Here is a 121,896-nt window from a genome sequence, read left to right as displayed (position 1 = left end):
TTCCACTATGAGAAGAAGAGGTGAAAGTCCAGCAGCTACATGAGGGTGTAGACTGGATTTAATAAAGGTCTATAGTTCTATCATATTTGTAACTTTTCAAGGACCAACGAACCTAGATTCATTCCCACAAACTGTAACTCAAATTAGATACATTAAGTATATTGCTAGAAACACCCCGTTCCTGAAGTTGGCTCTAAAGGCAGTAAATGAACGGCTTTGTGAAGCATACAGCATTGTGGATTTCCAGGGAGTAAGTGCCACCTCACCTTCACCTCACCCACAGATACAAGAACCTACTTTCCCCTACAGACCTATTACTGAAGCCAAGAGTGAGGTGAACCCTTGAAAACAGGCAAATACGTGTGTCGGTGAATACATGCCAGAAGCTTTGTCTTTAAAGCTGTGGAAGGCTGAACAAAAGAAACGCACAGGCAGCCCAGGACAGGTCTGTAGGGAAGGAAGGGCTGGTTAGAGAGCAAAGGCAGAAAGCAGGCAAGCCAGTCAACTGCTTCATCACTTCGCCCTATGGAGGGAGCTGTCCTGCGCGAGGAGGAAGGAGGCCGTGCTTCTTGTTTTGGGAACTCTCTTCGTCAAGCTCCATTTTGCCAAGAAACAGGCCTGATTTGGGGGCTGAGCAAAATCCTGAAAGAATTCTTGACGATGCTTTTATGCCTCCTGTTTATCAATAAAATTACAAAAGATGAAGTGCTCTGCAATTGTTGAGAGTAGATCAAAGGGGTTTGCTAAAGACTATTGAGATGCGTGAGGAAAGGTGTTGTACATTCATGGATGCTTTCAACCAACCAAATCAATACCTGAAGCAAATCTGGTATGTTCGAGGAAGGGACCCAAGAATTCTGAGAAGCTGAACCAGGTCTGACTATAACCACTAAACCTTTTCAGAAGGTTTTGGTAGATCAGTCTATTCCCTGTTTGGAACTTGTTTATTGTAAGTCTTTCCTTCTGTACTATAAGCCCATCCCTACAGAGAGGAATAGGAATTTTGCCTAGTGGAAAACTACAGGCTGCAGCCTTCCATACCCTCTAATACTGTTTATGAAAGTTGGGGGGCCACCCTGTGATAGGAGAGTGTTTGAGCAGAAGGGGTGTTCTACCACAGCATATGCTTGAATGGAGGAGCATCTATTAGCCTGAGGGATGAAGCACTTCTGACTTATGGATGTAATTATTGGACGCAACCTAGAAGATTCTGCTTCCCCATGGTTATGAATTAGCCCAGAGATACAACCCTGTTTTTGTCTTTATTTTAGAAAGTTTTCTCTATGCTTCAGCAAAAATAGCCAGGATTCCTTGAACCATTTTCAGGCCAAACACATTCTACTTTTTATTACACATATTACATTCTTAAATAAAAATGCGTCACACAACTTTTTTTTTTTTGCATAGATATCTTACAATATACCAATTTAAAAAAGAATTATGAAACAGACCAGTAACAAAAATAAATCTTCTTCTTCATTAATAATCTTGTAACATTAACATACCACCATCATATAATACAAATAATATTTTTAAATCTTAAGACTTTTGTACAGCCAAAAAAATGGACAAAGTAATATATTTGTATATTTATATTTATATATTTATATATATTTATATATATAAAAAGCTTAAAAAAAATAAAATGTCAACCAAAAAAGGGAGAACGGAGGGCTACCATTTTGGGTACTTCTGCGATATACTAGAGCAGTGTTTTTCAACCTTGGCAACTTTAAGATGTATGGACTTCAACTCCCAGAATTCCCCAGCCTATTAGGGGGAATTCTGAAAGTTGAAATCCATACATCTTGAAGTTGCCAAGGTTGAGAAACACCGTACTAGAAATACCTGAGAAAACGAGGCTGAAGGTTCCTCCAAATGCACTTGGCAGACACATCTGGTGAAAGAAAAGCTGTAGTGCAAAAAGAAAGTCCTTCAAGAGTTGTTGGTGGTTACGCAGGTATTGTTTAAAAAGAATGACTGTGTGTATGTGTGTTTGTGTGTGTGTTTGTGTGTGTGTGTGTATATATATATAATGAAAAAAGGATCTGGTGAATTTGTTACAAATACGCCAATCCTTTACTTCCATTAAGCAATATTGTGTACCCATTGTCTAAATTCTGACATGCTTTTTCCTTGATGTAACTTTAGAAAAATTAAAAGGGGGATGTTTCAAGGGAGCAATTTCTTCTACCATGCTCCTGGAACCTCTCTGCAAGGGTTCCAGTTCTGTAGGCAATTAATGCTGTTCGTATATATCATCAGTCTTTAAGTCAAGACTAGAATCACTGTACAATCAGCTGCTTGGAGAAAACAAGGGGCATCTTTCATCAAATACATCTACCTATATGCTGAATTCATGAGGAATGTGTACTACAGCAGGTTGAGCACATTATGTCTGAAGGGAGGAAGAACTAATACACAAAATCCAATGTCTCCTTATAGTATAAACGGTGGCAGGAAAACTGGCTGGAGGCGGGGGCTCTGAGATCTTTGGATTGATGCAACAGAAGTTAATCCTGATCATGAGGCAATCTTACAAGCATTGTAACTATTAAGGGGCAAAGGCATGCTTACCTACTTGTTATTCACTTGGATTCTTTTCTGAACTTTCTTAGACCACAAATTAATTTTTTCTTTTGTTTTGCAGAACAGTGGAGGAGGAGGGGCATCAGTTTAATACAACCCTGCTTGCTAATTCCATCCCTTCCCCAATGAAATTTAGGAGGGAGCACTGAAAACTACTTCTGGGAAGGGTTACTACAGACAGCAGGATGTGTGTCTTACCTGAGACACCTGACCTCTTAAACATGTTCTCAAACTGTATGTTTTGCTAGAATCCCAGGTTCAGTGCCTCCCAACTCAATGCATCAAGTCTCTGCCTGGTTCCTCCCTGTCAAAAATACATCCTTCACAAGAATAAGCTTGCTTTAGAAGCAGCAAATGGCCTGATTGTGAAGACTGGCAATAAAGCCCAGCCCAAAGTTGGGATGGCTTTGGCTAAGCTTGGAGTGAAATTCCACTTTTTTCTTCCCAATTCAGACTCTGGTTGAATTCTGATTGATTTGCAATTTTTCCTACATATCTCATGGCAGGGTGGAAACAAGGGCAACTGTTTGACTAGCTGATCAAGATATCTGAACATTTATTGTTCACTTTATCAAGTTTTGTGCACAATAGACTAACCCATATAAAGGGCATAACCCCAAGTCTGATGCAGAATTCCTCCAAGTGCAGATGAATCGTGAAGGAACTGTGCATGAGTAGAGCCCCAACACATTCCCACTGGAAGCATAACTCCGAGAGAGAAGGGGCAGAGAAGGCAACATAAGGCATATCCCAAAAGGAAGGAGGTGGGATGAAAGCAACACTGCTACTACTTTGTATGTTTTTCAAGTCTCTCTGATCAAACAAGATTTGTGGTATTCAAAAACCCCAAATATTCCCTTCACACAGTGCTAATTTTGGGACAAAACACTCAATGTGGTATGATTATAGTACTCACAATTTGTTGAAAAGATCTTTACTATGTCTTTACTTACAGTGTTCATTTGCTGATGATACATGCTAGAATAATTGAAGTGCTGTTTAGTTTTTCTTAGAACAGAGCAACTTCACACAAATTTCTGTGGAACTAAAAAAAAATTAAAAATAATACGATGCCTGTCATGTAGTGAAGGATCAATAACAAATTAGTGTTTAAAACCAGTCTTACAATAATTTTGGTGTTCAATATATATATATTTATATATTCTGATCTGACCATATGGCCTTCCAGGGAACTATTTATTTAACTTAGCCACAGGAAATAGTAACAGAATAAGTGAAAACATTAAGTGACAGACATGTAAAAATTTTACTTTCAGGAATGTCTTTCCAAATAGACCTAACAACCATGCAGATTATTTAACCAGGTAACAGTCTGTCATGCAGGAGTTAAGAAAAAAAAAAGGTGTCCATGAAATAGTATGCTATATTGATCTATATTGATAACTGATTTTTGTACCCTACAGCCCCAGGGGACAGATAGATCTGTTTAATGTCACTTCCCTCCATGTGACATAAAACTCAGGGTACTCTTGTAAACACTTTTCTTCTCTGGTTTTCATTCTATTTTCTCATGGTATGCAATAAAGATACATCTGGGCAAAATTGGTCCCAATAAGCTGTTATTTTTAAATTCACTTTCAGTAGTTATGGAGCTCACCAAATGAGATAGAAATAGGGACCACTGATTACTATGCTAGGCAGAGCTGGATTTCAGTTCACCTCCATGGGGTTATTTTAGTTCAGATACTTTAGCACATGTATAGATTACACAGAACAAGGAAGTATATGCCTACAATTTGGCCTTATGCCCAATCAACAAATGAAAAATATAAACATAGTTTAATTTAAAAATATGAGTAGGCCAACTTTAATTTTCAAATCCAAGAGTATTTTAGTATGCTTTTGAAATTACAGGTTAATACATTCTTGATACATTTCCCCTATTGTTCCAGGACTTTTAAGAAAAATGAAGCATTGCTCTATCCCCACTGAGAGAGACAGAGAGAGATCCTTGTTGCTGAAAGGTGTTGGGGAGTCAATTCTTGCCATTTCTCTGAAGATAGCCACTATCTTATCTTAGCGAGGCAAGGCAAAATCCCTAACGCAACCCACATCCATACCCACCCCTCCGCTAAATGTTTAAAAAGAAAACAGAGTTTTCTTTTGAACCTGTTTATCATGAGGTCTATCAGAAGTCAGTAGTACAAATTAACATGTAGAGTATGCCACGCAATTAACAGATTCTAAATTTTCTGGAGCATATTGTAAACTGGCACACTGAAAACAGGATGCAGCACATCGCCGCTGCTGAAGCAACAAGAATACTGCTCAAAGGCAGGGCTGCCCAAATAGAATGCCTCATAGTACATCTGGCCTTTGCCTGCATTTTCTATCCTAGTCTATTATGCTAGACTAGGAAATTAGGTACTGTCTCTTGTCTTGCCATTTCTTCTCCCTGAGAGCATTAGTAAAGACTGGGTTGTAGAAGCTAGCCATCATTGCTATAATGTTAGAAAATCTTTTTACAGGATGGTAAAAGCCAAGATAAGGTGTGATAAATGGTGTAATTACGTTCTTGAAATATTTACATACACACCCTCAATTTCTGTTGGATTTGTAATAGAAATACAGAACCCACTAAAAACATTAATCATTTTTGGTATGGCACAACCATTGCACATGATTTTCCTTTGATAAGCAGTCAAAAGAAAATCTCAAGAACAAATTACCATTTATGTTTGCATTTCCCAAGCCTCTTTGTCCAGAATTGTGTCTCCTCCTCCCTGCCCCGCCCCCATCTGTGAGACTGTCAGTATAATTAGGATTGCAGACGGATCCTATCACTGTCAGTGGATGAGGCTGTTCACTGGGAAGCAAGAGGCTCCCTGTGCCAAGTGCTAACAGCCTTACAGGCAAACATTGCAAAATAGGGGCAGAGGCAGATGGCTAAGCTGTGATTGACTTGCTGCACCAAGTTATAGGCTTCTGATTATTTATTTATTTGGTACTGATGGCCAGTTAATAGCCATATAATCTACAGTGGGAATATATCAGCCTCATGCCTTCACTATGAATAGCTTCTCTTCCTGGTTCATTATCTCACAGGCTGAGAGCAGATCCCTTCTACATTCAGGAACTGGCCCTGTCTGATTTGGCTAGCTTACTCCCAAGTCACTACACTTCAGTTCAAATCTACTTTGAACAAGGAGAAAAACAAGCTTTTTGTTCCCCAGATTATTTCAAGTTCTCTTACACTTAATAGAGATTTTTCCAAGATTTCTGATGTCAATAAGAGATAGATGAACACAATTCCTTTTGATTTCTCTGGCTTCCCATTCCCATCTGCTTCAAATTATTTAAGAAGGCAAACTTATTTTAAATTTGCCACTAACTCGTGTAGATGATCTCAAATTCTAGATACAATAGAACTGAATATTTTAGGTTATGGGTATTACTTAAGGACTATGTCATGACAGATACATATATGTGTGTGTGTATGTGTGTGAGTATATATACACATAAACACACACAGATATATAAATATATACATATCTATATACATACACACACAGAGATACATGCATGCACATTATGTAAGACTCTACAAGAAAACAAAAATTCTTGGACAGTAGAGATTTTTCAGCTAATACATTGTCTAGATGTTCAGTCTTCTCTCTTCTCTGATATTCTAAAACTGTCACACAATATTCCAACACCAAGTTACAGAGTTATCAAAATGCCCAGTGAACACCTTGGTAGAACAGAAAGGATGCAAACACAGTTAAAGAGAACTACAAGATTGTCAGCAAACAATGTTCCAATATTTCTTCACCACAAATCTTTGGAATAAAACTTAGATCTTGCCCTTATTCTTAAATGCTGATGTTAATTGCCTCTGCAAAGATTATTTAGATTTTGGTCCATATCTCATCCCATCAATAAGGGCTAGATCTTGTATTTGCAATATAAATGGCTACTGATAGTCACAGTATACTGTACACAGGAATTCTGACCCCAAGGAGGGGACTGTTTGGAACCTCAGTAGTTGAATGAAATTGCAGATGGAAAGAAAACCCCAAAGGCTAAGTATTATGAATCCCTGTGTCTGTACTTCCATTATATATTTGTAGATATTTTGTATATAAAAAGTTATTTTAATGTTTCTGCATCCTAAACGTGAATTAGGAAATTAGTGAACAGTCAACAAGTCAAAAACAGTCCAAAGTAGGGCAGTGAGCTAGTTTAGTGAGTGGAAGAGTAGCAACCAAGAGAGTTACAGGCCATTCCATTTCTCAGCACATCTCGCAGGGATGGTCCCAAATTAACTATATACAGCCATTCTGAATGGCTACCTCTTTACCTGCATGAGAGATCGTTTGAAAAGGCAGTCTTTGGAATAATGCCAGCTTCAACTAGCTAAAAATAAACATTATGCATATATAGAGGGAGGGGTATGTATGTGTGTGTGTCTGTGTGTGTGTCTGTGTGTGTGTGTGCACGTAAAGTACAGAAAAAATAATCTAATTTGACCACAACCATCAAACTATCTACAAGATCCAGGCATGAGCCTGATGCCTCCATTGTTCATTAAATGGTACAACCATTGGTTGAAGTGGACCCATGCATCTACTTTTTTGTTTGTTTGTTTCAATTAGTTGTTTGGAAAGAAGTCCATGCTCACCAAAAAGCCAATCCTTTCATTCAACTGCAACATGTTGAACAAGTGGGAATTACACCACCTTAATAAAAAGGGAAAGGAGAATCTAGGTAGGCATTTTTTCCTTCAGAAGAGAACATGTAGGAGACTAATATTAAAAGGAAGAGGTTCGCACTTTTCCACTCATGACTTACATGATTGCAAGTATTTCTATGGATCTGCTCAACCCAAAACATTTCTTTTGCAGGTGCCAGACACACATATACAGTAAGTTATCACATATTTCACCAGGTCAAAGGGCTAGCAACAACAAACAACCAGAATTGCCAACCAATTTTTGTGGGTTGCCACAAGCATGCTCCCCATGGTGCTGACGGAAAACATGAAGTCATGCCTGAGTGACAGAATCCAAGACAGATATCCAGGTGTGTAAATGAGTTCTTAGAAACTTGAAGAAAAGGTTCAAAGCTTCAAACAAGCTTTCTTTCAAGTTTTCATTAGGCAATTAAATAGGAAGTCGGAACTATGGCAATATGGTGATGCCTCCAAAGATATACTGTGATCTTGCTCAGGGATTTCGCTTGTCAACCATTATGCAATCATATCAGCAGTTTTCACAGTTCCTTTGTGCACGTGATGTGCAATAACCAAATATCAAAATTTAAGGAACAAAACAAAACAATATATCTATATTTATATATATATATCCTTGACAAAGTCCATACCAGCTGAAGCAAGAAAAGTGGTAGGTCTATCCTAGGTATCGCTGCAGAGTGTACTGCCAAATAAGGCCATTGGTACTGACTTAAACAGATCTTGAAAGCTCAGTTCTACGGAAAAAAAAAAAAAAAAAACAGAGCAGATCAAGAAGTTCTTGAGAAGTCTTGATGAATCATTGTATGTAAGGGTGCCTTAAAACAAAAACGACAGAAAGGAACCAAGACAGTAATGTTTTGGCTACCAAACTGGAATTTGGTTTTTCTAGGTCGTTAGTTTTCCCTCCAAAATTATTTCAAAAGAAAAGTTAGTGCTACAAATATGCAAGTCCAAAATTGGTTCCCCCCTCCCCAATCAAGTTGCACCAAGAAGCAAGTTACATATATGCTGCTTCTGTGCTGTTCACCTGCAAGGAATCCTCTTTCATCTGCTTTGACTTCCATTGGCAATAAACAGGAGCAAAAATTTTCAAGTTCTGAAGTGCTGTAAGCAACCATTTGGGCCTTAAAGACTTCCCCTGCATCCCTTTTCCTAATCACATGTCTTCTGCCTTTCAGATGGGCAAGGCATTGGAAACAGATGAATGTACAGCTGAGTGCATGACAGCATTTAGTGCATGTTGTGTATACAGAAGTTACATGTGATCGAACTCTCTTCTTCTGGAAGGTAGCAAGAGACAGGCAATTGGGTTCCATCTTTCTCCCCATGACGCTATGGTCTAACTGCATCTGGGTCACACTGTATGTTCCCTGTTATTTAGATGTGCCTCTTCATGTGGAGGGCAAGGTGATCAGACCTTGAAAAACACCTGTAAAGTAAATACAAAAATAAAATCAGTACCAAAGACAAATACCTCTTTCAGATTTCATTTCTCATTGTGTACAAATTCATAACCAGCTGGAAAACTCTCTGCTTACTCCTGCATCAAAAAATTGCAGAAACTGTAAAGCACCTGGTATGTATTAAGCCTGGTATGAGTAACAAATGACTAGAAATTTAGCTGGCAATTTCAATTCTATTATATCCATTTCAGAAGATACTTTTTCAGCTCTCATGGTCATGGAAGAATCCTTAAGAAGAAAAATGGGTGAGACAATCTCATAATTTGGAAATGTATACAGATCGCTGTCTCCAATGTAATTGCTCTAGAATAACTTTACTAAGTGGCAATGGCTGAATAGGGTGGCTGGAGAGAACTGCCCATCTAATCAATGTCTAGCCAGAAGGCAGGGCAATAATCAGTGGGGAAAAAAGCCAGATATTTGGTCCCATTTATGGAGATGACATTCTCAAACAATATGTAGTATTTTAAAGGACCGTTACGTACTACTGATCTACTCACATCTCCCACTCACAATAAAGTTTGAGCCCACTGGAACATTTTAAGCAATCTTCTTCTTCTAAGAGCAAAGTGTTCAGAAACCAAACAATAATCTTACTGTATTTCCTAGTTCCTCTCCTTTCCCCCATGTTAACTGACACTGTATTAATACACATATGCATATGTATTCAAATCTCAAGTTGATGTCACTCTTAAGAGCTTCACATGACCTAGGATGACCATCCTGAGATGGAACAGAGAGATACGGAAAACTCTTAACTCTTTGTTGTCATTGAGCTGTCACCTGGATCTCTGCAGCCCAGGTATGGTGGCCCTACACAAAAGGACCGTGATGATCATCGATGTGCTCCTCCTCACTTTCCTCCAACGACAGCACAAACTTTGCCCTGATGACTGCTTTTGTCCTTCCATGTCCTCCTGATGTTGTTTAAGTCTCAACCCAGATCTGAGGAAACGTTTCTAAGTCATCCTTAGTTGTTCCAGTTTTAAAGTAATGCTTTCTCTCTTTTCCCAATACAATTTTTGCGAGGAATACAATCTGGCACACTTCACTGACCATCTGACTGCTGACATGGCCAGGAGCTGGGATCTGCCCTGCCCCTTTTTGCCGCTTTAAGCTTCTGTGGTCACAGCCCTCTGTTCTGGTTCCTTGGCACTGCTTTCCACAGCCGCTGTTGCTTACATTCAGGGCAAACTGGACATCTGACTTCCACCTTGTTAATACCTGGCTTGCACTTTCCAATAGGTCTTAGGTGGGCTACTTTTACACACTGGGTTAGTGCTCCTTCTGAAAAGAGCACCAAGCTTGTTTTTAAAGACAGATTTAATACTCTAGTCCTTTATTGCACTGCAGTTAAACTGGGAGAGCATGCTAGGTTCTGCCAGATGTATGCTGCTACTTCTGTCTGCATTGGGTGCATTACAGATTTTCCATTGCTTTTGTGTAGTCATATTTTTTTTACCATTTTTATTATTTTTATTATCTCCAAGAACTCATGCAAGAGCTCTACAACTATCACCCTAATCAGGCAACGATCCCAGAATCAGTCTTACGTAGGCACAGTTTCTACCACTTTTTATCGTAGCCCCTTTGGTTTGGAGGGAACATGATTTTGTTTACTCTATTTTGGCTTTGACAGCACCCAGAGCCACAGTGATGGCTGTGGTTATTATTTGCAGGGCAATCACAATCACACAGGTCTACAGGTCTGCTCTAACACACGTGTTCTCCATGGCGCTCTAGTGGCTACTTCTAGGTGTTGCCAAGCCAGAAGGTCAGAGCTGACTCCTTGGTCTCTTGCAACACTAATCAGGAACAGAACAGAGCTGCTATCAATCGTTCCCTCCCACTTCTCCCTGAACCCCGCCCCTTGCTTTTCCCCTCTTTTTTCAAAAGAGTGTTATATCCATGTTCAGAAATACCTGATAGACAAGGAAGAGGCACAGAGAAGGATTGTAAGGAGCACAGAGACAGCTCCCACATCCTCCTCCCTGCTTGAGTGCTTGCTATTTGTTGGTCAGGTAATTTGACAGGTGGCTAAACCTGCCACTTTAACCATCTGTCTAAATTCCCATCTGCCCAAACCACTCCATTTTGGGGAGAGTGAGCAGTGGTTGTTTTTCCATGAGCAAGTGATGCTTGGTGGAAATGAAGCCAGGGGAATCTACTAATCCATTTCCTTAACTTGGCCTGCAATATGTAGATAAGTACAGAACCACTCATCAGTCTTGTTATTGTGGCAGAATGAAGTTCAGCGATGTGGTCAGCAAATTTTTATGCTGGGATGCTTTTTTGCCAGCTCAAGAATGGGTGGATCATGCTTCAACAGAGCTGTGAGGAAGAGCTCTTCCACTATTGGTTGGTCCTCATAAAGATAATGCCTGATTGTGGAAAAGATATAATATTCACACCAAACCTATCACACAAACAAAAAAAAATTACCTTCAGTGACAGTGAATCAAAAATAAAGGAGTTAACTAGGACTCAGCCATGATACTTAGTCATGACACAACTGGATTAGGAATGCTTATGTGGGAAAAAAAAGTCAAAGCACACTGAAATGAGTTACTATGAGCAGCCAAGTATTGTTCGCTGCAGTCAAATTTAACTCACAAAATGACATCTTTAATTTTCAACAGTAATGTGTACTTACATCTTTTAAAGAAAAAAAAAACCCTATTTAGCATATTTCTATTTGCTAAACTACTGTTAAAATATTTCCTTCCACAAGCTGCTATGTTCCAAGAAATAACACATTAATCCGTACAGAACTGGTATTTAGAATACTCCAAGGCCATCATGGGTTACAGCAAGCCACTGTTACTCCTATACAAACAGTCTTGCTATGTCCCAATAATGTATCTCATATAGATGTAACTTTTATACTTATTCTGAATATGTATAGCAGCCAAACCTATAGAATCACATTTTCAAGATCATTTATACCCTAACTGAGCATCTTTTCAGCACTTACCTATATGCTGGGAATTATACTGTAATTAAAAGAAAGCATGGCTCAACAAAAAGAATAGAACTCAACAGCTAAACCCTTAAATCCTCTGCATTCCTGAGTAACCAGAGATTCCAAAATTCCAAAATCTGTATTATAACAATACAATTGGGCAGACCAAAGTATCAGAAAATAGTGTACAAACTTTCTACGTTTTAAAACCCTCAAAAACATGCACACTATTTGCAACATCTGGTTGGTATGAATTTCCAACTCGGTGTACTCAGGACCACAGCACTGGTCCTGTTCAGTCTCAGTGGAATTCATTTATTAGATTTATATCCCGTAATTCATTCAGGAGCTAGGCAGGATATAAAGTGCTCTCTCTTCCTATTTCCCCACCCCACAACATATTTCAAAGTCATCCCATAATCTTTTGTGGCTGAGGGAGGCCTAGAACCTGGATCACCCCATTCCTAGTCCAAAACTTTAACGACTACATTAAACTGACTCTCACACTTTCTATATGTGAGATACGACATAATTTTTATTTAAGAGGTGCAACTGCCATTGTAGGACATATATGCCTTGCTCCCCACACCTGAATGGTACTGGAAGGAAAGAAACTGAAGCCATTTAGTGGCCTGCTAGAACCACCTAATGGAGCTGAGCTTAACACAGCTGAGAAGCTGCACACATAAAAAGAATATTATCTAAAATAGCTTCAGTGAGCACATTAGTGAAACATAGGTTATTGATCTTACACACTTAGCCCTCCCAAGCATAAAGAATCACACGCTTAGACAAAGTAGGTTTAAAAGTAAAGTAAAAGGAGTCTTACTGACTTTTATTATTGCTTCTGTTACATCCGTCTCTGGTGGATAAATGATGTTCCTTGTTTCTTCTGTTCTTTCCTTATACTTAGTGATCTCTTAGCCCTACAGCTGCCAAGAGCTACATGGAAGAAAGGGCTAGGCACATGGCTTTAGGCCCAAGATGGAGACAGAGTAGAATGGCATGCTTGCTGCCTCCTCAGTAGGTGGAAGGAGGAGGAAGAGAGAGAGAGGAAGTGGGAGTGGCAACAAACAGCTTCCTCAATAGCACGGAGTGTTTGCATCCTAGAGCAACCATCCATTTGCTAATGAGGCATGCTGGATTTGCCAGGACTTCCAACAGAAACGGCAAGGCACCAGGCAGACCTGACTCTGAGGTGCTAAGTCCTAGCACCCTAGGCAAGAAAGAAGCATGTCTCACAGTTCTGAACCAGTGGATAGTAACTCCCAACTGAAGTTCTGAATGCCCAGGCTAGCATTCACTGCTGTTATATAGAAAAGTTAAAAGGCAGAGACACAGAAAAATACCAAGTTGCATGGAGAGTCATCCTGACACACATGGTCTACTGTTACTCCAAAAGTCCAATTTCAACAATCAGGGTTGATTAGTGCCACTTATGCCTAGTTAAAAGTTAGGAGCTTTATTAGAGCATAAAAAGTCTCTGAGAACAGCAAGAAACTGGAATAACTTCCATCGCAGATCGACTTTTTATATCACGGTTTTGATTCTGCTTGGAAACCTCAATTCTTCACTTGGACCTCAGAATGTTTTCTGCTCTGCCTATAGAATCTTGGCCAATTGTACAGAACTTTGGGCATCTTGGACTTTGGATCTGTCTGGAGCTAAGACTGCCTATGAGATTCCTTGTGAGTGCCCATACAATTCTGACCTTGAACTGTTAATGGCTTTGCTATTAACATGCCATGACAATATATGGCATTCTTCATGCACAAACATTTTCCCTCAAAGATTAAGTTTTATATCCAAGATCTCTACCATGAAAGAAGAAGAAGCAGTCTGCCTGACTATACTGTATTGTATATGTGTAGCCATGATCACAAATCAAGATGTTTCTGAATCCCCAGAATAAAGTGTAATGGAAGGAAACAAGTGGTCAATACAGACTTTTTAAAAACTAACTGGAAGTTAAAAAAAACAAATAAATCCCTGCCAATCTGTAGAAAACCACCCAGAAATCTACTAGTAGATCCAGATCTATCAACTGCCTGGATGGACAGGACAGGACAGGACAGGACAGGACAGGACAGGATAGGATAGATTGGAGCCATAGAAAATGCCCTAGGAACAAGCTTTAAGCTATCAGATGCCTCTACTGGGGTTTGGATGGCATAATAGACAGCAGATATAATGTTGAGCTGCAAAAAAAAGCTTATCAAATAAGCAATTGTGACAATTAACAGCAGCACCAGAAGGCTGTTGTACTAGTAACAGTTTGGGTATGCTATTGACTTGACAAAAATCCTACATGTATCTAAGGATAGTGTTGTGACCTAGCAAGTAATGCCATAAGTAAATATGCATATCCCTGATAGAGAGCAGCTGTTCTATCAGTAGCAACTACAAGCACAATGGGTTGTCTGCAACAGCTGTAGTAGTTTATACAATGGCAGGGATGAAACACATTACCACAGCAATGTAACAGCAGTTTGGAAGGCAATGGGAATCCACTGTGCTATGAAAAATCACCATGGCTGAAAACAAGTACATGTACATGAAAGGACAAGCAGCATTGTTGCTCACCAATCCCCAGGAGGAGGCAGCATTCAAGAAGAAGAAGAAAAGCATGTGTGTTGTGTTCAGAGCTGGGGTTACTCAGCAAACATGTGGAATTTAATTAACATCACTCCACTCCACTATAAAATAACGCAGGAGGACTCTGATGTAGAAAGTGGAATGGAGCAGGGAGCGAAAGGTGGGATGAAGAAATCTTGCAAACGACTGCCCAGCTCACTCCAAAGCAACTGAAAATATAAGAGCACAAAGTCTCTCTCCCTATACTCTTGGAAGCTAGCCTGGTCCATTAAAAATAGTATGTCTGTCTGTGGGGGAGGAAAGGACCAATCAGAATCAACTTTCCCTTATCCTCACATCAATCCAAGCACCACTGACACTACAGTCTAAGAGGACCACCACGCTATGAGGAAACCTAAGGCATTTGGAATGGCAAAGGTCACATACGTCAATATCAAGGTGCCCTGGTTCCAAATATAGCTTGCCACATAGCATGAAGTACCCTTGTTTAACAATACCAGATGGAATCTTCTTGGGCATGCAGAACTAGGTGTGGTTCTTCCATACCAGCCACTGTGGAATGCAGATATCAGTATCATCAACAGATCAATTAACCTTGTGATAAAGTAGTACAGAGTGGATTAGTTACAGCAATGAAAAGGCTGAAATGAATTGAATTCTTGTAATGTGTCTGGATTCCTCTTAAGCATAAAGATTAACAAGAAAGCTCCATTCCTACTCCAAGAATACAGTTTCCTGGCTGCTTCAAACAAGTGTGATTTCCACCAACATCAATGAAACGGCAGTTGTCTGAGTATTCTTCCACTGCCCCTAAAGCAGAGAAGGCAAATCTTTGTTTGGTTAACCAAATAAAGCAAGATTCCAGGGTTATGGGAAAACAAAGCATAGTCAAGGATCCAGAGATAAAAAGCAAAGGAAGGCAGTGCAAGCGCAGAGCAGGAGGAGGGCAATGAATTGGTAATGCGAAAGACCTCAGAAGACAGGATGTGAAGAAGATCAGATTTCTTTCCCGTTAAGGAAAAAAATGGTTCTTTCAAATGCATCTTCTTCCGAGTTTTGGCAATCTCATGTGCTTAGGAGCTAAATAGAGCTCTGATTGTATTATAAGCATTTTCTTATTATAGCAATGGACTTGAGGCCGCATGAAAAAGGATTGGTAATTTTCTAAAACCTGCCCAGAAAGCTACTTCCATAAATAGGATTTTAAAGCATGTCAAAGCCAGATGTAACTATATGATTTGATTATTCCCGCAATAGGACCTGGATTTTAGACTGGGCATAGTCAGTATCTCCAATTAGGTAGTCTACAGCTTGTTTAGCAGAGACAATGCTATTATGAGTTATTACCCAGAAATCTATTGAAGATTTTATTTTATCAGCACTATGCTAAGATTACTAAAGTACACAATGAAGCAAGTTTTCCAGTTTTAGATTGCTAAATCAGATTTCAAAAATACCAAGGACTTGTATAACCTCTTACCTACGTATGTGAGTTGATAAAGCTAAATAATAAGTATGCAGTTGTATATTCATATAATACTAATGTATTAGATTTATATCCTGCCCTTCATTCAGGAGCTCAAGGAGGTATATATAGCTTCCTCACCTCTTTTTTCCCACAAGAGATAACCTTATGAAATAGGTTGACCTGCGAGAGAGCGACTGACCCAAAGTCACCCTGTGAGCATCTGTGCTTCGCTGCTCTCATAACTATACTAAGAGCAAGATAAACATATTCTTTCCATTTTAGCTGCATTTTCTCTTACACTATGGGAAATAGATAAAGTTTCATAATTACCTTCATCCTACAGGTAAAACACAAAACAGTTTTGTGTTTTTCTTTTGTATTTTATTTCTAATGGAGTTTTGCTTCATACTTCATACTGGAATTAATTCTTAAATCAGGAACATTTCACACTTTTCCTTTTATTTATTGCAGTATTTCCTGTTACTGGTTTGATCAAAAGCTGCATCCAGGTTAACTTATTCATGGTTTTATTTCTGTAGCTGTAGATCTATAGACAGCAGTTGTTACCTACACTCCTCTTTCAAGTTTTGCATACCCAGACCTGCTACACCAGTGTTCCTCAACCTCGGCAACTTTAAGATGGGTAGACTTCAACTTCCAGAATCTGGTTGAGGGATTCTGGGAGTTGAAGCCCACCCATCTTAAAGTTGCCGAGGTTGCGGAACACTGTGCTCCCCTGAAACTAGACTTCCGTATATTCAGAAAAGGTACCCATGGAACTGTAGCTTTTGACTGGCTTTTGTTACTTTATGCACCAGCAAAATGACAGATGGACTTTTGCACATCTGTAGAAGTGGTTTTTTTTTTAGTTTTACTGTACATGGTTTCATAATATGCAACTGCAAGGCACAAGTGTAAACCCTGTGGATAACAAGGACCACCTATAATTTGAGTTCTTAAAATTTTGGCATGTAGCAATTTGAAATATGGCTTTTTATTTCTTTCAGTGCCATTGATGAAAATGCAAACCAAAAGATTTGCCGTTTTATGTATCTGATTTGGAGGATGATTATCTATTGTAAGAGTGGTTTGCAATTTGGCTTCATCTTTGATTAGGGATCAAGGAATTTGTTAATACTTTTCCCCCCCAGTTTTTCAGTTTTGCAATCCTTAGTGAAGGAGAAGGGAATCTTTGGGGCTAGTGGACATATTTTGAAAGCATGTTATGGATTTTTCATAAGAACCTTATTAAATGAGTATAAAATGGCTGGCAGTAGGCAGCAATCACACAGACACCCAGGGATAAAAACACCCATTGCCCAGTAACAACACTGTTGAGGTTTTGTTTTTTTTTAACCACAACCTCTAGCCACAGGTCACTCTCAGGAAGCTAGCATTTTGCTTTGCAGCATGCCAATCCCATTCATGTTTTTCTTTTCAATTAATTAAGGAAATTTGAAAAGACGGCCAGGGCGGAGGGGATCTGATGGAGAAGTGTGCTACATCCCTGGATACAGCACTGCCTATTCTTGCTTAACTTTATACAACTTTTTACAATTAGCTGTCCTTCATTTAATAGATTTTTTTCCATGAATACACATTTTTGTACACATGTTCCTTATTTTATTGAATCTGTTGTATATTTGCTTGTTCAGAAAATCTGGCATTACATAATTTTGAGACATAAATGCCAAAAGACAACTATATTCTGTTCACATTCTGATGACTGAAGTGTACATTTTATATATTTTAAATTCTTCCTATTTCTAGTTTTTGCTATCCTGTTTCTGTCCCATCTCTCAGGTTATAATAAATATGATGGTGCAGCTATATTTGTTGTTTAAAAGTCTGACCTATCCATATACAAAGCCGTGCTTGAACTAATTTTTATAACAAAAGACGGGTGTGGATGAATGGAATGGCGTATTCTCCGCATTTGGCTGCTCCCTACACACTCTGCTGCTTCAGAGAAGCATTGTAATATTTTGGCAGACTGCTTCTCATAATGGAACCAACTGTATGGCAAGTGTCTAATTTCTCTCATAGTGTGTGTTTTGTAAATGTTAAATTCTTCCCTATATGTTGTATGGTATGAATGGGGCAGCCAGAGGAATGAAGGGGGCACTCATATTTTGTTTTAATCCTATCTATAATCTTATAGTGCCTGTTAAAAAAAGAGATTGCTCCAAGAAAACTAGCTATTTATTATTTAAATTTATTATAGCTGCCCAACTCCAATGAATTCTGGACAATGTACAAAGCCGCTCCCCCCAAATCCATGAAAACAGATGAAACCTAAAACTACACAGACAGCCTGGATTAAAATGATTCAAAAACAACACAAATAAAAAACAAAACAGCTCCCCCCCCAACGAACAATACATCAGCCCCAGGCCTGGGACCAAAGCCAGGTTTTAAGAGCTTTCTGGAACTCGAGGAGAGAGGGTGCAGTCCTTATTTCTGGGAGGATGCTGTTCCAGAGGATGGGGTTCACGACAGAGAAGGCAGGCTGCCCTGGTCCTGCAAGATGGCAGCACTTAATGGAGGGGACCTAGACTCACCTGCTCTGCCAGAACATAGTGGATGGGCAGAAATGATTGGAGATAAGCGATCCCTCAGGTATCCAGGCCCCAGGCCATACAGGACTTTATAGGTAATAGCCAGCACCTTGAGTTGGACCTGGAAGCTGAATGGCAACCAATGCAGCTTGCGTAGCAGTAGTGGTACATGGGCACGTTGACAGAAGTTGATTACTCTTGCGCTGCTGCATTTTAAACCAGCTACAGCTTCCAGGTGGTCTTCAAGGGCAGCCCCATGTACAGTGCATTGCAATAATCCAGTCGTGAGGTGACCAGAGCATGAGTAACTGTCTGAAGGGCGTCCTGACTAAGGAAAGGGCGCAACTGGCACACCAGATGAACCTGAGCAAAGGCCCTCCTTACCACACCTGCCACCTGCTCTTTGAGCAGTAGCTGAGAGTCCAGGAGTTGCAGTATATATTATCTTTTCATTAGAATCTGTGCAGAAAAATGGAAGTGCATAAAAGTACAAGCTAACTGTACATTTGCAAGGAAAGGTCAATATGTTTTCACAAAAAACAGGCAGGTGCTGCATAATAATAATAATATCATCATCATTATCTTAAAATGCCTTCAGAGCAATTCTTGAATTAAGCGGTAGGATAAAATGTGAGAGAAAATAGTAACCATTACCTGTCACAATGGCTGCACTTAAAGGGCTTTGCTCCCGTGTGCTTCCTATAGTGCCGCGTGAGTTCATCGCTTCGTGCAAAACGCCACTCACACCCTTCCCACGAACACTTGTAAGGCTTCTCACCTGCAGAGGAGATTACAGAAGTCTTGTTAGTGTTCAGCAAAATCTGCATCCAAGGGCACACTCCCCACTCTCCCCAACATTCCATAAGCCACTGAACATGGTTGCCACGATGTAATTTTTACTCTCTGAACAAGGACATCTGATTTAACTCCGTCCTGAACCTGCAAGTGACTATGATCCCTCCCTGTGCAAAGATAAACTGAACCTGCAGTGCTACATTCTAAAGCAGGTATTCAGAGTGCCTTAATTCACACTGCCATGGGCATCCTATATTTCTGTTTACAAATATACTACAGAAGTCCTGGCACACAACTGTCTTTAAGTTATAATTTTTGGGACTGCAGAATTGGTAGCACAACACACAGCAGCCAAGTCCTAAGACAGTCAAATGTGTTTTGGCATTCTTCATTGTCCATTCCTATGGCCTCTATAAGTAACATATTCTTATTTATTTATTTAACTATTTATTTAAATTTATTGACCACCCAACTCCAGTGGACTCATAACGCAAAGTTAGTAAACATATGGATGTATACTTTATTTTCATGGCACTTAGCTTACTAAATTGGCATTTTATCAGATTTCTGACTTGGACACATGAGCATCAGTGTACAGAAACATCCTAAGCATCTCTTCCCTTCCAGTTTCTGTACAGTTCTGAACACATGATTCACTATAGAGGAAACAACACTAATGCATGAGAATTGGTGAATATTTAAATAATGGTTGAAGTACCATTACAGCTGTGCAATGCCCCAAAGGCACTCTGCTTCAAATGAAGCAAACTTTGAACCTTTTACTGGCATTTTTAGCATCAGCAAATAGTCAGCAGAAAGGTAGTGTCTTTTAACTGAACTGGTCCCATCACTGACTTTGTATCCACTCTTGTAGGTCTTTATTCATATATTCTTTGATCAATTAAATTTTTTAGATCCATTTTAATCAATTTTAGATTCATTTTAATCAATTTTAGATCTGGTTTTGGCCCTGAAACTATCTCAGTGGCCCAGAGGATGAACTTTCTTAGGAGAGAGAGAAATGAAATGCACCCTGTCCATTCTCTTAGACTTCTCTGTGGCTTTCAGGGTATCCTTCTGAGGAAGTTCTCTAAGTTAGGTCAGGTTGAACTGCTTCGCAATGGTTGACTTATGGCCAGTTCCAAAAGACGGTGCTGGAGGATTTCTACTCAACCTCTTGATATTCACAATGGGGGAGGAGTTCCCCAAGGTTCCCATGCTATAGAACACCCACAGGGAACAACAGAGTGAGATCATTTGGAGATGTAGAGTAATGTGTTATCAGCATGAGGATGCGCCCCCTCTTTTCTCAGGAATTCCAGGTAAGGAAGTGGAAGTGCTGAACCAGCACCTGACTGCACTGAGGTTTTGGATAAAAGCCAACAAACCAAAGCTCAATCCAGGCAAGACAGAAGTGCTATTACTGTAGTTGTGTTCCTGTTCTGGGAGGATCAAGTCTGTAGCTTCTAAATCTATGTCCATCATTAGAGACACAGACATCCTCTATAGCACAACACACATTTTAGGTCGTACTACTCTACTTGGATAGGCCTCATTGCAGTAATCCATGTCCTAGTAAACTTTTCTTCAGATTAATGCTATGTGCTATACATACAGCTGCCCCTGAAAACAGACTAAAATCTTTGGTACAAAATGCTGCAGTCAGAGTGCTGAATACAGTTATGTAATGATAATGTATTTTGCCAGTTTTATAACATTACTGGCTCCCACTTCTTTTCCAGCTCTAATTCAGGCTGCTAGTATTAACCTATAAAGCTCTGACAGATGCTTCTTTCTGGATATTCCCAGCCATTCCCTAAGACCACCATCAGAGGTCCTCCTCTGGGTGCCTCCCCTTGCTGGGATACAGGAAGCAGCCACATGAGGGAGGGCTCTTCCAGTAGTAGCTCCCCAAAGCTGGAAGTGAGGTGTGCCTCGAGCCAGCTTTACTGTCTTTCTGACACCAGGAAAGGAAATGTATTGTCTTAGGACTGTCATTATATGTATATATGTGGCCTAAGAACTTTAAACGTTGATTATTTTATTGTGCATTTTAATTACTGTTTTTATTTGATTGCATACTGAGAAGAAATTCCATATTAAAATCAAGCATTCAAAATTCTACATATCCAATACATAGCTCAGCAAACCAAAAATATGTGGGTATTGCATTGAGGGGAGCAGACTGCCAGGAAATGTACAGAGAAAATATATTTTGTTGTTTATTCGTTTAGTCGCTTCCGACTCTTCGTGACTTCATGGACCAGCCCACGCCAGAGCTTCCTGTCGGTCATCAACACCCCCAGCTCCCCCAGGGACGAGTCCGTCACCTCTAGAATATCATCCATCCACCTTGCCCTTGGTCGGCCCCTCTTCCTTTTGCCCTCCACTCTCCCTAGCATCAGCATCTTCTCCAGGGTGTCCTGTCTTCTCATTATGTGGCCAAAGTATTTCAGTTTTGCCTTTAATATCATTCCCTCAAGTGAGCAGTCTGGCTTTATTTCCTGGAGGATGGACTGGTTTGATCTTCTTGCAGTCCAAGGCACTCTCAGAATTTTCCTCCAACACCACAGTTCAAAAACATCTATCTTCCTTCTCTCAGCCTTCCTTATGGTCCAGCTCTCGCAGCCATATGTTACTACGGGGAACACCATTGCTTTAACTATGCGGACCTTTGTTGTCAGTGTGATGTCTCTGCTCTTGACTATTTTATCGAGATTTCTCATTGCTCTTCTTCCAAGGATTAAACATCTTCTGATTTCCTGACTGCAGTCAGCATCTGCAGTAATCTTCGCACCTAGAAATACAAAGTCTTTCACTGCTTCTACATTTTCTCCCTCTATTTGCCAGTTATCAATCAAGCTGGTTGCCATAATCTTGGTTTTTTTCAGGTTTAGCTGCAAGCCAGCTTTTGCACTTTCTTCTTTCACCTTCATCATAAGGCTCCTCAGTTCCTCTTCACTTTCAGCCATCAAAGTGGTATCATCTGCATATCTGAGATTGTTAATGTTTCTTCCAGCAATTTTAACTCCAGCCTTGGATTCCTCAAGCCCAGCATGTCGCATGATGTGTTCTGCGTACAAGTTGAATAGGTAGGGTGAGAGTATACAGCCCTGCCGTACTCCTTTCCCAATCTTAAACCAGTCCGTTGTTCCATGGTCTGTTCTTACTGTTGCTACTTGGTCGTTATACAGATTCTTCAGGAGGCATACAAGATGACTTGGTATCCCCATACCACTAAGAACTTGCCACAATTTGTTCTGGTCCACACAGTCAAAGGCTTTAGAATAGTCAATAAAACAGAAATAGATGTTTTTCTGAAACTCCCTGGCCTTTTCCATTATCCATCGGATATTGGCAATTTGGTCCCTAGTTCCTCTGCCTTTTCTAAACCCAGCTTGTACATCTGGCAATTCTCGCTCCATGAATTGCTGAAGTCTACCTTGCAGGATCTTGAGCATTACCTTACTGGCATGTGAAATTAATGCCACTGTTTGATAGTTTGAACATTCTTTAGTGTTTCCTGTTTTTGGTATGGGGATATAAGTTGATTTTTTCCAGTCTGATGGCCATTCTTGTGTTTTCCAAATTTGCTGGCATATGGCATGCATTACCTTGACAGCATCATCTTGCAAGATTTTGAACAGTTCAGCTGGGATGCCGTCATCTCCTGCTGCCTTGTTATTAGCAATGCTTCTTAAGGCCCATTCAACCTCACTCTTCAGGATGTCTGGTTCTTGCTCACTGACCACACCGTCAAAGCTATCCCCGGTATTGTTATCCTTCCTATACAGGTCTTCTGTATATTCTTGCCACCTTTTCTTGATCTCTTCTTCTTCTGTTAGGTCCTTGCCATCTTTGTTTTTGATCATACCCATTTTGGCCTGGAATTTACCTCCAATGTTTCTAATTTTCTGGAAGAGGTCTCTTGTCCTTCCTATTCTATTGTCTTCTTCCACTTCCGCGCATTGCTTGTTTAAAAATAATCCCTTATCTCTTCTGGCTAACCTCTGGAATTTTGCATTTAATTGGGCATATCTCCCCCTATCACTGTTGCCTTTTGCTTTCCTTCTTTCTTGGGCTACTTCTAGTGTCTCAGCAGACAGCCATTTTGCCTTCTTGGTTTTCTCTTTCTTTGGGATGTATTTTGTTGCCGCCTCCTGAACAATGTTGCGCACTTCTGTCCATAGTTCTTCCGGGACCCTATCTACTAAGTCCAGTCCCTTAAATCTATTCTTTACCTCCACTGCATATTCCTTAGGAATATTAGTGAGCTCATATCTAGCTGATCTGTGGGTCTTCCCTAATCTCTGTAGTCTGATCCTAAATTGTGCAATAAAAAGTTCATGATCGGAACTACAGTCAGCTCCAGGTCTTGTTTTTACCGACTGTATAGATGTCCGCCACCTTTGGCTGCAAAGGATGTAGTCAATCTGATTTCGGTGTTGTCCATCTGGGGAAGTCCACGTATAAAGCCGTCTCTTAGGTTGTTGGAAGAGAGTGTTTGTTATGCAGAGTGAGTTGTCTTGGCAAAATTCTATCAGCCTATGTACTGCTTCATTTTGTTCTCCCAGGCCATGCTTACCTGTAATTCCAGGTGTCATTTGACTGCTCACCTTAGCATTCCAGTCTCCCGTGATGAAAATAACATCTCTTTTAGGCGTGTTGTCCAGTAGGTGCTGCAGATCCTCATAGAACTGCTCTACTTCAGCTTCTTCAGCATCTGTGGTTGGGGCGTATATTTGGATCACTGTGATGTTAGATGGCTTGCCCTGAATTCGAATTGAGATCATTCTGTCGTTTTTTGGATTGTATCCAAGCACTGCTTTAGCCACTTTACTATTAATTATGAAGGCTACTCCATTTCTTCTGTGGTCCTCTTGTCCACAGTAGTAGTTCTGGTGGTCATTTGATGTGAAGTGGCCCATTCCAGTCCATTTCAGTTCACTGACGCCCAAAATGTCTACCTTTAATCTTGACATCTCACCAATAACCACATCCAATTTGCCCTGGCTCATAGATCTTACATTCCAGGTTCCAATGGTGTGTTGATCCTTAGAACATCGGATTCGCCATTCACCACCAGCACCATCGGCCGCTAGCCATCCTTTCGGCTTTGAGCTGGGTTGCAGGGTTTACATACTATATTAAGCCCAAATAAATAAATAGTGTAGACAAAATTTTCACTGTCGACTCCTTCATAAAGTCTTCTAAGAATCAGGGAGAGCAAAATAGTTTTAAAATACTGAATAACCCTCAAACTGACAAGAACATACAGGAAGAATATTTGATGGCAGTTTCTTAGAATCCAAGTTTAAAAAAAACATAGAAAATTATTATTCTATAGCCAAATATGAGTAGAAAACCTCTGAATCAACAATGTAGACAAATGAGAAAACAAAATGGGGCCAATCTCTGGTTAAGGTCCCTCTATTATATTAATATGACTCTTATTTAGGTCCAAGATATTTTTATGCAAAATATCTGCATAATCATTGACTAAACATTACTGACTGCAATCTAGATTCTGCTGCTACAGAGATAAGTGCAAATCTGATGCCAGAAGATGGGCAGAATGGACATCAACAAAGGATCCATATTTTGGCAACCAGAGCTTCTATCCTCAGCTCAAGAGGTATAAAACGAAAATGAAAAAAAAAGGATTAAACTGAAAAGTGAAGCAATGAAGTGATATCAGTTTATAGTAAAATGGACCAGGAACAGCAAAGACAACCCCAATTGATCCATCAATCCAAATCACCACAGAGCTCACAAAATGTAAAGGAGAATGATTTCAAAATTTGGGGAAGTGCTAGGAGAAACAGATCAGGAAGCAAAAGAAATGTAGAAATATGAGCAAGGAGATTAATGTCACACAATCACTCTTGCAGTTCACTAAGTTCAGTGATGCCAATGATCTGACTGAAAGCTTTATATGGGAACCTGGGACATTAATTGTGTTTAGATCTAGATACTTTAACATAGGACATTTAATTTTCTGATGATATTTCTGTACCTCTGGAGTTCCTGTGATCTCAGAATGGCAATAAGCACGTGGATTGCTTTGCTTATTCAGACAATGGACCTTAAATATCAAGATATTCATATTCCAGGGAGATATACTCCAAATTTTGTGCTCAAAACTACTATGCATATTAATTACAGTAGATGCACATTTGCTCATGTTATTATACATCATAATTATATAACCTTTTTCCAAGAATCTGGTCAAAACATGAAATTATTTTATATGATGTTAGCCCCAACCCTTGTGACCTTCTAGAAAGCCCTCAAAACATGTTTTTTGCAACACGCCTAGGGATCTCCTGGCAACAGGGAGCCATTGCACTGGCTGCATCATGTGTAATATTCTGATGCATTCCCTCTCATCATCTTGTTTGTATTTATGTTTATTTTTTAAGTGGTTTTGTAAAAATGTTTTAATCGTTGGTTTCATTGTATGACCACTTTGTGTGAGATGGGTGACTAAACAAATTTAATAAATAAATAAATCTAACATTCCAAGTATGCTAGAAGCTTAATGCCAAGGAGGAAAAAAATAATGAAATAAACATCAATTAGAACCCATTTGGTGTAGCGGTTAAAGCACCAGGCTAGAACCTGGGAGACCCTGGACTTTCTCTCAGCCCTAGGAAGCAGGCAAGGGCAAACCACTTCTGAAAAAAACTTTGCCAAGAAGGCTACAGGGACTTGTCTAGGCAATCTCCAAAGAATTGGGCATGATTGAATGGATTAAAAAAAATACCAATTACTTTTTTGTTCTCTGATTATTTCCAGTATCAATGGCTTCTCACAGCCCTCTCTATTTAGGTTTTGATATTCCTATCTAGGTGTGGTAAAATATATAGAAGCCAAAGCAAGACAAACAAAAGCCATGAGGAATGAGTACAGGTGCCTTGACATGACTGAATGTCATCAACTAAAATTAGACTGTGTCTTGCTGAAAAAGATATGGTTGATTGTTCTTTCAGGCTGATAACAACACCTGTCTTAGCTACGGCTAGGTAAAGGAGAACATCATCATAATTCCTGGGAGAGTTAGGCTGATGGAATAGGCCAGCCAAATGCTATGTAAAAGACCTGGCTCTTCCCCACAGTTAAAGCTAACTGACTGAAGGTCTGAAAATATCTTCCTGCTCAGTTACATGCCTCATTCAGTGAGTGGAGTATTGCATAATAATCAAGGCCACATCATGCATTTTAACTACATTACTTCAAGAGGATAAAATGTTACAGGAGGGCACAAATGAAGTTATGTTTATTGATCAAGTATTTCTAAACTGTAGATCAACAGATCTCAGAGTGGAACGTGCTCAGTAAAACAGGTAAACATAAACAGTAATCTATAATGAAATCATCATGAGTATGAAATGCTGCCACTGTTGCAAAAGTTGTTAGGGTTCTGACAGGCTTTCCCCCAGTAATTACTTGGTGAGCTGGATATGTTTTATCTAGGGACATCCATGAAGTGCATCATTCTTTACAAACTTGATTCATTTTGCTTTTGATATATACCTTTGTATTTCTATTATTCTATTGGAAAATATCTGGGTATGCCATATAAGTGGGTCTGCTGAGCAATCTTTGTGAAATGGTCTGATCCATACATTCTGGACTAATGCATATATTTGAATGTAGCTATCCACTGGATAAAAATGACATAGATCAGTAACAAAACAATCCACCCATTCCTCTTTAAAATCAGAAGCGTGAGGTGCAAATACTGTTACTTATTTTTTATCTGCACCTTTATTACACTGTTCCATCCCTACATTTTCCCAGCATATCCCCCTTCATTAGATGACATAGTTCACAGAATCCCATAATTCTTTGTTTGGGAAACAAAAAGTTAACTGCAGAGAGAATTTTATTTAATCCCCCTCCTTCATATTTTTCCCACATTCACTGTCTATTTGCTCAAGCAGTTGACGGTCTAATTTAATGCAACCATGCAATATGCTTATTTATTTAACAGATTTCTATGCTGCTGCAATCAAAATCTTTGGCAGCTCATATACAGTACAAAAAGTACAATATAAAACATCCAATACAAAAATAAAAACACAGCAGCACTACAAGAATCCAAAGAAGACAGAATAAAAAGGCATCAAATCAAATCAAATCAAATCAAGGGAAGGCTTTCCAGTCTCCAAGAGCTTTCAAGAGACCGGCACAGAGGGGGCCTGCCTGATCTCCATAGGGAGGCTGTTCCACAATGTCAGCACTGCAACAGAAAGGCAGCACCTCCTTGCTTCAGCCCCCTCAAATGTGAGATTTGCAGTAATATCCCCCTGCAGAAAAGAACTGATTTTTAGATGCCATTGCGAATTCCACATAGGCAACTGTGTAGGTGCAGAACCCCTATCTGAAATCTTTCCACAGCAAAGATTTTGGATAGGAATCTCACCCTATGTACCATTCCTGCCTAGAAATTCAGTGCCAATGACTGGCATACTGTTTTGGTACTGAAGTACGTCCAGTCCAAACAGGGAAGATGCTGGGATTGGGTACAGTCACAGATGACTACTCAAAGAGCCACAGTTACAGGGGTGAAAACTGGCTTTTCTTCACTATGGTGTCCATGATTCATGCATATGGGCAATTAACAGGCAATGTTGCTTGGTGGCGGGAAGTACTAGGACAGAACTAAGGACTCCTTTGCAATATGTCAGTGAGTATCAATCACAGTAAAAGAGCATGTCATTGGCAAAGTCAGGTCTGGAAAAAATACAGGTAGCACAAACTTTTGCTGCAGAAGAAACCCTTTTGCAACCTTGAAGAGGAAGGAAATACCCATTCATAAGACCATCCTATCCTTGTGGAACATCAAATATCTGAATGAAAACATCCAAATGAAAGATGCCTATTCCCTGGAATGATGTGCTGACATGTGGCAACAGGAAATGCTGCTAGTAGAGAGGAGAAGGAGCTTATGGGACTGAAGGGCTTGGACATCAACTGCTCTTGGCAAACTCCATGCTGAAGTAACTAATTACCTGGGGAAAAAGGAATTAGAAATTTCCTTCAAAACCTGCTTAAAAATAGAGTGGGAGAAAACCAGATATATTAATACAGTAAGCAAACATCTCATACTGCTGAAACTGTGGCCAGATACAACAATGTCAATACGTGGGGGAAAAAACAGATCCAGATTACTGCAGTTGCTGACTGCAGTCAGGAAATCAGAAGATGTTTAATCCTTGGGAGAAGAGCAATGACAAATCTCAATAAAATAGTCAAGAGCAGAGACATCACACTGACAATAAAGGTCCGCATAGTTAAAGCAATGGTGTTCCCTGTAGTAACATATGGCTGTGAGAGCTGGACCATAAGGAAGCCTGAGAGAAGGAAGATCGAGGGTTTTGAACTGTGGTGTTGGAGGAAAATTCTGAGAGTTCCTTGGACTGCAAGAAGATCAAACCAGTCCATCCTCCAGGAAATAAAGCCAGACTGCTCTCTAGAGGGAATGATATTAAAGGCAAAACTGAAATACTTTGGCCACATAATGAGAAGACAGGACACCCTGGAGAAGATGCTGATGCTAGGGAGAGTGGAGGGCAAAAGGAAGAGGGGCCGACCAAGGGCAAGGTGGATGGATGATATTCTAGAGGTGACAGACTTGTCCCTGGGGGAGCTGGGGGTTTTGACGACCGACAGGAAGCTCTGGCGTGGGCTGGTCCATGAGGTCACGAAGAGTCGGAAGCGACTGAACAAATAAACAACACAGAAACACAGGTAGTATCAGGTATAAAGACAGAAACTTTAGCAACCAGTGAATTGGAAGATACCCCTTACTGATCCAGGAACAAGATCTCTGTTACAAAAGTTGTCTCAAAAAACTTAACATGCATTGCAAACAGATCTATGAAAAGGATTTCCCAATGGCAAAACAGAAGATGAAGTGCAGTGAAGCAACCACTCTCATTCTGCCCAAAAAATGTGGCTTAAAAAAAACCTTACAAAGTATTGTTTTGTCCTGTCAGATGAGCCAGTACGAGGAATATTTGCAAGACAAACACCAGTTCCAAAAGTCAGTATGGTACAGAACCAATATGCAAATCCCTGTTCCTGTACAGCACCATGGAACTGGAATTAAATAACCCTTCTTTTTAAAATGGTAAATATTCAGTTCACACCTTTGCATAAGGTCGATTGACTGACAGATCCTGCCATGGATTTAGAAGCACTGAACCCGCATGCCTGACTGTATTAATTTGCTGCTTAGCAATACGAATGGCCTCATTACCAAACACATTGATGACCTCTTACTTGTCATCTGTCAGACTGCCGAAATAGGACAAAGCTTTCACCCATAAGAAATTGCTGATACTAGTCAGACACTGCTGGTAATTGGCTACCCTAATCCAAGTCTCCAGAAGAATTAAGCTTCTGCCCCATTGTGTTTACAATCTGCTCTGTCCAGTGAGGCAGAATATCGATGGTGTTTCACATACAGTAGACTGAGATGCTTTCACACCAGCAGAGCTAGGTTGTAGATGTTGAAACAAGGAGGAACAACTTGTGTCTTGCATTCCATACAAATTATCAAGATGTTGCAATGTTGGAAGTATAAAAATGGCTTCATCCAGGAGTCCCTGGCCATCTGGAATAGAGCTGAAAGTGCAAGCATCTGATCAGGTACAGCCATAACAGAGGGTAGCACAGTAAAACACAAACTGGTTTACTTCCAGTATAAAGGTACGACTGGCCTGAAATATTTAAATTTTCTCAGAAAGAGAAACTCCTCAACTTAGCATCAGGAAATGAGATGGAAAATGTAGATGATTCTGATGAAGAATCAGAATTTTAGGAATCTCCATCGAAACAGTGATCTGAACGCTACAAGGGAACCAGATCCATATCTGAAGTCTGTACTGGTTCAGAGCTGGACTATAAATAGTTGCCACTGCAGTGGAAATATGTCAGAATACGCCTGGACAGCACATCAGATCTGATCTCTCAAAGGTGTTTTGGAGCACACAAGATCCCGAGAAAGCACACAGTTGCTTTACGCGGTTGCAGACTGGTGCTATGTTCACACTCTCCTCATGCTCATCAAAGAATGGGACAAAGATGCCAGTGGAATTAGCTTACGTGGAGACTGGTCCCGTATCTCTGCTTCCAAGACTGAGACCACTGACTGCATCTCTGGAAATGGAGCTCAAGAAGTTATTGCTAAGAGGTTAGCAAGAGAAGCAGAAGCAACAGTATCAAGATGGGTGGAACAGATGAACCTTTGGTATAAAAGGAGGAAACACTCAAGGGAGGTTGTGTAAAAGTCAGGATTGAACTGTTTTTTTTCCCCTTTTCCTCCTGAATCTGACCGTTGGGCTTAGCAGAGCTTGGAGGGAAGCAGGCAGCTTTCAGACACACAAGATGGAAGATGCAGTATCAGGTGATCTGCCAGGTTCAGCAGAACTGAAGTCTCTTAGTGAGAGGAAAGCACTGGCAAATTTGGCTGTGTCTTTTGAGCCTTGGCAATAATGCAATCAACTGAGTCCACTAGCCTTAGAAATCAGTGGTGAGAAGGTTCAGCAGGACCCAGTGTTACCACTGAATCAGCCATGGTGGAGTCCTGTTACACAAAGACATTATAGAAGACCTTTAAGAGTTGACAGTGAAGGCATGATTTCACTGCACACTCTTCCCCATGACAAATGAACATAAGGAATGGCCATTCGAAGAAGACAGCTTACTGCTACAGTTTTGACTGTTACCAAAGGAGTCCTTAATGCATAAACACTCAGAGAAAAAAAAATTAAAAATGCTTCAGCTAACTAGATAGATAGATATAGATACACACACACACACACGTGTGTGTCTTTGGACAGCTGTGTAAAAATGTGTATGACACAGCATCTCTAGTGTATAAAGATATTTATGATATATGTGTTTTGCTGTAGGAAACAAATGTGGGAAACAACTGTTACATAAACTTCAGTTGCAAATCCATAGGAGAAAAGGTTGCCTTAGAAGGATAGATAATAGGATAGGACTGAGTTTGCCATCTAGATAAATGATTAAATATGCACATGCATTCATACAGACATAAAAAAGCAGCATGCAAAAACAGAAGGCTTAGTTCTCAGCGCTGCACTAAGCACAGCATGTGGTTGTTGTCTATGCAGGTAAGTTATTGGGTAAGGGTTTGTGGGCAGGAGGTCGGAAAGAGGTCAGCATTCCTCCTCCTACACTATTTTGACTCTTTGAATTGCATCTTCATACATACCCCACACTTGATTGAAATGTAAATAGGCCAAACCTGTTTTCAGAGACACAAATATGCTGCCATTACATGTAAGTTTTTTTTTCTAGAGTGAATGTAAGCGTTCTTCCTAAGTCCATCAGTGAAAAAACCATCTCCCTCTAGCTGTTGCTGAACTACAATTCCCAGCAACCATTGATTACGGTTAAGAAATGCCCTCCCTACCTCAGTTACAGTTCTTCTGTGAGAGAAAATTCTTTGTTCCCTACAGCAACTTGAGTTTTTAATACCATATGTAAGGGATGGGGAAATTTTGCATTCTGGTTGTCATGATAGTAATACATTCCCTTGATGCCCAATTCAAGTTAAAATCTAGCCAATAAACCCAATAACTTGCAGGCACTAATTAGGATTTCAGTTTTGCTAACCAAAAAATTTATAACCCATGATTTGCTATGCTGCATGATAACCAACCATAAACACATTAAGTCTTTTCTCGGTTTCTGATATACCTTTAACATCTATGGTAGCTGAGCTCCAGGGGCAAAATGACTTTGCCAGGCATAGAGACTAGTTTCCTATCCAGTCCTTTTCTTTGTTAACATGAGCTGCTTGCTGCCAAATGTCAGAAAATGTCTCTGTGTTCCAGGCACTGCAGGCTTGCTTACAGGATATTGTGCAGAGACAAAAATGTAAAGACAAAGGAAAATGTGGCCTTTAAAAGGCATTTCAAGGAATCCTTGACCCACAGATTTTAGCAAAGGCTAATTTAGCCCTACCAAGAGCTGTTCATAACACCAAAACAAAATGAAGAGTATCACATAAGAAAAAGTGTGTGTGTGAATATCCAACAGCATTACTTCTTCTCTTTCTTTGATGTGTTTAAACTATTCCATTCCCGCTGACACTCCAGCCTCATGGCCATGCTAACTGGGTGTTATGAAATTGAAATTCAATGTATCTGGAGGGCATCAATGCAAGTGATTCCAAGGAAGTAGAAAGAGGAGAAAAGAATCCAAATATAAGCTTAAATATGGGGAATATTAAGTAGGACAGATAATCTCTATATTATTTCTATCAGGTATATCCCTATCCTTACAAAGTGCTATCTGGTTTAGAAATAGTACATTTCCCCCCCCTTCATCAGAATATATATCCCCACTCCTGTTTAACATTTACATGAAGCTGCTGGGTGACATCATCTATTGTCATAGGGTGGGATATCACCAGTATGTTGATGATACCCAGTTGTATATCTCCGCCCCTGATGAGCTAAGTGATGCTGTTGATGTCCTCTCTCAATGCCTGGAGCCTGTGGGGATCTGGATGGGGAACAACAGGCTTCAACTAAACCCTGGCAAGAAAACTGAGTGGCTCTGGGCTTTAGGGCCTTTTGTATCTGGGGATTTACCATCTTTGATATTGGATGGGGTTGCACTGTCCCAAACAGACTCAGTGCACAATCTGGGGGTTCTTCTGGACTCACAACTCCTGCTCCAAAATGTGTGCCAGTTGCACCCATTCCTGGATTGGCAGGCTCTACTCTCAGTCATTCATGTCCTAGTCACCTTCCAGATGGACTACTGTAATGCATTCTACATGGGGCTGCCCTTGAAGAGTATCTGGAGGTTTCAGCTGGCACAAAATACAGTGGCGTGGATAGTTGTGTGTGCTCCAAGAATTGCACACAACACATCTCTGCTTTGCAAGCTGCACTGGTAACCAGTTTGCTTCCAGGTCCAATTCAAGGTGCTGGTTATGACTTTTAAAGCCCTACATGGCATGGGACCAGGTTATTTGAGGGACCACCTCTCCCAAGTTACATCTATCCATTCCAGCAGGTCCAGCAGGAGAGGCATGCTGTGTCCCGTAAGCTAGGGAGTTTTGTTCGACAGGATCTCAGAGGAAACCCTTTTCTGGTGTAGCCCCAACCCTGTTGGCCTTCTGGAAGGCTCTCAAAACATGATTTTGCCAATGAGCTTGGGGATGCCATAATAGAGGGGAGTCTCTTAGATGGTTGTATGATAGTTAACTGATGCACACTCTGTATGCTTTGCTGCCATTTTGTCTTTTTTACTGTGTTTTTCTTTTAATTTAAATTGCAGTTTTAACAGTTTTTATGTATTCTGTTTTATTATGTACACTGGCCAGAGTCACTGTGTGAGATGGGTGGCTATACAAATATGATAAATAAATAAATATTTCACATCATGGATTGTTAGGCTATGCTTGACAGGAAAGAAGCAGAAGCCTTAAGCATTTAAGGAGCAAGGGGCAAATCAGAAATTGTTCCTAAAATTGCTTTCATAAATTACTTTTGTATAGTTACAAGACTTTATTTTTTGGTTTAAAAAATGGGCGGTCATATTTATTTTTATGGCTGCCCATCCTGTAGCACACAACTCTGAGAGGCTAACAACAGTGATAAAAACACAAAGAAGAAAACCAATAGAAAAAGAAAAGAAAAGCCTGCTAGTATCAAAAACAGTATCTTCTGAAAGTAGTGGCTGCTTTCAGGACAACACTAAGTTTGAACTTCACAGGATCTCTTGTGGAAATGGAATTGAACTTTTCTTTATTTATCTTGTTTCTTTCCACACCTGTTTTTCTAAGACTGTAGCAGGCTGTTGCAAAGTTTACCACCTCATACTATAGTAAACTTAGTAAGCTTGAAAAAGACAAGCCACCTTCAAAATCCATTTGCATAAACAATCCTGTTTAGAATTATGAGTGCTTTTAATTGGTCGTGTACTTGTGACACTGATACCCCAATAATTCTTGTAAGGTAGATCCAACATTAATCCATTCTACACATTATATCAGTCCAACTCATATGCTGCTTGCATGCCTATTGATCCCCATAGAAGAACAGTCATATAAACAAAGCCACAAGCTCCCCAGCTCAGGAATCTTTTGCATAAAATTGGTTGCATTCTGGTGGAACTCCAATTGACTGCCAGCTTGAATATGAATAAAGCAGATGCATACATTCAAATGAAGGTTATTACTGCTTTGTAAAAGCGTACTATTACTGCAGTTGAAAAGCAAAGCTACCTTCCAAAATACAACAAAATGAAAGTGATTTAAATCCATTTTGAAGGTTTTTCCAACTTGGTATGCCCTAATATATAATGATATATATTGTTAGCAATATGTTATTCCCACTGTCAAAAATATATTGATGGAAATATTTATCTAGCCAAAACTCGCTGAATTCATGCACTTTTATTTTCAAACTGCAACTCTAAATCTATGGCAGGAGCTAGAAATGGAAATAAATACATGTTTTAAAAGTAATGACTCAAATTACAATCTTCCCCTCAAAGAACTCTGGGGGTTCCATTCTAAATGTATGATGTAAAAGAAGTTTTCTTAGACAGAAGATAGCTGAATGTGCTGCTTTCTGACTGGATGCAGGGGGAAAGTGAGGAAAGGTACAACTGATAAATACATCCAACACTTAGAAATCAAAAACAGAGCCTCACCTTGGAAGAATATGATTATTGAATCAATTACACAGAAATTAATTAAAAAATCTACTTCAGTTTCCTTTTAAGATCCTTTTGTTTCTAGATGTGCCTTCAATCCACTTCAATAAAAAAAAATCCTGGCATTTCTTACTAAAATAACAGGTACAAAATAATGATTTATTGCACAACCTTATTTTCTAACAGGAAGAGACATTTTAGCATGTTGCTTGAGGCAGTTTACTATTTAAAAAATATTTCTTTATTGATATCAAAAAAGAATGTATTTTCTTTATTTTCTATCACCTTTTATGTTTTTGTTCCATGCAAAACAATATGCAAATACTGTCATAGGCACCTAAGTAAGAAAACAATTCAGAATCTGACATCCCAATGATGCAGAAAAATTTAAAGCAGTTTCTTTTGGCCTCTGAAACTTTTTGAGGAGTGGGCAGGTAGAATCCACACAAAGGGATGACTGACTCCAATATAGAGTCAAGCTCTGACCTGCATGTTGTAAATAAGCAATTAAAAGTCAGGTTTTTTCTATCACATTATGTTACCCCAAATGCAGTGTCACTGGAGTCTGAGTACACTTTCAGTTGTTCACATCAAGTGTTTATACCTCTTTCCATTTTTCTATTTGGGCCATCTCACAAATAATTTAAAAAAAAAAAAATCTGAACAGTTTTTTAAAGAGTTACAATAGCAACACCCTCCTTTACTACCTAATCAGAACAGCATTTCAGCAATACTGAAAGAATGTCTGATTGCAATGGGAAATTCTCGTGGCTGGAACTGCCATTGGTCTGACTGCTATGTCTCACAACTATTGACTATAAGACTGTTTTACTATTTTGAACACTGAAGATACAAGGAAATGTGTAGGAATATACATCCTGAGGAAAAGCATTGTCAAGATGACTTTGTGTTGCTTCTCGTTTGTGCTTGCGCCTTGTTTTTCTTTTTCTGCATGTATGAATAGTCCAATTAGTTGTACTTTCAATAGTTTTTGGCAGAGCTGTATCTTAAAATACTATTTTCTCCCCCATCCCTGCCAAGCCCGTATGCAGAAAGCAGTGATTAACTACATGAGGCCGAGTGACAAAAAGCACACCGAGAAAAGGGATATTATCCCTCAACTGTCCCTGCAAGTCCTCATTTAGAAGGAACAAAGGTTTCTCAATTCCAATATACTTTTAGAATATATCTTTACAGGCTTAGCTAAAAATGAAGCTGGAGGCACCTGATGTATGCTCAGAACAGAAGGATTTTTGAGGGTGGGGAGAGATTAGGGGACACAGGTGCTAGCCTTCTGTAGAATGTGCACTTCTGCTCCATTAATTGCTGACATATCCTCTACCACCCCCCATTCCCATCTCCGACCCCTAGGGAGAACAGCAGAGCGGCAGGCCCAGACTGGTACCCAGCAGCAACACCAGCAGCAAAAGTAGACAATTAGGTGCCAGAAGCAAAGGGAGGGAGGGAGAGAGGGGGTAGAGGATGTAGTTGCTTAGCAACCGGGCAGCAGAAACAGCTGTGTAGCAGGCCCAGGCTGGTACCCAGGCACTGACAAGCTAGCCAATTAGCACACTGTATTTAATGCTGATGTTTCCTAGCAACAGGATGCACAAGTCTGTCTGCCACACTCTCTCCTCACATTCCTCCCCCACCATCATTCAAACCATTACTTCTTCCCCCTTTTGACTCAATAACTCTATTTTTTGTCCCATGAGAGATCAGAAAACTTTTAAAAATCTATAAAAGCTTCCAGTTCACTTAGCATGAAGCTTCCAGTTCACTTAGCATGAAGAACTCCATATGTATGACATAACAACTGCAAAACCCACTGATAAGGAGTATATCACAATTTGAGTTCAATAATATTTTTATCTGATTTCATTCGTGTATCCAACAAAAGACTATTTTTAATTCTGACTACTAAGCATAAAAGCAAACATCAACATTTTGTGGATCTGCATCTTTAAAAAGATGCTATTATCCACTCTTGCATATCACAAATAAAGCCCTATTACTATTTCTCTGGATGGAAAAATATGTAACTGCATGCTGAACTGACCTGTCTGATCCACATCATCATCAACATGGAGAACCTGGATCTACTCTAACAATGCTACTGAGCTATCATATCTTTCCATTCCCTCATGTTAATGGGACAAACAACACATCCTGGTCCTGACATTGAAACATATGCACTAGCACAAAACTTTGTACTTTTTAGCATACACAATCATATCTCATCACTTATCTACATTTTAAACTGCAAAGACATTGCATCAGTGCTTGCTTTGTTTAGCTCTCAAAACAATGTTTACAGCTTTAAAGGAAAAGATGGGTTTCAGGGAATAATTCAGCACTAGATAGGGTACACTGAAACCCATACCTTGATACAACTAGTATCAATTAGATTAGTCAATTAGATTTTTCCCACCTCATTAGTGCTCTCAGGAAGTAGATTTAAAGTTAAGAAAAAAAAAATACACTTTCTTCTTTCATGAGATGAAACAGGCTTAGGTTTGAATTCTGTGTGAATAGAACTGAAAGAGAACTATTCTTTTAACATTAGAAAATGTGCTTCAGAAACATGCTTTCTGTTTGCACAGAAGAAAGCCAAGTTAAAACTGTGGAATAGCTCCACATGATATCTCTTAATGCAATTTCCTTCAATTCCTATCTTCAGTTGAAGAGCTTCAGACCATTATCCCGAGAGATCCTAAATCTGTCACTCTGTGAACTTCCACACAGGTACTAGTTTCACCCTCATACTTCTACAGCATTTTCCACTGTTGCGTGAGTGTCCTCACTGCTTTCTTCACTGTCCTCCATCTTCCCTCTGAAATGACCAGCACTCCTTCCAGATGGTCAAAGCGAGTGCCCACTACTGTTGCCTCCCTATTATATCAGTCCCCTCAATCTCCTACTACAACTTGCTGATTCTGAATAGCAGAAGCCTATGCCCTAAGCTGGATTTCCTTTCTATCAAATTCTGCAATAAAAATCTCTGCTCCCTACAAGTTGTTGTTTAATGATTACATTAGGACTGGAACCAGGCTAACACTTCCACAGAAAAGTCAGATTTAATTTCTAATACAATTTTTTTCTTTTAAAGCATCTGCTTCCAATCTTGGATAATGACAAATTTATACACTTCCTCCTCCTTTTGTTCCATCTAAATTAATTCTCCTTCTGTCACTTGACTCACTGGCATTTGCTGAGATAGGCCTAAAAAAAATATTTCCCTTTCCAGAAGTGAAAGTGTAATTCCCTTCACAAATATATGCTATGCAAATGTATTAAGGCTGGGTGAGTTTATTTCCTCACATGATTAAGTATATATTTTATATCAGACCCTTCACATACAGTAACTTATGAAATAGGTAATCTTTCTCCCAACTACATACTTCATCGTTTCCTGCACCTAGTGTTCTCTTTCACACATATCTTTCCATATGACAAGTGACTTCTCCATTTTACTTTAGGCCAAAATCTGATTCTATCTTTTTACACATTTGTTTTTAGCAATAGGTCTTTGGTGCAATATCAATTAGCACCATTCCTTTAAAAATCCTTCATCTTATAGGGAAGAAAACTGAATAGCTTCTTGTTACTCTTGACTTAATTAAATCCCTTTTGTACCAAGCAGTTCACTGTAACAGCCAAATTTCAAGTTTTCCATATGACAAAAGTCACATTAGCTACTAAAGCTACTAAATATGGAATACATCTACAAAGAAGCGCACTGAATGAATTCCAAAGAGGAGCCTTCCTCTGCCATAAATGGAGATGTGTCATGGGTTAAGCCTGCCACTTTCTGCATGCAAAACATGTACTCTTCAGCATGCACTTCTGTCTCCCAAACAGTCTATACATCCATCCATTCACTTCATGCCATTCCAGAGAATCCCATCCAACTCATTGTGTCTTCTTTCAGTTTTGCCTATGAAGTCCTGTGGCTTTTTCCTTGAGTCCTGCAACCACTTTTTCCAGAGACTGCAGTGTAGAGAAAAACAAGTGTTGGCAAAGCAGGACTAGTCCTGGTTCTGCTTGTTGTTTTAACAACCTTGTCACCTAAAATTTGAATTACTACAACTAGCTCTAAAGACCATTTGGAAGCTGCTGCTGGTTCAGCATGCAATAGCCTGCATAGTTATGGGTGTGCCTAGGTTTTGCTCATATAGCACCACTACTACAAGAGCTACAATGGCTGCCAGTTAGCTTCCAAATTCAATTCCAAGTGTTGGTTGTCACATTTAAAGCCCTACATGGCTTAGGGCCTGAGTGCCTCAGAGACTACCTGCTCTGGGCAGCAACTGCCCATCTAATGAGATCAGAGACAGAAGTCTTGTTTCACACATTATCTTCTTGATAATGGTCCTCCTCTTCTGGAACAACCTTCCTTTAGATATAGAGACTACCCCTCTCCATGAACTCTATGACCTCAACCTGATTGTTCTGGAAGACATTTGGGTAAGAGATGGAAGATCATACTACCCCCATTATGTACGTATATTGTTTGATGTTATGAAGTCAGTTAACAGGTATAGTTGATTCTTTATTTTTCTAATATTTCCTATTATATATGATCTTTTTGCTTTTGGTTAGTGGTTAAACCAGGGCTAAATTCTCTAATGCGAAGCAAGTCAGAGATGGCCAACTTGAGATCTTTTGGAAGGTGAAATTTCCAAAAATTAACCCTGGAACTTTCAATAGGCATTCTGTCACTTAGATAGAACAAATGTTGTTCATTACACTATAACCTTTGCACTCCATCTTATACTAGAACATAAGGATAAAACACATGCAAATCTGTCCACTTCATGTTCAAGAATAGAAAAAAAAAGCCTTCATCTTTCAGTTTTATTATGGAGATGCAGAGCAATTAAGCTATACAGAGAACCTTTTCTTCTCCTGCACATGAGAGAGCTACAAGCAACTAATGGGAAAAATAAAATCTCAGAAACTTTTCAGACCTTCAGTTCAGCAGTTAAGAGAGCCAAATGGCTGCCAGCCATTGGCACTGTGAAGCATATTCACAATTAATGGTGTCTTACATGGATGGTTCCAAGAAACTACGGCTGTGTTCAGAGACAAAGGATCCAACAAAATGACTGCTTCATGCCTATAATCTTGGGCTTGGTACTCTTACAATACACACCAAAACTTCCAAATCCCACCCCTTTAATATTTTCCTTTTTGGGTTTTGGAGGCAGTTCAGATGTCTGCTTGCATAAATAAAGCTACGTTATTGTTTAGAGAGATAAGACAGAATGAACTGAAAGAAGCGAGCTATGTAAACATATGCGCAGCTGTTTGGGGTCAGAATCTGAATCCACCCAACTCAGTATCTTGTCTCCAACAGTGATCAGGTTTAACTGCAGAAGGAAACAATAGCTCACTTCATTTGAAGACACCATGTACAATATATCCCAATCAGTAGTATATTTTTATGTGAAAAGACTGGATGTGCCTCCTTTTAGAACTATTTTGCCTCTGGTTCCAAATGCTGGTCATAGGCTCCTACCAGAAAGCAAAGTAGATATTTATGCCAGGCCTTCTATTGCCAATTGATCATTGGTGGTCTAGATTTGACGTGAACCAGATTTGGAACAAAAGAATCAGAGAGCCAATACTGACACCAAATCCAAACACCCCAAGACTCCTCTTACCTCAATCCATTCACAGAGCAATCCAGGCCAAAGATATCACAATTACATAACTGCATCACATGAAAGTACTGGTTGGAGGTGAACCCAGTCTTCAAATCCATTAAGAACAAATGTACAGAAACCTATTTAATCTGTTAATATCTTCCTGGTATAAATAGCCTTTTTTTAAAAAGTTAAACAGAATGTATTTTTTTAAAAAATAAAAGAAATAAAATTATCCTGTGGATAATTATGTCTCCCTCAAAAAAAAACCTTTTAAAAAATTGTGAAATTTGGGCATTTTTAACTATTTTTTTAGAATTCTAGGGTTTAGTAGGCATAATTGTTGACTCCTTTCTTATACTGTATATACTCAGTAATCCTTCCAATTATCCTTTAATATTTGAAGTAATAAATCACTTTGCAACTGTTTAGCCAAATCAGAATCAGAAAGCATGATTTCAAGTTTTGCAAAGTGCAGTTTAATTTGATGTCCAAGCGGAAAAGTTATATTTTTGTTTTGGATACTGTTTTGATTTAGCTATTTATTATTACTATTTTGTTTTGTTTTGATATTGTATGCTGCTGAGAGACTTTTGGGATTGGGTTTAACTATTGCAAAATACATTCATTCATACACTTACCTGCAAGAAAGACGACTCTGAATTTAAGATGATACCCTTCTTATCAGAGGAAGAGTAGATCAGGAAAAGAAATCACAAAAACTGCCCTCCACCCCAGAAATATGTCCATGTGACGTATGTATGTGTCTGTATGCCTATATACAAAAAGGGTTGGGCCAGGACCACAAAGAAGTATGTTAACTGCCTAACTTTTTTTTTAATCTGTTCAATCGTGTCCGATTCTCGGAGACTGCCTTGACAAGTCCCTGCAGTTTTCTTGGCAAGGTTTTTCAAAAGTGGTTTGCCATTGCCTCCTTCCTAGGGGTGAGAGTGTGTGACTGGCCCAAGGTCACCCAGCTGGCTTTGTGCCCAAGGTGGGACTAGAACTTATGCTCTCCTGGTTTCTAGCCTTAACCACTACACCCAACTGGCTCTAATTGACATTAATGCCCTTTAAAAATAAGATACCCTAAAAATAAAATGTATTGATTCCCTCTGTATATACATTTTCTCTCATGCAAATACACAAAAACACATATACCTATCCATCTACCCTCCCTCCCTTCCAGCTGAAAGAACAAAAAAGAAGAAACCCCAGGACAGAGATGGGTGAGAAAAAGGAGTACAAAAGGAAATACGAGAAGAAAAAAACTGAATAGAGATGAGAGAAGGAAAAGAGGCAACTGGAGAGGTAAGGAAAGTAAAGAGAGAGAAAGTCTGTCTATAGTTACCAAAAGTTCATAACCCTAAAGTTTACCCCCCCCTAAAAATGGGCCCATCACAAATAACTCCTCTCAAGTAGGCTATGACCTCTGTAACCATTTTTACTTCCATCCATATGTTTGTTTCCAATGATCTATTCTTCTAAGCACTCTGTCAATTCATAATATTTGAGTAAAGAAACATGGTAGCTATGGGCACCACTTTATTGCTTCAAATCTTCTTAATGAGGTAGAAATTCATTTCTAGGAATTACCCTTTATAAAGGTAGAATAATGGCTTATATGTGGCACTATCATCTAAGACTGTCTTTTACAGCAAAATTGGGAAACTGACTCAGCAGTTCCTCTGGAAGCAAAAAAATAGCATAGCATTCAGGGAACCATATCATCCTAATGAGAAGCTTAAAAAAGATAAGAGATACTAGTTAATTGCAAGACTATAATTGTTCTTAGAGAAGTATTTTCACACCATAGCTCAACATATACCCAGTCAGGGTGAGGGCACAGAATATAGGGTTTTTGACCAGGGGACTATCTCACTTCAGAATGTAAATGAGGGATTGGTTAAATGATTTTGGTTCACTGGTGTTAACCAGACTTAATCAAACTTTGTTGTATCAAACTACACACCTCCATGTTTCACATGTAGAAAGATTCTGACTTGGGAGATACTTCAAACAGGTAGCCCATCTGTGCTTACCAAGGATTTCTTGAGGATCTTACATGTCTGATGTGGACATCAGAAATTGGTTCAAATGTGATGCATATATAATGTAAAGGGAATACATTTGGGTTGAAAGAACACTCAGTTTTGAGTAGAACACCTAGATTCAAATATCTGTTTGGCTGAGGTAGCCTTAATCAAAGCATTCTTTCTCTGTGATATCTGAAAAAAGGAAGAAACAGTGACTTATCCTACAATGCTTCGTCTCTGAATAAAACTGATTGAAGTTGAACTTGTTTCACATGTGTCCACTAAAAGAGCTTTATTTATTTATTTATTTATTTATTTATTTGGATTTGGATTTGTTATGGCCACCCACTCCAGTAGACTGTCAGTGACAACCTGGACTAAAAACAGCCATAACAGTAACAATAAAGCATGACAGGGCTCCCACAAACACATTAACCCCAGGCCTGAGAATATAGCCAGGATTTAAACCCCTGGAGAGTAAGCATCCCATGTATCTCTGGGAGCTGTTCCAGAAGGCAGGGGCCACAACAGAGAAGGCACGCTTCCTCAGTCCCACAAGATGACATTTAATTGAGGGGACTGGGTGGGCAGGAACAATTGAAGATAGGCTGACCCTCAGATAACCAGGCCCTAAGCCATGATCAGTAATAATCAGTAAAATCAGTAATAATAATGCAAAATTAATAGTAACAGTTAATCTTTTAGTATGAGTAAATATAGGTGAAGGAAACTGTTCTGCAAAAGTAGAGAACACTGAAACATTTATGGGTTTAAATTGTAACCCATTTCAAGGACTGAGCCAGACCCTCATGAATCTGGCTTGATCTACAGTGAAACATAATTCTTTGAACAGGCTGGATGGGTAGCAGTCAACAAAACCAACAAAAATCTGGCCTTCATTTCTATACATAATTAAATTCCACAAAATAACTTGAAGAATTATAAAGCGGTTGTGAGATAAAGACCATCAACTCCTTGTTGATTGGATCCCTGGGTGCGTTAAGCTTAACCTATATGATCTTCCAAGCAGAGAATTATACTAGAAGTGCCTTCTGTGTCCAAGGAATGTATTCTAACTACCTCAAATAGCCAAAAGAAGTTCCCCTAATGAAAACTTTTCATGTCAAGTGTGCTATGTGTTTATTTGTATTCTCAGTAACCTGGGAAATTCTGAGAAATGTTATCAATATAGGAGTCATAAAGCCATAAGATTAGCATTTTCATTCTGAGACAGTGAATTCTCAAACTCCTTGCCATACATGTGGAACACAATGTTCCAACCCAACTTTTAGTACCAAGACCCATAACTGTTACCTAGAGCTTCATTTCTGTACATGACAAATAATAAATAAAAGGAGTAAGTTCGGTAAAGGATAGCCAAGCATCCAACACAAGTACCTGTGTGAGTCCTCTGGTGCGCTTTTAAGTGTGAGCTCTTTGTATATACTTTACGGCACCCATTAAACTGACAACGATGAACCCTCTTCTTGTTTTCTGGGGATGTGTCAGCCCCTGCCCCTCCTTGCTCACTGTCACTGAGCGCACACTTTGTTGTGTTAGCTGGTGCTACTACACCAACCTTTACTGAGCTGAGGGTAGATTTCTTTGTCACTAATTTCAGTGTAACTGTGCCATCAACTGCAGAGATAGTTTGTGAGGTTTTTCCAAGATGGCGACTGAGTTCAGGAGAGGAAGGAGGTGTTAGTGAGGTCACTGCGTTGAGTTGGGCCTGGTTAACAGCAGCATAGCCCTCTGTAGAGGAGCTGGTAGGTTGCAGGCTGAGACAAGTCTCAGACAATAGTTTATCCCTTGAGAGAATAACATCCATGTTGGCATTTTTGTCACAGGTACTCATATCTACAGGTAATAAGAGAGGGTCCAATGGCTGAATGCTGTCTTCTGTGCCTTGAGCAGAGGAAGCATGAAGAAAACAGTCCAGGTCCTCACCAAAGCTTTCTGAATTCTTCCTGGGTTCTGTCTGAAGGTAGCGTTCCAGCTCAAGGCATGTCTGTAGAAACAGAAGGGGAAAGAAGCCATCACTGGACAGTCAAACCCAGTAGCAACCACTGCCAAGAAGAAAGTAACATCAGAATAAAACTAGTTGCCACAATAAGAGACAACAGAAGGGCAAATCAAAGCAACCACAAGACAAAAGAGGAAGAAACTGTCTGCAGCAAACATTACACAAATGGAATTTTCCACAGAATAAAAATACAATGGCTATTCTGCTCTAATGTCTAGAATCTTGAATTCCAGGTACAAATCTAATGTACAAAAATACCTGAATTGCAAAAAGGAAGGCAGTTGAAAGCACAAGTTGCTAGTTGCCTAGCAACCATAAGAACAATCACTTGCAAATCAACCCACAAATATTAGACAAGCACTACCTGAACAGTTCTAAGAAAATCTCAACTCTATTTTGATAACTACTTTGGATATTTACTGTATACTAGATAGGCAATGTTATAAATTTGAAACAAATGAATCAATAAATATAAACTGAGAAACAAATATATAATAAAATGTCCATACTTTCTTTACAGACTAATTCAGTCTACAACTCAAAACTGAGACGTGACCATGACACTGATAAATTGCAATTCCTAGGCCTCTAAGGAATTGATTTTAAGTTTGGGTCTATACATATAAAACATGACATGTAATTTCATAACTTTTTATTAGCCTTTTAAACCCAAGGCAGCCTAAAAGTTTTCAATAGGTTGGGATATAGTTTACTCATTTCCTTTTCTCTTCCCCAAGTTGTCTTCCCCAAGCTTATCTTCTACTCACAAGGAAAATGATACAGCAATAACTAAACATCTACACAAAATGAACTGTATTTACACAAATGACTCAAATACTTCTGCATCAACATGACATTGCAAACTAAAAGTCCCAGTTGCTAAATCAACAACAATCAACAAGACCCCTCCACAGCTAGCTTATATAAATATTATAAAGTTTCACACCAAAGTAGAGGATAAAAAACCACCTGTTACATAACTGGTCATCTCTGTTGCAGGTAAAAATAAATGCAAAGACTTCCAAATGTACCAAAGAGCGTTTGTATTCAGAATACTTCAAATGTCTGCTGGAAGTATAAAAAAGAAACAGGAACATTTTATCATATGTGGTGGACTTGTAAGAAGGCAAAAAAAATTTGGACATCTATACACAATATAATTTGTAAAATGTTGACTAAAGAAATTAATAGAACACTGGAATTCTATTTACTGGGCATCATGGACAAGGATTTGGAACATGAACATGGAAAACTTTTACGATATTTGATCACTGCAGCTAGAATTACGTATGCATCAAAGTGGAAGGAAGAACTGACCCCCTCAATGGAAGAATGGACATTTAAATCCCTGGATCTGGCGCAGAAGGCAAAACTTACGGACCAGCTAAATGATAAAAATGCGGAAGATTCTCAAAATGACTGGACCCCCTTCTTCAACTATGTAGAATCGACCCCAAAATTAACGTAAATGTGTAAAACATATGAATATAATACAAGATGTAAATATTATGTATTTGATTTATATAATCTCAATAGAACTGTAGAATTACTGTAACCTAATTAGTGAATTGTGAAAAGAAATTATTCAGTTAAGGTATAAAATTGTATTACTTAGGGAGTTGGAAATCCATTTCCTTTCTTTTAAACCTTTTCTTCTCTTTCTTCTTTCTCCTTTCCTTTTTTCTTTCTCTTGTTTTTGCATTTTATGTTTATTGTTGATTTGTCATTTTATGTTTGTATCATTTGTGTAAATAATTTAATAAAGACTATAAAAAAAAACAAATGTACCAAAGAGTGGTATCTTGGAATTTCTCAGGCATACCATAGATAGTCTACACAACTATATCACTTAGAAATACACACTGTTTGTTATTTCTTTCAGATGGATAGAAGCAGCAGACAATAAAGTGCACTGAAGTCTGAGCTGCCGGCTACTGAACAGAGAAGGGTTGCAAACGTTAAGATTAGCAGAGCAGGCGAATAGGAGATTTAAAGCCTTGTAACTACCCGTTTACATGGATCAGGCTTTCACATGTTTAGTCAAAACCAAATTATATATAACAGGAAATTCAGCCAAATCATAGGATTTGTCATCATCTAAACAGCCAGTGAATAAATAGTGAGCATAATGTTTTCATTTTTTGCTTCTTCTCCAAGCTTAAGTAGACTTTCATGGAATTTCTTCTTCTTGTCGCAACAGAAATACCGGTCACTTCCTGTCACCTTGGTTTACTCAATACTCCTTAGAAGGGAAACCATGAGGCTTACTCTATAAATACAAAGCCCACAAGCCTTTGGTTAGCAAGAGTTAGATGGAAAAAGATTTTCAAAGAACACTAAAACCATCACAGGCCTTGTGAAGTCTCCGGATGGTACAAGGCTGTGTTGGGTCACCTAATGTCCTGTGGAGAAGGCAGGAGGGAGCTGTCCCTGTAAGGCATTACTCCTCCTCTGATGACCATAGTGATCCTGACAGGCTTTGAGCTTCGTCATTAATTTTCCATAAAGAACCATTTCTCCGCAAACCCCCTTTTGGGCAAGGCCTGATGCTTGAGAAACATGCAATTATTCTTGGATCCCACCCCCTGCAGCCTTTGCACCTGTGTCCGTTCAAGATACCAGCTGGTCAAGGCCTGCCTTCTGCCTCAGAAATAGAAAGGCACCTCATCAAACGCACCTCCTCTTAGAAGGGAAAGGGAGGGGGAAGGCCCCAAACATGATCAAGTGTAAGCAAGCAAGCAAGCTTCCAAAAGACAGACACTTCCTTCCCTTTCCCCCCCTAATCCCCAACTAGCAAGATTTCAGTCTGAAGAACAGGGATCATAAAGTCTAGCTCGAACAAACCATAAATTGCTTCCACTAGCTACTATCAGGATTCAAAGAATATCAGTTTGTTTAAAAAAAAACAATGAAATAATGAATTAAAAGTTACATGTTTAAATATTTGAGAACACCAGAATGCTAATTAAGAGAAAACAAAATACCAATTGCCTTTTTAATCTTATGATTTCAAAGTCCAAATTTCAATATTTTTCTGGTTACTGACAGAATTTTATTAGTGGGTAAACACTCCTGGACATCCCAAGCATACGGGATTATACTGTATGTAGGAAGCTGAATAAATCTACCAAGTTCTTAAAAGTCGCATTAGTAATACACAAATATGCAATGTAATATACACAATACCTAAATATGCTATGTAATATAAATATTACTTTTTTTTTGCATGACCCTCTGAATTTTATACTTTATACTATCAGAGAGACATGCATTGAGATAGCTCAAATTGGCCATCTTTAGGATGACAAAGCAGGATACTTTTCATACTGACCATAATCAAAGTTTGTGAACAATGTACCTTTGAAGACCATAGAAAACAGTGGAACTTAATAAAAAAAAACCACTTTCTTCTGTAGTGTTTGAGGAAGAAAGATAAATATAACAGCAAGATCTGGTGGAGAATGTGTACACACGAGCATTTACTATGGAAGTAATTAGCAGGCACAAGGAATATACACAAAACAGCCACCCAGTGTGGAGTCCAGATAGCCAAAAGATGGGAAAATTGGGGGCAGAAACTAAGGGAAGAGAATGCAGAATCCAGGAATTTGGATCAACATAGGGTATCTTGCTGACATCAAACCATGACATTGTCACTTAACAGTTTCCTGATGTCACTTTGTTTCAAAGATTCCCCTGATGACAGCTTTTTTATGGTATATTTCCCCAATGTACAGTAAAATAAGATCTTTCTCTCCATTTGTATCTTCTAAGCTGAACATCAGATTTGGCCGAAGTTTGACTCATGGTAGGGTGCAAAATAGCTTGATTTTTTTAATTAAAAAATTCCCAGCATTGAATGGACAAGAATAAATACCCTTTGTTCTACTTCTGAGCCTTCAAAGCAGCTCTATTTCTGAACTCTTTCTCTAAATCTGTGGCATGATGCAAGTCAGATTTATTCCTGTACTATAGTTTTTATTTTAATTCATTGTCTATGTCTCATTTGTGTCCTTCTATTAATTACATTAGAAGATTCTGACACAGACATACAATTTTGCCTATTTCCACGCACAAATTGTTCTTTTATATGTGGTCCCATTGCAGCAGGTTTGTTAGCATTTCTGACTTTTTGTTCTTGAAAGTATGTGGTGTTGCTGCCTCTAGGGTGAGAAGAGCAATAGTGTCAGACTTGTGACTGACATTTGTCCTACAAAACACAAAATTAAAATAGCTGCAGAAGCATGCACAACATACACAACCAGGATTCTCTTTTATTCGGAGGCAGACCAAAAGGAGTCATGCAGCAAAGGGGCTAGTGGTCCTATCATCCCTAATAGAGTGTCTGTAGTGAATAAAGAGGATGGCCGTGAAGGACAGAGGGAAGATCAGCTACCAAGGCAACAATCAGATAAACAAAACTTGAGTCCAGGTCACGAAAGTGGTTTGCGAAAATGCCTCAGACAGCCCCCCTCCCCCAATTCTCATGAAGATAAAACGGGGAGGAAAAATAGCACATTCAGACTAGCAAGATTCTGTTACTATGGCTGTTTTAATAAAAGTAGCTCTAGGTCTGCACAGTGTCTGTTTCTTAGTCTAGTCTCCCTGATAGGGCTGACAGAGTCTGCTTTGACAATAGCAGCTTTTTTCTTTCCAATAGTTCTGATCTTCAGTGACTGCCTGGACTAGTCTCTGCAGATTTCTTGGCAAGATTTCAGAAGTGGTTTGCCATTGCCTCCTTTCTAGAGCGGAGAGAGAGCGACTGGCGCAAGGTCACCCAGCTGGCTTCATGCCTCAAGAGGGATTAGAGCTCATGGTCCCCGGTTTCTAGCCCTTTGCCTTATCCACTAGACTAGCTACAGGACTGTAAAATGAAGGGAAGGGCAGCTTCTTGGCTCTACTAAGTTGAAGGGGGTTTCTTACAACTTCTGTAGTACTGAACAGCCTTCAACCAACAACACTCATAGAACTATCCAATGAGTGGTCATTTCTTGAGTCCTGCATATTATCTGCATGGCTAATGTACAACTTTAACAAGTGCTTTTTATAAATGCCAGAAGGCTAAATTTTACTGGGTACCCACCTAAGCCTGGAGTGGGATAAGCAAGCTGCCTCCCACGTACAGAGAGGAAATATTATTCCACAGGCTCCACCATATCCAGGATATTATGACTTTAATAGTTACTAAAATTAAACTATCTAGATGACTTACATGTATCCACTATAAAAGTTTTACTATTTAGTACTCTATGCCACTTCAATGACTGACTGCACAAAAGGGCAGGAAGAAGAGAAAATCCTCACAGCTTCCTCCCAATCCAAAATCAGCTTTGGTGGCTCCTAGCACAATGTCTCAAGTGCTGCCACCTGCATTTGTTTTAAAATCAAAATTTAAGTAGTCTAGCATCCAAACCTAGGGGGTACAGTAGGCTTCATCTATTGTATCTGCAAATGTATCTGTTTAAAAAGGTTACAACCGTCTGTGGATTACCCATTCTAGGCAATTGGGAGCTAAAACCAGGCAGCTTCTGAATTAGTTGAATCCAACTGCCCTCCATATCACTGAGCTAACTGGCATATTCTAAGTTGGCTGTAGTTAGTTGTGATGGGAACATCTAAAGAAAGCCAAACTAAAACAGAGAAGGGTGGAAGAATACATTACTTCGTATTGATATATATACTTCGTATTTCTAAAGCCACCCAACTTGTCAATAACTTTGGGCAGAGTACAAACTGAAAATCAAAGAAACAAAACAACAGACAACAGAAAAAGAAGATGGCCACCCCAGTGAACAGACATAAGAATGCCTCACAAAGAGAGCCCACAACCCAAAGCCTATAGGGAAAGAAACAGGTCTTCAAGGCTCGTTTAAAGGAGAGCAGAGCTGGGGCCTTAGGGGGAAGCGGTTTCAGGGTGCAGGTGCCATGATGGAAAAGCCCTGCTTTCTGGGTCCCATCAGATGAAACTGTTTAATTAATGAGACCAGAGCATGCCCACTCTCTCAGAACATAGGGAAGGAACTACTGAAGACAGGCAGTCCTTCAGATAACCAGGCCCTATAGCTATATAGGTGAAAACCAGCACTTTGAATTGCACCTGGAAACCTACTGGTAACCAGTGCGATTCACAAGGCAGAGATGTGCTTGTGCCACTGAATTCTGGATCAGCTGACATTTCTGAATGGTTTTCAAGGACAGCCCCAAAGAGAGCACACAGTAGAGTCCACAATCAACCATGTACTGTGGATCTTCTTGTGTTAAACCAGTGCTAGGAACTATGGTACAACTTTTATAAACTATCATCTAACTCCTTTTGTAACTTCAGAGTTCCAATGTGCCTATCCAAAATCTCAGCTATTCAATAAGCAATGTTGCTCAGACTATTTACCACAGTTATCAAGTTGCTCAGTTTGGGTTCCTTCAAATGTTAAGGGCCTGCATTTTCTAATATCCTTCACTAGGCCAGCTGAGGCTGCTGGGAATGGTAATTTAGCAATATCTGAGATGCAATACCTAAATCATTCCTGTACTAAACTATGGTTGGAGGGTTGTGGAAAGTTGCCACTACGTCCTGTATATAAATTAAAAGGTTAATTATTTCAATAGTTCATTCAAAGTGAACTGATATTGCATATGGCTACCTGTTACCTTTTTTTCACAGATCTCTTACTACCTTCAGTCTTACCCTTATTTGGTTTGGCCGTAGTAGCATCAAACTTTATCAATATACTTCTATTTTTGAGAAGTGATTTCTGCAGTCAAATACTCAGTTTTGTGGCTCAGTGCTTTAGACCCAAACTTATTAAATCCAAGTTGATTCTTAACGGGGGCGGGGGGAGAGAAATTCATACTAAATGCTATTGGATTCTCACAACAAAGGCACACAGCACAGCAGGAAACACACACACACACACACACAGAGGAACCTAAGCAGAAGGAAGAGAAGAGCTATTATTACTATGAAAGCCAGTGCTGAACAAAAGACCCCTTAAGATAAATAATGCAGCACAGCTGCTACAATATAAAGAGAAATTGATAAATATTATTCATTGCCAGTCACTATTTGAAGAGATGGAGAAGATTGTCCAATAAAGAGAAATGTATTTGGGCTGCTCAATTTCTAAGCAAAAAAAAAAAAAGGTTCTTAGCTATTCTGGAGTATATATTACAAATCTACCTAATTCATCTTCTCCATCAGGGATACAGTACTGGAAGGATTATCTATTCCCACTCTCCGCTGATGTAGGAAATCCACTATTACAGTATTCAGTAGGTAAGCTATCCAAACTTTGCTTAAAAACAACTAATGAGGGAAAATCCACCACCTTCCAGGGTATTGTATTCCACTATTAAAAGAGTATGCACAAAAGAGTATCAGCAAGTTCTTCCTATTATTTAGTTCTAACTCCTTTTACTGTAATTTGAATCTTTCGATTGAGAGCTTTCTTCTGGAGCAACATAAAACAAATTTACTCTATTATCTATATAGCAGCCTTTCAAATATTCTAAAATAGTGATTATCTCATCCCTTAATCATCTCTCCTCCAAGCTAAAGATCTTCTAAAGCTTTCTTGATTACATTAGAGCATCAGGCTCTCACACCTTTGTAACTCTCCCTTAGATGGTTATATTGCATTACGCTAGATCTAGGCACAATACTCCAGCTGAGCAAATACCTAAAGCAGAGTAGTATAACAGCTTCTAGGCACCATACTTCTGTTGATGTAGCCTAGGACGCATCAGTCTTTTTAGCTGCTGGATTACCTATTAATTCATAGTTCTTAAAACCTCTAGGTCAGATTTCTATACACTGCTGTCACGTCATTCTGTATATGCACATTGATTTTTCCTATCTAGATCTAGACCTGCCTTATCTCGGTGGAATTTGTTTTGCAAATTTTTCCCAGTTCTCAGTGCTATCAAGATAATCTTGAATCCTGTTTTTTTCTAAAGGTATCATTCTTTTCAGTTCTGTTCATCTGGATATTTAATGACAATTCTCCCTACTCCTTCCTCCAAAGTTGTTAAACAACACCAGGCCCAGGGCACAACTCCTGTTCTACTTGTAGTTGTTTTCAAGTTGAGCATTCTTTCAGGATGGCCCACTAAGCACCGCAACACAGTTTACCAGTATACCAGCAAGAACACTGTACTGAAAGTCATGTTGAAATCAAGAACGTTTAGAGGATGTACAAAGCTAGCAACTATTAAAAGAGGTAGCTTACATTTTCTACTTTCTTAAGAAACGCAATCCATGGTGGCTCTTTGTAATCATTCTCTGACCCTGACTGACATTGAAATGCAGAGGCTGGAGGTATTGTAGGTTATTAAAAGATGGTACCTAATCAGTAAGGGCCTAGAGCCCAATAGATGATATAATGTGTAAAAAGTATAGGTAGTCCTCATTTAACGACTGCCTCATACAGTGTTTGCATTTACAACAGTGATGAAAAGTAACCTTGTGATCAATCCTCGCATCTATGACCTTCACAGGTGTGTAAAGCAAAGGAAAGTTGAAGTAATATCATAAGCACAGTCATGGTTTCACTTAGCAACCACTTTACTTAATGATCAAGTAACCGGTCCCAATTGTGGTCACTAAATGGGGAGTAGCTGTACCTGAAAAGGAGAGGGGATGACAATTTGCCCAGTTAAAGGAAGAATCTTTCTGGGTCTGGTGCTCAAGCTTCAGGATGGAAGAGAAGCAGATGACAAAACTACTCACGTCAAACAGAATATAATTAGATTTTACAACATTTACAGAAACTAATATCCATTAAGATTATCCATTGCATTCATAGTAACATTAAAAACCACCACCAGAAAACAACAATACGACAGAAATCAGTATTAAAAAAGAACACAAATTAAAACAGCAAATTACAATCATGTATCAAATGCCTCCCTAGAAAAACAAGCTGAAAGGATTAGATCACCTATGATAAAATGTGTGTGTCTTTTCTGAAAGGAGCTCTCAAGTCAAAGTGCAGTCTTTGAGAGATCCCATAAACATATTTCTGAGGTTGTTCATTGGGACATACCAATGAACTTCTGAATAGGCAGGCAGGCTTGTTAAAGAGAGAGCAATCCTTCAAATATCTAAAAATAATCAAGTCTTTATGGCTGTCACCAGCACATCCAGAAAGAAACAGAAATCCTGTATAGTAATTTTAATGAGTTGTTTCAACAAGAAACATGTTCCCTTATACAGTACGTACCATTATCTTAACATGAGGCTGCTATTTAAGACCAAGTATAGTTTCCAACTTTCCATAAATTCCACAAAAGTCCAGTTGGACTGAGGGGGTATATAAATTTCATAAATAAATAATGCTACCCTATGCAGTTTTTTGCAATAATCCATATGAGATGTAAGTGTTGCATATTTCATCCTATACATTTTCCCAGTAATAAAGGAAACTGCTACACCAAACTCTTGGACATAGAGTACTTGGTCAAAAATATGCTATACAACTGTGCAACACAGCTTGAACTTCAATAGCTGGGTCAACTAGTTAACCAAGAATACCTTTTCCAGATTCAGATTCAGTTTCAGTTTTTTGTGAAAGCCTCCCTAGAAAGAGATGGAACTACGTTATCTGCATTTTTGGAGACCATGATCTTGAACTCAACAGCCAAGGTTTTGAATAGGGTTCTCCGCAACTTCTTCTGAAGGTGTCCTTCCCAAGAAGGGCTGCATCCTCTGTAATACTACGTCCCCCAAATTTCAGCCCTGTAAGCTGGTCCAGCAATACACCATCATCTACTTCATTTCTAGCATGTGTCATCCATCAAGCCCATTCTGCTTTCAATTTTGGTTCCAAAATAAAGCCTGAAGTTTGAATGAAGCAGTCAGAGAGGATCAGTTTCATCCAGAAAAAGCTGGAGCCAAGAGCACCTTCCCACAGAGTATTAGAGACACGCCTGAAATTCTCCATGATAGTCTCATAGTCACTACTTTGAAATATGCAAGGAGCATATCTTCACCCAAAGAGATATTCAGCCAAAGAGAGCCAGTTTGGTCAAGTGGTTACGGTTCTGGGCTAGAAACCAGGAGACTGTGAGTTCTAGTCCCACCTTAGGCATGAAAGCCAGCTGGGTGACCTTGGGCCAGTCCCTCTCTCTCAGCCCAACTCACCTCACAGGGTTGTTGTTGTGGGGAAAATAGGAGGAGGAAGGAGTATTTGGTATGTTCGCCTCATTGAGTTATTTATAAAAATAATAAAGGCGGGATAGTAAATAAATAAATAAATATTTATCCTTCCCTCTATCCTTTGAGCTAGTCCCTCTCTTACTAGCCAGAATGGACAAGATTCAGATATATAAGTAACTACTCTCAATTCTCCAAGAACCTTGTGCATATCTTTGTCCTGCACATGCTGCAATACATTCAATTTAACTGGACAAATACATGCAAAAGGAACTACTGGTTTTACTCTTCTAAGTGAAACATTTATGTTGTACTAGATAAGAATGATTTTTTTTCACAAAATTAGTCACAGTAAATGGTCCTCCACTCCATTTTCTAAGTTAAGATTAGGAGACATCTAGATACCTGAAATAACTTTTGTCAGCTAGCTTGCTGGATAGCTGAGTAGAAGTAATGGTAGTGGCTGCCTAAAAGTGATTCTTTTCCAACCATGATTCTCACAGATTTTTCTTTAGCAAGATTTATTGAGATGAATGGAATATAGTACAAGTATTTCAGTGACTAAACTATTTTCTATTTGGAAACATTGTATCTGTATATACATTAGAATGGAGACTTTCTGACTTGCTTTCTAACAACCTTCCTATGATCCAGTAAGGAGGTGGGTTTCCTTATTGATAACTGGAAAGCTTGCAGCTGGCTGTTTAAGTAACAGTCTTCAGAATCTTTCTCAGTCTAGAAATCAACTCTTACACCAGGCTAGTCAACAAAGGAATGCATAAGCCAGCCCACTAACCAGCTCCAGCTTCCAATCCTTAGCAAACCTCAGCATGTTCAACAATAAGATTACAAGCTGCCAAAACATTCCCCCTGTTATCTATTAAAATCATGTGAAGCACACTAGCAATAAATGAGTGAGGCAAGAGAAAGGCAACATTTCTCATGACTAGGAAACCATCTACCTCTGAGCTCTGGCACCTCAAAAAAATAAAATGTAGAAGTTCTGATGCCTGCTCTGTTAAAGTTGAGTCAGATGCAAATGGACTCAGTTGCCCAATGCAGAAACTCATTGGTCTTCAAAAAAGAACACCAAAACAATGCCAAAGCCCCATCTGGAAATGCCTCCAATATCATCATCTCCTCCTCCACCTCCTCCTCCCCCATGCCTTCATTTGAGTGACAACAATGGCAAAAAATGATCCTTCAATAAGGATTTTTGAGAAACCAGCAAAGAATTGCCTCCCACATCAGTAAGAGGAAGACAAAAAAATCACCAGAACACTTGGGAGCATAATAAAAGGCTCTGCAAATCAGTGTATTCCACAGTGCGAAATATTATCCCCCTTATTGCACTGTCTGAGATCTTTGCAAATGCCATAGATATTATGGAAAACCATTCAAAAACTATTTCAAATTTCTTTTAAGTTCTATTTAGGCTCTCTAGATTACTGGAGATGTTTGAAAAACTCAGTTTTTTCTCACAGATTTAACAGTAAGGAAGCAAAAATGGTGCAGACTTTGAATGTTTACGTACATCCTGGACACTTTTATGGAGACAAATCTGAAGACTTCAAGTGCCTGCCAAACTGTAAGGAACTGAGGTTCATGAATATGTCTCAGAGCTTCACAGCTGGGCCAAACACCTCAAGTGCTAAGGGTTCAGAGATGAGTTCTCCATGCTGACATCAATCTGTCAGTGCTCAGGACATACACTGCAGAGGGAAATGCAAAGAGAAGACCTCTAGCAGGACTAAAATCAACCATTAGCTGGGTCATACATATAAATCTATATACTAAATTTTTTGTGTCTGTTTGTAACCTTCAATTGGGCAAAACAGTGCATCATAGGGTAACAATATTTGAAGCAATGTACCTCAAATGGGCTAACTTACAGAATGCATCCAAAATCTGGGATCCATGACTCCCATGGAATTGAAATTTCAAGAATCTTCACACCAGTTCTATTCACAAAGTTTTGGCTGCTGCAGTGTTGCCTCAGTTAGCCGTGGTCACATGACTGTGATTTCTGACTACACTTCCCAGAAACCTGTAGGTTGCATAGCACAAGGGAAGATGGGAAAGGTATATCCCTGCCCTCTTTCCTGCTTCCCTCTGGCCCCTGCACCCAATTGGCTGGTGGCAATTCTCATTCACTCTCTGTATATAACCAAACCACCTCAACATATTGTACTTCTGTGCTGGTTACACACTTTTGTATTCAGTCCATGTTCATTCAGATACATTCTTATCTCTTCTTGTTTTACTACACTCACTTCTCAAGTTCCCCATTCCCACTGAACTCAACTTACTTTTAGGTTTCTCTGGACATACCCAACTCTCATTTCCATACAACAAAGTGGACAGAAACTGCTGTTACAAACACCTATTTTCACTTCTTTTAGCAAACATTTGTTTCTCATAACAGACCACTGTTTTCTACCAATATTTGCACATCTTTAAAAATATATACCCTTTTCCTACCTTTAGTAAATTTTCTATCAAAGTGCATAAATTCATTTACTTGCTCTAATTTTTCATCATGTATGCATAACCTGCAAACATTAACTCCATTCTAAACAGAACTACTTTGTTCCTTGATACATTCATTTTCAGATCCAAGCTCCTTGTTGCATCATACAATCTAACATTTGCTGCATTTTGCTTCTCAGCCATCAAGACAGCATAATCTGATAATCTGCAACACACATTCATATCCCTCACCAACCCAACTCTCACACCACCACAAATATTCCTTATACATGTATCCATAAATATATTAAACAATTGAAGGAACATTTCACATCCTTGCCTTACACTGTCCATAATCCTGAATCATTTACTAAGCATTCCATTTATAAATGGTTAATCTCTATGAATACCATTCTTACTGCATTCAGCAACCAAAATTCAAATCCACATTCATGCAAAATATTCTGTAATCTTACTCATTTTATGATACACTTTTTCTAAATCAGCAATTGTACAAATACACTTTCTTATATACATACTTTTCTCAATGATCTGTTGAAAAATGAAGATTTGTCTGCACTCCCTATTCCCAGAATAAAGCTACACTGTACTTCCCCAATTTTATTCATTGTCTCCTCTTGTACTTTTTCAGTCAGAAATCTGCCAAACATTTTTCCAGATACACTTAAGTAAGCCTCCCATAATCTTTACACTCATTCTTGTTACCTTCCTTTTGCACAGAGGAACAACAACAGCATTCTTCCCATAATTAGACAGAGAGGCTGTCTATGTATACTTTAAATGACTTGCTTAATCAGTCCATAAACACTGGAATTAAAACTACCAAACTATCAAAATAATAGCATCTTGGACTAATAGATATATTGGATCATCTGATAAGACTATTGAACCTCAAGGTCAAGAGAATGTGTCATTCCATGTGTCAGGTTTTCCTGAAGCCCAGAAATGTTCTCTGGATCACAGAGAATACCTGGAATCATCCTATCTGTCCTCCTGATGGCTGCTTGCAGCCAGAAGATGCAAACAGCATTTTGCGCTAAACTGGTAAGAGCAGCCAGGAGGCTGGGACGTCACCATTTCCAAGCCATGCTGTAGCCTTAAAGGGACACTAAGACTGGCCACCCCATTTCTAAATCACCAATTTGTTTTTTTTTTAAGTATATGTACCCCAAGAGAGGCTTTCTACAGCGAGGAGAAGCTGGTTCTCTTGGTGCTTAACGTTATTTGGGGGGTTACTTTTTAAAAAAAAATTATTTTAAGTTTTGGATTTCATTTTCCTTCCAAAGGAAATTCCAAAGATTGAGAGTAAACAACTGTCTTCCTGTTATTATTTCTGTATTAAATTTGAAGATATTAGCATTTTCCTACACGTTGAATCAGCAGACTTAAATCTTCAGCTTTCTGTTTTCACTTTCCCTTGAGAACTGTCTGCTTATCTCACTCTCATTTTATGTAAACACACTTTGGAACTCTTCCATATCTTTCACTGGTTCACTTTGACTTTCACTTTCGCTGGGGCATCCTAGGGGGTGCCATAATCTACTGCATGAGACATAATGGATTTCAAACAGATTCTTTCTGACTTTCACCAGGATTTTAACCAGATTTCTTCTGACTTCTATCAAACTTTTATGCAAGATATCCAGGTCATTGTGGAAAATATGAGATCTAAAATGTGCCATCAGGTTGGGGATGTGGTGGATGAAATTGAGGAATTTAAGAGTGATAGAAGGGTTTATTTTTAAGACTGAGATTGGGATTTTTATCAAGATGCTGGATGAAGATTGGCTAATGGAGTTGTAGAAATCTAAGGGAGAGAGTGATCTGCAATCCGTAAGTAAAATCGATCTCCTGCTGGAATGCCATGAAGAGAACCTGGAATCTTTGAGGGGGGCAGTTGGGCTGTTTGATTCTTGCAAGAGGAAAGCTCTGTGCACATTGTGGGGATGTGTAACTGATCTGGTTTATTTTGAAGTGGGATAAGGGTTGAAGAATGTTCATCTGGTTTGCTTTAAGGATTTGATTGATGTTATTCCCTTTTAAAGATATGGAATTACTGTTTTGAACTGTGTTTGTATTTTGGGTTTCTTAAGAGTGGGATTATAAAAATTGTACTATTAAGTATAATAGCAGACAATTTATGTGCTTTTTATTCTTATTAGAGTAGACAGAAATGTATAGAATAGTGGTAGGAAGGGAATAATTAAATATTTTTATCTTTTGGAGGGGAGAAAGATGTTTAGGAGGTTTATATGATTTTTTTTCCCTTTATTTTAATATAAGGGGGAGGAGTAACTGTACTTAGCGATTTTTATTATGTGTTAAAGTCGAATGACTTACAGAAATAATGTGGTGTTTTGGTTTAATACAGAGTAAGAGATTGATTATGGAAATTTTGTATATCCTTGCTGTTAAAAGTCGGAAGCCACATCTTTTTGTAAATTTTAAAAAAAAATTCTCTTGTTTCTGCACTTTTTTAGTTTTTTTCTTTCTTTGTCTTTTTTGTTTTTTTTGTTTTTATTCTTTTCTTGAAACCTAATAAAATGTACTGCAAAAAAAAAAAAGAGTAACATAGAGTGGAAGGCCAATATACGTAACTGTCTGCCTCACAGCATCCTGGGCTGATCCAGGCAACACAGGTCCACTACTCTTGACTGTGAAAGACTTAGTGCCAAGAGCAAAAATGCTGCACCATAAAGGAATATGACAGCATGGAACCACTGAAATCAGACAGAGTTGCCCTTCAGAAGAGAACAGGTACCAAATGGCCAACTATAACCTCAGTCATCTTAAGATATTCAAAGTGGAAGTTCTCACTTTTGACCATCCTGATGGATGATCTGAAGGAGTAGATCATAAGAGGGATCTGACTCAAAGCTCTCTTTCTGAATTTGATTCCTTTTCCTGGAGTCAAGCCACTAGGGACTGGACAATATAAACTGGAAAGTTATCAGTGGTAGGATGAGCAGTAGAGGACATGAAGAATGTCATTTAGAGGGACCTTGAGGCTGTCGAAGCCAGAACTGGGTAGACAACAGAGCCTTCTTTTTATTTGTGTCTTGATTGGAATTGGCTAGGGCAGGCCTCTTAGAAGGGTTTGATGGGCTATTTCCTTGGTGCCAATAAAAGTTGAGATGAGACTTGAGGATCCTTTGCAGGAGGTGGGGAATTCTGTCAATCTTTTGGAAAGTCTAGAACGCTACCACACACTTTTGATATATAGTAAGATATATATAGCTTGGAGGAAGAAAAAGGAATTACAATAGCTTGCAGACAGCAAGCCTTAAAGCTTGTTCCCTGGGAGCACCTCAGAACAAGAATGATTGCAACAAGCCTATTTAGTAGACATCTGCCAGTGCTTACAAATGTTTACTGCATGACCTTCACAGCAGCAAAAATGGACAATTTATACTCATCCAAGGGAGGCAGTTTGCTTCTGCAGTGCCGGCATCTTATGGCCACAATGCCTGAAGAGTAAACAATCCTAATGAACCACTCAAGTTTTGAGAAAGTTTAAAGAAAAATAAGAAACAAGTGAAGGGGAAAAAAGAAATGTAGATGACACACAATAAGAGTTCAAGGACAAACATGTGAATAAATAAATAAAGCTTATGACCATTTCCAAGAATTTGGAAGATTCTTGTATAAGAGGGTAAGCCACTACCCCAAATCCAGGACATGCATACATTATAAACACGTTTTCCATATAATATATCAAAGTGTTCTGAGTTACGTGTAATTTTTTCATGATCTACAAACATAGTTGTCAATGTCAGTCATTTCCAGTTGCTGCTAAACTACAGATCAAATCTTCTGAAAGGAGTATTTTTTCATATCAACTTATTTGCTGAGTATTTTCCCTGGAATCTATGCAATTAGCTGAGGATTTTGTTACACATGATAAACTTAAGACTCAGTTACTGCTTTACATGACAAAAAGTTATGCCGGAATTTGGCCATATTGAGTTGAAGCTGATTGGAGAAAAGTTTTTTACATTTCAGTTTCTTTTAAAACATTATTATTGTGAAGGAAATTCTGAATATAATCCTACCCTGACACTGCACACATAAGGGTTTTTGTTTATTAATGCACAGAGAACATCAGATGTTGGAGAGGGTTCATGTAAGCAGACTTAAAGATGTGATCCAAAATCCTCTGTAATCAATTCAGTGTCCATTTACCATTAACAGATTTTAAAGGCATATGTTAAGTGGATTCTTGATTTCTATTCAGTTAGTAGCAATTTCAACTATTAAATGAGGCAGGAATTTATTTATTTATCTATCATATTTTTATCACCGCCCATCTCCCCCACATACTCTTCACCTATGATTCTGCTAAGATGAGATTCTGGTGTAGTTATCAATGCATTTATTCTTAGTGGAGGACAGTCCAATCTTTCTCTATACCGGATTGACCTGTTCCTCTGTGCCCTTGTGCAAAGATTTCTTGTTGCGTTCTGCCAAACAAAGAACTGGGAGAAGTTATCCACAGAGCAAATCCATCATCCTCATACAGCTAGAAGCTCAACAGGGATAGCTTCTATTATTGCCACAGCATTCATTTGTGTTTTAACAGCACTATTTCTATTTAGCTTGATTTTCAATTATCTTAACAAGGCATTCAATCTAAGACTCCAGGAAATTCTCACATCTTATAAATTCAAAGTTTATCCATTACAGCAGATTTTTCTACTGTGTTAACCATCATTTCTGATAAAGAGCTCTTGAAAAACAAATGTTTCCATACAATTTAGTAGCCATACAGGAGCTTATAAAATAATTGCCTGAGTGGTTTTGTTTGGATAAAGTTTTTATATCACCATCATCATGGTTACTTTCACTCTTCACATCTCATAACTAGAGCTGTAAGTACCATTTTATCACAACTCATTTTCTTCTCAGTTGAGACAGTGGAACTGTCAACCCATGCCAAGAATGAACAATAGGATTCTATTCAGCCCCACATTCCTCCTGGTTTAACCCTCTAGGAATTAACAGAAGCTCAATTTCATATCCAAGCCTCTGTAATCTATTACTACAAATAATGAAACCTTGGGAATAGCAGAAAGGGGTGAATAAGCAGATGTAATCTAAAATTCACTTAGATGAATTTTGCAAGCATGAACTTGACATGTGTAGTATGTTAAACATCCCTGGGAACTGCCCAAGACTTTTCTTCCATTGTCAAACATGTAGAGTTTGAAAAGTTACTTGCCAGCAGGCCATCAACTGCAATCTCGTAATCGCCCCAAAATTAAAACTACAAATAATACTAGGGGTGAGAGAGAGGGATGTTGACCTCAAATATTTCCAGTCCTCCAGAGTGACTTAGGAGGGAAAATAACTAGTGACAGGAGAAAAACGCAAGTGTATGCTTTGGTTTAGTTCTTTGTAGGCCAGCCTTTCCCAATGTGGTGCCCTCCAGATATACTGAGATAACAGCACTGTGACTGGCTAGGGGTTCTGAGAGTTGCAGCCCAAATACCTTTAAAGAGTGCTAAGTCTGAGAAAGACTGATAGAGGCACTAACTTAGTTTTTCAGCCTTTGATCCCTATGTGAAATATGGGTATGGACATGGCACTTCCAAGCTAAATAGGTTTGAACGTTTCACTTCACCTTCCCCTTAAGTAGCCACATATTCTTCCTCAGCACGTATGCAACTTTTGCCATCATGACTGAGAAACACATGCACAAAATGGAAAGAAGCTACGACTGTTTTGCTATCATATCCAGGACCAGGATGAAGCACGAGCACCTTGGACAGCTACACTTTTATACTATTAAATTTGTGTTGTCTCCTTACCTTTGGGGGAACCAAAATGTGTCATGGTTTCAGTCATGGTTAAAGTTATTAAGATGGAGAAAAATAAATTGCAGATCTCTAGCTACTGCAGACAGATTTAAAAACTGCTGATCAGCTGAAATTCTCAGCTTTTCAAGCACTTCATGTAGCTCAAATTGTTCCCACACCCCATCTCTGCATACCCGAAAATTCCATCTAAAAAGGATTAGAAATTACATTATTTCTAAAGGAATCATGGAATATGGTTATATACCTAAAATTCCATAGAGCAGGAAATGGAGGATTAACAATTTTCTTATATAATATACAAAAATGCACCTGGGACAAAAATGTTCCAGAAAACAAATTAAATCCTTGGATTTTGGGTTTTTCTTTAATTCACTACAAATGTAACATGTTGAAGTTAACTCTTTTCTAAAACCGACCCAAATATATTTCTCTTTCTAAAACCAAAAGGAAGACCAAAATTCCCTCAACAAATCTACTGTTTTCTGATTTTGGGGTTGTTGATGATGATGATGTGTGTGTGTCTCAAAAAAGTAATATCCAGTTATTTAATAAAAAAAATATCCTACTGAAATTTAAACCTACCAACAAATTCCCCCATAAAAGCAGTTGTTTGTAATTGTGTGGCTTTGTTTTAACATTACCACCCGAATGGGTCTTGAGACAACAAAATACTTCAACAACCTTCCTTGTCAGCTTCTTCATTTAAACACCATTACCATAATGCAGAAATCCAAATATGTCTTCAAGGAGACAAGCAAGAGACAAAATACATCAACAAGCATTCTCATCAGCTTCCTTGCCCACTTACCCCCATTACCCCCATTTTTCTGCTTTACATTTCAGAGCCTAATAGTCCATTTAAGGCAAGAGCTTTTGTCAATTAATAATGGCACAAACATTTGTTCTTATGAGAAATGCTACAGAACACATTAATTATGCAGTTAGAGTATATGGAGCTTCTATCTGCAAATTCTCAGATCATCCTGCGCACTAATATGACCAAAACGTGCTTTAATTTCCAATGAATTATAAAAGAAATAAGCAGACAGATCAGATTTGAAGCTTCAAGCAGGTTTGAATAATTTTAACATTGTGAAGATTAGCTAATTTTAAAAATTGTTTCACATATTCTTATCTGGCTTTATACAACTGTATAATGTTTAAAATTATTAGACAAATGGGCCAGAAACACTTCTGGTTTCTTCCCTTAATGTTACTTACTGAAACACAAGAATTAGATACAAGATACACTCTGCACCAAGCCCTAAACCATGATTTACAAACCACAGTGTTTCAATGTTTATACCGCATTTATCCAACAAACCATATCCCAGCTTAATGACTGACCTATGAAATACACAGCCATTCTAAAGAGGAAGTAGGTATATTTTCACAATTGACTCTGCTTGTGGGAAACTGGGAGGGAAATACCTTTGAAGACCAGTTCAAATGTTTCAGGAAGAGTTTGACTTTTTTGAAATCCTTCCATAGACTAAGCCAGAAAAGTATAGGTTCTGACTTACGTATTAGGTGAATTCAGCCAGTTTATAAGCCTTTGTATAGAGCTTGTTGTTGTGTGTGAACCAGATCCCCGGGGTTTCTCAAGCCATGCTAACGATTATCTATAGCTTACCACAGCAACCTTGTGACTGGTAGTCATACTTACCATTTTTGGTGAATGAGGACTGCCACTGCAATGGATGAAGCCAAGGCATTCAAATGGGTAAGGTAGAAATTTTCCAAGCTTTTTCTCCTTTGATTTTAGGAGAAGCTGATTTTTTTTTTAAACTCCAAGCACATTCACTTTGGAGCTTACACTAAAGTAAATTTGGTAATTGCACTGTTGAAATATGGTTGACAGACAGGTCTGGAAGCCACTAAAAGGGTACTGGGGACTCCATGCAGATCTGGAGTCCCAATCCACCCCAGTCTTAATCTGTTGTGAGAAGCCAGCCTTAATTATAACTAAACTACCTTTAAAATTGGCCTAAATATAACAAACCTACAATAGGAACAGTATCACACTAAAAGATTCATCCACAACCTTTTTTCCTTCAATCTTGCAGGTAAAGTGACCTGCTAAACAAGGTAATGATCAGAAGCTTTAAAATAAAGTATCTTGCACATTCCCTTACCCAGCTTTGCTACTGTTTTCCTCATCTTTATGAGAAGCCTAGCATGTCCCTGCAAGGCTATATTTACTCACATTCTGGCATCAGAAAGCACTCACCAACTACCTTCTTGAGAAGCTTCACAAGGACAGAGTATCAGACCTCTGTTATGAGTTACATGCTAATCCTGATGCTTGACTAAACACCAGTTCAGATATACAGAAGAGGCACCAGTTCTTCTGGGGGTTGAAGTCCATATACCTGGAAGTTGCCAAGTTGAGAAACACTGATATACTGTAGGTCTTCTGAGCAGGAGATGAAAAAATTATCTTAGAACTTTCCCTCAGACTTCAAACAGCTGTTAAGCACAAGTATGAAAAAACATTTCTCTATATACAGTGACATACATTTTTCAACACAATGAGAGTTAAATGAAATAAGCCAGAGTTGCAGAAATGAAAAGAGCCAATAACAAATAAAAACACAGATTATTTTTACTATATTTACTAGTTTTACTGTATTTTACTGTCAAACTGAAGCTTTTCTTGTACTGTATTATGAAAGAGACAAAGCTTTATGAAATATTCAAAGTTTATTGGCACAAACAGAATCCTTCAAATAAAACACAATTCCAAAACATAAGTGTTAAAATCTATGTCTATCATCTTGTAAATCATCTTAAAATTTTTAGAAGATAAACATCAATGAAATAGAGACTTCATGTCAGTTTATTATGAGTCTTTATTCTGCATCAGCAATCATTATTTTAAACAGATACTCCTATCTGTGTAATAATACAATCTTTCCATCCTGATCCTCAAGCCCATCTCCACTGGCATAAACAAACTGATCATTTTATTAGTATTATAAAAATACAGATAAAGTATGATACTTGAGCAAAAACTTCTAGCAACAGTTGTATAAACAGAAAATATTAAAGTTATTAAAATGCAGAAAATAAAATGCAAAGACAAGAAGCAGCAAGATCTTTAAAAACACAACAAAAAGGTGGCTAAAATTAAGCCTTAAAAGCCCTGGTAGTATGAAAAGATGCTTGCTTGGTACCCACAGAACAACAAATTGGCTTCCAGAAAGAACACCTCAGGAAACTTCCTCCAACCGGGGTACTGAGCATCCCTTCCTTTCCTTCCCTTCTGCCTTGTCTCATATGATGGAGGTTATCTGCAGAAGGCCTCTACTGAAGATATTGGACTATTGGGTATGCTGAGAGGCAGGTGATCCCCCATTCCTTACATTATAAACAGCATTTAAGGTCAAAAACAGCACTTCCAATTGAACTTGGAAGTGGACCTGGAGCCAGTCCATTGGATCTCCCGTGGAATGTGATGGGATTGTTCAGCCCCAACTAGTAATCTAGCAACTACACTATAAATTAATTGCATTCCAAGCGATTGATTAGATACTATTTTATTCTGTAGTCAAAAGGACTCAGGTAGGATTCATAACTTCACTTTTAACTAGCTTCTGTCTACAGTTTATATTCTAAATTAATCAAATATTGAAGATACTATGTTATCTCACTGTAGCATGTAGTGTATATCAACTGTGGCTATTTATTACAGTACGTATTTTACATACAAAGGCATATAGTTCTTTCACATATCAATTGCTCAATATGTTGTAGTTGTTAAATATTTTTCCTTAATGCCTTTATATAGGCACTTCCAAAATATTTAGTCAGAAGCAAAAGAACAGCAGTAACAAGAAGTTTTATGAAGGAGGGCTAGGAATTTATTTATTTATCATATTTCTTTACCACCCATCTCATATTGCAACAACTCTGGGTGATTTACAAACAATTAAAGATTAAAGATTAAAAACATTAAAACCATTATGATATAAATATAAATACACATAAATATAAAAATACAAAATGTAAAATGTAAAGTCCAAGATGGTGAGTAACGGTCTCATCATTGGCTCCATCAAGGTGCCAACCACCCTCATAATTGACTATCCCCCCTCCCATCCCACCTTTGGATATTAGGAATACCATAAAAGCTAAGCTATCAATTCCTGCCACTGCATGAATTGATAGCCCAGCATCCCAAAAATCCATGCAGTCAAATAACTGTTGAAAAATCAAAGCCAAACCTCTGGTTAGGAGTCCTGTCAGACACTATTAGTCCAACCTCCCACCTCATAAGTGTTTTCATGATCATTAGAAAAGCATGTTAAAGGTTAGGTAAGTGGTAAAGATAAACCCCAGATGAAAGCAAGATTCCTCATATACATGTACTATCAAATGTGGGTGCTTCTAAGACAGAAATCCCCAAAGAACATGTGCTCCATAGAGAAAAAGCTGTACTGCTAGTTAAGGGTAATTAGATTCCAGGAATGTGAGCAACAATCAATAGAACCACAGGAAGCTTCCATAGTAACCATTTCTTATAGCCCTGGTCTCCTATGTAGCTCCTGCAGACACCTCCCTTGGTGCCCATCAGACTCCATTTTTGAAAGCATTCTTTTTATCAAAAGATAAAATAAATGGAAAATTAACATGTTGCAAAACAAAGAGCTATTCCTTAGCATTATCCTTATTTTCAAGAATTTGTCTGGACCTCCAGAGACTCAAGAGGATGGTGGGAGACATAGCCCAATGCTTCATTTGGCAGCTTCCCCACTTGCCCAAAAAAGAAAAAAGGAAAACTGAAGGAGGAGAGAGCATACTTTGGGGCCAAACAAGATAGCAAGGACACCTTATGATAAATGGATATTTTGTGACTAGCCTTGGTCTCTATGGCAGCCATTCTGTGACAACCACCACAATATCTTCATAACATTTCAAATGTGTGCACTGATCTAAAAAAGACTGGGAAGTCTTAATGTAACCTTACACTAAAATCAAAGGGAAAAATCTGTTGACAGATAAGATAGTTGAAGAAAGAAATGGCATGTATGAAAGACTGACCTAAATTGATTTCAGTAAATAGACGTAGAATGTACTCCTATATCAACTTACCTACAATTTAGTGAGGCATACTTTAAGTAAACACATGTGTGTGTATTTTTGTTGTTGTGTCATTTTCAATGGTGTTATTATTTGTTGTTAGGAGTCCACAGTCACTATAGCAAGACGGGAGGCCATATAAATCTAAATAAATAAATAGGATCGCACAATGAAAGCTACACCTAACACTATGTAGTGCAAGTTTCCATTATTCTCTTCCTCCCTGAACTATACACCCATCTCTTCTGGAGGCTCCCCACTTTCCAAGAGAAAATTAGGGGGTCATTGGGTATTGGAGGGGCATAAATCCAAACTGCCAATGGTACTGTTGGATATAATCATAAATATACAACTTAAGGAGTTTAGGTGGCAATATATCCAGCTGGGTCAACACTACAGAAAAATGTTGGTTCAGATGTCATTGTTGTATCTATCAAATCAAGAATATTTTGTTTAGAAAAAGTTCTTGTATTAAGAAATGCATTGTAGACATTATACAATAAATTAAGAAAAATAAAGATTAGATTTGTTATGGATGGAATGAAATACAGAAGCAGCATGCTGAAGTAAAACACACAGAGTGCTTAATTTTTTTCCCCAAAATATCAAATGATATTTTCCCTCCCCTTCCCAAAAAGGTAATTTGTAGGGTTTATTAGAGAACCTTATAATATCTTAAGAAAGGCTTATTCCCTAGTTCTAACTGTTGATTTTGTGGAAAGCACAAGAAAAAAATGTATGCATCTTTTGGTGCAATGCCAGAGTGTGGTTGGTATGTAGAAGCATCTTGTAGATTTTATTACAGTAGCTTTTATTAATAGACTATGACTTTATATTTAAAAAACAATTCTAGTAGAATTTTCCAATGTGGATTCTTTGACAAACTGCAAGAAGGCCTTCATCATTCAAATCACATTGATTGTGAAATGAATGCTGTGACATGTGTGGAAGGAAGGGTGTAATTATATAAGCCCAGATGGTTAGGTGCAGCTTCTTGAGCTGATGGTAAATTATAGAAATAAGAGAAAGGAATTAGAACGAAATCCAATCTACATTTCTGTATTATGTAGTGCACTGTGAAATGGAGAATGCTAGGTCTTTTACCATTTATGCCACATTTTGATGCTATATTTCAATGTAAGTATCTATGACTTGAGTCTCTGAATTTTATGTAATTATGTAAGCCTTAGAAGACTTTAATTAAAATTATGTTAAAATATTTATACAGTAACTAAACCTATTTTCTAGTAACTTTTAATAGATAAGGTTATCCATAAGCTAATAACAAATATAACAATCATTAGATGAACTATGTAAATCTATTTTCAAGTATCTTTCAACAGATAAAGGTTTCTATAAGTAAAAGCTAAATAATATTCACTATGGTCATCCTTACTATTTGGCTGGTTGAGACAATCTCAGCTTCCAGCAGCAATAGTACAGGTACCATTAAACAGCTATATTTTTTCAGTTATTTGACTTATTATGATACATTTCCTCATGATGAGGACAGAGAGGACCATTTGGGTATTTTGTCTAAGATGCCTTGAGCAAACTTTGATATCTCCAGACATTCTAGAGACTGACATTTCCCATCTTATGCTGACAACTGTATATAACTCCAAATTAAAATGAAGCATATCTTTCAGCATCCACCATATTCAAGGTTTCATTACGCTAATTCTACTAATTATATTGCTGTCATAATTAGTATTTTGTCATAAAACAATCCCCATCCCACCCAGTTCAAGTTCATCTCTCAAATCGGAAGCATTAAGCTTCTTCTACTTAAAGTTGATTTAAAAATGGCTAAAAATGAAGGCTTCTCTTTCCTCTTCTTGCTGGCTAGGCATCTCAGCAGCTGGAAATTTAATAGAAAAGGATGCAGTTAAACTTATAAAAATAATTATTCACAATTGTATTTCACATCAAGCTTGGATATCCTTTTCTGATCATTAACCGCTGCCTGATTTTATAGTTATTTACAATCCCTTTGGGCTCTCAACTGCTCCAGCCAGATATTAAATGGGAATCAATGTGTAACAGGGAATGGATATCATTATCATGAGCACAGTCCTATGCTGTTCTTGTACATTCTGCACTTGCTTGGTTTATCTGTCCTGAAGTGCTGTTTATCTGGCAGTTAAATTTGCATGAGCAGGCTAGTCATTGACAGGATCTTCATCACTGACTGGTAGTTCACATGGACAGGCAATTTTTAACACCAAACAATGTCTACAAATAATTTATATGAGCTATAATTAAGCAGACCAGGCCCCAATAACGTCCTGGACCTAAACAATGCCAGATTATTGATGGTTCGTTCTTTTACACTCCAGCATGGAAAACTAAGATCACTATGTTCTTTCCATTGCCTTTAATAGCCTTTATATAGATAACAAAGCCTCATAAAGTCTCTATTTTTGGCTCAGAAATGCCATTCCTACGCTGCTTGCACAGAAGTTGAGAGTATCTTTTAATGTGGAATACACCCTTTGTGAATACTGATCATGCAGGCCAGAAACTTGAAGACCATCATGTCTAAAACCAATAAACAATCAAGACAAAGGAAATTTAGGATGAATGCCAATGTCAAGAATTATCTCCTTGCAATCTTGAGAGCTGCACCGCATCATTTAAATCCTCACCGAACATAAGACAATCTTAGACTATCCTCCATGCTCACCCCTTGACCTTTCATTTTCCTCTGCATACCCTATGGAATGGAACACCCTCTGTTTGTCCACAGGGGAGGTATTAAAAGGTAAGTGAAAATGGTTGTGCTTTCCTCTTCTCCTCCTCTAGGATTTAGGCTGCAACCTGTACTTCCTCATCTAGGAGTATGCCACACTAAGCTCAGCCAGCCACCCTTCTGAGTTATATATATACAACTTTATATACAGAAAGGCATGAATTCTGGACTTCTGGGAGAGGTATGGCGAACTGAAGAAGGCTCTGAGAAAGCAGAGCCAATGACCACGGCAAAGACCAAGGAACAGGTGAGTAGACCACATGTGCTCCTGATGGCTACTCTTAATGAGAAGACTGCAGGAAAGCAGTTTTCCATGGGTTTGCATGCCAGGAGACAACAGGATCGGTCATTTTGCTCGCACCCAGGCAGAGCCTTTTAAAGGACACTAAGTTTGCAAAGCAGTGAAAGACTTTGTATTCCTAGGTGCAAAGATTACTGCAGATGCTGACTGCAGTCAGGAAATCAGAAGACGCTTAATCCTTGGGAGGAGAGCAATGACAAATCTCGATAAAATAGTTAAGAGCAGAGACATTACACTGACAACAAAGGTCTGCATAGTTAAAGCAATGGTGTTCCACGTAGTAACATATGGCTGCAAGAGCTGGACCATAAGGAAGGCTGAGCAAAGGAAGATCGATGCTTTTGAACTGTGGTGTTGGAGGAAAATTCTGAGAGTGCCTTGGACTGCAAGAAGAACAAACCAGTCCATCCTCCAGGAAATAAAGACAGACTGCTCACTTGAGGGAATGATATTAAAGGCAAAACTGAAATACTTTGGCCACATAATGAGAAGACAGGACACCCTGGAGAAGATGCTGATGCTAGGGAGAGTGGAGGGCAAAAGGAAGAGGGGCCGACCAAGGGCAAGATGGATGGATGATATTCTAGAGGTGACAGACTCGTCCCTGGGGGAGCTGGGGATGTTGACGACCGACAGGAAGCTCTGACGTGGGCTGGTCCATGAAGTCACGAAGAGTCAGAAGCGACTAAACGAATAAACAACAAAGTTTGCAAACCTCACTTTCTATTCACTTTCATAAATTGCCTATTAACTATCTTAAGGCTATTAGAGATCTTCAGAACAACAAGTTTGAAAAGTCTTCATTGGGCAGGTTTATCTTCAACTCTGAACAAAAGAAAAATTATCTATCTATCTATCTATCTATCTATCTATCTATCTATCTATCTATCTATCTATCTATCTATCTATCTATCTGTTTTATATGGCCGCCCATCTTAAACAACTCTGGGCAAATCAGAACACCATCATACAATTACAGTATATAATGCTCACAATTAGAAGTTTAAGAACTTAAAGAATTTGAAATAAGCAGCAAAAAGCTAAATAAGATTTTGGTCTAAGAAAGTTATAAATGGATTAAGGGTCCAGATAAATTTGGAATATTGAAGTAAAAGTAATAATCTTTGACTATAAGATTTTGGAATTAATTATAAGGAATAAACAGGTTCTCACTGGAAACAGATCTGTTTTGGTTACTGCAAGACATAACAAAGATAAGTAATTTTATGATTTTAGAAACTGGACACTAGAGGTGACTAAAGTTCCTAAGCAGAGGGGAAAAAAATGCAAGCCTGCTTTTATTTACTGGGACTTACAAAATGATGCAAAATGCTATAACCCTGAAAATATTAAAGGAGACTTTTGAAGAATGTAGCCAGAAATTAGTAGCCACAATATCATCAGTGTCAGTAATCATGTTGGCCTCTATATACAATGTCCAAAAAGACATTATTGAAGAAATGACAGATGTTGAACAAAGTTTGCCTGACAAGATAGAAATGGTACCAAAAGTGGATTGATAAATGAAAGACCAAGAGAACGACTTGGGAAAGGATGCTTTACTAGATAGACAAAAGAAACTGGCTGATGTTTTGAAAATCAAAAGGGAAATACAAATGAAAAACCAAGTGAATGACCTGGATGATTTTTTCTTATTAGATTTACAAACAGGCTTGAAAGCCTTGAAGAAATTTGTGCAATGGGACAAAGAAGAATTGGAGAGAAATCAAAACCTATGACAATATTTGAATGAACTAAAGGTTAAGCCTATTGGAAGTAAAAGGAAGGAATATAAAGTTGGTTTATTTGATCAAGATTAAAATAAGACATGTTGTTACAAAGCTGGCAACCTTTTATGGACTTTTTGCTGATGTCTGGACTGAAAAGCTGATGCTTTATGGATTTGTCTACAGATAAGGAATGGAGTATGGGATGAAGAGATATTTGTAACCTTATAGAGGGTGAAGAGCCACTAAATTTGTTTATGCTTGTTGTGATGAAGGTTGGAAATCACTTCCTTATATATTTCTCTATTATATTCTCACTTTTTTCTTCCTTTTCTCTTTTCTTGCACTTTTTACTCTTTCTTCCTATCCTCTTCTCTTTCTGTATGTTTACTTTGTATTAGCTTTTACTATTAAAATAAATATTAAAATAATTTTTTTAATAATACTATGAATGAATGAAATTTTCATAAAGAATTTATATATATAAAAAAGAGAAAGGCATGAATTCTATTATTATTAGCTGGCAAGCCCAGCCTATAAAAGAGTAGACCCTATACAGTGTAAGCCAACACAATCTAGTGAGTACAATCATAAAATAACGCTGTGAAAACAGTCTTGCTTTTTACTTGTCCTTGTCTCCAATACTATAATCAGAATTGTGCACTTCATTGCAGAGTAAAGATCTTGACAGGCTGGCAATCACCCAGGGAAGATCAATAGAAATTGCTGAGGTTGGAAAAACAGCTATTTCTAGAGAAATCATAAAGCATTCTATAGTTATCTTGTGACAATGCCCAGAGATCTCATTGCAGTTCATATCCTGACCACATTAAAATATTGGTCCAAAGTCTGACAGCCCAACAAAACTCATGCATTCATGTAAGTCATATTCCTCAGATTAGGTTCTATAACAGAAGTCCATGAATTTAACTAAGATTCACATAAGTGAGTAACAGCCTGTGTATCAAAATGTTTATTGGATTAAGGCCAGAGTGAAACATCTCCATAGTGTCAAACTTAAGTTTTGGAAATTACATGGGCATGACTATGTTGTTTTCTTGACGGCAATCTGGAAGTGGTTTGCCCCTGCCTTCTTCTGGAATGTTTTTTCTACTTTAGGCCACAGCCCTCAGATTTCCTGGGGTTTCTTTTCCTGCTTAGCTCCCCACCATGACCATCATCACTAGATCAAGCAAGGTCTTTAGGAACTACTGCTTGCTATGTGAAGCCCAGAAAGACTTTAGTTCAAACATCAGCCACGAAATTCAAAGGGGGACTCTAAACATATCATTCTTTTTCACTATAGCTTATTTCCTTGGTTTATGATTAAAACAGGTAAAAAACACTTTGTATGATGAATAAACATGAAGTAAATACATAAATAAAATCTTGGGCATCGTTCCCATAAGCTTTTACTTTAAGTCTTTGACTATAGATGCTACAACCTGATGTTTTTGCAACTGTGGCAATCTACCTTACGCAGTCCTTTCCGTTTATTTGAAACCAGGTTTCTTAATAGATTAAACAGCAATACTTTGGATATTAGTCTGGATGATGTTAAACAGACATTTGTCTGTTATTTTTTTAGTTGAGTAGATAAGGAAAGGGAGAAGGAAGATGTGAACCAATTTTTATAACAGAATTCTTCCAGACTGTCATCACAGCAATTTGTTTCCCAAAGATTGTTTCCTATCATGTTATTAATTATAGCTCCTCTGATCATTAGTATGCATGCATAAACCCCAATGACGCATGTATGTAATTCAGAACATAAGAAAGAAAGTAAATAAAGAAGCAACAAAGGAAGAATAAGTTTGAAAATTACATATCCTTAACATTAAGCCAACAGCTTCACAAATCTTATGTAATGCAGGCGATACAGATTTGTTAGCTTGAGTTTCTTCCCCATCATTCATCTTCAAAACACAACACACAATTTTTTCCAACAAAATGTCACTCACTGATTCTCAACTTGCAACCTTACAACCTGCAGACTAACACAGAGACTCAAATCCTTATTTTAATGACTATAAGCACTGCTGCTGGTATCGAGTATTTAAGAAGAGTTGTACACATCACAAGGGAGGGGGGGGAGCATCCCTTAGAGACAAGGGCCAGATTCATTTAAATCTCATGCCAAAGAATGTTTTATGAAAACCTAAGAAAGGAATGCCAAAACCAGTGAAATATTAATCTGTGGTATTTGGTCAAGAACACCTTTTCTTCTAACTCATCATCTAAAATCAGAATCCAGTAATACAACAATTTAGCAGTGTAATATTTTCCAGCCTATAAAGCATAGCAATACTGTACACTTATGACCATTAAATTTCAGAATAGGTATTTGAATAAGACTACTTTTGCCAGATGTCCTTTCCTTGTAAGACAGGGGAGGATATTGTTATGTATCAATAGTACATTAGTCAATCTCTGATTAGCTGACCCAGTTTACACATTCTACAAAAGCAACATTTAGCTTCTGGGACAGAAGTACTTCCAACCTGACTATGCTTCATGATAAAAGTGCTTATATCAGCCATCTAAAGCTCACCTCATTAAGCTCTTCTGGGCAAACACCAACCTTACATAGCATGGGAGTCGTTCAGCATATCTTCAATAAAAGCAGAACACCAATATTTAGAAAGGCTAAAAACCTAATGGATAGGAAATAATAGTTTCATAATTATATTAGGCTCTGATGGCCTGATGACCTGAAGATGATGATGCTTTAAACTCTCTAGAAAATCAGTTGGTTTTTACAGGCAGATTTACAATCCAAATGCATTCAAAAGATAATGCAGTTTAACCAGCAACATTCTCAGTAAATGATCTTGCAAATCAAGATGGAAGTTAGTGAAATAAAAACTTGTACAACGTCACTTTGAAGGCATAAACATGATTTCTGTGTCTGAAATGGCTAGTAGCTTTCCAAGATTATACTGTTCACAAAGTTTGCAATTAGGAGACAACAATTCTCATCTTTTCAGTTTTTAGGTTCCCAATGCAAGGCGCCTTAAGATGCCAATCAGTTAAAAGTAAGCAAGCGCCGTTGATTCTTTTAGGGCTTCCAGTTTTCTCAAAGGAACGTCCTAATTCAAAGAAAGTAAATATCAAGAGCATCCCCAAATGTATTAAAGGTAAAACCAATCTAGATAATTTACTGATGGCTTTCACAGCACATGGGACTAAATGTCCGTAATCTTCTTAAGAAGGGCTCACTATATCAATTGCAAAGGACTCACGAAAGTATTTTCCCTGTTATTAGGCATCGCAATAGCTACTAAAAAGCCACATGCCACACTGGCAACTGCAGAATCATCACCTACAGGTGCTCAGAATGGCAGGATACTATTTATTTATGCATGCATGCACTTATATGACCATCCAACTCAAACTATGTGGGCAACATACAAAAGAGAAAAGGCCAGAAATAATTACTATAAAATAACATAGCACATTAAAACATACAAAACAATAAAATGGCAAACAGAACTGAAAACTCACCCTTTGGGGACTCCACTCAACTTGACCCAAAGCCCCAATATGAATTGCCCTGTGCTGTCTTGTCTACCTGGCCCTTACACCTCACACATGATATGCAGAACACCAACCTTAGAGACAGCTTTAGTGAAGTATAACTGAGCTGCAGACAAAGCAAGCATAATCCAGGCCTCCTTCAGAATCCATGTCATTCTCAATCCAGAAAACAAGCACATTAAACTAAATTAACTACTGACCCTGAAATCCATTTATATCATGTCACCAGGAAGTCCAATGTTTCTTTCACTCCCAAATTATATGTAAGAATTCGCTAGGCATTTTGCTTGTGTTCAAACAATTGTGCCTGATACACTATGGCCTCCAAAAAAACATCCTGATATCAAGATTGTCTGCAAAATTGGCAGATTTAAGATCAGCTATTTAGCAGGGAAGTCTGAGATGTAACAACCAGCACTGCAGATAATCAAATGCAGAAGTGACAATGCTGCTTCTGAGAAGCAGGACATTTGTACTTCCTATATTCAGAGAAATATGCTTAGATTAAAACTATGACTATGGCATCTTGGAGGCTAATAGCCTAATCCTAAGCATATTTAGAATTTTAAGAATTGGTGACCAAGTTTTCTTCTTTTTCTTTTCCATGCAATCCCTTTCCCTGTTTTCCTCATGTCTTTTGGATTGTAAAGTCAGAATGCAGGGATTATATAGATCTTCCTTGAGAGCCTTTCCAGCTGAAGAGCACATATAAAAGCTTCAGATAATAGCTAACTTCCTTACAAGTCCCATTTTACTCAAGTAGACTTACTTTTGAGTAAACATGAACTGAAACAGATCCATAGATCAAGCTTTAAGTAGTCACTAAACCATCTAAGTGAAGTAAGAATTGCAAGCCATCAACCACGCAGCATGCAGTATTCCACCCAGACACACTGCTTGAGTCCCTCTTCACTACCCTTTCTGTTTAGGACACAATCATGAGCTACAGTATATCTGAAAGCAAACAAAAATGTTTTGAGGCTAGTAACCCTGAAGCATCAGCACAGCTGGTTGAACTGTTAGACCAGGGTATCTCAACCAGGGTCCCATGGAACCCTAGGGTTCTGTGAGAGGTCCCTAGGGGTTCGCTGGGAGATCATGATTTATTTAAAAAATTATTCAAATTTGGGCTTCTTATTAAAGAGGTAAGTTTCATTCTTTATTTTTAGCTTAAGAACACTGTTAATGCATAGATACAGGCCTACACATGAAACAAATATAATAATTCTGTAATTTCTGGCCTCTATTTGAGCCTGAATGTGCAGGGCTTCCCCGAGGCCTGAAAAATATTTCAGGGGTTCCTCCAAGGTCAAAAGGTTGAGAAAGGCTGCGTTAGACCCTAACCCATTAACTGTGGCACTGTGAACAATCCAACCATACTACATTTCCAAGGATGCACAACCTGTACATTTCAGACATTTATCCTTCCATTGCCTCATAGCAGCCCCATCTTAGGGAATTTCACATCTTCATGTTTCAGCACCAGTCACAGGGAAATTTTACAAACATCATTAAGTAGTTTCAGTCATCTTTCCCAGCCCTGGAAAGGACACTTCTTTTGAATAGTTTTGCCCAGATTTGATAATTGTCTTGAAGCAAACTATAATTTAAAGGTATGCACCCAGCATTTGCAACTATTTAATTTTCAAATGCAGCTTTTCTTTTCTTTTTAAAAAAAAATTTATATCAGATCTTCATTGCCAGATCAATCTGCTCAGTAACGTGCAAAATTTGTCCTAGGTAGCATTCCTCCAGGCTTCCATTAGACAGCACTACTTTTCTAACAGCTATATGTCAAAGACAAACCAATGTTTGAAGGATGCTTTTTAATGCATCCAGTGTTTCTTTGTTATCTTTTTTCCCTTCTTGCCCTCAGCACGGCAGTTTTTCTTTTCCAGAATAATTATAACACTGAATGACAATAAACACACAGAAATTTCAAAATATTATTTCAAAGTAATTCTTTGATTAAATTAAAATATTTCAGGATAAGCCCTGGCTGGGTACCACAAAGGAACAGCCACTGTGCAATCCTAGCTAAAGCACGAACAATGTTGACATAAGAACTCCGGACAAAAAAGTGCACAAGGGAAACATGTGTAACACTGAGCCAATTATGGAAAAATAGCTTTCAAAGAGAGTCAGAAAGCCAACCCACCAATAGGCAAGAGAAATGGCCTTGTTAGGGCTGCCAGATGTTCCAGGGGTCCAATTTCCTTATTACTGAAATTGGTGACTAAGCTGCCATTGATTCTAATGCTTATGGATTGCATCTCATATATGTAGGATTGTCCCTAACTGCAGATTCTGTGCTGCTGCATAGCAAGCATCATACTTTTATTGTGATTATAAAGCCAGGGAAACCCTACTGAGACAACTATTACAATAAAGTGGACCTACACAACTATATTTACCACTGTATTCACTGTACTGAACACTAAATCTTTCTTGACAATTACGTGAGTGAGATTCAGAATCATAAACAAAACCATACTTAAAGCTCATAAAGTATGTGTATTAGAACAGCTAGTCAACTGAGGATGACTGATGCATGCAACCCAATCTTTCAGGCCTTGCAAGTCCTTTTTGTAAAAATATATAAAACCTTTTAAAAAGGCATTTGACATTAAACTTCATATCATTACAAGACTATAATACCATGGCCAACGTGGTCCTGTGTGTACACATGCACACATCCACCCATATTAGAGCAGCAATTAGGTCATTGTTCTGTACTTTTTTTTTTCTAAAAAAGAATCCACTTAAAATATATTTATATAAAACAAAGCAAACTGCTAAATATATCAGGAAGATGGCAACACCTGATTGCTTTTAAAAAATATTCCTACTTTGCAAAGCTTTTGTTTCTATTCCTATCTGATAATTAAGACTGACCCTGAGCTGAATATATTTTCAGAATAACTGGAGAATCTTACAAGAGTCTCATGTGTTCCAGCTTCTTTTCCTCCAAATAAAGTGGCTGTTTAAATAAGACATTTTAATTCAAAAATCATATTAAACATCTTTAATACATATCAGTAGAAATATAGCAACATCAAGAAGTAATGCAACCTGGGGGAGGGGGAACACAAGTACTAAATTGTGTCAGAAGGTTGTGCTGGGGAGGCTTCCTTCCCCAGAGCATATCCACAAAAAACATACCCAGCTCAGTTGTGTTAATCACCAGACTAGATCAGCCATTCTCCTGATTCTTCAAGCTTATGAAGAAGAGGTGTGATACCACTTTCTCTGTATCACACATGATTCAACAGTTCCAACTAGCATCTTCTCACAAACCTATGAATAACAATCTAAGAGATAACTCCTTATGCACTTGAACACCAGAAGGGTAGATATCAGAATGCAGTGTTCTCATTTTCTAGCATCTGAAGTCTTCTATTATCATTTCTAGCACAGTCTCAGCATAAGGCATTACCTATTTTATGGCTGAACTCAGTTCTTAAAGATTTCATGGAGTTTCATCCAAGCAAGGGTTCAACCTCGACCACAGTTTTAAACACAGACAAGCAGTCCTAGGATGAGAGTACTTTTCTCCAGCTGTTCATAAAAGCTTACTTCATAACCATGGTTCTGGAATGAAGAGTGGAAACACTTCTAAGAAAGCAAGGTATCTCAGTCTGCTCATTTTAGAAGTAATGTATTTTTAACACAAATCTTCATTTAGTAATATGGGGCAACTCTCAATGGATCAAGATCAGCCCTCCAGATGTGTAAGACCACAGCTACCATCTCCAGTCAATGCAGCTATTGTCCATGCTCAGTGGGATAACAGGTACTGTAGCCCCATACAGTCATAGAATATTCTATTGGGATTTGACAGGCAGTTCAAAAACAAAAAAATCACAGCTGCAGGACTTCCTTTACTTGATAATAAAGAGGAGACAAGAAAGCAGGAAATTTTGTCTCTCAGAATGATTTCCAACAGCATAAACACAAAGGAAGCATGCTCAGGAAAGGGGTTGTTACTATAACACAGGCCTGTCACAACAGCCTGCACTGCAATCAGTGTTGAAGAAGATAAGGGATTAGGCACAAGGTCTCTCACCACTGTGGCACAACTGCTCCTGTCCAACATCATCTGCTCTAGCAGCTTGTTTGACCAGAGCTGCCTGTGTATGGCATCACAGTTCATCTTACACTTTATTGCTGGCCAAGTGGCATTAACAACTTTATAGCCTCCCCTTTATGCTACATTTGGCTTCTGAGTTGGATTATTTTCTGTACATAGTTGCACTCAGCATCAGTGGTCTTCACTAAAAGACTTGCCAGCTGGATTCACGGTTGGAAAACGAACACCAGCACTGAACAAACCAAGATCCTGTATCTAAGAATTTCTTTTTAATCCTCCATGGTACGGAGAGAACAAAGTGGTCACTAACCACCACCACAGGGCTGCTAATGCAATCCTGCATTTTTCAGGCAGTCATTAGCTTTCTGCCACATTGCTCCTAGATGCACCTCTATAAAGATCCCACTCACTGAAGCAGTTTAATCAAAAACATTAAGAGGTCTCTCTTTGTGCCCCAGAATGCACCCAACTCTTTGTTACATTTGGAATCAGGCCTAGCTTCTATAGGGCTTTTATGAGAGTTTGGCCATCCTAAAGTCTACACTAAACTGATTTTCACAGAGGAATCTTTGGCTGCTCTAAATCTCCCGAATGGTTTTTATGCAGCTTGGAAAAAAGGCGTTGGAACATAAGACAACATGGCCTCTCACTTCAATCCCTGATTTCACTAGAGCCTGAGGGAGCCCATCAGGAAATGAAACATCATGTTTTCGATCCATCTTCATAGTGACCAGGGTACTACTATCTCCCTCTGTTACAGAAATGGCCTGGGTAGAAGCCTTTTATTCCAACGAATTACCTAACACACATTCTGAGTGTGTCACACCAAAGAGCTTTGGCAAAATTTAACTCCCTGACTCTCGTACTATCAGAGGGGAGATAGAAGCTTCAATCCAAGTTTGGCTATGTTGTTGCCAACTCAGGAATAGGGAGTCTGTTGCCCATATTTTATTGCACCGCCCTTTTTATACAGCTTGGCACAAGACTTAATAGCACCCCATTGTCAAATTGTTCTGGCTGGTTTGATGAGAAGAAAACTCACTTCTGGCTGATGTGTTTTCTGAAACATCCAACTATCCAAGGTAGCCAAGTGCTATTGCCGTTAGGAGGCTAACAGTTTAGACTTTTCAGCTATTATATAGCAAATATCTGAAATGCTTATTTTCCCCATGCCATGGATAACATCAATCAATAGCTACTTTCTAGTTTATCTATTTTTCCTTTCCTTTTCCTTTTTGTTTTTTATCTGATTTCATTTTACCTGTTATTTTAACTTTTCTGAATGGATTTTTTTTCCCTTGGAATATGTAATTTCATTGTTATTTGGTCTTAAATCATAATGAAGTTGTTATTAACCAAGCACTCGTGTAGCGTGAGTGAGGCACAAAGGGAGTGAGTCAGGAAGATTGCATGTCCTATATCTGAAATTCCCTCCTGCTTCAGGTAAAAGCTTTTAGCAGTGATTACAACTGCTGGGCAGGAGCTGTCCCACAATTTCAGGAATGTAAGCAGAGAAAGGCTGGAAGAGAATATAACCTTGCTTTACAATAAAAGGAACAACGGTTATACTATAGACATGTTCTATATTTAAGTGATGACCTGGAGAGCAAAAGAGAAGATGTGACAACTATGCAGTAATCCCTACACTTCTCAAATTCTCAACAGTCATTTTGAAGCCTGAGATAAAGAATCACATTTGCATAATGTCAGAATGCTGAGAATTGAATGCTAGGGGAAATTCGTTGGGTTTTTTAATTGGAAATCACATATAATTCCTTCTATAGAAGAATGGCAAATTAAGCTTTAGGAGTAAGCATCGATCTCAAAAAATATCCTCATGTCTGAAAAACAAGTTTGATAAAGAATTTAGTTCAACTTGGAAACCATGTGTGGATTATAATTCTACGTGTGTTCTTGTATGACATCCAAACCTTGGGTTTCTCTTAATGAGCTTCAATAACTAAGCTTTTGTTGATTTATCAGGTAAGTTCTTTGAATAGACAGAATTTTTTATTTATCCTTCATTCTAACTTGTGATTTACACTGTACCGGCTATTGTTGTTAATTATTGGCTATCAACTTGACTTCAATAATGTTCTGAAGGTTTAAATTGATACAGGGTATTTTCCACCACTAATTTGATGTTACTTCAATTTTTATCTTATCCTGCTTGAAAATCTCCCCTATTTTCTTTTACTTTTATTTTCTGGTTTTCTTAATGGTCCTTTAAACATATAGATATCCATCGCACTGGCTATCAGTGTATTTCCAGGCCTGGGTAATATTCCTTTTAAAATTCAGTAGAACTTGGGAGCTGCCTCAGAAGCACTGAGATACTTAGACTGATTGAGACTGAAGCCAACACGAGACAGAGCCTTACTGATGGCAGCCCCAAAACAGAGGATCTTCTTTCTTCTTAAATTTGCCCTTTGCCCTCTTTCTATTCAGGCATTCAACTGAGCTCCAAATACCTCCCTCTCCAATGTTTTCTAACTAAAACCATAACTAGCTTACATGCTTCCAGGCAGATGGAAACATACTGATGGTCTATACATTTCTCAATATGGTTATTGTACATTTATATTTTGTCTTTGCTCTTTTTTACATGTTGCTTTGCAGAGCCATTGCTCTAACAAACCTGATGCATGATATAGGATATGAATATTTTTCATAGGCTACATATAAAATATTTCAAACTTTTTTTAAAATCAGCAAAGATAAAAAGGAAATACAGCAGTAATACACACACACTCATTTGTCAGATGAATGTATCTGAGAAATAGTAAATATTTTGCAGAAAACACAGATCAGATCGCTGGTTTACAATTCTGGGAGAACCTCCACTTCTGAAGAGGCCTGCTCTGAGCATCAGCAGATCTAATTTCTCAAGGAAAAGAAAACTCTACCCAACACCCATCTTTTGGGGAAGTGGTGGAACCCATGGTGCAAGGCAGGGATAGAATTTTTGACTGAACCCACCAAACCCTCACTTTCTGCAGTAATAGGCAGATTAGAACAGTTACCACAAATTTCAAAGGTCTCCAGATTTTGGTTCAAAAATGCACACAAAAAGTACAAGGGAGAGAACGAAGAGAGAGAGAGAGAGAGAGAGGGCACAAACCATTTAAAACTCAGATGAAAGATATTTCTGACTGAACACACACAAAACTGAGAGACCAGAAACAGGGAGATCCCTCCTTCCCTACTTCGAAGGAAGCTTGCATGGAGAGATGTCCCTCTGGATCTCCCAGCACTAGCCAATCTCCAGCAAATCAGTTCTACTTGTACTGTACATGGCAATGCAGAAGAAAAAATACTACAGTAAAGTATCTGTGATTTAAAGGTTCAGTGGACTTCTACTCTGCACCACCATTTGTGCTATTGTGACAGGAAGCTCTTTTACCTCCTCAGCCATTCTTTCCCATACTCTGTACCACACAAATGGCTGTTCCTGGAAGTGGATTCTTCCTGGAAGCTATCCTACCACGGCATGATGTACAATGAGCACTTAGAAATGTGTTTTGCTGTGACTGGAACTAAGATGAAATAGCAACATTCAAAGGGATGAGTTTCATTTATGGAGGAGCCAAGTATCCCATTATTCTAGAACAATGGGAGATTGCAGAGAGAAAGCAATGTCCTACAGTGTGATTTATTCCTTTCCAGTTGCAGCAGAACATTTTTGACAGACCAGCAAAACAGCCTCATCTGCCAAAGTAAGTCCAGGTAAAGACTAACACCATTCTGCTGGATTAGTTGTATCACAGTAATACTCCTGCAGCACCAAGATTTCAGAATACTTCATAGGCACCATCATCCTTTTAGTAACACCACTGAGGAGCAAAGAATGCCTCCCAAAGCTTATAGTCAACACTTCAGACTAGAAAGCCTAGCAGAACAAACTCATCCTAATTTGACAGTCTGTGCAGGCATCTACAGTACATCGCCAACCCTGCAAAGTCCTTTGCTGTATTTTTCAAAGGCAGTCATAGCAGATAACTTTGGCTGATCTTAAAAAAAAAGAAAAAAACTAAGCAGGGGAAGACTTGGTTATTATTTGGATGGGATGCCTCTAGAGAACCCCAAGGCTTTAGTCTAGATCAGTGTGTCTCAACCTGGGCAACTTTAAGATGTGTGACTTCAACTCCCAGAATTCCCCAGCCAGCCACGTCTTAAAGTTGCCAAGGTTGAGAAACACTGGTCTAGATTGAGAATTCCCCCCTCCTCCAAAATAAAAAACCTGGTGTCCAATAGTCATCAGCAGAGCTCAACTTCAAGGAAATGTTACTTCTTTAGGCATACTGCCACCAATCGTGTGATTTAGAAGCCAAGCTTAAATAAAGAGGAATCCAGGCCCAAGAATTGCCCCTCTAGGGGAAGACAGACCTTTTTTCCATAGCTTTCATTTTGTCTTCTCAAGAAATAGGTAAGTACACAGAGCCAGCAATCTGCCTCAGGGGGAAGGACCATTTCATACCCTTGGTCAAAAGATTAAATTAATTCCAATACCTAATCAGAACACATATTAAAGAAGCCAGCCAAGAGCAGTCAAGGAAGGGTCAGTTGCAGTTTAAAGAAAAACATAACAGAGACTTTACTAAGGAAAATGCATCAGACTTGGCCAACTAGATTTATCCAGAACCTTAATCTCTGATTATTCTTACCGGGCAGTTCCCTGAGACTCCACAACAAGATCTTGCCTCTACTCTCCGCCTACCCCTTGAAAGCAAGTGAATGGAGTACCTTCCAGGGAAGGAAACTCTGACCAAACAGTATCTTGGATGATCCAATCAGGTGGTCCAGGTTATTCTTACCATTCAGATTTTGCATCATGCTGTGTCATAGAAAAACCACCCCAGTACGCCTGAACATGTCTGGGCATTTTCTTTGTTCAGTGGAAGAGGGGCATCTCGATCCACTGCATAAGGTTTATGCATGTTGTCTATACCACAGTGTTCACTGCTAATTGCTGCAGAGTCAGTGGATTGTTCCCTTCAAGAACAGACCAGGAACAAGTCTGAAGCTTGCGATTATAGGTTTCGAAGGATTAGATCAAGGTTTTGTGAAACTATAGGTTTTGGATTGATTAGGAAGTAATTACTATGCTGAGAGAAAGTTGAGAGAAGTAGAAGGGGAGGACAGAGGATAAGGCTGGTGAACAGGATCAAGCAGCTCACTAGAAGGTCCTTGGGAGAGCTGCAAATTATAACCAGTGACAGCACTAGATAGCAGGCATTTCTCCATATACCTGCTGGAATTAGGCACAACTCAATTGCACTTCACTAAGTATAGATTTTAGACAACTGGAACAAAGATTCTTTGTAGATCTCCTTCTGCCCACCAAACTACATGTGTGAACAAGGCCATACTTTGTGAAAACTGAGTTAACCACATTTAGTTTTGAGATGTACTGGGCAGGCTGTTTTTCTCCCAAAGAAGAATCACTGAAATGAGGGGAACACTGTTCAGGGTATTTACAGTAGGTGCTGCTTTTCTCAGGACCAGCCCGGACAGGGCAATTCCATACGTGCAATTACCACAAAGAATGTGATCACAACAGATTGGCAAAGCCGGCTGGGTGGCCTTGGGCCAGTCCCTCTCTCTCAGCCCAACTCAACTCACAGGATTTTTGTTGCAGGGGAAAACAGGAGGAGGAAGGAGTATTAGGTATGTTCGCTGCCTTGAGTTATTTATAAAAATAATAAAGGCAGGATAAAAATAAAATAAATAAACTGGAGTATACAGGACAATTGATGTCCCTCTTTTCCCTACATCATCATTCCAACAGAAACACATTTCTGCACTAGGACTTTTCACTGATTAGATCTTTCTCTTCTTTTCTCCATATGTAGGCTCCCTATGTGGCCTTATTTTCACCACCACCATTGCCAGTCAGTCCAACCCCAATTCAAGGTAACACAACAGCCTAGCAGTTGGACTCAGCTTTCATTCACAAATACTGGTCAGGCTGAAAGAGTCTCCCTACCCCTTTATTTGGGAATCTCACCAGTTCAGTCTGGAAAATCCTCTGGCTTCAAGACAACAATGATCAACATGGTCCGATAAGTACCATGCTAGAACTCCATTCTCCCTACCTTGGTCAAGTATAAGAGGAAACAAAACTTGATTAATCAGACTGATGTATGACAAACAGGAGGAAAGAGACATTATAGTAGAAGTATAATTTACATATTATTGCTGTCAAGATGGTTTCAGTAAATGGGAGCTCTAAGAACATCTACCAATTGGGGGGCAGGGTTCTAAATATGAAAGAAAACACCTTCTTTCCAGAAATGACAAAAATCTGGAGCTCCTTTGATTCTTTAAAAAAGGCAACTGTAGTTATATTCTACTTCAGTGCTAGTCAGAATCTTCATTTCAGCATGTTCTCCATAATCTAAAGATCAAAAGAAAAATCAGTGTGTGCTGGATGCTTTGCCAGATCCAAATCTAACAACTTTTTGATACGTATAACAGGAATTTTCAGATATACCTGCTCCTTCCAATAAAGTAGAAAGTGTATTTAATTTTTCTGGATTTAGCCATGTATGCATATTATAGGTATCCATAACTGGCTTTGCATCCTCATTGTCATATCCATGCAGTGCATACTTGATAAAATATACAACATAAACAATTAGGCTGCTACAAGAAATACTAAAGGCATCTGTAGGATACAGGCACATACCTGCCAAGTCAACAATGTCTAAAGTGGTGTTGAGCATCCAGTGAGATCTCAAACTATGAAAAGCTGCATCTTTCTGACTCACTATCCCAGGACAACTGTATCCAACTTTTTTTAAAGCCCTTAATTATATGTGAGGGTTGCCTAAATCCTGTTGCCAAATGCTGTGCTGAATTCAGCAACTATTAAGGAAGCGCGTGCAGTTAGCAAATGTACTGTTAACAAATCTGAATGTATGTTCTTGTTTTGCTTAATTTATTTTGTTTCTACACAGCCAGGAGAGAGGGAGAAGTCATCTATGGCTGCTGTTTGCTAACAGAACACACGCTTTGCAAGCAAGAGGACTGCAGATTAGGACCAATTCTTGGGAACACCAGTTTAAAAAGATCAGAGGCGGCAAGGAGCTGCCACTACCAGGAACGACTGGGCTGAATCCGTGCTGCATTACTGTTTGCCTCTCAACAAGTTGAACTGAAACAGGCTACATTCCTAGATGTCCTGTGAAGTTTTCTTCTAGCAGCTCTCAGTACACTTTTACCAACGCACACCATGGTGGCCAAGCCATCTCCAAGAGTCTTTCCAAGATCCACAGACACAGAGCGTAAGCAACGTCACAGCATGCGATGGAAAGTAACTTCTGTCTGAACAGTGCCCAGCGTCCATGAGAAGGGGTCAAAATTACGACTGACAAATGTATGTGAAAGCTATGCTTGTCAAAGAGAAGCTGTTTATTTCAGCAATAGCAGACAGACAGCATAACTAATATATGCTCAATTCTAAACATACATAGGTTCAATAAATGGCCCTCTGAGCCTAATTTCTCATGGGGCTCTTAAGGTCTGCCCTGAGTCCAGATGGTAAAGAAATGTAAATGGACAAGATATAAATTATTTCTTCCACCTCTCAAGCCATTGCAAGCAATAACTCCAGATTCCAGTCATTATTTCCAGCCATTTCCAGCTTTTGCTTACGTATATTCTAAACCTGAAACCTGACTTTTCCAATCATGAAGGACACAGCCATGCTGTGTGGTAAGCCTAAAGTCATGCAACAGACAGGTGCAAAACAAACAAACAAAAACCCTTAAGTCCCTCCAGTCTGTTAAATATTTTTCTATGCAGATTCATTTCAAATCCTAGAAGTCTCTCATTGAAACAGTAACACCTGGACTGAATATTCCAGCCAGTGCATACCTCCCCTTCTGCCCCACTTATGTCCCTATTGTAAAAGCACGCTAAAATTCTGCACAGCGCTCTGACATAACACTGGCAAGAGCTGTATGAAAAGAGCTCCTTTCCAGATAGCTAGAGGTGATATGTGGGTCGATATATTAAGGAAGAGAGAGAATTGTCTGCCTTGGGCTATCAAGGCTGTTTATGTCTATAGGAAGACTTGAACCTGAATCTGCCAGGCCAAGTCTAGATGCTGTTCTACTGGAGTACATACATACATGAGTTCTCAAGTATGGGAGAACTTTGCCTATCACCAAAGCAGCTAAAACGGCACGTATGCCGGAAGAGTCGACTTGCTCACTTTGATGCTAAGAATGCTTTGCCCCCTAAGGAGCCACACAGAGCACTTCTAACCATCTGCCTATTAACACTGAAAACAAAAGATGAAAACCTGCTACAATGTTGCATGCCATATTTCTTTGACCTAAGAGCATCACGTGCACATGGTCATCACCTCTTTTTCTCCCAAAACTCTGAGCTATGTAGGAACTCCCCTTGTAACTTTCCATGCAGCTAATGCTAGGAGCAAGGACTTAACAACTTCCTCTTCCTACAGCACGAAGGAAGAGGGCAGACAACAAGGAAAATGAATGACAGCAAGTGTTTATTTAGCAACTGGCATGAGTTACTGCTGCAGTCAGTACAGTAGGCTTTCTCTTTACGACACTTGCAGACTACACACAATGTTCCTGTTCTGTATTCACCAAGCAGTCACAAAACAGTGAACTAAGATAAAAAAAAGGAAGGAAGGCTACTAAAGCAACACCATGTTACTATATCAGTTTTCTACAGCTGTCACTCAGGCCAAAATACATGCAGGGGCATAAAAAAGCTACCACCTTAACTTCTTAGAGCGTTCCATTGAAAACAATGAGATCTATTTCCATTCTTTAACAATGAACGTTAAAGACTGTTAAATCCCACTGCGTCCAGTGGGAGAAGTTTAGGCAAGTAACTTAACTGTATCCCGTAACTAAAATGCTCAATGTGGTTGAAGTATGCCATTAGTGCTTACACACTGCTGTTCCTTGGTACTCTCAAGGCATCTCAACATACAGTATCGGTAGTATTGGTAATCCTGTAACATCTGTGAAAATAGAGGTTTCTTATGGTAAAGAATATTATGCTATTCTGTCTTCAGGATTTCATTTGAGCAAGAAGTTCCAAATTGCTGAAGTCATCAGTGTAAGTGCTCTCTTCAACAGAGCTGTATCTTTACATTCTTTAGGAATTCGATGGTAGAAGCAGACAGGATGGAGGATGTGGAGATGGAGATGGGAAAGAATTGTGTTTTTTTAAAAATGTAACTGGAATCCATTGCCAGTGTTACTTACTCAACCTCTGGAGCAGCTTTCTCAAATGTGGCTGTGACTGAACAAAGGGGAAGGGAAAGTAAGTACAGTCTTCTTCCTCTTCTTTAGTTTGCAATGTCTCCCAGATGTTTTGCTAATATTTGCTAGATAAAACTGAACACATTTTTTTTTAAAAAATGAGTAGGGTCTGAGATTCCTAGGGCTATTTTGCTTCTTCCCAAAGCTAGCAAACCAATTTTTAGAAGCAGATATTGGTTCCATGGTGTTCTCTCAAAAATATTATAATGTTTGAAACATGGTTGTCTTTATAATCATAGGTGTATTTCCAATGTCTGGAATAGAGTGAGAAAGCAAAATATATCCTTTGACAAAGTTAATTTAGTGTAAGTGAATTCATGCTCACTGTTTCATGACACTCTCCATTTACCCTCTTCCTTGACCCATTTAAGCAGAGTTTGACTGAAGGTTTGTACCCTTATACTTGGAATCAGGCTCTATGGAATGCAGTTGGAATTTCTTCTGAGGAGACATGTATACATTTGGTAGGTTGGAGGGCTGTGGGATAATTTTTATTCATCGGCTTTTAAGATTTATAAGCCACCCACTGCCTGAACAGCCCAAGGCAGCCTACAAGATCCAAGAAAAACATGCATTAAAACAGTTCAAGTCTCAGCCACCTCACTAGGAAGCTTTAAGGGCACGATGTTCCTATTCTTGCAGCTCCTCCCCCAAGACACACAATAGGAAGGTAAAACTGGCTATCTTACAGGGACTATTTGTTAAAATATAGAGATAGTGTACACAGAGTGCTCTACACACTCCAACTGACTACATAAACGTTAAGTTTCCTGAATGTGACATGTTCACATGGCAACTAAGATTTAACAAAAAGGTTCACATGCCTTCAAAAGCAAAATTGATTTTTTTAAAAAAATCCTTTCAACTTTGAACTCAGAGCAGAATGCTCTTACACTGAAATAAACAGGCAGCTTCCTTTCTCTATAGTTAAACCAGCTCCCAAAATATAGCATGCAAGATCAGCGTTAAGCATGCTGGCTGTGTCAACAGATTACCTTGCCTAGAATGGTCTAGACTGTTATTAATATGCAACTGATGCAACAGCAAGACCACTGTTGGAAAGCAACTGGAAGAATTGTTAAGGCGAGAATTATTTGCCTCTCCAACTGGATCAGCTGCTGAAAGGAGAACCATAAAGAAAACCAGATGTGACTCATTAACCGATGTGTGTAACAAGCAAGCCGAACAGAGGCTTCTGCCTTTCACAACCAAGAGGACCTGAAGTGCTTCCACCATGCTAAAGAACCCCTTTCAGAAAGGAACCTGGGGCTAAATACTAGAGATTAGATTTTAGGGAGAGTGTTTAGCCATTTCAAAGCAGTAAGATCCAAGACCCCTCAAAGACCCCTTCCAGAACTGAGCTAATCAATAGTTTGGACCACAAGAGAATAAAATCCAGCAAGTCATTATCTTGTCCACCCCATATCAGTCATGGGCATGGAAGTTACATGAACAGCCACATGCTGCTGTTTTATATGCCCCTTGTCTTGTTAACTCCACAGGCCAGGGTCTACACCTGCCCCTCGCTCCCTCTCTGAAGACAGGAGTTTTCAGAATACCAACGAATTGTTAATCAAGCCCAGCCATAAAACTCACACTACCACCTTAGATCTTATCTTGCCCTAACAAGGAATCTCTTGGAAGGGTTGATCCTCTCCCGCTACACTTCATCTTCCCAGCTGATACTTTGATTGCTAATCATTCCCTCTCCTCATCTTGATAGCTGGGCTAATCAAAGATCTCACGAAACTCTGATTTCTCTCCAGACCCCCATATCTCCTGACAGCATTGTCTACCAGCGCAGTTTTAACCTCATTACCCAATTTCCGTTTTTGGTAATATTTCTTAACTCCTCTAGTGTCTAAGCTCTCTGTTGGATGTGCAGAAATAAGCTTGAGTGACATTGTTCTAAATCAATATTGGTCATGCAAGTTTTTAAAAACAAATAAAAATTAACAAGAATAAACTCAGATTATTTTTATTACGGCATGTTCCTGCAGACAAGTCACTTTCAGTAAAATCTGGCCTGCACTGATACATCAATTACTTTGAAAAAGAAGGGAAAATACATTACTCCATTTCTACCAGTTGTCAGTTGTCAACACAGGTTAAAAGTGATCACTCCATATTCACAAAGGAAAAGGGGGGAGGGAAATAGTTTCGTTCTTTTAAAAATGTACTCAAAACATAATATTAAAAGACCTCCAAATAACTTCCTCCAGACCTCAGATGTCCCCTGATTTATTATTATTCTTTTGATCTTGGATTTAATGCAAGCAGCTTTCAACTACATTGCTTTGTTAATGACACTGTGACAGTGTAGCTTATTTTAAAAGAAGGGGGAAACCAAGATGAGAGAAAATGAGAAATAAAAGCAAAAGAGAGGCTTTGATTCATCAATGCCAGCATTTAAGAGATTTACAGGAGTAAGGTAAATGGTTCACCTGCTGCCAGTTCTCCTCCAAGGATGGCAAAGCTGAGAAGTACCCGGTGTCGTGGACAAGCTGCAGTTCCTGGAATATACTATAACTAGCCAACACATCCATGTTGTTGTTGCTGCTGCTGCTGCTGCTGAGCAAAAAAACAAACCACAACCTTTTCCTTTTAGATTTGTGTTTGAAATTTCGTGATGGGGTTTTAGTTCTGTTCATTAAAAAGGAGGGGGGAAAAGACTCTTAGGCGTAATCAATCCAGATGTCCTTTTTCTCTCGCTTTGCTTTTGTTTGAGAGAATATTTGTAGTCACACTTTCAAAGAGATAGGGGAAAAAAATCAAGGCAGGAACAAGAGTGGAGGAAGGAAGGGAAAAAAAGGAAAAGAGCCCCATCAACAACCCAGTAAGAAAGGAAAAATGCACCCAAACATGTACAGTACGAGCCGTCAGCCAGGCAACCAAGAGGGGGGAACTTCTCCACTTGTAGTAAAAAGCAATTGCCTTTCAAGGGCTCTGTTGCTGACTCCAGCGCTTGGACCAGGGAAGGGGGGGAATGCAAACTCACTGACACGAGACTGCCATCTATTTCTGCATTGCTGCTCGCTGCTGAATGCAATCTTTGCTCTTTATTGGGGGGGTTGCATTTTCTCGCTCGCGCGCGCGCTCCCCAAGCGCGCTCCCACTGTCCCCCCTCCCCGTCCCTTCTCCGCGCAGTCGTGGGCTCTTCAGAGGAAACCGTCCATTAAGGCAGCGCGTGACCATGTAAGGTAAACAGGGGGTGGGGAGAAAGGGCCGCTCATGAAGTCACTGAGGCCCAATCGAAGCCTTGATGGAGGAAGAGGGGCCGGGCCATAGCACGGAAGAGCCGGCGGGATTGGAGGAGCGTTTCATCCGACTGCCGCCTTATAAGGCAGTGTAAGGGGAGCTATTTTTAGAGAACTATATAAACGGGCAGGGCTCGGTGCTGCGCGGCGAGGCTTGGGAGAGGGCTAGATGGCGCGGTAGCAGAGCTGCGATACATGCAAATTTCCAGGGGATGTCTTTGCGGTGCAGCGAGCCAGTCTTTTGCATGACAAGGAGAATAAACGGCCGCAAGCTGGAGAATGGGGATAAAGCAGGACACCTGGCCCGCAAGGAGGGCTGCGGACTCAGTGATGGACAGGGGTGATGAGGATCTGGGGCTCCTGCCTTCCTTAAGCTGCTCGTCGCTCGCTTTTTCCGAGCCAAACGCAGTGTCCTCCTTTGAATCCGTCTACTGTACAATAACTTGAAAGGCAGCGGGGGCTCCACGCAGAAAACGGCGGGTGGGGGAGAGAGAAACAAGCGAGTCCGTGAAGGAGGTTAAGCGTCCCCGCGGCTTGGCGTTCTTGCAGGCTTCACTGGCTACAAACTAGCAACCTAGTGGGAAGTCAGCGATAGTCCCCGTTACTTGGGATTAAGATTCACTGAACTCATCCGGACTTCCGTCTAAGTAAACTCTGCCCAGGATGGAGCCGCATCCTGCTGGCAACGTTTGTTGACCTTGTAGCGCCAAGTAACGCGGCTCAGACTTCGGACGCGCTTCCTAGTAGCAGACAAGCGTAGGCGGACTCTGCTCCGCTCGGTCGCAGAGCCAGCTTGGCTCCGAGAAGGAAAGTAACGGGAAATGCTAAACTGTAGCAAAGATCTCAAGAGGTGCAAGAATTTTATATTAATGCCAGGAATACTGGACAACGCAGCGATGGTGGATAAAAAAGGAGATCAAAACCTTTGGAACAGAAATCCTGATTAAGGTGTTTGAAAATGTTGCAGTATAGTGCCTGGATCCATTTGCTATCATATTTTTTAAAAAAACTACTGGCCTCTTTGCGTTGCATTTTACACAAACATCTTAACAGTTTTTCCATAAATGGAAAATTAGATGGCATGGACTTTCCCAAAGTTTTCCTGGAGGGGGAGAGGGAAGTGAGCTTTTGTCCAATAAATAGAGAGATGTAAATACAATATAATTACTCAGCCACACACAGTATGTGTACATATACACAATCTCTCTTCCAATTTTAAAAATAGTAACGTGAGCCAGAGAGCTTGAGCTCAAGTCATCCTTTCTCTCTTTTTGCTAGAAAGTTTTGCTTGCCAACACAGGTGCCTAGTAAACTCTGGCTGGGTTTACACACATTCAGCTAAAAGAAGCTGACTAGTTTTGTGGTTCAGTGAATTGTGCAAGCTCAGCCAGTGTGGTTAGTTTATGGTTCAGTGTGTTATGCAAACCCAGGCAATTTGATTAATTCAGTAAGCTATGGTTCAGTAACCATAAGTTACTGTACAGTGTGAACACAGTTTCAAAGAATCACGTTCCTGCCATTACCTGTATCTGTTTCAAAAAGCAGCTCACCATAAAATTTGGTGTGTATTTGTCAAAATAGTGATCACCTGAGCAACTTAATAACCACTGGAGGGGAGCAAAGGGTTCATTCCTCCTAGCTACAACATGGAGGCGATGCTGGCAGATTGCACAATAGAAACTGCTGTGGGCACGTTCTTAAGTATTTTACTGGGCTTACATGCTACTCCAGTCAAAGCTGACCTGGAGCGGCATGCATTCCAACCATCACAAATGGGGCTGAAAACATAATGCATGTTACAGTAAAATAAGAAATAACAATATATACCAACATAAAGCACAAGGAATCTAGTTCATGCAGCAGCCACCACCAGGCAAGAGATAGCTTCCACTGCTAGAGGGAACAGATCAGACCATTCAGCCCCCAAGTCCTGATGAAATAGCCATTGCTAAAAACCAAGAGGAAGGGGGCTCTATGGATATTCAGGGAGACAATGACTGAGAAGGCTTGCCTCCAGGATCCCTGAAGATGGCAGTTGTTTATTCGTTCAGTTGCTTCCAACTCTTCGTGACTTCATGGACCAGCCCACGCCAGAGCTTCCTGTCGGTCGTCAGCACCCCCAGCTCCCCCAGGGGTGAGTCCGTCACCTCTAGAATATCATCCATCCACCTTGCCCTTGGTCGGCCCCTCTTCCTTTTGCCTTCCACTCTCCCTAGCATCAACATCTTCTCCAAGCTGTCCTGTCTTCCCATTATGTGGCCAAAGTATTTCAGTTTGGCCTTTAATATCGTTCCCTCAAGTGAGCAGTCTGGCTTAATTTCCTGGAGGATGGACTGGTTTGATCTTCTTGCAGTCCAAGGCACTCTCAGAATTTTCCTCCAACACCACAGTTCAAAAGCATTGATCTTCCTTCTCTCAGCCTTCCTTATGGTCCAGCTCTCACAGCCATATGTTACTACGGGGAACACCATTGCTTTAACTATGCGGACCTTTGTTGTCAGTGTGATGTCTCTGCTCTTAACTATTTTATCGAGATTGTTCATTGCTCTTCTCCCAAGGATTAAGCGTCTTCTGATTTCCTGACTGCAGTCAGCATCTGCAGTAATCTTTGCACCTAGGAATACAAAGTCTTTCACTGCTTCTACATTTTCTCCCTCTATTTGCCAGTTATCAATCAGGCTGGTTGCCATAATCTTGTTTTTTTTTAGGTTTAGCTGCAAGCCAGCTTTTGCACTTTCTTCTTTCACCTTCATCACAAGGCTCCTCAGTTCCTCTTCGCTTTCAGCCATCAAATGCCACCACGCCTCCATTCCCATTTTTCATTCTGTCAAGCATGCCGTTCCAATAAACCGGAAATCCTTAATCCCTATTAAGAGAGTCCGTGACTTATTTGGAGCGAGGCTGACCCTGACATAAAAATGGGAATAGAAATGGACCCAAGCAAGGTCCAAGCTATACTGGCGTGGGGGCGCCCACGCATGAGGAGACAACTCCAAAGTTTCCTCGGATTCACGAATTTCTATAGGGGGTTTATCCCGGGGCTGGCGGAAATTGTATTACCCCTGACTAACCTACTAAGGACCAAGGGCTTGGGGGACACTCGCAAAGCAAGAAACTCGGGGGCACTACTAAACTGGACAGCTGACTGCCAAATGGCGTTCGAGAGACTAAAAAACCTATTTACAGCAGAGCCAGTATTACAACACCCCGACCCCGCCAGGCCTTTCGTGGTGCAGGTAGATGCCTCCGATTTCTCCATTGGAGCTCTCCTGCTCCAAAAGGACTCTGACAACCAGCTGAAACCCTGCGCGTACCTTTCCCGCAAATTCTCCAAAACGGAGCGGAGATGGCACATATGGGAAAAGGAGGCGTTTGCAGTAAAAGCAGCCCTGGAAACGTGGAGGCACCTACTGGAAGGGGCCTCCTGCCCCTTCGAGGTTTGAACTGACCACAAGAACCTGGAGGCTCTCAGCACGCCTAAACGCCTCAGCCCCAAGCAGGTGCACTGGGCACAGTTCTTCAGCCGGTTCAACTTCACGTTAAAATTTATACCGGGAAGGAAGAACTTCCTGGCGGATGCCCTCTCCCGACGGCCACAGGACGCCACGCAAGCCTCAGACATCATGGGGACAGTATGGACCGACAAACAACTGGGCTGCCCAGCTGTCACGCGCAGCCAGACGAGGAATCAGCGCACGCCAGCATGAACGCCAGAAAACGAATGGAGCCGCCGTTCAATTCTGCTCGACTGGCAACAAAGACTCGCTCAAGCACTACAAATGGATACATGGTTGCAAGACAACTGACACCATGTATCTCTCAAAGACAACCTAGCCTGGAAAGAGAAAGTGTTGTACGTGCCAGAGTCATTGCAGGGGGAAGTTTTAAACCGCTCACACAACGATAAAACTGCGGGGCATTTTGGGTTCGTAAAAACCCTACATTTAACGAGACCGCAATTTTGGTGGCCAACTCTTAGAAAAGACATCAAAGACTATGTCGCCGCCTGCCCCACATGTGCCACCTCCAAACGGAAGGGGGGGAAACCCCAAGGGCTGTTGCAGCCAGTAGCCAGCCCCTCTCGCCCCTGGGAAGAAATTTCCATGGATTTTATAGTACACCTACCACCCAGCCAAAGGAAAACAGTCATCTGGGTGGTAAAAGACTACTTTTCAAAACAGGCACACTTTATCCCTTGTGCGATCATCCCCACCGCGCAACAACTGGCACGCCTGTTCCTCACACACATATACAGGCTCCACGGCTCCCCCTCTCGTTTGGTGACCGATAGGGACACACAGTTCATGTCCAAATTTTGGAGGGAATTCTTAAAACTCATTGGCACCAAACAGGCACTGTCCACTGCGTGGCATCCACACACAGACGGATCTACAGAGATCCTAAACTCAACCCTTGAACAGTTCCTAAGGGCATTCATAAACTACCAACAGGACAACTGGGTGGACCTACTACCTTTTGCAGAGGTAGCCTACAACAATGCAGTACATCAGAGCACTGGCCACACCCTATTTAAGGTGGTCTACGGAAGGGACTTTGTACCAATACCAGAACTACCTCAACCGGACGCCCCACCCTGCTCACCAGATGACTGGGCGGCACAACTGGCGACAAACTGGCCAATCATCCAAACAGCCCTAGCGGACACACAAACCACGTACAAGAAATTTGCAGACAATCACAGGGCGGAGGCACCGAACTACAAAGTAGGAGATAGGGTCTACCTCTCCACTAAGTTCATAAAGACCCCACAACCCTCGAAGAAACTGGCACCGAAATTCATCGGACCCTTTAAAATCTCAGAAGTACTCAATCCGGTCACATTCAAACTGGAACTGCCCCACAATTTACGACGGATCCATCCGGTATTCCACTGTGCCCTGCTGAAACCAACAAGCCCTTCCAAATGGCACACGGAAAACCCCCCGCCCCCGCCCATCATGATAGACAAACAACAGCATTTTGAGGTACAGGAGATACTGGACTCAAGAAAGCAAAGGGGCACACTACAATACCTCATCAAAGGGAAGCATTTCCCACACCCAGAGTGGGTCCAGGCACAACACGTCTTAGCAAAACAACTGACTAGATGCTTCCACGAGGCATACCCAGGGAAACCAGCACCCTAAAGACATCTTCGGGGAGCAGCATGTCATGACCCCGTTGCAAGGTACACAAGAGCCTCACAACGTGGATCATGATCATCAGGAAAGAGAGGAAGGATACAATCAAATCAATGCTCAACTAATCACCCAAGCAACCACACCCATGAACTGATCTACAGCTTAATAGAAGGACATCACAAGGTAATTCAGATAAGCATCGATGACACAGAAGGACTCACGCCTTGTGCCCCGGAGGACGCACCTGCACCAATAGGACAAAGACGGCAGCCGGGAAAACGCCCAAACAACCATCACAAATCCCATCAACATCTAAATCTCCTGTCCGGTCAGGGGAATGGGGACAATGGAGGGTGGAGGAGCCCGGGGTCCGGCAAGGGGGTATAAACAGGACACCATGCCACCACGTCTCCATTCCCGTTTTTCGTTCTGTCAAGCATTCCGTTCCAATAAACTGGAAATCCTTAATCCCTATTAAGTGAGTCCGTGACTTATTCGGAGCGAGGCTGACCCTGACATACTTGGTCATTACACAGATTCCTCAGGAGGCAGACAAGATGACTTGGTATCCCCATACTACTAAGAACTTGCCACAGTTTGTTATGGTCCACACAGCCAAAGGCTTTAGAATAGTCAATAAAACAGAAATAGATGTTTTTCTGAAACTCCCTGGCCTTTTCCATTATCCATCGGATATTGGCAATTTGGCCCCTAGTTCCTCTGCCTTTTCTAAACCCAGCTTGTACATCTGGCAATTCTCGCTCCATGAATTGCTGAAGTCTACCTTGCAGGATCTTGAGCATTACCTTACTGGCATGTGAAATGAGTGCCACTGTTCAATAGTTTGAACATTCTTTAGTGTTTCCCGTTTTTGGTTTGGGGATCTGTTGATTTTTTCCAGTCTGATGGCCATTCTTGTGTTTTCCAAATTTGCTGGCATATGGCATGTATCACCTGGACAGCAGCATCTTGCAAGATTTTGAACAGTTCAGCTGGGATGCCGTCGTCTCCTGCTGCCTTGTTATTAGCAATGCTTCTTAAGGCCCATTCAACCTCACTCTTCAGGATGTCTGGCTCTAGCTCACTGACCACACCGTCAAAGCTATCCCTGATATTATTATCCTTCCTATACAGATCTTCCATATATTCTTGCCACTTTTTCTTGATTTCTTCTTCTGTTAGGTCCTTGCTGTCTTTGTTTTTGATCGTACCCATTTTTGCCTGGAATTTACCTCTAATGTTTCTAATTTTCTGGAAGAGGTCTCTTGTCCTTCCTATTCTATTGACTTCTTCCACTTCCGCGCATTGCTTGTTTAAAAATAATTCCTTATCTCTTCTGGCTAACCTCTGGAATTTTGCATTTAATTGGGCATATCTCCCCCTATCACTGTTGCCTTTTGCTTTCCTTCTTTCTTGGGCTACTTCTAGTGTCTCAGCAGACAGCCATTTTGCCTTCTTGGTTTTCTCTTTCTTTGGGATGTATTTTGTTGCCGCCTCCTGAACAATGCTGCGAACTTCTGTCCAGAGTTCTTCCAGGACCCTGAGCAAAATGGCACGCAGAGAGTCCACCCTAGTGGGATCTTATTGAACAGGCAGATACTATCAAGAGAAGTGGTCCTTCAGATATTGAGGTTCTGAACCTCAGGAGGCTTTAAAGATTACCACCTGCGCCTTGAATCGCTCCAGGTCAATTGCAGGCAACTGACAACCAGCGCAGCTCTCAATGTAGTGGTGTTATCCAGATGAATTGGGAAGCACCCATAACTTCTCAAGCCACTGAATTCTGGAACAACTGTAGCTTCCAAATGCTCTTCACTGGACATTGCAATAGTCCAGCAGATATGAGTTTTGGTATGGGAGAGAGATGTGTTAAGGTGTGGCCTCCTATCCGGTACATCCACAAAACTTTTTCAAAATTATCCTGTCCAACAATCAATTTTTAGTTGCGAAGAGTTACTGCTTATCATATATCTTGGCTGTTATCTAGTCATCCAGAATTGTATAACTAAGATGCAACTACTGGATAAGCATTGTTAAAGAGCTGAAGTTCGAAGGAGGTTTTGCTGTTATTGTAGATGGATAAGTTGATCAACGCTTCAACGTTCAGTTAATCAAGCAGCTGCAGAAGCCGAGGTTGCAGTCTCCCCCACAGACAGAATAATGGTAACTGAGTAGAAAGGTCACCTGCCACCCCCAATGTACACAGAAACCCCCACACACACAAACTATCTGTTCCACAGGACAGCACAAATGGAACTGGTATTCCAGAACAGGAGCAGTGTGCATGCTAGGTGCATCACTGGAGTGCTTTGAGTTGCGCAGTCTCTTGGCCAAGGCAGTGACCACTTTTAGTTTGAGCAGATGACAAACCTGCAAGAAAAAAATGCACTCAAAGAGAGTGGCTGGTTTAATCACCATTAAACCCAAAGAGCACTACAGAAGAAGAGCAAAGCACAACCACCAGATGGAACAGGGCACAGCAGACTTACCAGAGTAATTGAGGACAAGCAGATTGCTGACCCTGGCAGCAGCATCCTAAGCCGCATCGTGCCTGTACTCTAGATCAGTGTTTCTCAACCTTGGCAACTTTAAGATGTGTGGACTTCAGGATATGCTGGCTGGGGAATTCTGGGAGTAGAAGTCCACACATCTTAAAGTTGCCAAGGTTGAGAAGCACTGCCCTAGATTGTTTGCCCAGAAAGTCCTATGCTTGCATAACATGAAAACACCACTTCCACACTGGAACACCTAAAACGGTCTTCAGGCTGCCTTAGCTGTAGCTTGACGATGAGACAGAAGCAATATCATCAGGATATATTGCTGGCAAACAGGAAGAGGGGTATCTTGGCTGTGAGGATGGATTCTAAGAATGTCTATGTGTCACCCAATGATATTCTTAGAAATAAAGATGATGGAAGACACTGGGACTTTCTTTCTTTCTTTCTTTCTTTCTTTCTTTCTTTCTTTCTTTCAGTTAAAAATTAAGTGGGGGAGACAGTTTGGCATTTCCTAAGAATGGAATCTGTGCATATATTGCCTGGTTCTGTTCTAGATTAAACTAGAGAATCCCTATCCAGGTTTTAACCACTTGTGCCTCCAAAGTAGAGACATGACAAACACTCTTACATCCTCCTAACTACTCTCCTGTCAAGTCTTGTATTTGATATTTCTATATCACTTTTAATTTTTAACTGCAAACATCAATGTGGTTTACAATAAGATAATAACAAAATAGAATAAAAATCAACTAAAAAACAGAGCAATAGAACAGCACCATTAAGTTACACTGGGCAGCTAGCAATACTGGCAACCAAGGTGTTAGCAGAAAAACTCCCCACTGTGAATCTGTCTATTTTCCGTGGGGACACAGTGGGTACAACCACAAAGAATGCCGTTCTTTCCACTATTGCTAAATGAGCATTAGCAAACTGGTGTGAGAAGCAAGGTATGGTCCACTGAGCATAAAGATGGAAAAGTCAAAAGACAACTGTTCCTCGCATTGCCTGTCCCATTTCAGCCTTTTAAACAAACATGAATGTGATTTGATAGCTAGTAAGTAGTGAATGAGAACCAGTCTGGTCTAGTGGTTAAAGCATTGGACTAGGAGCAGGAAACCTGAGTTCTAGTCCTGTTTTAGGCACAGAAGCCAGTTTGGGAGAGTCACTCTCTCTCAGCTCTAGGAAGAAGGCCATAACAAACCACCTCTGAAAATATTGCCTAGAAAACCACATGGAACTGACCATGTAGTTGCCATGAGACTTGAAGGCGCACACACACACACACACACACACACACACGGGAGGTCAGCTAATGCATCACTCTGAGCATGTGAATTAGGAGTATACATAGCACACAGCTGCCATACTTCGTGGCAGCTCACGAAGAAAAGTTTCCCATTCATATAATGCATTACTGTAATTCAGTCTGATTATGAATCCATGGGTAGTCATGGTCTGGCTACTATTCAGGACAGATCAGAGGTGTTGGGCCAGCAGCAGCTGACAATTACTACTTACCACGAAGGCCTCTAGGGTCTGTACTAGCAACAGTAACTACAGTAGCTCCCCAGATTAAGAATGTGTTCCTGCTGATGAAGTAACTGATCAATTGCCCGACTCCCAGATTTGGAAGTCACCTGCTGAATTTCGGTCTCAACACTGTATGTTAACTTTAACCCCTGGAAGACTGTTAGCTACTGTGTCTGTATATGTCTCATATATAAACCATGTGTTTCTGAATGCTAAATAAAAGGGGCGAACAGGAAAAGTTGTCCAGTACATTTTTTGTTACATATGTGTTTTAGGTAAAGAAATATTTAACAAAGCAAATATAGGATTCAACAATCAAGTCAGTAAACAGTGGCATAAAATTCAAGGAGAAAGCAAAACTATTTAACCAAATGTTTTCAGAATATTTTGATGTCTGACACCATGATTAGCACCTGGTCATGAAAATGAAAAAACAAACAATTTCATCTCCTGAAGTGGCAATTTTCTTAACATAAACAAGTGCAACCTGATTATTTGTCTGCTATTTTGCCATCTTTAATGCCTTAAAGGGACGCGGTGGCGCTGCGGGTTAAACCGCTGAGCTGTCGATCGGAAGGTTCGAAACCGCGCGGCGGGGTGAGCTCCCGTTGCTCGTCCCAGCTTCTGCACACCAAGCAGTTCGAAAACATGCAAATGTGAGTAGATTAATTGGTACCGCTTCGGCGGGAAGGTAACAGCGTTCCGTGATCATGCTGGCCACATGACCCGGAAGTGTCCTATGGACAACGCCGGCTCCAAGGCTTTGAAACGGAGATGAGCACCGCCCCCTAGAGTCGGACACGACTGGACTTTACGTCAAGGGAAACCTTTACCTTTACCTTTACTAATGCCTTAAAGGAGAGGACAGGAAGATAGGTTAGGATCTGATCACACTGATTTTTAAAGGAAATTAAGGGGTACAGAATGAAAGTTAGGGAGACAATTCATAAATGATAGGCCACTACTTTGAATTTGAACATTGAAGGCAATAAAACAGTTAAAAGAAGCCATGTTTTGAGATATGAGCCACCCTTCTAAATCAACTTTATTATTTTTATCTCCAGAAGTAACCAAGAAATAATGCAGGAGATACATCCTTCTGAGAAGCTTCTCCAACCTAACACGCTCCGTATGTGTTAGGTTTCAACTTCCATTATCCCTGGGCAATGTAAAAGGTGGCTAGTTGGCAAAGGACTTTTTATCAATCAAAACAACATGCAGTACTGACATTGTTTCTGAAAGATATTTAAGCAACTCAGACTGGGGCTGTGCATTTTCAGAGGCTTCCCACATTCAAAAGCAAATTGTCTTGAAGCTTTGGAACAGCCAAGCCGCATACTAAACTCAAGTTCATATGGAGTGACTCTTTGATACCAGGGCTTCCTCCTCTGGCAGAATACCTGAAGAAGCTCAGGGTGAAACAGCATCAGTGTTCATGATGATGGCTGGGAGAGATAGGTATTTCATATCCCTAGATTTGGTATGGAACTTGCAATAAGAGAAAAATTAGTTTGGCAGTCTCCAGATGAAACAAATGACAAATACTATGGCAAATTAAATGTGATTAAACAATACTGCTGAAATTCAGCAGGATGATTTCACAAGCTCCTAGCTAAGGCCTTCTCCTGTTTTCTTACAGCAGAATAACATGAGAGACAGGCTTTATAAATTATTGCCTTTGAATTTGATTCTTTACTCAGAGAGAGGGTAAGTCCAGCTCTTTGTATTTGAGGAGACAACTAAAATCTCAATAAACACTATAGTGCAATAAAGGCAGAATTTCCTTTCCTGGAATCCATCCCTCTTTTTTTTAGGCCCTTGAAGTCCTTCTAATTTCCGTGTGTATTTTGATAGCTTCCTCTTCAACTTCTCACCCCCTTGTCAAACTTCCCTCCCTTCCCTAAATGACATTTTTATTGAAGTGAAGTATTTTATTTCCCTTAACACTAACGAATTTTTGTGAAGTAGAGCACAGTTTTGCATCAGGCACTTTAAAATACTCTCCTAAACCTCTTTGTAATATCTGCAAATGCACTACAAAGCTTAACAGGCAGAAAGGGGAAACACAGTAATAAGCTCTGCCATCTCATTACCTGAGTTGTAAAAATGGGGGAGGGAAAGAGGCCTCATTTTCTAGGGCAAGAAAACCCTTGCCAGACCCTATTTTTAACTTCCTGGTTTTTAATTGAATGCTTGTCTCTAGGGTATTTTTCTTTTCGCACATGTTTGCACCACTGTAAACATTTCTGCTGTTACACCAATCTACTGGACAAGAAGCCTACCATTTTGAAAGGGGCTAATCAAAAAGGGACATTCTGCAAACTAAAAAGTTTCTTTAGCTCCTTGTTCTGTTTGAGAATGCTCCTAATCTCTAGGTTAAGGTGAATGACTGGAACTGACGTATCACAAAGGAGCTGCTTTCTTTTTATTATTCAAGCTTGTGAAAGTTATTATGACTTCCAATCTTGGCAGAAATTGGGCCCCACTCATTTCTATTCCTTGGGTATTTTAATATCTTTCCCCCCCCCCCTCTCTATGAGCATGGTCCAGGAACAATCACTGGAGAGGAATGCAATGACTTCTGGGCATGTTGCTGAGATTTGGGATCTCCCAAGGTCACTTCGCATGTTGTTCAGGGATCTCAGCATGTGTACATGATAAAATTATGAAAACTTCTGTGTGTGTGTGTGCGCCGGCACCTTCAAGTCAGTCTTGACTCCTGGCAACTGCCTGGAAGAGTCCCTGCAGTTTTCTTGGCAACATTTTCCAAAGTGGCTTGCCATCGCCTTCTTCCTAGAGCTGAGAGAGTATCTGCCTTGAGTCAAAACTAGCAGTTCTTCCCTTTTCAATCGCATAGCATTGAACAAGGGGCAAGGGATAGACAGCTACATATAGGAATGTGTTCTAGGAAGGAAAGGAGGTGGATGTTCTCCCACCAAGCCTGCAATCCCGCATATGGCCTGTGTCTCCTTTTACTTTTATCATGTTGCTGAAGTACCCTACCTTTGACAGCAGCTAACTAGCTCAGCTATAGCTGTCTTGCTGCCATATGTCCTTTACTTACCCTCCCTTAATTGCCCCTTTGTTTCATTTCTACAGCTTTGGTTGCAGTGCTCATTGTTCCTTTATGAATTCAGTACCAGTTGACTGATATCTTCAGGCTGACAGAGGCCACCATAGCAAGTTGCTAAGGGAATTTGTTTATTCTACCTTTTGGAATGCAGCTGCCTTAGCTGGCATGGTAGGGACCACAGTTCAACTGATCAGGAGATGGTGAACTGCTATTGACAAGGGCAAGGAAATTAGCATTCACCAGGCGGCCTTGCCAACAATCCCATCTTGGTGGCCATCTTGGAAGTCCTTTTCTCTTTCAGAATTCCTGCTCTTAATTCTCTGGATTCTATTCTGGGCAGAAAGGCTTGTGTTAAGCACTTTTCTCAGTTCTGGCTCAATCTGGCCAGTATCAAAGGCAGATGCAACTGGATACCTGGGCTTGTTTGTGATTCTACCACAGACGCTGTTTGGTGATTCACCTTGGCAAGAATGTCCAGATTAAAAAATGCCAGCTAGAATTACTGCACTCTGCTCAGCTAGGATGATAGAGCAGTTAGGGAAAGGGAGGACATCTGTGGAGGTCACCCAAAAGACAGCATCTCTTTCTAGCCTAGAAAGCATATGGTGCTTGAAGATGTGGTTTAGCTCTTAAGTCTCAGGCGTGTGTATGATGCACAAGGGACCCAGGTGGTGTGGATGACCAAGCCGCTACTTGAATGCACAGGGTAAGGAATCAGCTTCCTTGCCCTCACCCCCATTTTTTAGCAACCCTTGTTGACCCCATGCTGTTGTGTTTCGGGAAAGTTAAAGGAGCATTTCACCCAGCACTGGTGTCTGCCTCTTTATTGTCATTGCAGCTGCCTTACGGCTGGAGTCTGCGAGAGACGGCTACCAATCTGTCTCTGTATCCTTCAGCATTTTCCCCCTCTTCTGTTCACGATAACAAGTTGTTGAAGCAGTGACTCCTCTCTGAAACTAAAGAAGAAAAGGCTCTGAGAGCAATGGAGGCAGGAAGTCTCCCATCCCAGATCTTCTTTTGCGAAGAGACAGCCTCTAACGACAAGACAAGGCTCAGTCTGGCTCTCTGCTGCCTAGAAATCAACCTACAGTCGTTTTGCTGTTGATTTTGCAGGCCTCTCATTGCAGAAGCCATACCATGTGGGAAACTGCCCTGTCATCTGCCATTTAGTAAATTCTTCTCAGGCTTCTTCAGTGTAGCGGGTTGACTGAAGTCTCCTGTAAGATCTCTGCCTCTCAGCGTCTCACCGGGAAAGCTGTGTGTGACTCAGAAGGTGTGCAAATAAAGAAGGTTGGTCCCTAAACTCTGACTCTTGGGCCAAACCTTTTCTCTCCCTTGCCCTTTGTTTCTTTTGGTTCCTTCTGGAGGTTTTCATATGTAAACTCTGTAGTCTGCAATATCAAATAATCAAACTCAGTGCACCAGCAGAAATCCAAATCCTGCACCAGCTCTACGATCTGCATACATTATGCATGTATAAATTAAATTGTGTGCTGCTCTGCATTATTTATTCTGCTTCCGTTAGCCGTAGCAAGAGGCAACAAAGGGCATTACTGAAGCCTCCTCCTTTCTCCCTTATGGGGTTGCTTGGGTTTTCGGGTCCTCAAAACAAGTCTTTTCAGTGGCCAGTCTGAGATTCCAGGATTTCCTGCCATCTCCGTAGTTCTTTCATTAGCAGGCAAATTATTTCTACTCAGACAGGCCTTTGACTTTAAAAATGACTTGTTGCTGAAGCATGTTTTATTCTGGTGCATACAGTTATTTATTTCCTAATTATGTGTTTTTATTTGATGGGCTTTGATATTTTAAATATAATGGAGACTCAAAAGCATGCTTACTGTTTTTTACTTATTGTCAATGTCGATTTGGAATTATAATGGTGATTTTATCTGTATTTAATTGTTAGCCATTATGAGCACTATTTTTTATGGAAATGAGATATAAATTAAAGAAATGCATCTTTATTCAGTATTATGTTAAATGGAAGTAGCTACATTTAACAAATTGTTCTGACTGTTCTGTGGAAGAGAATGTGTTATTAGCAGATAAATCTGCAGGAATCTCAACAACTATAGCAAAATATTGTTCAGTCATGATGACGGTAAAGAAACTTGGGGTGTAAATAAGATTTGATTAATTTCTATGATATAGGGCAATTAGCCATATATTCATGTATTTTACCTTTTAATATTTAGTTTTATTTTAAGTTTGGTTGTTTGTTATACTCTATGAAATTTTTGTTCTATGACCACAAATCTGTAAATAATAATGTACTCTGGAAACAAAATTCAGTATCTACTGCCAATATCCACATTGGCACAATGCATCATGAGATACTCTAATTCTGTCTCATAATTTTTGCTAGGTAACTAGGACTATTTTTACAGAATTCTTCTCTCCTGCAGCTGTTGCTCTACAAGCTTTCCTTAGGAGAAATGTAAATAATTGGAGGAATGAACGATCAAGTTTTATACATTTCTTCACTTCCTCACCTACTAGTGCCAGAGACATACCGTTGTACAATTCTGTGGGATGAAAGCTAAGGTCTACAGTACATTTTTGCACATGAAATCCATGTCTGGGAGTTTTCCAAAACAAATTAAAAACTCATAAAGGCTGCAGAATTCGCAGAAATGGCAAACTTGATCGGATTGATCAGGGATAAACCAACAAGTATTTTCATAAGACTGGAAACCTCTCATGGACTTTTTGCTAGAAATGGAAGAAAATGAATTAGTGATTTCTGGGTTAGCTGATTGAAAAGAGTTGAATATGGGAAGAAGGAAACCATGTAATGTGATCTTAAAGGGGGAGGAGAGTTAATAAGTTTGTTGGTAACTGCTGTAAAGAAGATTGGAAGTCGCTTCTTTATATATCTTTTTCTTTTTCTATCTTTACTGTTTATTACACTTTTTCTTTTTTCTTTTTCTTAATTTTTCTTTATATATTTTCATATTTATCTTTTACTTATGTTAAAATCTCTAATAAAAATTACATATATATAAAAAATCTGCAATTAGGGAGAGGCAGCTGGGCAATGGCTTGAAATGATGCCTACTGCTCCACTCTAGGCCCCCCTCCTTCCTAGTCACATGACACGGGTGGAGCTATTGGTAAGAGGTAGGACAGAAATCTGGAAACCATGATCTGCTTTTCCTATCTTGTTTCAAGAGGCCAGCTCCAGTCTTAGCCACAATCATTTTGATTATTCTGGAGATAATATAGTTCAAGTCAACAGAGCTATTCCAGAATTGACTGGCTGAAGACCTGGGGGTTACTTTTTGGCTTTGGATTACCCGCTGTTTCAAGACTCTCCTTCCTAGGATCTCCAGCCTTACAATCTTTTTTTTTTAAATATAATTTTATTAAGAATTTTAATTACAATAGTAAAAACTAATACAAATTAAACTTAGAGAAAGAATAGAATAGAAAATAGAATAAAAAGTACAGGAGAAAAAAAAAGGAAAGAAGAAAAAAAAAAAAGAATGTGATAAAGAAAAAGAAAAAAGAATGTGATAAAGAAAAAGAAAAGAAATATATAAAGAAGTGACTTCCAACCTTCATCACAACAAGTACAAAGAAATTTAGTATTATTTATTTACAGCCAAAAGGCCCCAAAACAAGTTACAGATATAATCTAGACTTGACATTAAATAAAACAATTTAACAGAAAAAATATTTAATAAATATTACATGATACTCTTAAAAGCCCAATGCATTGATTTGTTACTAAAAACCTTGTTTTTATAGCTATAGTTAAAAATCTGGCTGTTGCCACTGTGATCTCAGGATTTTCATCTGCAAGTCAATTTTTTACATACTCAGAAGTATCCCTTCTGGGTTTAGATTTTAAAATAGGCCAGATAACTTCCTGCCGATGGCATTTATAAAATTCACAATACAGAAAATATGATCCACTGTTTCAGGATCAGGATCATTACAGGGACAAAATCTTTGAGAGATGGGAATTTTTTGAAATCTCCCATATAGCATATTTGATGGCAATACATTTAATCTTGCTTTTGAGAAAGCTATTCTGTATTTACTTAAATATTTAGTAACTCTTCACCCCTTATAAGGTTACAGATATCAATTCATCCCATAGCCCATGCCTCATCTACTGTATAAGCAAATCCACTTTTCAATCCTGGTGTCAGCAAAAAGTCCATAAAGGGTTAACAGAACTTTGCAAAAAAGTCTTATTTTAACCTTGATCAAATAAACCAACTTTATATTCTTTCCTTTTACTTCTAACAGTCTTAATCTTTAATTCAATCAAATACTGTTGCAGGATTTGATTTCTCTTCAATTCTTCTTTATCCCATCGCACAGATTTCTTCAAGACTTTAACAAGCTTCTTTTGTAAATCCAGTAAGAAAACATCTTCCACGTCATTCTCTTGGTTTGTCATTTGTATTACCCTTTTTAATTTTTAAAACTTCTGCCAGTTTCTTACAATCTGATTTAGTCACTCAGTAGTTGATAAACTGCAACCAAATGTGTGAACTGCTCTTATAGAAAAGTACTAAACATCATATGAAATACCTCTTTTGTATTTGATCTATGATAGATGACAGGCATGACTTGATGTTGTCCATGAGTAAGTCTCTGCTTTTTGATCTTTAATGTTTGGTACAGCTGCATAAACAATCCTACAAGCGGCTGTTGTTTGCACACATTAGTGCCGTGCAAAAAGTTATCAAAGTCCAAAGGCTGCATGGTTTATTGGAAAAGCTTAGAAAATTCCTGTGCCAGTGGATTTTTAGCTGGAAAAACATGATTGATTTCAAAATAGGAAATATTGTCTATTTTATCTGTGTATCTAAAGTAGGCTTCAATATAATCCCTTTGTTGTGCACGAATGTAATTAGTGAAGTGGAAAAAATTACTGGTTTCATAATCAAGACCAAAATATGCCACTTGATGCCAAATTTTTCCTGTAACCATCCTGATAATCCATTGTATGATGCCATAACATTATGTTGTGATAGCAGCTCTTATATGTTACAGATTGCAGATGCTTTTTATTGGCTTAATGTGAATATTATTGCCACTGTTTATTACCACGACCTATCTTATAGTAATTGAAATACAATATGGTGCCATTAATCACTCTGAATATAAAATGTTAAATTTAGAGCATTCACAGAGTGCATTATTAAATGCTGCCTGAAACATAAAACAATTTGATTTGCAACAGAACAGTTTAGAAAACTGCATGATGATTTGCAGTGAAATCATTCAGGCAAATGCAATGGACTTTTCTTTTAAATTGCCATAAAATGATACCTCACCAAGGCTGTACATTTCTTTTCATTGTAACTGAATGAGAATATCTGAAAATTTAGATGATCTTTCTTTAGAGTATCTAAATTTAGAGCATCTGGTATGACTGGCATATTGCCTTAGTACATGTAGTTCTCGTTTAGCGACCACAATTAGGACCGACTGGCCACTTGGTCATTAAGCAAAGCAGTCGCCAAGTGAAATCACAACTGTGCTTATGATCTTACTTCAGCTTTCCTTTGCTTTTCAGACCTGCGAAGGTTATAAATGTGAGAATTGGTCACAACGTTACTTTTTCTTCACTATCGTAACTGTGAACAGTTGCTAAATGAGGCAGTCGCTAAACAAAGACTACCTGTAAAACCTGCAATGGTCAAACAATGATTTCTAGCCTTAGCACTACATATGCCAGTAGGCTACCTAATTCAGTATGGTGAGAATTCCATCTACTCTTTTATAGCCAATTGGTGTTCTCTGTCCAGCTGACCAATAGGAGTGCATTAAAAATATTATTCCAACAGGGCCTTGCCCAAGGCTGATTCTAGAACAACAAAAAACCCCTTTCAGCTCTGCTCTGCACAAACAGAACAAAAATGGATGGAGGCTACTTCCACATTTTTAGTACATTAATGGTCCGATTAGTACAATAATGGTCCAATTGTTTGTAAAGCAAAGAGACAAACAAAAGAAGACCTGACAATTCCATTAGGATGAAGCTACTGCTGATTGAACCATGGTTGCTCTTGTATTAAAAACCCCATTCAGAGTTGTGCAGATGGCGCATCTTGTCAGCAGTTTTGTCACCAGGTGCTTTCCCCGATACCTCTGACCCCACAGATTCCAGAGTGGAAGCATGCAAAGAAGCTGTGAAGCCCAAGCCTATTCTTTTAAATCATTTAAACAATATCTTTTAATTCAGATTATAGGTTACACATATGCTTACACCATTCCCAGCAGAACGAAGGGATTTTAAAACTGCTTAATTTTGTTTGTTTATCAAGGTGCTAATCCAAACCACACATGACAGTAAGGCTCACTATCCAAGTAATACATGGAGGAGGGGGAAATCTTTTTTTTTTATTCTCTCTGGAAAAAGAAAGCAAGTTACACACATTTTTGCAGGCAAATATGAGTTCATGTGATATATCATGAAATGAGACTCCATGGGATGCATTCACCTGTTGCTCTTAAAGCATGAAAAAATGAACAGCTGTATAACCTACAGTCATCACAGTGTGCTTTCTCTGTGTCCACCTTAACAGCAGCATGTTTTGAGTCATTTGGGTGAGCCTCAGTGATAGGTTTACTTTTCTGAACTCTATTGTGTGGTTTGATACAACTCAGTAGCCTAGTAAGTACAGTACATGTGCCAGGGAATCTCTAACAAAAGACAGTGTGTGTTGTCCTAAGGAAACCATCTTTAACTCATCTTCAATCCCACTCATCCATCTATGATATGAAGACATATATTTATTCAAGTGCTTTCATGAAACTTCAACCATGCAGTTCTAAGCGGTATATAAGGTAAAGGTAAAGGTTTCCCTTGACGTAAAGTCCAGTTGTGTCTGACTCTAGGGGGCGGTGCTCATCTCCGTTTCTAAGCCTTGGAGCCGGCGTTGTCATAGACACTTCCGGGTCATGTGGCCAGCATGACGACTCGGAACGCCGTTACCTTCCCGCCGAAGCGGTACCTATTGATCTACTCACATTTGCATGTTTTCGAACTGCTAGGTGAGCAGGAGCTGGGACTAGCAACGGGAGCTCACCCCGCTGTGCGGTTTCGAACCGCCGACCTTCCGATCAGCAGCTCAGCAGTTTAACCCGCAGCGCCACCGCGTCCCTAAGCGGTATATAGCAACATGGTAATACATGTACCTCTACAAAAATCAGTAAAACAACATCCAAAGAATCTAAAATCAATACCATAATCCATATTAATGGTGCCCTCCCTCTCAAGTACAACCTCATTTCACCATCTGGAGTGCTCTTTGGGATGGCCACATTTTCAGCCAACTTCCTAAATGATCTTATAGCTGGTGGCAGGATGCTCTACAAGAACAGAGCTCCTGAAGAAAATGCTCATCTCTAAGTCGTCTTCCAGTATACTGTACCTCATGAAGGATAAGGGCTCTTAGTAAGTACTCTCTGCAGGCATGCCTTGAGTGGGCAGATTCTATTTGGAGTAAGTAGTCTTGCAGGTAATCAGGCTCCAACCATGTAGGACTTAAAGGTGATAATCAGCACCTTGAACTGCACCTGTGAACCAACTGGCAGCCAATGCAGCTCCCACAGTATTAGTATTAGTGTCACACTGTGATTCTGGGCAGTTCTAGAGCATTCTGTAATGGCTGCAGTTTCTAGATGTTCTTCAAGTGCAGTGCTACACTCAGCACATTGCAGCATTTCCAATGTGAAATTATGAGGCTATGAATGACTGTTACCAGAGCTTTCTGTTCCAGGAACAGCTACAATCACACCAGCCATAATTGGGCAATGGCCCTCCAACCACAGCTTCCACCTGCTATTCCAGCAGTACCTGGGAATTCAGGAGAACCCTCAGATTGCACACTGGCTCTGTCCTAGTGTGACACCAGGCTGAAGCTGCCATAACTAAAGATGAAGCAGGCATGTAAGCAGAGAGGACAAAAATCCAGGAATCTTGTCTGAAAGATCCCTTTGGGGAGGTAGGTAAGAAGGAAACAATGTCACCTGAACCAGACAAAGGAAGTTGGGCCTGAGCACAGGGAACCCCCTGTCCCATCAACAGCTACCAGACTTGTATATTAACAAGGCAAGAGTAGCTGCCAGTCTTGTGAATCAACAAAGCAAGAACTTTGGGGGATAAAAGGAGTCCTGAGGCCCACCTACTCCTTGAGTCATCTTTGGATCCAGACTTGGTGGCTTCTGTCCCTCTAGCTAGTACCTGGCAGCCTAGTTGAGAAGGACGTGGGTAAGTGTGGATGAGTGTGTGTGTGCCTGTGAGAAAGAGCAAATGTACATTGCAACCAGTAGTTTTGCTGTTGCTTTAAATTCACTGGGTCTCCGTGTATTCCAAAGAACCTGTTGTGCCTCAGTGTTCGGTTGGAAGTGATTTGTGTGTGTCCCTAATTATTTCCTAGCTGTTGACCAGGGCTGCGTGTCTTGCCTGCTCTAGCTGCACCTATCTGGAAAACCCAGGTGGAAAGCAAGGGGGGCTGACAAGATCCATGTGCCTCGACAGGCTGTGTGTGTGTGAGCAAGTGACCATAAGCCAAACATGGGAGCGTGTGTGTTACACTGGGGAATACAACACAGTTGTCCCAGACATAATTGGCTTCTGTACCAGCAGCTCCTCCATCTTGCTAGGATTAAGCTTCAACCTGTTCCTCTCCAACCAGACAGTTACAGCTTCCAAATCCTGGATTAAGACTTCTATCGCATCTCCCAAGAGATGGTCTGGAGCAGAGATGTATAACTGGTATCATCTGCATACTAATGATACCATACTATAAAACTACTGAATGTCCTCTCCCAGCAGCTTGATGTAGATGTTAAAAGGGGTGAGAGGTTCGTGCCCTGTGGCACCCTGTACTGGAATACCGTAAGATTTGACTTTTCCTCCTTCTAGTTCCACATGCTGGAACCAGCTGCTCAGGATGCAGCAGACCCACAGTAAAGCCATATTCTAAGTCAGTTCTAGATGGATCTTCATTACAGATGCTTTTGTTGATCAAGTTTGAAAGTCAGAAATTCAATTATCTTTACTCTGTAATATTATTTATTGTTATTGTTTAGTATTATTAGCATGGAATTACATGAATTTAATTAAGAACTTTTTAACATCCCCATCTTGGATTTTATATTTATATTTATATTGTTATTTAAGAATACTGTTTTTATTGTATTTTAACCTGTATTTATTTTAGTTTTATTGTAAACCGCCCAGAGTGAGTGAGATGGGCAGTGACAAAATTCAAAACATACACACATACATACATACATACATAAATGGAATACATATTATTTATTACTTTGCAGTATCAAACACCAATACATAGTGATGATAATACATACTGCTTTTTTGCCATGCTATAAGCAGCAAAAAATTGATTGGCCAAACTGCTCAACTTTTGGGGAAACATCCGTAAAGCCAGCTGTGAAATTTTGGAAGCTGCTACAGCAGCTGTGCAGAAAGTCAGTGGTTAGTTTGACTTGGGATACTAAGCTAGAGGATTTTAGTATATAAGGAGATAAAAGAATGAACAGTTCCCATAGCTTTCAATGGGTGTTCATTAATTTATTTGTGCTTCTACTTGTCAAGAGATATTGCACTCTGTGGTGATGGCTGTCCTTGGAAGGAAAATCCTCTGTCTGAAGGCAGGATGCTATATTATTGATGTACCAAGGAATATGGGAAGCAAACAAGGCTAAATCAAATCAAGTAAAATGATTAATTTGCTCCATTGTTCCATGTTACTAAAGTTTTATACCAAATTGTAGGTTAAATATGTGTTAAGTCATCACTGAGCTCTTATATTCTTACTCTCTTAGCTAAAACCCAAATCCCTCTGATGGGCGATGGGAACGTACTCCAATCCATACATTCCTTAGGGGTCTACTGAATCCCCTCCTTGTCCTCCACCAAGCATAAAATAGAGAGTATGCCTGAGGCACATATATTTCACACTACACGTTTTTAATAAACTATACAATAAAGGCCAGAAGTCATCTCAGGGAGCATCCCGCTTTTTCTAAATGCACATTTTATATATGTGCAGCTGCCATATTGCTTACACATTTGTTTTCCATAACCAAAAGCAAGGAGATGAATACATGGGAAATGCCAGGAGGAAAGGAATTGTAATTGTGAAAGTCAGCTTGCTCGCCTTTGGATGTAGCTTGATGGACAAAGATCATTGGTCTACCGTGGATTGTTGGCTGAAGTGGGCTGTGAATGGGCTTAGAAGAGAATGTGCTTAAAGGCTGGAGCACCTGCACCAGTCTAGAACGGTGGTTCAGTGGTTTTAATTCAAGATTAAAGATTGCCCTTGCAGTCATTCATTGCCCCAAGAATAACCACTGCACTAGTGTTGTTAACAATGCAGCCCTACATATCTAGTCAGAAGTAAGTTCCATTAAGATTAGTGGAGGTTACTCCCGGGTAGATCAATATAAGATTGCCGCCTAAAATATTTATTCCCCTAAAAGACATCCTATCTAGATACTTTAATATTCATTCATGTGTGTGTGTAGTGCAGTGGGGGGGGAGGAGTTTCTCAACAACATGAAATTCCTTATGGGAAAACCTCCCGGCAAAATTCTGCTGTCAGCATTTTAAAATAGGATTTCTCTAAATTATTGATTGTATCAATAAATAAAGTCTTGGAGGAAGCAGAAGAGAATTCATGGGACTCTTGGTGAAAGGAATCTACCGATGTATTATTGCTAAGGGATAAATTAAACGTTTGATGGTGATGGCTGGCGCACTAAATATACACTTTGCAATATACACTTTCTCATCTGTTTTTGTCTTTATTTTTTCAATAAAAACTCATAGCTCAGGCACTTTTGTTCCCAGCAGAGCTTCAGGAATTATTTGCCCTCTCTGTGCCCCCTCCTGTTCAGAAACAGCTGTCTGTCTCTTATCATTTCAGGAGGACAACTGATGTGACTCTCACACGCTACCGTACGTTGCACACAACTCATGTTGTGACATAATTTGCTTTCCATTATGGGAACCAAGATGTATTACACAGGAGATGAAATCTGGAGCAGATATTCACCCTCTGCTTTATCAAATCTTCTTATAGATGAATCTACTTCACAGGGCTGTTGTGAAGGTCAGATCAGATAACTGTGTATTTGTTGCCCTAAACTCCTTGTAGAAAGGCAGAATCCATCCATAATAAATTAATACATTCATGAGTGACAATTTTGTAAAGTGCTTTCAGAAGAATCTGGTGTTTATCTTTTGAAAATAGGAAGAAAGGCCATGGCAGTGTGAGTAACTTGCTGCTGCTCATAAAATTCACATTAAAATATTCTTACGAGCGCTTATGACCACTGGGTTGCATTTCATGCCAAGGAGCAAAGTGCCATTCGTCATGTATTGCCAGAACCCAGCAATATCTACTTGTGATTCTGAAGGGCAGCAGGCATAGTCTACAGGAATAATTGGGGCAGGGGAGAGAGAAAAGGTAAGTTCTCCAGAGATTCACCATCTCAAGGGAGGATGTGACGTTAAAGGCCATTGTTGCCATGTGCCTTTCTGTAACCCATAGCAACAGCCATCCCCATAGCAGCTGTTAGGTATTGATTTGAAGGAATAATATAGGTGCTGCCCTTTAAAAATAGCCCCAACAGATATTTGAACACCAGAATGCCAGGGATCACTTTCCATCTTGAGTATGAGATCTCCGAGGCATGGCTTTGGAAATAGCAAACATTTTCCCTAAATAAACACAGGAAAGCAATTTCAGAATGGTGATAGTATAATTGAATGCTCCCTGGGGATAGAAACTGCTTTTTTTCCTGCATGCAGTTAATTAGGGATGCATAATTGGAGACAGTAACAATACTTTTTAAAAAGGAATAGAGTAGAATGTTTGTAAATAATTGTAGGAAAAGACCTCTCAAAAAGTGTTTGAGCACTCACCAGGAAAACTCAAAATAAACAGTGACTGGGTTCATACATCATGGAAAGCCATACTCATTTTCATTTTATTTGTTGAGAAAGCCCAGTGGTTGGGTTAATAGTGCACACTCAAGTCAAAACCAATCATGTTATAGCTGAGCAGGAAATTTGAACTCAATTAAGATCTAAGGATGCTGAATCTTCTCGACCTGTCCTTCCTTTCCTAAGCAGAACACTTTACTTGAGATAAATAAGGAAGGATGAGTAAGGAAGTAACTCCTGACCTTTAGGAAAGCCTTAAAAACTGAACTATTCAGAAAAGCATTCATTTACAATCTGTCATTGTCATGGTTGTCACAACGATTATTTCCTAGTAATAATGATTTATGAAAAGTTTGGGCAGTTTTAATGATTATTATTTCTCTATTAATCTGTTTTTCTGTTATCATTTTTTTTTTCTTTACAGCAATGAGTCTATGTGAAGTGTAGTGGTATAATAAACAAATAAGGAAATGAGCAACATCAAGGAGTCTCTGACTAGTATGGTGCTGCTGGGGACATTTGAAGGCAAGCTGAGACCTGGATAATCTTGGTTTGATGGTGAGCTTAAATTTAAAGGGGATCAGCTCCTTTGTGGAATAGGACAAAGGAACTATTGCTTGAACTACAGGAATTCTGTTTCCAAGTCCTCCAATGTCATATCTTCCCCAAGCTTTCACTATGTTGTTACAGTATTGTCATTATTCAAGCCAACCTCAAGGGACCCTCAGTCAGCTGTGAAATTCCACACTAAAAAGAAGCCTCCTCAGTTCATCAGACATGAGCTCCTTTGTGGCTACCCCATTGGTACTCGGAGAACCCAGTAAGAAGTTGGGCCCTGATAGTACTTTGCATCCTGGAAGAGAATGCTTGGTGCCACTGGAAACCACAGAACATGGGCACCAATATAACATCTGGGAGACTCACAGACACCATAATGGCTCACTCCAGGTCCACAAATAAAAGATGTAGTAGCAAAATCCAAACCCACAGGTGAAAGAAGAGTAGGTGTTTCAACCCTCCTTTCCCTTTTACAACCCCTGGCTTGGCACAGCTTCTTAGTAGTCTATACCCACCACCACCTATCTTCAGGAGTCAGCACAGTCCTGATTTGCTTTCCTCCACCTTAATATTGGCCTGTGAGAGAGTTAGGGCATCTCACAACCTAAGCAGTTACTACTACTACTAATAATAATAAGATGGAAGAGGAGGAGGAGAAGGAGGAAAATTAAACTTTATCATTACCTCCTGACCCTTGTAGCTTTCAAGCATATAGCCAGAGAAAAACTGCCCCCTCCTTTTACCAGGAGTTGCAAGCAAAAGAATAAGGTATAATTTAAAAATCAATGTTTTTTAAAATAAGGGGGAAAAAACTAAAATGACACTTTAACTTTATTTATTTATTATGAATGCTTTTATGCAGCTTCAGTCATTTGACTCTAAGCAGCTTACAAGCATTAACACATAAATAATACAGTAATCATGGAATTATCAAAAATTATAAATATATTACACATGGATGAAATAAGGACTGGAGTGCTGATAAAATCAAAACGGTGGCTTAAAAAAGTCAATCTTCCATAAAATGCTAAAGGGAGAATGGTCACAGATCCACAGGGGCGTGACCTGGGGCCCAAAGAAATTAAGATGAAACAAAAATAGAAGAAACGATTTTGCACAACATCCGATAAACTTCAGATAAGCAGGGTCCCTGGAGTATGTCAAGGAGGTCAAGAGGGCAGTCACAGCTCATGATCAAAGCCCCTCTCCTTTGTAGGTGCGTGTGATGTTGATGCAAGCACGGAAGGGGCGAAGCTCCAACCACATGGTTGCGACCACCATCTTGACTTTTTGGACCCCTGCCCCAGTGGATACAGTACTGCTGCTTTAGATGCAGAAGTTTCTAGAGACAAGCAGACATAGCCACAGAAATAAAGTACAACATCCTGGCAGGGCTTTCTAACTTACTGTTCCTGGTTATGCTGCAGTTCAGTGGTTACCTAGATTGCCACAGATTTCTAGCTTTCAAGCCTCCAGCTTAGAAACCATTTAACCTTATTTTTCCTGGAGGCCTCTGAGTCTCAATCTAGCACTCCCTCCTTCACCTCCATTCTCCAGAAAGCTCAGCTTACCTCTCCCTTGACCTGAAGTCCCGCTCTCTGCTCTTCAGAACTGGGCTGTCCTCACCCTTCCTGGAGCCGTTAGGGTCTTCATCCAGAGATCTCTCCCTCACCTCCATTCTCCACTCTCTTTTCCAGCTACATCTGTCGTGGTTGCTCTCTAAGCTCCTCTCAGTCTCTCCCACACATCTCATGACAAGGCTTCTTAAACAGAGAGGATGGAGCTGAGGAAATCCCTTTTGGTTTTGTTCAGGCAAATCTCTCTCCTCCCCACCCCCTGCCCTTCTCGAGATTAAGGTCCCACACAACCAAATTTTTGGTCTTGAATCAAAAAGGAGGGGCTGTGGGCCATCTCTCCGGCCTACATGTTATCAGGCATGTTTTACTCCAGAAACAAAGATGTTGATTAGAGGGAGATTTGTATATTGGGTGTTGGTGAGCCGCCCCCCCACCCCGATCCCACCACCTTGCCTACATGCAACAGATTCTGGAATGGATGGGGGTTTGCCCATTCCCTACACAAGGTGGTCTCCACGTGGAGTTCTTTCAGTCAGATGCTATGATATCATCATATCCCCACCTCACCCCTTCTCTCAATATTAGTTGTTCATGTGTGCTCTTAGTGATGGGTATATATTTGTCACAATATTTTGGAAAGTGTTTGGTGCATTGGGCTGGATCTATGGTTGGGGAAGAGAGATTCCCACACCCACAGCTCAAAAGGCAAAGGATCCATGAGGGATCCTGGGATAGGACCTCAATCAAGCACCAGAATGCATCTCCTGTAGGTGGTAGATTGATTCCTCTGTCTGTGTTTTCCTTTGCCCACCCCCTCTCACATTTAGGCAGTTAGCACACAACAAAACAATCTCATCCTGAACTTAGAAATTCATAAGCAGCAACTGTTTGGAGTGGGAAAAGTCTGAAGGAGCTACTGCAAGGGAGCAATGCAGCTTGGCTCTGGAGCGCAGGTCTTTGAATACAAGTTGCAGGGGAACCTGAGCAGCCTTCCTGTCCTGGAAACAAGATGCTGGACTCGATGGAACCTTGTTCTAATCCAGCAGAACTCAACATCCTAGCCTAAATCTGTCCAGAAGGAGGTCAGTGAATTAATGCCACCATTCTGTTGAGATCCCTTCCCCCCCGCTTCTCTTTTTTTCAAAATAAAGCTAAAATGAACCTGCATTCCTCGATGAATGAGATGGATATACCTGGCCTTGTTACTGTCCTGTGGCTGTGGTGATATTATGTGTTGGAGGTCATATTCAGTGTGCAGTCATAACCTGGAGATTGCTTTGTCAGTGTTGATGTGTAAATGTGATATCTATACGTATTATCTGTGCTGAATTTATACAGCAAGCCATCATGGACTTTCGCCTTTGTGGTCATATGCTCCCTATTGCTAGTTTTCTCTTCACAGCAGAACAAAGATGGAAACTACTTTAAAATACTACTTTAAACCTGTAAAAAACAATTTAGAGAAGAAATAAATAAAATATGCCTCATTAGAGAATAAGTACTATCTTGCCCCTTATCCCTCCAAAATTAATTTTCCCTGCTGAGATCATGTATGCGAAACCACTTAAATGTGCTACATTATTTACAAGTTCTCTTATTATTCAGTTAATGTTACCCGTTTATACTTTTTTTTTCTTTTGAGACAGCTGTAATTTGAGCACCACATTAATCCACTTTGAATCTATGGCTCCATTTGTAGTGTGCTAATATGCCCACTCAGCCTCCCTCTTCCACAACTGTTGAATTCCTAGATAATATAAAAAGCCTGGAAATGCCGCCCACAAAAGCAAATCAAAGCAGTGTTTTTCTGTTAGGTGGGAAAAGGGGGAAACACAAACAACAGCACTGCTTCTCAAATCAATTCAGGAGTTGTACTTAATATTTTGCAAAATCTCATAATGATTAGATGTAATTCTTCTAATTGCTTGTTTGTCTACTTGCTTTATATCCTACATTTCCTCCAGGGCTCAAATTCTTCCCTCCAGTTTTTCCCCACAAAAAACCTATGAAGTTGGTTGGGTTGAGAGAGGGGGAGTAGCCCAGCCACCCAGTGAGCTTCCATGGCCGAGAGTGGACTTGAACCTGCTTTTCTCCCATCCTAGACCAGTACCGTAACTACCGCACTAGGCTATTGCCTCAACTGCACAGTGCTGAATGGGGTAGCTGCTTATGCTTTGCCCACAGCCACTATTCCTATTTGGTTATTATTATAAGAGACGTCAGCTGTATTCCCAGTCAGATAAAGATCAGAAATTGCCTAGAGATTCATAGCTAGGTCTATTGTTTATTTCTTTATCTTTACAGCAGTCTGTACACTGCCCACTTCCAAGACTTCTTCCAGAAGCTATGAATTTTCATCCCTGAACTTCTGTGGCCCACAGTGTTATGATGCCCCCAATCTATTTTTCTTTGTCTGAAAATTGATGTCAGTCCACAGATGTGTGCCTGCAGGAGCCAAGTTGCGCTTACACAGGTACAAGCTCAACAGACAGGTAGCCAACCC

General features: G+C 39.6%; 1 protein-coding gene across 1 annotated transcript; it reads right to left on the bottom strand.

The window, feature by feature from the left end:
- Window positions 1–1,319: 1,319 nt before the first annotated feature.
- On the bottom strand, window positions 1,320–92,971 carry KLF7 (KLF transcription factor 7). The gene is made up of 4 exons (XM_063317945.1): window positions 92,263–92,971; window positions 43,941–44,550; window positions 19,004–19,127; window positions 1,320–8,732 (listed from the first exon to the last, which is right to left on the bottom strand). The coding sequence occupies exons 1-4, from the start codon at window positions 92,467–92,469 to the stop codon at window positions 8,681–8,683; spliced, it is 993 nt and encodes a 330-aa protein (XP_063174015.1). The 5' UTR covers window positions 92,470–92,971; the 3' UTR covers window positions 1,320–8,680.
- Between the last annotated feature and the right edge of the window lie 28,925 nt (window positions 92,972–121,896).

Source organism: Candoia aspera, chromosome 1, assembly GCF_035149785.1.
Source record: "Candoia aspera isolate rCanAsp1 chromosome 1, rCanAsp1.hap2, whole genome shotgun sequence".
Classification (NCBI taxonomy): Eukaryota; Metazoa; Chordata; class Lepidosauria; order Squamata; family Boidae; genus Candoia; species Candoia aspera.
Note: the sequence above shows the minus strand (reverse complement) of the source record. Positions and strands in the feature narration are given on the sequence as shown.

Bases quoted from the DNA above. Each gene is read 5' to 3' on its own strand.
- KLF7 (XM_063317945.1), bottom strand. From the start codon at position 92,469: ATGAACAGAACTAAAACCCCATCACGAAATTTCAAACACAAATCTAAA. The intron at 44,551-92,262 runs GTGAACCATTTA...CTGTTTCTACAG, and splicing joins TGGAGGAGAACTGGCAGCAG to ACATGCCTTGAGCTGGAACG. The intron at 8,733-19,003 runs GTAATGGTTACT...TTTACTTTACAG, and splicing joins AAGTGCAGCCATTGTGACAG to GTGTTTTTCAAGGTCTGATC.